This window comes from Electrona antarctica (assembly GCF_951216825.1).
Source record: "Electrona antarctica genome assembly, chromosome: 5".
Lineage (NCBI taxonomy): Eukaryota > Metazoa > Chordata > Actinopteri > Myctophiformes > Myctophidae > Electrona > Electrona antarctica.
In genome coordinates, this window is record NC_136810.1 from 50,113,501 (window position 1) to 50,257,679 (window position 144,179).

At 43.4% G+C, this 144,179-nt stretch overlaps 6 protein-coding genes across 7 annotated transcripts in view; all 6 read right to left on the reverse strand.

The window, feature by feature from the left end:
- Positions 1-6,063: 6,063 nt before the first annotated feature.
- slc7a5 (solute carrier family 7 member 5) lies at positions 6,064-40,365 on the reverse strand. Its single transcript, XM_079501982.1, has 10 exons — positions 39,406-40,365; positions 35,148-35,273; positions 21,410-21,515; positions 20,745-20,789; positions 20,221-20,344; positions 18,697-18,800; positions 17,358-17,454; positions 16,259-16,408; positions 11,783-11,960; positions 6,064-10,987 (listed from the first exon to the last, which is right to left on the reverse strand). Exons 1-10 carry the CDS (start codon positions 39,995-39,997, stop codon positions 10,932-10,934), a joined length of 1,578 nt encoding a protein of 525 aa, XP_079358108.1. The 5' UTR covers positions 39,998-40,365; the 3' UTR covers positions 6,064-10,931.
- A 12,526-nt stretch (positions 40,366-52,891) lies between these two features.
- On the reverse strand, positions 52,892-68,036 carry ca5a (carbonic anhydrase Va). Its single transcript, XM_079500619.1, has 7 exons — positions 67,481-68,036; positions 62,167-62,364; positions 59,264-59,382; positions 56,237-56,332; positions 55,178-55,240; positions 53,643-53,801; positions 52,892-53,082 (listed from the first exon to the last, which is right to left on the reverse strand). Exons 1-7 carry the CDS (start codon positions 67,647-67,649, stop codon positions 52,924-52,926), a joined length of 963 nt encoding a protein of 320 aa, XP_079356745.1. The 5' UTR covers positions 67,650-68,036; the 3' UTR covers positions 52,892-52,923.
- Positions 68,037-70,361: 2,325 nt separating this feature from the next.
- uba2 (ubiquitin-like modifier activating enzyme 2) lies at positions 70,362-85,453 on the reverse strand. The gene is made up of 17 exons (XM_079502045.1): positions 85,167-85,453; positions 84,046-84,129; positions 82,956-83,026; positions 82,729-82,793; positions 82,427-82,527; positions 80,789-80,910; positions 80,327-80,394; positions 79,462-79,583; positions 79,028-79,127; positions 78,218-78,369; positions 77,973-78,066; positions 77,128-77,240; positions 76,589-76,744; positions 76,010-76,106; positions 75,027-75,132; positions 74,409-74,554; positions 70,362-71,014 (listed from the first exon to the last, which is right to left on the reverse strand). The coding sequence occupies exons 1-17, from the start codon at positions 85,305-85,307 to the stop codon at positions 70,800-70,802; spliced, it is 1,953 nt and encodes a 650-aa protein (XP_079358171.1). The 5' UTR covers positions 85,308-85,453; the 3' UTR covers positions 70,362-70,799.
- Positions 85,454-87,783: 2,330 nt separating this feature from the next.
- On the reverse strand, positions 87,784-107,689 carry ccdc135 (coiled-coil domain containing 135; the record flags this gene model as incomplete). Its single annotated transcript, XM_079502368.1, has 18 exons — positions 87,784-87,868; positions 88,016-88,155; positions 88,851-89,045; positions 90,304-90,414; positions 91,299-91,409; positions 93,024-93,524; positions 93,820-94,035; positions 94,445-94,668; positions 95,772-95,900; positions 96,234-96,362; positions 96,470-96,542; positions 96,801-96,923; positions 97,828-98,046; positions 104,303-104,446; positions 104,696-104,890; positions 105,975-106,100; positions 106,907-107,081; positions 107,607-107,689. 18 exons carry the CDS (start codon positions 107,687-107,689, stop codon positions 87,784-87,786), a joined length of 2,979 nt encoding a protein of 992 aa, XP_079358494.1.
- A 2,351-nt stretch (positions 107,690-110,040) lies between these two features.
- On the reverse strand, positions 110,041-118,704 carry map1lc3b (microtubule-associated protein 1 light chain 3 beta). Of its 2 annotated transcripts, none has more exons than XM_079501690.1 (4): positions 118,431-118,704; positions 115,185-115,240; positions 112,455-112,561; positions 110,041-112,214 (listed from the first exon to the last, which is right to left on the reverse strand). In XM_079501690.1, the coding sequence occupies exons 1-4, from the start codon at positions 118,468-118,470 to the stop codon at positions 112,037-112,039; spliced, it is 381 nt and encodes a 126-aa protein (XP_079357816.1). In that variant the 5' UTR covers positions 118,471-118,704; the 3' UTR covers positions 110,041-112,036. The 2 variants fall into 2 exon arrangements, with proteins under 2 accessions (XP_079357816.1, XP_079357815.1); XM_079501689.1 differs by having other exon boundaries at positions 110,041-112,238.
- A 10,950-nt stretch (positions 118,705-129,654) lies between these two features.
- det1 (DET1 partner of COP1 E3 ubiquitin ligase) overlaps positions 129,655-144,179 on the reverse strand; it is an 18,905-nt gene continuing 4,380 nt past the window's right edge. Inside the window, exons 3-9 of the mRNA XM_079501039.1 lie at positions 143,958-144,179; positions 141,746-141,958; positions 140,511-140,734; positions 136,351-136,480; positions 134,801-134,991; positions 131,857-132,048; positions 129,655-130,580 (exon numbers count right to left, since the gene is read on the reverse strand). The exon at positions 143,958-144,179 is cut by the window's right edge and continues 45 nt beyond it. Coding sequence (XP_079357165.1) covers positions 130,391-130,580; positions 131,857-132,048; positions 134,801-134,991; positions 136,351-136,480; positions 140,511-140,734; positions 141,746-141,958; positions 143,958-144,179 — 1,362 coding nt within the window. The 3' untranslated portion in view covers positions 129,655-130,390. The remainder of the gene's footprint in view (positions 130,581-131,856; positions 132,049-134,800; positions 134,992-136,350; positions 136,481-140,510; positions 140,735-141,745; positions 141,959-143,957) is intronic.

Here is a 144,179-nt window from a genome sequence, read left to right on the forward strand (position 1 = left end):
ATTCCGGGGAGAACATTTTGCCAAAAATAGCAGACTTACAATGGAATTGTGAGCTTGTAGATGCTCGGCTATTTTTGGTGAGGAGATTTAGAAGTGGAAAAAAGAGCACACAAGTACAGTTGCAACTCAGGTGCATTTGACTAAGTATAGACGGTTTTCAGTGGTTAAAACAAGTTGCAGTCGCTAGCTATAATCCTAGTTTGATTGTGTTGACATGGCTTTGCTTTATGCTAGGACTCTCCAGGGAAAATCCTCTGGTCTTTAGTGTAATGAATGACATCTGTTTCACTGATGCAGTGGCCTAACCTGACCCCTAGTGTTGTACAGTACTTGAGTAAATGTACTTAGTTACTTTCCACCGAGTGACGTGGCTGTGGTCCGCCCGCCAGCCGGCCCACGCTCCCATTGTTATAATTTTTTCAAAGGTATTTTTGGGTCTTTTTCTGCCTTTAATTGAAAGTGTACAGTAATCTCACGGGAAATGGGTGGCGAGAGATATGGGGAGTGACACGCAGCAAAGGTCGTCGGGATCGGGAGTCGAACCCGCGAAAACACACTGTGAGGCTGGATTAGCAGCCTATAGGTGCCCGGACCACTAGGCCGGCCCGGGCCTCCATTAGCCAATTTTAATATAGGATAGAGAGACAACTGTAACAATTTAGTCACATTTGATTTTGTAGATCAAGCACTTGGTTAGAACTTTCCTTGGGAATGGAGTGCTGATTTAGATTCACTGTCTACAATCACATGGTTAAACTGCTTCTCTAGCTGTGCCCCAAGAGGAAAACATGTCACATTGTCACTGATCGTCACATTCATTCCAAGAATCTTTCTATAAATAGAAAACATTGGCATTTAGGGCCCCTATAGACACTGGCTGAATTGTTCAAATGAGATTTCCTTAGGGTTCTCGTACACAAATTTCCTTGCATATGATCGCAAAAAGAAAAATACTAAATCTATGGGTGGTCATCGCCTTGTCATGGTGAGTCACCCAGCATTGTGTTGGCTGTGATGTGTCTGTCCAATTAGCCTGCAGCTGAAGGTTGTTACAAGAGACATTATCCTTTCATCAGGTCATTGTTAGACCCATTTATAGATTTATTTTTAGTGGTCGTAAAGAGGTGTCTTGGTGGCCTGGGCCGTGGCTCAGTGGTCCAGGCACCTTGGCTGGTAATCCAGTCTGGCAGTGTGCCGCGGGTTCGACTCCCGATCCAGACGGCCTTTACTGCATGTCACCCCCCCAATCTCTCTCCCCATTTCCTGTCAGCCTACTGTCTGTCCCTCCATAGAAAATATAAAATAAAGGCGAAAGCCACAAAACAAAAGGTGTTTTGGAGAAGAAATACAAAAGCAGGCAAGTTCATCCTGGGACAAATTACTAGCTCTTTGGTTCATTTTTTCCCACATTTATTTCCACAGGTAAGAGTTATGTTGTGATAGGAAACGGTACGATGACATCAACAACAACAATAATAATAATAATGATATTTGTATAACATCTTTCATACAAAATATGCTGCTTAAAGTGCTTTACAATGTGCTGCTCACTATGACAAGAATGAAAAGCCTTTGAGTCACATCATGAGTAAAATGACAAGAAAAAGGCACAGCTTCTTCCTAACTAAACTAAACTAAACTAAACTAAACTAAACTGCTCTTCAAAAGAATTACCCTCTCCTCCCGCTTGTAATGCGGGACCTGGTGAAAACCACTGGGATACTCAGATTACCCCTGATTAATAAATCCCTATCAGTCTATGATTAGCCTACCGTATACTCCTGGTTTCTCAGTTTTCCATCTCAGCCTGCTTTTGAATGATCAGAATCCCCCCAAAATAAAATCCACTGCCTCCATCAGTCTAATCAAGAAAATGCTTAAAGGACATATACCTAATTATTGTATATACTATTACCTCCACTACATTTATTGGAAAACTTTATTACTTTGTAGATTTTGATTATTATTACGAAACATTACATTAACCACTTCATTTTGGCCATTTGACTCACGACTCACGACTCGCAATGTGACTCATATTTGTGAGCTTAGATCTGTTATTTTCATTTTTAAAATTTGAGTACTTTTACTTTTGGTACTCCGGACTTTCAGTATTTCTATATAATGCAGTATTGACACTTTTACTTAAGTAAAAAATTTGAGTACTTTTTCCAGCGCTGGTAAAAAAATGTCCTCAGCGGTGCAGGTTAGGAAACCCCAGGTCAGCTAAGGCCTAACTGTGAAATGTGACAGCAACCTCCGACAACAGGCTGCATGTAGACTGAGATTCCACGCTTCCAATTCCCTAAACACCCTTTCGTAGTAAAGCACGCTTAATAACACCCGAGTCATTAGCTAGAAACGCTGTTTGTGTATTGGACAAGGAGGACTTAATGAACCTTAATGAGTCTGCAGACCATCTGTTCCACCACAGGCTCTTGTGGAGACATTTAGGACGGTTATGGCAGAATTCACCCTTCAAGTCTTCAAGTCCCGCCCGTGGTTGTGCCCCTCTTCGCACCCATTGGTTGCCGTTTCGTGGTTGGACAAAGATCCTTTCTCTCCATCCACTACCATTGAAATAACATGTTTTTCAGTTGCCTCATATTGATATTCAATTCTTATTTTAAACGTGGTGTCAATAAAAAGGAACACATGGTGCAGCATGGTGACTGGGCATATCATGTTTGTTTTTAGTTTTTTCCAAAAATGATGTTTTAGCTAATTCAACATAAACAAGGCGGAACCAGGGCGGAACAAGACAGAAAGAGCCTGCTGGTTAGTCAGTCAGGGACCAATCAGAAGGCTGACAAAAGGTTTTGAGGACGATTCTACAAATGCCTTCTAAATCCTGACAGTTTTCTGAAAATGTGTCTATGTCAGTGATTCTCAAACATTTTCATGTCAAGGACCCCCAAATATATATGTAATTGGCCGCCGACCCCCCCATCTGAAAATATGTTGTTCCCGGGAACCCCCAGAAGCAAAGATTTGAGTTAAAAGCGTTCGCTCTGAAAGAATATATATTCAAAGATTTGCGCCACCATTCATGATTTTTCAAAAATAGCAGATCTACAAGCTCTACGAGCTTGTAGATCACCGCATCACCGGATCGAGTGCCGAGCCTTTGCTGTATGTCACTCTCCCCATCTCTCTCTCGCCATTTCTTGTCAGCCTATTTGTCTGTCCTATATCATAAAGGTATAGTCTACTTGTCAGCCCATATAGAGCCCCATTGTGAACCCGGACATTTTGAGTACCCTAAAGTTTTATGCTAGTATGTAGTTGAGTATGGGTCATTTCCTACTGAAATGTCTTGGTGTCAGGAATGCATTCTCCAGCCTTTGTTCCCACGAGGCACTGAGGAGGTGTGTGAAAAGACCATGTGATGATGTGAATGCAGAGTATTATAAAACGAATGCCTCAGAAACACTGCAGAGTTCAAAACGAAGAGGTTTGACACCATCTTTATTTTCTTTCTCCTGACCAGGGGGCCCAGAGATGGACAGGGGCCCTAGCTGGAAAATGCCAGAGATTTTTTATGGTGTCACTTTTAACTAATGTCATCAAGAGGCCTTGGAACCCAGGTGTCAGGGGGCGCACGATTTCTAGCTGCACCCCTGCTGCTGCTTGCTTACACACACACACACACACACACACACACACACACACACACACACACACACACACACACACACACACACACACACACACACACACACACACACACACACACACACACACACACACACACACACACACACACACACACACACACACACACACACACACACACACACACACACACACACACACACACACACACACTTCGATATGGACCAAAATCTAGAGAGCAAAGGGGCCAAGCAAGGCTGCACTATAGCTGGTACAGAACATTTCAACTATTTCACTGACTATACGCCAAAGTATTTTGTGCACTTTGTGCAGTGAACTGACACTCTTTCCTGACATTCTCCTCTGCTAACCTGTTACCGCAGCAGCATACAGGCACATTATATCATAGGCAGCAAAGATGTGCAAAAAAAAAACACCCGCAAGGAATTTCTTGACAGGACACAGGAAGTAGCTCATAACATATCTACGGTGGATTTTAATGAAACAAACACTTTGCAGATAGTAAGAGGATAATTCAAGCTTTTCATACAGCTGCAATGTTGGTGAGTTTGATGTCATTTAATACTATCAGATGGGACTTTTCTATTTGGATGTATGGGCTATCAATGGGAAATTGCAGCTAGTTACCACCTTGCTGGCAAGATGGCCGCGGAGTGCATATGGTCAATGGAGACACAAAGGAGACTGTGGGCTCCATTTTCGTCACCGCTAAACCCCTTATCCCTAAACTTCTTTGCCTTTTTTACTATTTTGAAATAGTTCAACTAGCCAATCTACATTGACACGTTGTGAGCTTGTAGACTGGCCATTTTAACTATTCAAAAATGTTTAGCAAAATAGCAAAAAAGGCAAAGAAGTTTAGGGATAAGGGGTTTAGCGGTGACGAAAATGGAGCCATGTGTGTCTCCATAGGCCATAGGGAACCATCAAATTATTGGTTTATATCAAAAAATATACTATGCGAGACAAAATAATTAGTTTCATTCACATTTAATGCATAGACTCAAACTGCTTTTGTACATTCAAGTTGTTACATTCAAGTTGTTATATATAGCAGCATATGTGGAATTAATTAATGCTCCTTCAACACCTTTTGTTGTTTTTCTATTTGTTCGGCCCAAAAAATTGTGTTTATTCTCATGATTTGTCACCATCCGAGTTGGCTTTGTCCGAGGTCTTTAAATAAATACTTTTTGAAACGTCTATGGGAAAAATGAATGGGAAATGCTCTTCAGGGCTGCTCGTCGTCATGAAAGGGGGCGGGACTGCGACGCTCTATTGGCATGAGGAAACAAACATTTACATTGCCAAAGCAAGTTCCGCTTTGCTTCGCAAGGAATCTCGGGAAAGCTTGCCTCCATGTCGCCTCCCCTCGCCCCAGAGCCGAAGGAGGCCTTTTTTATGTCTGTCTGCCTTTTTTATGTCACATATTCTAACATGAATTGATGACATCAATTAACTAGAACTGCACTCTGTTGAGTGCCTACTTGCTTGTTGCACTACTAGTGCGCAAGCAGAGCGCGCAAGTACTGTCGACCGCTACAAACTGTCAAATCTCAGCTTCTCTGTGAAAGAAGAACATGAATTACCTTCATGTTCTTCTGTTGAAGAACTGTTGAAGAACATGCAGGAACATGAAGGTAATTCTATTTAAGCATTTCAAATTCATTCTTTCGTTACGTAATTAACAACAATCAATTACGTAATGTTGTAATTAATACGGATGAGTGACGGCTTTCGATGGTGACGTATATGTCGATCAGTGTCGGGTGGATTAAAGGAAATGCCTTATGTATATGTAATTTGTAAGTTGATTAGCGGTATACTGTGGTTACTTTGCGTATGCCCCGTTTGATGCGTATGTATCATAGCAGCATATGACGTCAGGGTATAACTGGTACAACTAGCTCTCAATGATGATGTAATAAAGATGTGGATTAAAGGACCCAATGCCAGGGTGTAATTGGTTTTCGATGGTGACGTAATGACGATATGTTTTAGTGTCGGGAGGATTAAAGGTAATCCCCATATGTATACATGTATGTAATCTGACACCACTGCCATATCAAGCACAAGTAGTCATTACGTCACAATTACACATCAAACGGCGACATACGAAAACGAAAACTATTACTTGCGTGCTCTGCTTGCGCAAGTAATTACCAACTGCTGCCTTATATCCCATGGCTGAGAGGTCGGCTAGACTAGAGGCAAAAAGTGTGTGGTTGCCTAGAGACGAGGCAGCCAATCAGGATGATAGGTTGTCAGTACAGCCAATGAGAAACATAGGTCTCAACTACAGCGTGAAAGCACCGCAGAGAGAACGTTGACCTGCTGTGCTTACACAGCAGCTGGTAACAATGTTCATTACACACCATAAAGACAGAAAATAAATGCACTGAAATAAAACACAACAGAACATAAAAGTGGAAAAAACGTAAGATTTATTTCAAAAGCACTTTTCACAAAATGCCCTGTAAAAAAGGACTAATATTAAAACAACAAGGTGTCCTAAAAATAAATAAATAAAACTTTCTACATTCCTATTCAAATAAGATTTTCTTCCTCCGACGATTGGAGTGTTAGCATGGCTCTACCGCTAGCTAGTACATATTCTTGACCACTCCTCTGTGACCAACGCCGCTGCTATGGCCATCACACAGCGTCACTATGTTACAATGCCAAAATGGTCTTTATGGCAACCACGATACACCATGTACATACACGGTGACATGCGGTTTTGGTCCATTTTAGAAGACACGGTCAATGTTAATTAATAAACAAACACTACATCGTTGTTTTTATTTGTAACCCTCCCTCCCTCTCTGTCTCAGCGAGGAAAACTACTTCGGAAAGGAACGAAGCACGCGGTAAGACGCTCGGTGTTCGTTCAAATAAAAAACCAAGCATGTTTACTGTGAAACCGTAATGACTAAAAGTGTACCCCTCATCTCAAGTCCTTGTCTACCTGCTCTGCCACTGTTCTCTAGGTTCTCTCCCTGTCCTTTGTGCCCGCCTTCATTTATCCCCGTTTCTCAAAACGTTTAAATTACACAGAGCCCCTTAAATCTAAGTGTACAAAAAGAAAACATTTGTACACAATCCCCCACCCAACAAGCATCTATAGACGAATCCACAGAGGGATGCCCAGGGCACCGCCATAGCTGCGGTGTACCATTAAGCACAGCTTTACACCGCAGCACATATTAGCTACACCTGGCCTACAGAGCACTGGACTCTATAGAAGTGGTTCCCAAACTTTTTAGCTCGAGACCCAAAAAGAGAAATTTAGACGTTTGCCAAGGACCCAAACTAGTGAAAATAGCAGATCCGGACTGGCTTTTTTCACTATACTTATTGAAACATTTTTCTAATTTATGGAATTCCGTTGATTCTTCGTTTATTTCGTCATGTCGTGTATATTATTATTTTTATTTACTTTTCACAATTCATTTACACAACTTCATGAAATTACTTTAAAAACCAAAATCATAGAATTTTGTTTTTAATTCATGATTTTGTGGGGAATGTTTTAAGAAATAATAATAAATAAATAAATGTAGGAAACACAGAATCAAGGGACCCATAAGAATGTGTCTGAAACCCACAAATGGCCCCCGACCCAGAGTTTGGGAACCAGTGATGTCTGGTTATCATTCTGTCTGTCTGTCTCCCTGAGCATGCTGTTCCAAGTGCTCTTCTGATAGCATCTCATATCTCAGCCCATTCCCAGTCTGACCGACCTTTCCACTCCCCTGCTGCCCAAGACCACATCAATGTCAAATCACAAGATCATGAGGACACAGTGAATCTACATAAAACAAAAAAAACTAACAAACATAGAAAGTAACTGGAAAAACAAACAAAAAAAACAAAAAACACATAAGGTGAACAGCGATTGTCTTTTCACTGTGATTGTTAGTCCAAGACTAGACAACTAGATTCGATCTCTACGCATCCCTGGCGGACGGTCACAGAATACTCAAGAGTTCATCAGGGCAAGCTGACTGGACAGCAGCAGTGACGACAACCTAACCATGGGTTAATTTATAGGTAGTGGAATCATCACCTCGCATATATATATGGTACATACATATACTTACATGAAAATACTACACCATAAAAAGAAAAGGGAGGGGAAAAAAGAAATGTAACCATAATCCACTAGTAAAACATACACTCACAAACACACACGCACACACACACACACACACACACACACACACACACACACACGCACACACAGATCTTTGACCTACAGTAAAATGTGTTTTTTTTACCCAAAGGGTGCTGTTCTTCTGTCTTAACATAAAACTGTGTGAGAAACGATCCATTTCTCAGAACATCCTGCAATACATTTCTCTCTCACTATTCTAACACGTAACACGGAAGGAATCTCAAATGTTTATGGCCATGGGCCCCTTGTTTACGCTAATTTAATCTCACTGTTGCAGCCACACGAGAACTCTTAGGCCTCAATCAGACCTTTACTGCATTGCTGTATGCTTGTTGGATGAATGTTGTGTAGTGTCATGGCCGCCCCAATGCATTTCCAATGGGAGTCACATGGTTTGACACAACATTTGTGTTGTATGAGGGGGAGGGGCGCAGTCGAAACACAGCCGAAAGCCATACAACAGCTTGTAGTCCAAAATGTGGACTACAAACCATGTGACTTCCATTGGAAATGCATTGGGGCGGCCATGACACTACACAACATTCATCCAACAAGCATACAGCAATGCAGTAAAGGTCTGAGTGAGGCCTTTCAACGAAGAAAACAGAAACCACAGCAGAAAACCACCCGACACTCAGTGTGGGTCCCCCAAAGCATCATTTTTGGCCATATACTGTATGTATCGGCACCTGCGCAAAACATCAAAGCCTATACAAGGGTGTACTGTACTGTATAGTGACTGTATATACACTGCATGCAGCAGTTTCTCCTCTGACATTCGATACAGCTTAAAACTGAAAAGTCAGATCCCCATCATCACCACTGCTCCTCTAAGCCATAATGTGAATGCGGGCCCTGAATTACACAACAAATGAACAGCTAAGAATCGGTATACTGCAAGTATCGTGCACTGCCACACAAACATCCTCCTCGTTAACAAAGAGACTTGAGGCCAAAGCCAAAGAAGAGCTTGTTTGAGAACTTAGAAAATGAACTACGATTGGTTCGTCGTCATGTATACGTTTCAATAAGGACATAAGGGGTGTGACTGGGAAGATTTGTTTTATGCTCTACTGTACGATTTACAGTAATCAGCATGGGATGCCTTCCAGCTGTTTCAAATGACTGGATCAGTTTACTGAGGTAAGAAGTCATACAAGGCTACAGGTGATCGGGTATGTTTGAAGGCTGTCTGACTGACAATTTGCTTATGACGAATGACAACGACGGGGCTCAATCATACGCCGGAGGGACTTGTTTGCTAAATATACAGTACAAAGATTTCAAAGACATACTAAGTTTCCAAAATAAAGTAACCGGAAGTCCAGCCGAGGCAAAACATCATATAGGCCAGTCCAGTGTTTGAGAATGCCTGATCAGCGCCCTTTCGCTGCACTGGCGCAAAGTTCAGGACTAATCTCACCTCCCACCAGGCCTGACTGAGTCGAAGACTCTGTAAGCTGTCAGCTTCAGTTTACGTTTTAGACCCAGTGCGTTGGGTTTACCGGTTTGCAGAGATATCAGCAGGACAGAGAGACAGACACACTCAGTCACTTTATCATTCCATCTCTCGCACGCACACACACACATACACATACACAGTAAGGTGCTAAAGGTTCTATGTTGTAAGGAACTAAAATGAAGGACTAGTGTTCCAAGGTCAAAATAGGATTGTTGGTCTTTGACCAGTTGAGCAGTTGAGTGTGTTTACATGCACACCTCGGAGCCTAAATAGTCTCGCAGTAAAAAATAACTGGGGATGCTTCAAATGCTGAGATCCCCAGATAAATATATTTAAGTTCGTTAATGTTGCCTTGGCAACAACAGCAGTTGGTAAACAGAATTTGGCATCCAATGAAAAATAAAATAGACACACGCTACGGTATATTGACGAGGCGCTAATCACAGTGTACAACTAAGATGTAAAAAAACAATTCTCTTTATTTGAGAACATTTAAAATAAATTATGCAATGATGATTGCACAACCAGGGTCAGCTCGGAATCAAATACATTTAAACAAAAAGGGAAATGTATGTCATATCAACAACAAAACGTTTAGAAATGATCCACCCTGTCTGATGGTGCAATCATCATCCAGTCTGTTATGAGATGGCACTTTAGAAGCCATCTGATGGCTTATAAAGTCCGTACTGCTTGTTTTAATTAAATCCTCTGATCTTGAAAAAGGCTGGACAGCCGAAACATTGTCAAGTAAAGAGAAATTCATATGCGCCCGGAATATTAAAAATATTTTCACCCCTTCAAATAGAATTTGGAAATCATTGTTAATCATTGTTACATATTGAGTAATATGTAGAAGGTCCATGCGGTAAAAAAGTAGATCCTCTGACACTAAAAAAGGTACTTCAGACAGAAGGCTCGACATATACAGCCGTTTGCTGGTAAAAAACCAAGGTTATCAGACCTTAGACACTACTAAAACAAACTGGAAAGGCTGATAGAAACAACGCTAAGTCCATTGGCCATTGAGCAAATTCCCACAGCAGCCAATTTTCTCTTATATCATACTCATTTACCCAGCACCCGCCCACCCGAAGTATGACGTAAGAGTATAATGGTCACCATGTAAATATGGTCAATTTAAGGCACAAATAACTAAATTATACGACATGGGAGCCACGCACGCACATGCACACACACACACACACACACACACACACACGTCAGTAAACAATCAAAACAACATTCCTTATCAACTGGATGCCAGGGCTAGTGACAGTAAAAGTAGTAAACTCGCAACAAGATAAACATAAAAAAAGGAAAATACCAATAAAGATCCAAATTGTTGATGACACTGTAGCTTGTAGCGTCAGATCATGTTGCGCTCTTAAGTGTGTGTGTGTGTGTGTGTGTGTGTGTGTGTGTGTGTGTGTGTGTGTGTGTGTGTAAAACAGTCTAGCAGCATGACTCTCGTTCAGGCAATCCCATACATGGTATCAGACTGAGAATGTGTGTGTGTGTGTGCGTGTGCGCGCACGCTCTGTGCACATGTTTTGAGAAGGGGGGGGGGAGGTCATCAGGCAGCAGTGACTCCAAGGGTACAGTAACTGATGGTGCAATCTGATTGGTCACGGGCGGTGATAAGGCGTGGCCTTTTTAGGACTCCTGAGGCACCACTTCCATCACCTTCTGGAACATCGCCGTGGTTGAAACTATAGAAAGAGAAGGACACACACACACACACACACACACACACACACCCACACCAGTTGAAGCCTCTTTACTTAGTAAACTGGACATGAGTTATTTTTTGGGCAAATGTTCCCCCCAGAATACGGATGCTGGGGTTCAAGTTGTTACTGGTTAAACTAATAACATTTCAAGTTAAACAGCACACACACACACACACGCGCACACACACACGTATACGTTCAGTCGTAGGTTTCCCAGAGGTGGCATACTCGCTTCCCGTTCAGTTTTAAATTAGCTTGGCTTGACCTGTGTTGCCAGCATTGCAACATAGTGGTTTCTGGCATGGCCATGGGAAAGCAAGGTGGAAAAGGATGTCGTGCCACCTTTGTGAAACCCGGGACAAAATGTATACACAGAGCCTAATGAAGTCTGCCAGTGACGTAGAGTCTGTGGGGGCCAGGGGGCCTTGGCCCCCATGAGGAATTGGACCCGGGATCTCGGCCCCCATGAGGAATTGGACCTGAATATATATATATATTCGCCTCGGTTCGTCCCGTTTGTACCGCACCAGGTCGCGCCGCGCCCGTTCGCGCAATTCGGGGGGGCGGGCCCCCATGACGATTATAAATACATTTCGTCTCTGAAGTCTGCACACCGTAGACCAGTGATCCCCAAACGTTTTAGCTCAAGACCCAAAAAAGAAAGGAGTGAAAATGGCAGATCTACAAGTGTACTGTAGATCTGTACGATTGGCACCGGGTAGAAAAATGTAGAAAAAACAAAAACACACACGTGGTGGGTCAGGGCATACTCACATATAAGCTTCAGGAGCCACTTGGGTTTGCTCTGCCACCAGACGCCAAAGAAATAGACTGGAACTCCCGTGGCGATGATCAGGAAGCCGATGGCACACTCCACCGGAGTCTTCCAGATGGACACCACGATGAGGAAGCAACAGGCCAGCACGAAACTGATCGGCAACAAGATGTTCACCTGGACAGAGGAAATGGCAGGATGACGCTACGGTGTGCATGCAACCGTCGATCAGACGGATATACCCGTTTTGGGCATTAACCCATTTAGACATGACATCGAAATTAAAAAAAATCTTCTAAATTCTGACAGTTTTCTTACATGTTTCTGTATTAGTGGTGCTCAATTTAAAAAAAATAGCAGACCTACAAGCCACTCGGTGGCGCGCTATGAGCTTGTAGATCTGCTATTTTTCAATAGCTAAATTATAACATAATGTTTAAAACACAAAAAGGGGTTCCCGCCCAAAATGGGTTAACCCATTTAGACCTGAGGACGATTCTACAAAATACTTCTAAATCCTGACAGTTCTCTGAAAAACCCATGTTTCTATATCAGTGGTTCTCTAACATTTTCATGTCAAGGACCCCCAGAATTATATTTAATTGGCCCCGGACCCCAATCTCAAAATATGTTGTTCCAGGGACCCCCCCCCCCCCCCCCCCCCAGAAGCAAAGATTTTAGTTAAAAACGTTCGCTCTGAAAGAATATACAGTATATTCAAAGATTTGCGCCACATTTTCACAAATTTTCAAAAATAGCAGATCTGCTATTTTTCAACAGCTAGCAAGTATAACGCTATAATGTAGTATAATGTATAGTATAAAGTATAATGCTTAAAACACCAAAAGGGGTTCCCCGTCCTGAATGGATTTTTTTTTTTAAAGGAAAAAAGAGAAAATACAGTAGGTGATCTACACAAAGCATCGGCTCTTTGTTTTGCATGACAACGTTGTGCAACAAATAACACAGTACGCGGTGAGGTGACTTTGAGAAAGCCTTAAGCCTTAGAGTTTAAAGGAGAATTACGGATTAACCGTTTTCTTAACCTTCATCTGATGTTAATATCTCCAATAACAAAGTGGTGTGAAAAATTACACAACAACATCCAGAGCGCAGCGCAGCTCCAACAGCGCGCGTTGGGTCTTTAAAATGTCTTTCATAATGACAAAGTGTTTTTTTTCTTTTGCTTACCACTCGTTTACGGTAAATTACGGTAAGATTACTGTAAGAAACCGGTAAATCCGGAATTAACCTTTAAGTGTTATATGGAAATGTCACACTGTAGCCTACTGGCATGAACAGTACTGCTGGCTTGCTTGAAACTACTGTAAGCTTTGGAAAATGGCCAACAGTAATGTCAAATGTGCCGTGAGTCATATTCGATGGGCTAAACATGCAAGACCACTGGTAGTGGTAGGCCTCTTTGGGCCCTTGAAACCTGGTCAAGAGCAGAGACGAGTGACTGAGAAAGAGTAACAAAGTAAAATACAGAATCTTACAGTGCTTCCACTGTACACACAGACACAGACAGACAGACAGACAGACAGACAGACAGACAGACAGAATTGTAGACTGACTGGCCAGTAACTGGCCTCTTTCACTTCACTGCCTGGCCATCCCTAATCAACACTCATCGCCATGCCAACAGGAAGAGTGGTCATTGGGTTTCTCCTTTGAGTTGGAAGGGGAGGTACGCACAAACCAGCGAACGTAGGATGACACGTTACTGTAGGGCGCACACACATACACGCACGCACATGCACGCACGCACACACAAACACAGTTCAAAGTGTCACAAATGCACAATAGCTCTCTGTGTTGTTAGGCAGGCCTGCGGAAACTGGTCTGCCTTTCTACTTGCACGCACACACACACACACACACACACACACACACACACACACACACACACACACACACACACACACACACACACACACACACACACACCCCCCCCCCCCCCCCCCCCCCCCCCCCGGTGCCCTCCAGTCCTCATCACTGCCTGACGACCATCCAGCTTGTCTCCTGTACTTTTATCTCTCCATTCATCTCCACTGAATGGTGCTTTGTTGGTCGTCGCACAACTTCACAACCTAGCTTCCATTTGACTAAAGCCAGATTCATGCTTCGGTAAGTTCTGTGTGCCATGCTGCATAGTTGACAAGAATAGCCCATTTTCAAATTAAACAATTCTGGAAGCGACGCACTGATTAACACTCTAATTGCCCAGGATTATTTAATCCATTAAATTATAGCGCCCAATCGATTTATAGCAACGGAGCACTTTTATGTTTTATCCGGATGTTATGCCGGATGTGGCTGTAGCAGCTAAATGTAGCCAAACAAACAACGGGAGGTAAGATTAAATCTATCGCGACTAGCGACTGGACAGCGGAGGGCCGTCTAACACAGGATCTTGTCTTAGAATTAGACGGGATGATTTAGATCGAGATAGAGTTATTAACGCTTTAAGATTTTCGTTCTCGTCGGCTAAACAGGGGGGGGGAACATCTTTGATGACGTCTCACTGTTGCGCAACATCGAGGATTGCGCAACAGGTGCTCCTAGGCTGTGGAGCGATGCGATCCGTTTTCATATCAATAAACTTCGTCTTTTGGATAAAACTTCGTCTTGGGCGTCGGGCGTTACTAATAGAAAGGACGGTGAACTTCGTCCTGGGCGATTGGGGTGTTAAGAGTAAACCGGTATGATATCAATTATAAGTAATAGTAATCTACGAGGACGATAGATATTTGGAGCCAATATTATTTTGTGGAAATATTAACTTTTGTTCATTAAATTCACACAACACACAAAATCCAAACAAATAATCTATGCAACCTTTTCTGTCAGGGATTAGATGACAAAATAAACTTCAAAACATATTACTGACAGACATACTCTCATGATAAGAGCCAGTAGTTTCCACCATGTTCCTCTGAAGCGCAGACATTTTTTAAGCTATGGGTTATCCAGAGGAGTGCATATTGTGTCTTCTCACAAAGTCTTTAACCTTGCATCACCACCAGGGTTTTACACACACACACACACACACAGCGGAGAAAAGGTGAGTCGGTCACATGACAAGTGACATCACTGACAAATTCTTGGCGTCTTTATCGTATTCGTAGCCTTTCAATGTGCGCTTGAAAGGCAATGTGCCTTTCAATGTGCGCTACCAGCTCAGTGGCCTTGAGGTTAGAGTGTCCGCCCTGAGACTGGGAGGTCGGGGTTCAACCCCCGGCCGGGTCATACCAAAGACTCTAAAAATGGGACCAAATGACTCCCTGCTTGACACTCAGCATCAAGGGTTGGATTGGGGGTAAGTCCCTGCGACATACTAGCGTCATGTCCAGGGGGTGTACTTGTACAGCAAGCTGCCTCACGCTACAGAAACAGGAGATAGGCTCCTGCCCTATGGGCCTCATGGCTCGGCAAGGCTACTTCAATGTGCGCTGAGAAGCGGCGTCACTGTCTTGCACTACAAGCTGAACATTTCCCACGCTCATGCTAATAAAACACTCAACAGGATTATTATTTATCATGTCAACATTCAAGTACAACTATCAGAAGTTGTAACGCAGGTAAGGTAATGACCGAGTCACTCTGCATGTTTAACTAAGGTTTTCTACCTGTTCATCTCTGATATAGACATAACCATTCATATAGTCATCCTATCCTTGTTGATATAGCACCATATAGGTCAATGATATAACATTATGTAGTGATATAATATATACTGTAAATAGCAGTCCTGATGCGCGACTATACCTGCCCCCCAATTTAACGAGGAGCGCCCGGTGACCTAGTGGTCCAGGCGCATGCCACATATAGGCTCTGGCCTGGCAGCTCGTCACGTGTTCGAGTCTCGTTCGTGACGGCCTTTGCTGCATGTCTCTACCCTTCTCTCTCTTTCCCTCTTTCCTGTCGATCTTCGCTTGAGGCTATCAATAAAGGCAGAAAAGTCAAAAAAACTAATTATTATTACGAATTAACAAACTGTCCCCGGTAACAGAAAGGTTGGAAAACCCCCAGGGCCGTTATATAGATATGGTGAGCATTTAAACACCTGCCTCTTTTCCACACTTTCACGTTACACCTATAAGGTCAGCACCTGTTATTATTCACTGGGTATTCAGACAGAATTCATGTTAACCGTTAAACAATACTAGTATACCAGCTTTGAGGGTTTGTGTAAATACTATAATTGTCGTAACACAATCATTGAATGGCCAGCTTTGAGCGTTTGTGTAAACACAAACATTGCGTGAACACAAACATTGAAGACAAAGGTGAGAACGCAAATTCTGATTGGCCGCAATGAGAGGATTGTACGATGATAAGAGCGCCCTTCACTTCACACGGGTGTGATTCTTTCATGACACAGGAAACAGGACCTCAATCATGTCAACATTTTCAACATTTCCACTTTTCCATTATCTCCTCTGATTGGTTGATCTGTGGAGTCCGGCTCACCTTGATTGGCCGTTCCAGCTCAGGCTTCTTGTAGCGTAGCCACATCATACCGACAATCGCCATGGCGATACAGAGCCAGTTGAAGAAGCTGAAGAAGTTGATGACGGAGAAGATGTCATTGGAGAAGGCATAGAGCAATGTCATAAGGCACTGGAGAGACGGAGAGAGAGATAGAAGATGTGGATGAAAGAGATGAAGAGAAAGACATTAGTGATCAAATCGATCTGTGTATCAAATCAATGGCATTCTATTCCTCCCTCAGATACTCTTACAACGAAGCTCTCAACTTCAGATGTTTAAATATACACCAGTAGTAGTTGACTGTTGTGGCTAGTTGCCACTAGCCCCTCCAACGTCTGGCTTTCAGACATGACGTCATGTGCCAGCCAAGTCTATGGACTTTATGTGTTTGCTTTAAAGGGCCACTTCACCCTGTTTGCAACCTGAGCATGATGTTTAGGACACAAGAAAACACTTTCCTGGGGTTTTATGTTTTTTTATATGTGTGTGTGTGTGTGTGTGTGTGTGTGTGTGTGTGTATATATATATATATATATATATATATATATATATATATATATATATTAGTCATGATGCCATGTTCATGACCAAAAAAAACCTGTCATGAAAATGTGGTCTCACTTCCTTCCTGGACTACAAAGTCACACCTCCACGTGCACTAAAGCATTATGGGCATTGTAGGAATTCAGCAATGCAGTCCAACCCCAGTCAAACACACAGACTTCATCATTTTTCTGGCCATAGGGTACTACAAATGCTATTAACATTGAGTGACTGCAGTTTCTTCCAGCTGTGAAATGCCCCTTTAAGCTAACTGGATCCCCTAGCCTCTGTGGTGGTGGACAGGTAGTTTTAGTTTACCCCTGCGCCACCAGAGCACCCTCCAGCACATACAGACTTGCATAACTTGCTTCCTTTTAACTCACTCATGCCTCAGCAAACTGTTGGTGGGACAGTGCTAAAATACAATACTTAAGTTACAACAATGTAATAATAATAATCATACTTGTAATAATGGATGCAATGAATAAAAAAATAAGTCAAGAAGACAAAGACACCAGGAAACAAGAACACATACTGTGAATATGAGTGATGGGAGGGGTGTGCACAGGGTGGGGTGGATCATCGACAGCAGACTGGGCAGGTGACCCTCTCTGGAGCCAACGAAAAACAACCTGACAGAGATAGAGGGATTAAGGACAGGGAGCCTTTTCAAAAGAGCACGTACTTGAAGACATGCATGAAGGGTTGTCACAATTATTACATAGTAATAATCGTCTAATTACAATTATTTGAGGAAAATTACTTGCGCAAGCAGTGCGTGCAAGTACTGCGATCGGCTGGGTATGTATGTCGGTGTTGTCCACCGGCCAATAAGGGATCACCAATCTTGATGACGTCACTAAAGGTACGTTTGGTGATCGGCTGGATATGTATGTCGAGGTAAGAATGGTGGTCCCTTATTGGCTGTTGATGGTGACGTAACTAAGGTACGTTTCAAGGTTGGTATAAGGTCAATAACGGGTCTAAAGTTCAGTGCCCATACCCGAGGCGGGGTTGGCAAAAGGGCCTTTCTGTGTGGAGTTTGCATGTTCTCCCCGTGTCCCCTAGGGTAGGTACCCTCACAAAAACATGCAGTAATCCTGGTCTAAAACTACCTCCCCCTGGCCAGCCGGGGCGCCTGATGGAGGGGAAAGGAACTGGGCGGAATAACGTGTTCCTTCCACGCGCTACATCCGGCCGGGGAAACCCTCCCCTGTCAGGTGAAAAGAAGCAGCTTGGACTCCTCATGCATAGAAGGAAGCATGAGGTCAGTCCGCTGCCCCCCCCAGGTTGGCAGAGGAAGTGTAGCGCCTTAGGATTACATTACATAATTGACACTGGGTGAAAAAATGGGTTACAAATCGTGGGATAAAAAGTTTAAAAAAAAAATAATAATAACGGGTCTAAAGGATTTAGAACAGCAGTTGTAATAGACCTTAGTTAGTAGCAGTACTTGCGTGCTCTGCTTGCGCACAAGTAGGCCACTTGTGTGCAAGGCGCAAGTTGGCACCTCAACAGTGGTGTATTTCTAGTTGCAATTATTTTGTCATAATTGTCATAATCGTGAAAAATGTTCATACATAAAAATGAAAAAACAGAATTAGCAGATCTACAAGCTCACAACACAGTTATTTGTCATATCTACACTTTACCCCGTTTTTATTACGAAGCCTAAAAAGGCAAAACGGTATTGCAATTGCAATTCCTAATGTTCCAATTTCCAAAAACACAATGTAATCGTTAATAGCAATTATTTATGTGACAATTAATCGTCAATTTATTTGTAATCGTGACAGCCCTACATGCATGCTGCAATGACAGTGGTGTGTGTGTGTGTGTGTGTGTGTGTGTGTCTGTGTGTGTGTGTGTGCTACCTGGAGGAGGTGAACAGAGAACCATTGACAGATCCAAAACAGGACAGCCCTACAAACACCGGGATGATCCATGCCATGGGACCCAGGTGGTAATCCCCAAAGTCCTGCAGGACGGACACACACACACACATTTAACATTTTTATTTGCATTCAAATTTTACAAGAAATTCTTGAACACAAACAATAGTGGATGCGCAAACTTGAAAAAACTCTACAACAAGTGCTTCGGGATACAGATCACGGGTACAGAAAGCATCGCCTTCTCCATATATGGCGACTGCCAATTATTGCAGACACTGAACAGATTTTTGCCGATGCCTTAGCTCTCGGCTTGGGCATGCCTGCAATCTGCAGGCCCCTCACGACTGATTTATGGACATTACAGAGGCTTCCAAATATGAACACAAGTAGTTTACATTTGTAGCCAAGCTGTATAATAGCATCCTTAAGACGCTGGTACTTAAGCAGCGCGCGCGCGCACACACACACACACACACACACACACACACACACACACACACACACACACACACACACACACACACACACACACACACACACACACACACACACACACACACACACACACACACACACACACACACACACACACACACACACACACACACACACACACACACACACACACACACACCTCTAGTCAACACCAAATCTCTTCAAGTTTTCGTAACGGCCAAATGTTTCGATGTGAACATCATTGACATTGACATCAAGGACCACTTCACCACATTTCAACCTATCTTCATATAGTTGGTCCTCACTAATGATCATGATAAAATACCACTATTTCTTCCTACTCCGTCTGTGTCTCATAGGAGGGCTGTGGACAGTTCAGAAACCCGTCCACCAGTGACATCATCGATGGGGAATCCAAGCTAATAGAAACTGCAGGCTTTCCATTCCTGAAAAGTTGCAATGCGAAAATGGAAGCCATTGTTCTAAAATAAAATCAAAATATTTAAAAAAAAAAAGTCTTGCTTAAAAAAAACATGTCTAACGATGATGTCACTGGTAGACGGGTTTCTGAACTGCCCACAGCCCTCCTATGAGACACAGACTGAGTAGAAAAGAATAGTGATATTTTATCATGAACATTAGTGAGGACCAATTATATGAACATAGGTTGAAAAGTGGTGAACTCGAGACAAAAGATGTATAAACAAGCCATCACACCCTAGGGGTCCCGGCTGAGAGCTTGAGGTAGGACAAGCTCTCAGATCGACACCTCCAAATGACAGGATGCAAGATGAGCACACATTACTTAGAATTATGGAATTCCAGATGATGAGCACAATAACATAGGTACTGTTTAGCTCCCAGCAGTGAAGGCTGAGTCATTGCACGGTTGGAATAATCCCTTTTCACCAACACTTGTGTGCTCCCCTTTTCCTGTTTGTTTACTAGACTAATCCCTTCAGGGGAGCATTTAGCCTCTCTAGAGGCCATAGTTTGCTACTATCAAGGGAACTGGTGCACTGGGTTTACTTTGTAGTGTGTACTCACCACAGCAACAGCTTTAGAATTCAGCAATTCCTCCGGTGTGAGGGTGGTGAAATACGCCAGGTTGGTGAGGACATACACTACTGTTACTATGGGGAGGGAGATGATGATGGCACGAGGAAGGTTCCTGAGAGGGAGGCACACGCACACACACACACACACACACACACACACACACACACACACACACACACACACACACACACACACACACAGTTTATTTAAGCGTAGTGACTTACACAATGATTATGTTACTGTTCACTTTTACAGCACTTCGTTACGGGAAACGAATTAATCATAGCTCTGCTGGAAATTACAGACATTAACCCATTTAGGCCTGCTATTTTTTTCAAAAATAGCAGACCTACAAGCTTGTAGCGCGCCACTCGGTGATCTACAAGCTATGAGCTTGTAGATCTGCTATTTTTCAATAGCTAAAGTATAACATAATGCTTAGTTAAAACACCAAAAGGGGTTCTCGTCCAGAATTGGTTAAAAGGGTCAAATCCTGTTCTAACATTACTTACTTGTAAGGCTCAATCATTTCCTCCGTGACAAAGTTCAGGTAGTTCCTGCAATCACAATTTAGATTCAAGATTTAGCACTCGGTATACATTAAGATTGAAAAGTAAAAAGAAAAAGTAACGAACCTGAATAAACAAACTTTAAAATGTGTATTTCCTATTATGAATAAATGCACCCCTTTCCTTGACAATTATATGCTAAGAGGCTGTAATTATGCATGTAGAATGGTTCAGTAATTCATGCTGAAAAGGTATGAGATTATTAGAAACCTCTTCCAACATCAAGAGCATCTTATCTTATCTCTCCCTCAGTGCATTCCCGACATTTATACGGTTCATTGATTGATTGATTGATTCTTCAAAAGGTTGATCAATCAACCAATCAGTGTCTGCTGAAGTGTCAGACTGAAGTGACAGGGTTAATCTATCGTATGTGAATGCCCTGATGCATGTATAAATAATCGGAGCCCTGATCAGCTCATCTCAGCAGATCGAAAAGGACAGACATTTAAGGCTTCCTTTGATGAATCTGAAGATAGGTTGAAAAGTGGTGAAGTGGTCCTTTAAGGCTTCCTTTGATGAATCTGAACTACACTGAAGTGTAAGCATGCTGTATGTATATGGTGGGCTGATGCCATCAGAACATGCATTTACTGAGTGTCCCTCACCAGCCACCGTAGGCAAATAGGCCGCTGTAGAGGGCCAGACCAATGTTGCCAAAATCCCATTTGGAACCCTTGAAGGAATTCTCTGGAAGGAGATCCGGTGTATCACCTATTATGGGGGAGAGAGAGAGAGAGAGAGAGGACACAGAGGAGTGAGTCAAGTCCCCATCTCCATGTCAGCATGCATTGAACAAAGTGTAAAATCAGCCATTACAATGCCATCAAGGCCTGCCAAAATACAGTTTTGAAATCTTATGATATTTAGTAGACTAAAACTATACTAAAACTAAAACATTTCAGATGACTAAAACATGACAAAAACTAAATGATTTTTTTATTCAAAAGACTACGAGTAAAACTAAATCAAAATTTCCCGGCAAAATCAACACTGGTCTCAACCTGTTCAGGATCAATGTAGAACATTGAACAATCACACAATGGTGTGTACGCGCACACACACAAACACATTGGGCCCCCCCCCCCCCCCCAATGTGTTTGTGTGCCCCCGGTAAACAAACAGATTAAATCCGTCCCAGGACGTGACCCTGTAAGAAGCTGTTATATTAAAAATGAGCTAGACAGAGAGGGCCAGTCAATAACTAACCCAGACTGTAGAAATACCATGGAAATGTGCCTGAGCCCTGGATCAACCAGTCCAGTACACAGACAGCCCTGGATCAACCAGTCAGTCCAGCACACAGACGCACAGATAAAGGCTGGACTGTAGAGGAGCAGAGTGACATGGAAATAACAATTTAAAAGAACCAACAATTTTTTTCCGACCGCTTTATGCCCGACCGACTTCAAAAATCGGCAAGGAGTCCGAGGAGCACCCAAGCAGGGCATCATGTATGTGCCAAGGAGGGGGGGGGGGGGGGGGTCGGTCTGATCAGCGGATCCGCAAATCTCCATTATATGAAGTACGAGGATGACATCAATAGGACGTCCCTGAGCTCCATATATACAGTATGGGCGACGTTGCGTTGGTCACGTGGAAGCCAAGTCTATGGAGTTTTTCAGCCTTTATTGATAGTGGAACAGTGGACTGACAGGAAATGGGGAGAGAGAGAGATGCGGCGTTACACGCAGCAAAGGTCGTCTGGATCGGGAGTCGAACCCGTGGCACGCTGTCGCATTAGCGGACTATGTGCCCGGCCGGCACACCGCTGCACTAGCCGCCCGGTCCGGGCCTACAACCCGCTCTGAGCTTAAAGCTTGCAGCTTGGCTATTCTAACTTATTTTTGATACAGGGCTTCATAGTGTATTTGTGTATGTTTGGATCCCGGGGGGTGACCCCACATTTATTTGGGTCTCGAGTTGAAAGGTTTTGGGAACCGCTGTTGGAGATGGCTGACCCCTCTGAGAGTTGCAAAAGACAAAAGACCCAAGAGGGTTGACCCATACTGTGTCCATCTGCCTGATCTGAGGTTCTGCTCAGGCAACAGGAAGGGGAAGGTCCTTAGATATGGACCTGTGATTGAGTTGGGGGGGGGGGGGGTGGAGGGGGGGGGGTCCACTGGGATGTGTGCTACATTCCTGACGTAGCTGCTCCCACACACACCAACACACACACACACACACGTATATACACGCGTACACACACACACCCTTGCATTCTCAGACACAGCGACGGTTGCTAAATCAACAGTTCTGGGGATGTGTACTTGGTACTGGGAGGGTCACCGTTTAGCCACAAGGCTACCCTAACCCTGAAGCGTGGGAAATTGCCCGGATCAACACCGCACTTCTCTGACCCGTGACCCGTCTGTCTCTCACACCACGCTGCCCGTCTGTCTCTCACAGAGGGTGTGCTAAGGCTAGCTCCTCGACAACAACACACCACTTAGTTGATCCTCTCCGTTACTGAATGTCTCTGTGAAAATGCCCTCCTAACCGGACAGAGACGGGCGAGGCAGAAGACCAACCGACCACATTACCTACCTCCCAGTATATCTTTCATTTACCCACTACTCTGGCCTACATACCAGCTTACTAGGGGAGCTGCACTAGGAGAGCTGCACTGGGGGTCTGTAGTATGTCTCTTTCACCATGGCTCCAGAACAAGGTGGGACCAAGGCCCAGACAACAAATTTCCTTTGACATTCCTTACTTTTTTAGGGGCTTTTAGAGCTAAAAAAACTGTTGAGAACCCTTGCACGCACCGGCACTCATGTGACCGGCACCCCTCCACACACACACACACACACACACACACACACACACACAGCCGAAATGACTCCACCCCACGCATAAATACATCCCTACCTCCCACATCTCTTCTTTTTCCCCTCCCCAGCACCATATTTGGCCCCCTAGTGCCTCCCGGTGCTGTCAGTAGTTGTACTCAGCAGGTCGATTGCGTCCACCAGTGGCTACCATATCCACAGTGGGGCGTCAGGGGCACAAGCCGCACAACAGCAGACATACCGTTGGATCATTTGTAAATTGCTTAGTGCTTTGTAAGCCAAATTATACCGTGGTAATAAGTTCAATAGAATCAGTGGCTGACTGTGACTAATCTTCGCAGATGACAAAACAAAGATAAGGTGAACATGGGAGATTAAAGGCCTTGAATATTTTGAATTGGAAACCTCCAGCCTCCAGATCTACAGCCCCACCGGTGTTGTGTGTGTGCATTGTACTTCGATCATAGTTCCGTTTTTATCAGATTTTGAATATTTCTCAAAGTCTTTTTCTTTTAGTTGACTTGTAGATCTCATTGATGAAACTGTGTGAGTTTAAGCGTTAGACTCATATAACTTTTGCTTAAACTTCAACTAATGCACTCTGAAACTATATAAATAAAAAGTTAATTTTAAGTATGGCCTACACTGGTGGCAAAGGCGAATGGGCATTTCCCACCCGATCTCAGTAACAATTGGTGACGTCCCCTTCTGTGGCGCATGCGGAATTGCCTCTCATATGAGTGGACTGCTTTAAATAACTCCCAAACCCCTGCAATACCAGATGGCACCGTGGCGTCAACGTTAAACATTAGCCTAGCAATGCGTGCGCTTCGGGATCGAATCATTCTCATCGCAGTTTATTCATCATCTATTACGCGTAGCAAATTATTTTATTAGGACTAAGGTAATAGTCCTCTGCAACAGGTTGCAGAGGACTGCTGAACAGCCAGTCAGGCTGCTGAACAGCTGACCTTGAACTGTATTGCACTGTATTGTCACTTCACTTGCACTTTTCTTTGTGTTTTTTGTCTTTTTCTTTGCACTATAGATGTTTGTTTATGTCCTGTGTATGTAAGACTGAGAATGCTCTGAGCAAAATAATTTATTGTATTTATATGTATCTATACATATGACAAATAAACCTGAACCTGAGGTTAGGTTTAGGCAAATTATTTGTCTCCCCCAGCGGGACGGACCACTCGGCCCGTTTGGTGAGAAGAACAGACTATAGCAGTAGGTCTGCTATTTTTCTGCTTAAATCGAAGAACGACTGACATAGAAACATAGCTTTTTCAGAAAACTGTCAGGATGTAGAAGACATTTTTAGAATCTGATCTCAGGTCAAAATGGGTTAACGGGGGACCACAGGGAATCATATAATATTGCACTTGCCCAATAGCCCATATTGCAATTGTCATCATAGGGACAAAATTGTAACTGACCCCCCTCCCGGCAATGCCAGCGCCGATCACTATTTCCCACCATGGAGGAAAGCTGTACAGGGTGCAGTGCTGTCCTCCTGTGAATGTGAAGCATGACTATAGGGCGAATCGGTTCCGCGTGTGTCACAGAAGGGGGGGCGTGACACAGAAGTTACTGAGGTCAGGTCAAGGGGCCAGTGAGGCTTTCCAACGTTGAAGCACTGGGCCCTAGCGGTAAGAGGAGGGAAGTGGAAGTATGACGAGGAAACCCCGTGCAGCTGGGCTTTAATGTTGAGCACGTTTGCACTTCCGCATTTTGGGCACCAAATTTTGGTGCCCAAAATCGAAAAAAGGCGGAAGTAGACGGTCCTTCCGGGTGCTTCAAAACGCCACTGAGCAACTTCCACTGACATGAATAGCGGGGGGGGGGGCTTCGCGCCAGATCAGTCTCTATCCTTTTATATACTCTATGGGTCAGGTGGGAAAGGCCTGATCGTGTTGGAAAGTCGAGGGTGGCGATTGAAGGACAGGAGGCTTTGGACTCTAATCGTGTCTATCCTGTTCCGTCAACGGAATGTGTTTATCTTTTATTGTCCCCCCTCACATTGGTTAATTTGGCAATTCTTAGTGCTTTGTAGTGTAGTGGGATTTTCAAGATGAGAATACTACACTCCCATGAAGCGTAGGAAGCAAAGCTTCCACCTGTTGGTTGCCTGTCAAGATGACCTATTCTTACCCAAGACCCATGTGTGACCATGTCGACTGACCACTGACCACACCTCAAATGTATTTGTGCTTCTTCATTGTGTAAGAGAGACTCATTTCTACAGCTATGGAGGCTGGCATACGTGCACCTCCCTGGGCTTGGTACAGACCAGTCTGTGTAATAAAGTGACATCGTTTCAGTCCACTCTAGACCTCGATTATTTCCTAAAGACTCTGATGTGAGTTATTAATAATCCACCACAGTAGGCCAATTTATATCGTGATAATGAGTACAAAAGCATCAATGGCTGAATATGTAAATCAAATCTTAAACTTGTACTTGTACATACTACTCCGGATCTAGTAGTATGTACATAAAGAGTAAACAAGTACAGCTGACTGGTGGTGTCAAAGTCTTGTTAGGTGACGATTTAACGACAGGAGGAGATATATTTAGCTTTTATTTCCCCCCTCGCAATTCAGAATCAGATTCATAAGCCTTTATTTCCATGACATGTAAACATGTTAGGAATTTGGTTTGGTGGACAGCAGAGTGGTGCAGTTACAACATTAGGAGTGCAAAACAGGACAAGACGGTGCAAAATCAACATAGTGCAGTGAATAGTGAATAGAATAGTGAATACCAGTAAATATAAAGTGCAGAGCGTTCAAGTGTTCAGGTCAGACATGCAGCACAAGTCAGTCCATATTCACTCTGAGTGGGGATGGAGGGAGGTTAGGAGGGGGTCGGGGGGGGGCAGCATTGAGGAGCCAGATAGCCGTGGGGAAAAAGCTGTTTGAATGTCAGGCCTTCATAGTCTTTAGGGAACGCAACCTCCTGCCTGAGGGGAGCGGGGCAAACAGACTGTGGCCTTTACCTTTACCTCCCACCCAAAGTTATACCTTTCTTTTCTACGCAATGAACTGCCCAGTCTACTCAGATCAACTGATCGTGACAACAGTGCAAGGTTGGTGAAAGCACTACACACATCCTGTACACACTACACACATACCTCTGTTTGTTCACACCCTCGGGTGATTACATATTTTGAATGTTGATAAACTTATGTCACTGTATTACATAATAAGTCCATCTTTGAAATATACTCTTACCGGCATTATATTTGTGTACTTTTTTCTTAGGTATGGAATCTTCAGAGATTTAATTCCCTGCACCACAAAGGAGACAAAGCATGGGGTGTGTGCATGTTCTACTACTCACTCTCACTGTATATTGTTTGTTTTCATGCGAACAGAGATGGCTGCCACAGCCAATGAGATGAGAGGTGGCACTGTGGCAGGCATATAGCCAATCAAATGCCACCTAGACGAGTGTTAGATGACAGACTGTGCGCCACGTGGCGGTGGTGTTCTACTAAGCCACAGTGATCTGGAGTACCACATATAAACAACCATTAGACTCATCCAACTTCCACTCCACTAAAAAGAGGACTTGCTTTTAAGGACTTAAGTACAACCCCAAACTAAACATGAAGAACACAGGGTCTCCCCTGTTGCTGTTATCACTCACCGTTGCCCTGCTCGAAAGCTAAACAAATATCAGATTCACTGTGCATTGTATTCACCTAAGACACTGGCTTTGTGTGCATTACAGCAGAGTACATGAAAGGCAGATGGGAGATTTGCTCTAGTAGTTGACAACATTTACGCTTCGCTAACGGCAATTAGGCAAACTGACAGAAGTGAGATGAGGGGGTTTAAACTAAAGACTACAGATCATATGAGTAAGATAAAAAAGAAACTAGAGAAGTTATCAAGTAATTACTGATCCAATTTGTAGGCTCCAAGTCCATTTTAGACAGCATTTAACCTGTTTTTGTTTAGACAGGAATTAGATAGTGGTCCTGTGTGAAAGGATAAGCACTTGTTTGTGTGTTGGTTGGCTTCACCTTGCCTTTAAATAAACCATTGGGATATTCTGTTACAACCAGAGAGGTGGGTGGCGCGTTTGCATGAATGACAGAGCATAGAGACAGAGAGAGAAAGAGAGAGAGAGAAAGAGAGAGAGAGAAATAGAGAGAGAGAGAGAGAGAGACTCAAAGATGATTGGATCCACATAGGTGCAGGGCGATCGAGGGCCTGTACTTTAGTTTAAAAGGTGATCAGTCCCTGTCGGCTTCTCATCCTCCAGACAGCATCGGCAGCCAGGGCTTCAGATTGAGAAAGCAGGATTATTGTTGGTGCTAATCCGATTACACCGGCCTCTAATCCGAGCTAGCCGCTAACACAGCCAACAGCTCACACAATTGTACACGGATGTCAACGGACCTAATGTAGTACAACACACGCAGTCAGTGGTTCACAACCCATTTCTTTATCAGGTCCCACTTGAGTTGAGAATAGGGCTGGGTACTGACTACAAACTCACGATCGATACGTATCACGACACAGAGGCCACGATACGATATGTATCGCGATATAATCGAATAATAATAGAATAATGCCAATGTTTTTACAAATATATAAATATAAATTTTAATTTACAAAAAGCAAGTAAATAAATAAAAATAAATATGTTTTGATGGATAAATGCAAAAGATTGAACCATATATATTGTAACTGTCGGGTAGAAACTGATGCTAAGCTGATGTTTTGTTTTTAAAGCCACAAAGTCACACATATCGTTATGGTAGCCTCTGTATAGATACAATTATCGGCAAGGAATACGATACGACTATTGCCGTATCAATTAATTGAACCCATCCCTAGTTGAGAATACTGAAAGTGTTTACAACCCGCCCATCTGATATACAGTATATTTCTTTTTATATCAATATTATATTTTCATTAAAATCTTAAGTGTTTTGCCAATCATTTGGGGCCCGCTTGCATGGCCCACAGGTTGAGAAACTGTGTGTTAAGTGAAACACTCGTTTTAGGACACTGAACAGCTGAGAGATACAGGGGGTGTGAGCACATGGTCTTTATCTCTGTAGGCCACAGCTAGGTGGGACGTTTGGCCCAGAGCTACAGGACTCACTGCCAGGATCACAGTCATGCATAGCGATTTACATGAACACTTAAAATAGCACACACAAGCAATCTTTAAACATACACATTTCTCTTTTTAAGTGGTGTAGTGTTAGCTGGGTGGCGTAGGACAGTGGTTCTCTACTGTGGGCCGGGACTCCCAGGGGGGTCCCTATTGTATGTATATATATATATATATATATATATATATATATATATATATATATATATATATATATATATATATATATATATATATATATATATATAAAAAAAATTTAATGCATTTATTTAGGGGGGGGGGGGTCCCAAGATGACAGTAAAGGGAGAATTTAAGGCATTTTTTATATTTTTGGCTTTTCTGCCATTATTGATAGGACATAGTGGAGAGAGACATGAAACAGGGCGAGAGACAGGGAATGACACACAGCAAAGGTCATCGGGATCGGAACTCGAACCCGTGACACGCTGTCAGGCATCTGTCTACATGCGTCTGGACCGCTAGGCCAGCGAGTGCCCCAATTTAAGACCCTTTAAATACCTCAAGAAACAAGTAGGTAGAAAGAAAGAAAGAAAGAAAGAAAGAAAGAAAGAACATTGCTGCATCAACAAACTATACACGAGGCGTTCTGCTATTTTCACGATATTTATCTGTGGAGCCGAGTCAAACTAAATGTAGTGCCTCAACTCCTACATTCCAAGAGCTTATCAGGGCGGGGGGTCCCCAGTTCAAATATGTTTTATTTATTTATTTTCTCTTGTTCTTTCTTTTTTAAAAGGTTGAGAAAAGGTTGAGAACCACTAGCTTGAGGAGGCCTGACCTGGAACCAAAGCCACCATACCATACATACATTACAAACCTGGCTATGCCACGAGTCTGTACCAAACCACACCAGACCAGTTACAGTAAAACTATACACGGTTGTTTCAAATTACAGGCAAACAGGAAGCAGTCTGCTAGGACGGACCACACTTTAGGTCACGTGCTCACAGGATAATTGGTCTGCCACCCACCACCACACCCAACCTCCCAGAACCTAACAATCGCACGCATTGCAACCTCAGTAGAACAGGACATCAACCTAGGGATGCAACATTTAATCAAACTAATACATTTATTTGAATATTAAAAATATATTTTTGGGAAATATTTCTAATATTTTTGGGAAAAAAAGCTAGCATAGCCGAATTATATCTGGCATGACACCATTGTACAACCAAGCATAAAATATGGCTTCAGCAGTTAATCAGACTAATGACGAATCGACGCAAAACAATTCCCCCATCAATGTTCTTTTTACTCTCCAATTGTTTCCGTCCAGTCTTAGCCATGGAAGGCTTGGAGATCGTAATCAGTCTCTAGTTGAGCTAAACCAGGGGTGCCCAAAAGGTAGATCACAAAGGCTGTGCAGGTAGATCACATGACATGCCCCTAAAGGAGTATTTCATTTAAATATATTGAAGAAAAAAAACGATTAAAAAAAACATTTCTCCCCCTCTATTTCCCATTCCAAGTGCATTTGTCTTATACTGTACAGAATGTAACACAAACTCTACTATTCCGAAGCCCCCTCAGGTACATATTTAAACTATTTTCAGCAATGGTATAATAATTGATTTGGTGGGTAGATCTTGCCGAGCTGGTCATTTTGAAAGTAGCTCTCAAGTCAAAAAGTGTGGGCACCCCTGAGCTAAACCTTTGGAGACTGACATGAGAGTCCATTCATTCCCTCTACCTCTCCAACTGGAGTCCTCCTCCAGCTCCAAACAATCCCAGTCAGTGTTTGTGACTGGTGGGTCTCGTCACCCACCAGTAAGACCCTGACCTCTGACCTTGACACAAACAGTGAGTCGGTGCTTACTGCCTACACAACTTTGCCCCCCGGATCAGCCCACTTGGGGTGGTCACATGATTATTGGTAATCTCTTTGGCCTTTTGTGACTTACAGTTAACTTTGGTCAAAAATAAATGCAGAAAAGAAGAAATACAAAATCATTTCACATTTCTACCTTATATTTGAACCGAAACGTTCAGGCAGGGACATGCACAATGGGAAGGGATACTTTGTCAACTGTCCATTTTTACCTATCATAGCACTTTGCCGAGCACCAGCACCATTACCAATTGTTAAAAAGAAATTGCAGATGTTCAAGCATCAGGCTAGAAAAAATAAAAATAATTCAAAATAACCCATTTTGGGCGGGAACCCCTTTTGGTGTTTTAAACATTATGTTATAATTTAGCTATTGAAAAATAGCAGATCTAGGTCTGCTATTTTTGAAAAATTGTGAAAATATTTATTTCAGAAAGCTGAAGGATTTAGAAGATTTTTTTTAAATGTTGAGGTCAGGCCTAAATGGGCTTCCCATCATGTACGTGTAACCCAAGATGCATTGTACTGCGTCACGTGATCGGCTGACTGTGTTGCCTTCCGGAGCGGTCGTGTGTGTTTGACTGAACTCGCCAAATGGGTCAAAGGCGTGACTGATGGCCAGAATGTTGATGGTCAAAGCAATGGGTCGAAGGTCAAGCGTTAAAGGGCCAAAGATAGGGTCAGAGCTCCAGACAGAGACAACACATGGACGTGAGTGTCAGACAGGTTGCTAGTCTGGTCACATGTACGGCACCAAAATAAAATAGCAGATCTACAAGCTCGCAATGCGTCTCCATGCGGCCGGGGACTGCCCTTAAGTCAGACCTCCCGTTAGTCCGACCTGTGCTGCGGGTTACAAATGACCCATGTGGGTTACAAATCACCCGTGGCTTCCTGTGTAAGGGTTAGGTTAGGGATAGTGTTAGTAATGGTCCGATTAACGGGAGGTCAAACCAATGCCACGCTACACATTGCGAGCTTATAGATCGGCGACCGTCAACTTCAATTGGACATTTTCTTGACAACATAAAACAATTATTCACTAATAATACCCTAACAACAAGGTATTGTAATCTAGGGCTAGAGTAAGGCTTTTTTAGAGCCACATGTATGCCTTCTTTGTGCTGTTGAGGCGACCAAATGCTACAAAAGGAATTTGGTGAGGCATTTTATCGTGAGATTTTTATCCATCCATCCATATTCAACCACGTGTCCGTAGTCCGGTCACGGGACTAACAGCTCAGCTTAGAGAGCCCCAGACTTCCCTCTCCAGAGTAATATTAGTAACTTCATTCTGGGGGATCCTGAGGCGTATCCAGGTCATTTTGGAGATATGATCCCTCCATCTCATCCTTCGTCTGCCCTCGGGTCTCCTTCCAGTGGGACGTGCATCGAGGACCTCCCTAGGGAGACGCTAGACGTTCGGGAGGCATCCTTACCAGATGCCCGAACCACCTAAGCTGGCTCCTTTCCAAGCGAAGAAGCAGCGGTTCTATTCCAAGTCTGCGTGACTGAATTTCTCACCCTATCTCTAAGGGAGATGCCAGCCACCCGTCTGAGAAAACTCATTTCGGGCCCCAAATCAGTAGACACATGCCTTATTATTTTTCTCTGAAACCACATCATAGAGTAACTTTTTTTTTTATCTCTCCCCCTGCCTCTCTCATATACCTTCTTATTACCTCTCTCAAGCGTTCTCTACCACTTTCTTCTCCCTCTCTCACTCTGAAAAATATGTCAACTGACAACCTCTGTGCAGACAGGAAGGAACAGCCATAGGAACACAGCAGGTCTTGGCACACAGACAGGCGCACACGTGCACGTGCACACAACACACACGCATGCGCACATCAGGGGGGGAATATAAGCCTTTGAGGACCCTGTGTTATCTGGTTTGTTAACAGAGTTTTGTTTCCTGTAGTTTTCTCTCTCTCTCTAAGGAGCACAAGGTCACTGTGTCACCTAACTGCAGATCACAGCTGTTAGAAGCATCCGTTTAATTTCTGCGACATAAACCCGTTCAACCCATGCAGCGTTCCAGGCCGAGACAACCTTGGCAGAAGTGGATGAGTGAGCCAACGTGCTGCTGACCAGTATTCTAGAAGAGTGGTCGGTCCCCCAAACAGTGGTTCGGGGCCCATTTGTGAAAAAAATTAAATATAAATCTAAGAAAATCCATAAATTCCATTAAATTAAGTAGTGAAAATAGCCGAACTACAAGTTCATAACGTGGCGTGCTTGTAGATTTGCAAGTCACACGAGGTCAAGTTTAAGTGCCACGAGGTCAGGCAAGTGCAACGCAACGGTTTTTCCAGTACCACTGGAACTAACACCAAGGATTGTATATCATTTTGGCATTACTTTTCAAATGACTGAAATCATTACTTTAGATGAACAAAGTGTTGAAAACACCAACGTACTACTGTAGCTGTAATCATTTCTGAATGCTTGAGAATGAGAATGATAATGATGCAAGGATGTTAAATTGTTGGACTGTATGGAAAAGCAAAGCACTGAAATGTAAACACATTTTTCTGTAATGCAAAATCCCAGATAAAAATGTGTATTACAAAACAAACAAACTGAATGGGAATGAAAAGCAAAAATTAAAATAAGAGGAAGAGGATTTCTGTATTAGTAACTGGTGTTTTCCTTTTTGGCCATTGGCGTTTCTCTCTCTCTGTCTGTCTATCTCTCTGTCTGTCTGTCTATTTGTCTGTCCGTTGGACCAACTGTCCAACCACTGTCCATTGTCCAATATTACATACAGAGTTTAGCTTTGCTCTTCCTTCTGCTTCCCAGTATTCTGCTTCCCAGTACAGTGTACAGCAGTGGTTGCCAAACTTTTTAAGGCATGCATGAGCCAAAAGAGAACTTAGACGTTTGCCCGGGACCCAAACTAGTGAAAATAGCGTTGTGAGCTTGTAGATCAGCTATTTACTACTTCTTAAATATCTGTTTTCAAATGTATAGAATTTCTTCTTTTTTGATTTGATTTATTCATGAAATTACTTTGAAAAATGATTGGATTTGTTTTTAATTCATGATTTGTTTTTAAAGAATATTCATTCAAATAAATGGAGGAAACGAAAAATAAAGAGACCCATAAAGATGTGTCCACGACCGACAAATGGGTCCCAACCTATTTTTTTACAGTCTATGGTCCCAACCCACCCTTTGGGAACCAGTGGGGTACAGTACCTTCGTTGATTTTTTGCACATGTACCATTTCATTCAGTAAATGTGCGTTCTTTGTGCAACTACCATCTCTTGAAGCTAATGAATGGATTTACCAAAGAATAGAACCTTTCATTTGGGTCCTTGTTGTTGTCTAATTTCGCTGTCCCGCCTTCCCGTCTCTGGCTAAACTTTAATGATGGCTAGGCTGGATTCCATGCGCTGCTAACCAAGGTAATCCACCTCAATTCGATTCTCTGAATCAATAAAGAAAAGAGACTTGGTTGTGATAAGGTTGAGCCAGGGTGAGCTTACAGTGCAAGAGTTTGATTGGATTTGATCCACTTAGGCCGTGAACCCTAATTTAAGGTGACTCAGGTTATAGGCACCTTTTAATCATTTGTCTGAGAAAAGAAGGAGGAACCCTGTAGCTCTATAAACCTTCTTTCAATGCCAGGAATTAGAAATTATTTAGAATGTTTCAAAGAAAATGTCCCAGATAAAAATGTTTGGTTTGTGTTTTTGTTTTTGTTGCAGTGCTACTGTTTTGCTTATGTAAATGGATGAAAATGATTCTCCATGAGTTAATGGAGTCTTCATTTCGATTGAGTTTGCATCAAAAAATAAAACAAAAAAATAAAATAAACACACAAATGCATGAAATATTCTCATTCTCAGTCAATCACTTCATCAGATGTGTCACTCAATGAAAAAAACAAAAATAAAATATCCAGCCCCCATGCCAGGTGTGTGTGCGTGCGTGTGTACGATCAACCGTTAGTAGAAGTTTGTTTACATGTGCCCAGGAAGTGACGGCGGGCTTAACTTTAAAGGGGGCTTTAAATTAATATATCCAATATACCGAGGCTGCCAGGATTGTTTAAATACCTTTGGAGCATACGCCGAAGTATTTGCGGCTTTGATCCATGACAGTCTGCTTGAAAACACTCTGATTTGTTATTGAGCAGACAAAAAAAACACTTCCTTGAGCCGGGTCTTACTCAAAGAGCAAAGCTAGGTAAGATTGTCCCTTACACCCTCATTCACTTTGCATTGGGCTCAGTTTCCCAGAAGCACTTGCAAGCCGGCGGTTGGTTGATTTCCGCTTACGTCATCATAACGCGTCCGCCTCATCACCAGGTCAGTGACAAATCCGCTATTTCTTTTACATTATTACAAAATGGCAAATTAAACACATAACAAATAGCGGGTTTAGCGTATTAAGCAGCAGCAAAACATGGATTAAATAGCGTGGAAAACGGGTTATGCATTAGAACTGTTAAAGCAAAACACAAACCTTCGAAATAAACCGTATACATTTTGAGGCGTTGACCGATTGACTGAGTTTGTGTACACAGTGTATGTGTGTGTGTGTGTGTGTGTTACCTTTGCCAATTTGGACAAAACCAATGATGATGATGAGTCCAAGAGCCAGGAGCTTGCCAGCAGCAAAAAGGTCCTGAACTCGTGTGGCCGCCTTTACACTGTAGCAGTTTATGAAGGTCAACACCACTGCAGACAGAGAGGAGAGAGGAGAGCACAGATCAGAGACAAACACGGCAAGTCGGCAACAGAAAAAACTGCAACAGGCCCGGGCCGGCCTAGCAGTCTGAGCACCAAATCTTGACAGCGCATCGCGGGTTACAGTCCCATTCCTGTCGAACTTTGCTGTATGTGACTGTCACTCCCCGTCTCTGTCCTCTAGTTTCCTGTCTGTCTCTGTCCTCTAGTTTCCTGTCTGTCTCTGTCCTCTAGTTTCCCGTCTGTCTCTGCCCTCTTGTTTCCTGTCTGTCTCCACTATCAATAAAGGCAAAAAAGCCCTCCCCCCAAAATAACAGATTGTAGATATAGTGGGTACAATCAAAAATAAACCTTTGCAGGTGTACGGTTGGTAACTCTGCTGGGGGGGGGGGGGGGGGGGATTTACCACACACACCACACATTATGCAATAATGTTTTTAACAAATATCTCTTTAGACTCATTTGGTTACACCTTGATTGTACTGTAACTACCCTTTCATGATTGGCCTCAAGTCTACACAGGAAATATGAGGAGAGAGACGCCCTTAAACACATCCTACTCTACTGTACACTGTGCCAGTAATTGTTTTGGTTTTTCCGAGGAAATTGCACCCAAAACATTATTTCTGCTAGGTATCACGGGGGTCCACATTTCTCCGAGTACCCTTTGCCCCCATAATTTCAATGAAGTGTTCCGTTGCCCAGAGGAGTGGTTGTTCTTTTCTTTTTTTTGTGTGCATGTTGTTTTGGAACCGATAGGTGGTTCTCAGCACACAGGGACAGGAGGAGAGCTCACCGAAACATAAACCCATTCTTGAGGGAATAATAGGTCTCCCTGCCGCCCTCCATTTCTTTCTCTCTCTCTCACAAGCACACACGCATGCATGCACGCACACACTCTCACACAAGCACACACACATACATGCATGCACGCACACACTCTCACACACAGTCAGTCACACACGCACACAATCTTGTCAAGCTGGCTCCTATCCCAGGCCCCCATTAAAAGTGATTAACTAAAGCAGCAGGTCCCTTTAAAGCTCCTAAATCAGGCTGGGGCCACAATAGAGAGAGACGAAACACAACACAATGAGACTCTGTGTAAAGCGACAGAGAGAGAGAGACGGTACAGTATAGAGGCCTCATCTGGGCTGAGAAGTTGAGAACACACACAGGCATGCCAACAACACAAGACCACGGGTACACTCAAGTTCACATGCACACATTTCACGCACAAACATGTTAACTCAAGAACATGCACGTGCTGAGAACACAGTACACACACACACACACACACACACACACACACACACACACACACACACACACACACACACACACACACACACACACACACACACACACACACACACACACACACACACACACACACACACACACACACACACACACACACACACACACGACGACCCTAATTAAAACAAGTTCACAGAAGTGGGTCAATGTGGAACAATAAGGTGGACTGAACTGAATACTTTAAAAATCACAGAAATATTAATAGATGCTAAAAGCCAGCCATGTGCACACATACATTGACACATAATACATGCCCTGCTGTGTAACTACATTCAGACTGTTGGGCTGACCTCAATGGCCCTGATAAAAGATGAATGGACTGGGGAAGAGTGTGTGTGTGCGTGTGTCTCTCTCTCTGTGTGTGTGTGTGTGTGTGTGTGTGTGTGTGTGTGTGTGTGTGTGTGTGTGTGTGTGTGTGTGTGTGTGTGTGTGTGTGTGTGTGTGTGTGTGTGTGTGTGTGTGTGTGTGTGTGTGTGTGTGTGTGTAGAATTGACCCTTTGCCATCTTAGCCCCATTGACCCCGATCAACTGGCTAGACCACAATACACTTATCATGCGATCATGGAGGCACACAGAAGCATACATAAAACCCCACACAGGGCTGGAAACCTTCATGCAATGCATAGACATGCATACAGTACTGTACTGTACACACGACAGCACACACAGAGATCTGGGTGGTCATGTCATGTGTTCCAAGTTCTCAGTCCCTCTGAGGATTAGGGAGTAATAGTGAGCTGCTATTTTCAAAGGATTTTTAGACATTTTATACATTTGGAAACGGGACATGAAATGGGACAGTCTACAATAATGAGTACCTTCTAATTTTGATATTTAGTATATGTCGAATAAAATACTTTTGTACTTTTACTCAATTACATTTAGAATGCAGGACTTCTACTTGTAACAGAGTAGTTCTGCATAGCAGTATTGATACTTTTACTTCAGTAGAAAATACGAGTACTTTTTCCACTACTACACTGAGCATGCACCATGCCACACAGTCTGTCTCTGTCCCTGAAAAGCATTTCTGTAATAGTGGGACTGGGCTATATGTCAGCTCCAACGAGCATTTGAAATAGCAGCTCTATTTTTGTAGGCCTACGCCACTGTTGTACAACAAAGTATAATGCAGGTTAAGTGGTTGGTCAGTCAGTCAATTACTTTTTCAATTAACCAAATAATCAAAAAAGGAGATTTTTGTATAAAACCCTATTTCTTTATCCTGAATTTATTTTATGATATTATATTGACTATATCAACTATCTGAAGATAATCTGCCTAGAATGAATTAATGATAAAACTGATGTACAGAAATCCTCCGATTGTTTATGGAATGCCGGTCCCACAATGCTTAAAGATGCATTGCAGTAAGTGGTATTTGTTTGTTACAACTTACAATAACTAGCTCTATTACCCTGATAGAAATCATTGCGTGTTGGTTCACTAACAATGGTCCCCCTGTTTTTTTTTGGGGGGGGGGGGTCGGTGGTAGCCCCATTATATTCAACCAGGAGGAAAGAGAACGCAGGAATCAGGATACAGGATATCGGGGATAAAGAGGTTAAATTGGAACTAAGTGATGACACAAAGAAGTGAGCAGACACATTTCACATTGAAGCTTATAAATGGGTTCTCTCTGATCCTGATTGGATGAAATTGGCAACCCCTCAATGGATGGATGTAGGACAGTTAAATAATGACTCAACAATTAAACTAAACAATGGTTGTGTTTATATGAGAAGCTTACTGCATGTCCCTTTCCCGTTTTAGTCGCTCATTTTTGTTTTGTTATTACTATGTACTTGATGCTCTCTTGTGTTTTGCTTTTTCTCGTTTTATTTTTGCTCATACTGTAAAGCACTTTGAACTGCACTCGTTGTATGAAATGTGCTATATAAATAAAGATTGATTGATTGATTGATTACACTTCATATCACACACATTCCACCAGCTAAATTAAAATTAAAAAAAGAATCCCAAACAAAACTTTAAATATATATATATTTGTATAATCATTTAACGATTGCAGACCTTCAACTAAGCATGCTAATTCTAAGGACACTAAATAATTATACTGCCGTATTACCGATATAATAATTTTATAATAATCTATAATTGTATTCATTGGCTCAATGTTTTTCTTCACTGTATGACTGTTCTCAATCTCTGCAGTCTAGTAGTGGATGTCAGTTTCATCATGGCACGTGGGTGTGTGATCAGATCTAGCCTCACTATCCTAGAGAGGTGGTGCACCGTCGTGAGGTGATGAAATAGTACGGCATCTTTTCACCACATTGCTTAGCCTATGCCATGTGTGAGTCAGAGTGAGTCACAAAACACTTCCTCTTTCTTTGAGAGAGCACATGTGCTCAGTATAATAGTAGTATAGTTGGTTTGTATATGTTTGTGGGCCCCCTCTCATTATCAAATATCTAACTATATTACTAACCTTAACTCGGGCAATTTGAGTGCTCGTTTCCCAGAACAAGAGTATGTGAAGTGAGGATGACTGGTGGCTAGTAGTGGCTAGTACTGTTCTGTAGTGTAAGTACCGGTTCAGCCACGCACTCAAACATTGCATCAGCTTTCAAGTTTCAATCAATCAAAATAAACTAGGCACGAATAGTAGATGTATAGCCCCTTATTTCGGGATCCCTTGGTTTCCTTCTCTGTATTTGGGACGTCCCAAATACAGAGAAGGTAACCAAGGGGCTATAGGAGGCATGCATGATGATGCATCATGCATGCATCTCTGCACGGTCTATTATGCGTTGTTGTTGGCGACCCGGACTCAACTTACGGATGCAGAGGCAGGCGACAATCTTAATGGCGCTCTCCGGCGTCGTGCACTCGCCGAAGATGGGCTTGAGGAGGTATGTGGCGAACACGTAGGCCACGATGTACTGCGACGACGGCCGGATGATCAGCAGCTCGATCCACAGCTTGAGGAACGCCGGCAGCTGGCCGTACACCTCCAGGATGTAGGCGTAGTCGCCGCCAGACTTGGTGATGGTGGTGCCCAGCTCCGCGTAGCACAGCGCGCCAATCGTGGAGAACACGCCGCACACGGCCCACACGATCAGCGACAGGCCCACGGAGCCGGCTTCCTTCACCACGCCGGTCGGCGTCACGAAGATGCCCGAGCCGATGATGGTGCCCACGATGAGGGCGATGCCGTTGGTCAGCGTGATGGTCCTCTTGAGCGTCACCCCGTCCTTCACCTCCACCTCCACCCCGTCTCCAGCCCCGTCTCCGCCGGGGGGTCCCCCCGCCGACGCCGCGCTGTCCGGGCTTTTCTGCCCGTTCTCCCCTAGCATCCTCTCGGTGACCTGCCTGTCTTCCTCCCGCCGGTCCACAGACGTGTTGGAGCTCCGTTTCTTTAAATTCGACATGGTTTCTTTCTCCTAATATGTCTGTCTCTCTCTCTCTCACCCTTTCCTGTCGCCTCGGCGGATGACAAACAAAGCTTTCCGCCCTTATTGCTACGATTTCGGTCACTTTGGTTTTCTGTCTTTCTGTTCTGTCCGTCTGAGTGATGTCGCCCGGTTAGGCTGACTCACTAAAACACGCGTGGCCGTGGCGTGTTGTTCTACTCTGCTGTAGTGCAGTGTGTGTGTACAAAGGAATTGAGGAGGAAAAGGCGTGCTAATGATGACCCTCCTCTCCTGCTTCGGCGTCACAACATTATAATCCGCCCCACATGGCGATGCTTCTCTCTCTCTTCCATCACTGGGTGGAGTCTAGAGTCTAGACTAGAGGAGACCCCATCCGTCTGGAGGACGCAAAGCACCGTGACCGACTGCTTTGGTGGTTAACGTTGAACTTGAAATGATATTAGAGCAGTGGTTTTCAACCCTTTTCATCATCAAGGCCCATTATTTATTCAGCATTGAGCCATGCATGGACCACCATTTGATGAGATGTATTTAGCCTCTCTCTCAGACCCAAAATTAAAGAATATTTTGTCGTTTCACTCGTTTGATAAGATTTTATCCACAATTCCATGTTGTATTGATGTTGGTAGGCTAGGAGAGAACAGGCAAACGTTGATCAAAATATCAATTCTTCTACATTCTGGTTGATTGTGTAGACTTCTTGTAAATGTAGTAATGTAGATGTTTAACAACAATGTCACTCTTGAGAGAGTGTAAAATGAAACCAAATGGACCCGTAATTGTCCATTTCGATTCATTAATTTTACACTCTCTCAAGAGTACGAGTTAAAAATGTATAAGGGTGCATTTAGATAGGTCCATTTGGGTCCATTTGGGTACCAACTCTCCATCATTTTAGGGACCACCTGGAACCCCCCGGCCTCAAGGACCACTGGTTGGTCCTACCCCGCCCTCTAGCGGTCGACTGCAGCAGAAGGCGAGGGCTGATTTCGGTGACTACTGACTAGACTTGCTGAAGACAAGAGTTCGTTGTAACTTGGCCGAGCTGTCAAACAAGCCTGACAAGTTTGATGGCATTCTACCAATTGTAGATTCACTCACACATCCATTGTGAGAAATAGGGAAGATTAAGTCAGGTATTTACAGTAGGCACGCTATAGATCATGATTTAATCATGGTAATGATTACATCATGATCTTTTTTGCTGAATACATGGATCTATTTACAAACTTTTTTATGTAACCCCCCCCCCCCCCCCCCCGCCCCCCTGCAGCATGACTGCAGCTTTTATTTACCCTGAAGGGGGAAGCATATTTTTTTTAACCATATCTGTGTCAAGATGGCCCCATATACTGTATTCCGTTTTTTATGGAATAGGCAGTTCTTTGATGGTTTTTGGAAAATGGTTTCACACAGCACAGGAATTAATTATGCTGCTTTGAAATTAGTGTTAATTGGCGTCCCCTCCCTCAGCAAGACAGACAGACAGACAGACAGACAGACAGACAGACAGACAGACAGACAGACAGACACACACACACACACACACACACACACACACACACACACACACACACACACACACACACACACACACAGACTGACTGACTGACTGACTGACTGACTAGCACATGCAATTTCCTGTGCCCTGTTACATAGTCAAAGTGTTTAATTGCTAAAGCCTACAGATAGTACAGAAGTATTCACATATTGGCTCTGCCTGTCTGCCTTAAGCCATGGTAATGTGCAGGGTCGTCGTCCCAGGAAGAGACAGAGATAAAGAAATACATAATCCTTGTCTGTGGATTTCACTCAGTTTATCGACTCTGTCTGTCTGGTCCCCTCAGGGGGGCTCTCAGACCCCTAGGACTCCAGGAGTCAAGGGAATAAGTTCCATATCCCAGTCCATGAGTCCAGCCAACCTTTTGTATTGGGTAACAATATTTTGTTTTGTTTGTTTTTGTCTTTCAGAACTATGTTTTAGTGAATCTTTGTACAAATGTTCAGGTATGGTTGGGTGCCTACAGTATTATGACTTAGAAACACCACCGTTAGACAAGGCATACTATATTGTCCTAAAACTCAAAACTCAACACAAGTAAACTTTATGTTTATTTAATAACCACTTAAACCTTATATAGTTACTATAGTTGACCATGGCCCCCCAGAGGTCTGTACTTGGCCCCTTGCATTTTGTTCCTCAGTCTACACCAAACCTATTCACCAAAAATATAGCCAATCGGCAAGTACTTGCTCTTAGATGTACTTAAGTGCAAGTAAAAGTAAATGTCTTATTTTATTATCAATGAATTGCTGTTATTTTTTATAGGACCTTGTAACTCTTGTTTCAGAGAAATAACTCTGAAACCACCTGCTGCGCTGCATCCACTGATGTGTTTGCTTATAGAACCACTACAATGTTATACAAAGCCTGCAGTGCAGAAACACCTATAAAAACATAGAAATGACTGAGGAACCCAAACTAAACAAAATAATTTTACTCCTATACACCCATACAAGATGTAACAATACAGAAACCTTGAACTAGTATGATAGCTATATTAATAACATCATGCATATTTATTTTGCCTAATAAGAAGTGTAAAGGAAACCTTAACAAGGGGGTGGTTGAGTGCTTCACCGCTCGTCTCGGAAATAGCCGATCTACAAGCTCACAACACATCACTTCTGCTACAGATTGTGAGCCTGTATTTGTCAGACATTTCCAGCATGCGTGGATACGTCCAGCTTAACCACCCCAGAGCTGCATTTCCCCTCAGATCTGGTCCTACTGTACACTTTGTGTGCCCTTTCAACATTTTCAAAATAGTGACCCAGGGTGCCCAATGTTATTTTTGACATTATTTTTTATAAAAATCACAAAAAAATAAAGTTTTGTTTTTTTGGGGGTTTTTTTTCAAAGACGTCCACAGACGTCCTGGGCACCACATATCGGTAATTCCCAGGACGTCTGTGGACGTCTTGGGCACAAAATGTGTTGTTAACAGCATTTATCTATACATACACATTGTTACTTAAAAATGTGTGTACATTTGCATGTTGTTGAAGCACAAGGTGACAACTAACTCTCAACTTTCATCTCTTGTAGCTCACTATAAGAGACGTCATCTCTGTGTGCCAGACTTGTGCCAGCAGGGAAGCTGGGTGGAGACCAGACCCCATCAGCATGGGATCTACACAGAAACACATGCCTGAGTTTGTGTTGGTAGAGGTTACATATCTGGTGCCATATAATAATACACAAAGACTATTAGCATTATTGACAGGGATAGCAGTTAGATTGCTATGATAATAGATAACCTGGAAGATAATACACCGTAGATGCTGTTATTGATTATGACTTTTGTCAAGAAACAATATTCAATTGCCTGAGGTATATGCAGTTATATTGCGGTATGTGCCAAAGGCCTATGCCTACTATTAATTCATTCTGGTTTAGCACAAGCATAATGTTAAGAGTCTGGTCACCTAGGCTGCCGAGCCAGCCGGACGGCGTGCCGCGGGTTCGACTCTCGAGCCCGACGGCCTTTGCCGCGTGTCACTCCCCATCTCTCTCCCCCTTTCCTGTCTGTCTACCGTTTCCTATCAATAAAGGCAAAAAGCCAAAAACAAATAAAATTAAATTAAAAAAAATAATGATCTCTGACTATAATAAAAGCTTGACAGCAACAATAGTGTCATATAACTTATAAGGAATCCTATAGTTTTCCTGGGGATGGGAGACATTATTTGTGGACAAATGTAGACTTTGCATTTCCCCTGGTTGCATTCTTGTCTATGTTTGATGTACCCGATCCGTTATTACATAACAAAAACAAAGCCAGATGATGGACTATAAATCAATGAAAACGTCAGATATTTCAGATACTTTCCATAGTTCTCATAATGTCTATGACGTGATCAAAATCATGCAACTATTGTATTTTCAAGATTCACTCTTCAATATATGCTAACTATATCGAAAGTATCCTATCTTAAAATACACAGTGCAAAATTTATAGTACACAGAAACTGCAAAAAACAAACAAAAAACAGGGTTTATTATCTCAGATAATGTGATTATTCGTTTCCGGTCCGATCCCACAATTTCTGTGTTAGCTGATACTGAATACCGATACCAGAGAATAATAGTTATAATGGAAAAATAATGATCTTATTTTGAAGTCCACCGACCAGGAATAGTGTTTATAGCTATCTAGCTATCTAGCTATAGTGTTGTGTTTATAGCAGACTCCTCACTCAAATGTGCACTTGCAGTTTGGGCAACTCAAAAGTAAACTCCACATGCACCAACATTGTAGGCTATTTACCTGCCATAGTGTCAAACCTTTAGCCCTGTATCGGATCAGTGGTTATTTTGGCATATTTGCCGATACCGATATGACCAAATAAGGGCCGTACTGTTCCGATACCGATATAGTATCGGGACATCTCTAGTTCAAATGACCACTTGTTTACCATGCCATGTAAATACGACAATTATTGTAATGTGTGATACTGCAATCAGACTATAACAATGACCCATCATTCTGTGAAACTCAATGGTAAACCTATAGACCAAGCAATTGCAAATGAGCCACCATCATTACATGCAGACAAAACAATGACAATGAGTCATCACTTTTACATGTTGATTGTCTGAGTGCTTGGTCTATAACTTGGTCTATAACACCTTGTAATTCAATTACAAGGTGTCAAGCACACCCATCAATGAATGAGAGTAACTGAGAGTAAAACACTGAAGAAATAGCTGTGTATGCAAATACATGTGTTTTGTTCTTTCTTTCTTACTGAACAAGTTTCGTGCTCTGACTTTTGGCCTCCGACCTCTAGATCACCTGCCATTTTGAATTATATGAAAATCAGTTAAAATGCATCTCCTGCATATTATTTGAGCCGTAAACCTGCCATGCCATGTATACAGGGAGATTATAATGCACTAAAACGATGGTCAATCATTCTGTAAAACTCAATGGTAAACCTTGGATAAATAGCAAGCAATTACAAATGAAGCATTTTAGCTATTCCCTGAAAAATGAATATTGTAGTGTGATAATACAATCTATTGTATTGTTGTGTGCTAATAAGGTTAGACTCAAATGTAATGTAATAACAAAACAATAACAACATTTAATTAAAATTGAATTAAAATCTCTTTATTCATATTCCTGAGTACAGTTTGTATAACAGACAATAACACTAGCTATATGAGCTGCTATATGAACTTACACAGCCTGTTGTAGTAAAAAATAGTTCCAGTTCCAGTTCAAAACTGGTGATTATATGATATATTATATATAGGCCCCCTTTTGATTCAATCAACTGTATTGACACAGAATGCTGTGTTAATCATGAAGTAACCAGCAACAATCTAACGTGGGTGTGGGGGAGACATCAGCCCTTTGAAACTCTGGGGAGCATCCGTTCTGTTGTCAGCCTCGACCTCTCCCATCTGGATACAAGTTAACAAACACATATTCACACACATGCATATATGCGCGCGCATACACACACACACACACACACACACACACACACACACACACACACACACACACACACACACACACACACACACACACACACACACACACACACACACACACACACACACACACACACACACACACGCATACTTGTGTTTTATGTGTTAACTTTTCATGTCACATCCAATTTATCATCCAAACCCTCAATGCTACACAGCCATGTTAAATAAAGAACTTGGGTCATATACATGTGGGCAAGACCACCTGTGTTTGCACACACTGGAATTATTCCTCAGGCCCTTTCACCAGAGACCCAGCAATTATACACATGGGAAAACACTAAACAAAAAAGAAGGGGAAAACATGGAGAGGAGAAAGAAGAGAGGAATGGAAGGAGACAGAATGACTCATGGAAGTTCAGATGAGAATGGCCACTGTGTTCCTGTGTATCCTTGCCTGTATGGAGGGGGTTCTGTATTACTTCTTGTCTTTTCATCATCCCTGTCCTCATTTGAAGGTCAGAGAATGAATTCAGGTCAGTGTGGTGCTAATCTCTCAAGACAGATACAAAATAATCCCTTTTTTTCCCGCTGTCTAGATTTCGCTGACAGATAGCTGTCTATAAGCGCCGGACAGCTCTCTTATAATGTTAATATGGGTATAATACAATGATTTCATTGCATTGTAGTGACTTGTGACTCGAATGGACTTGGTGAAGGAAGAGTCCCGAGTCCCTTGGTCCGAGACCGAGTCAAGTCCAAGTCAAATTAAGGGCGAGAAGGGATACGAGACAGAGTAAATGAAAATGTGGATTCAAGACCGTACTCGAGACGAGTCAAAGAATCGAGTACTACGACACTAGTCTTAATAGAAGAGCAGGGAGACCATCTCCAACCCGCCTGGAGAACAAGAATGTCACTACACGTTGCTACCAGCTAGAGAGCAGCTTGAGACGGACATGCAGATGCATGCACAAACGCACGCACACACACATATCTCAAAGCAGATGGTCTTCATTCAGATTGTCCAGACCTGACACAATCAGGGGAAACGCTAGAGAATGAATGGTTTGTCCATGGTTTGTCCATCCAGGCCCAGACGTCTCTCCCCTACAGCCAAGGACAATAAACAGCATCTAGAAATCTGTTTGAAAACTACCGTCCTTTGGTTTGAATCAATTGGAGATCCAACTCAAACCAGGCCTGAGCAACAGTGAGTAAAATAGTGTAAACACTCCACCCACGGGCCCCCAGGAACTTTGGTGGGGCCCCCAAACATCCCCTCAAGAGGCTTCAAAGGTCTCATGTGCATGGGGGGAGGGAGGGATGCACAGAGATCAGTGAGCAAGGGGGCTTTATTCTCAACTCTGTTCCGTCCTGGATTTGGGTCTGGTAGGGTCAACAATGGGGACCTATGTATTCCCAAGATCTGGGACATTTTGTACAACTCCACCTTTTTTAACCACTTCCCTAGCGTTGCTATTCTGGGGGCGAACATTCCGCCAGAATAGCCAACCTACAAGTTCGCTACGGGTCACGTTGCAACTCATTGTGAGCTTGAGATTTGGTGGAGGGAAAAAGGAGGGGGGCTGGAGTCGTATATAGAGCCCTGTGGCACTATATAGGGTACAACTGGCTACGAAGATATTTGACTGTTACATGCAGTGTAACTCACCGTTTTTTTAGACTTTAAGGGACATTACTTTGATTTTCATTTCAATTTACCCATAACCCTAACCAATCTAACCATAATCCTAACAATGTCCCCAATCAACTGGTTTGTCCAGCGTTCATCCCCAAATGTGGCCTGTCAGGAACACAGTCACACACTCACGTACGCAAGACAGACAGTCACACACACACACACACACACACCTCTTTTACTCTTTGTGTGCTGAAAATCTTATCTTGGTAGCTTTGTGTTACATATCCACCACTCACAACACAGCTAGTTTTCCAAACAGTTGCTTCTGACTTTGCCTCTCATGGTTGCAAAGAAACTATAGCATCATGAGCTAAGCTTCATGTTCTCCTAATGATCGCCTTGTCCACAGCAAGAATTGTATTGTATTTCTGTCCATGTCCACAATGTTTAATGACAATGTTTAATGACAATTGAATTATTGTTACCAGTACCATGTCCTTATCTCATGCTAGCTTCCTTTTGTATCACTTGAACTCAGTGCAATTTCTTTATGGGAAACATAACTCGTTAAGCAAAAGCATTCAGATCACAAATCATGTTACTTTTTATTATACAATATTTTAATATATCTCATAAAGAATTTGTTAAAATATACCGTATCTACTATTCTTTCTGTACATCCACGTTGCCTGCATGGTCAATGTGCACATTGGTTGTAGTTTAGAGCGTTCCCCCAGAGAGCTAGGATCTGAGGGAGCAAAACACTTCCTAGATACACAGCTGGACTGGTCCAATGAGAAGTCACCCGGGTGGAGCAATGAAGGCATGTTGGGATGAGAAAGGGCCTCAAAAAGCCCCATAGGGCAGGAATGTTAGCTGCCCGTTGAGCAAATAAACAGTAAGAGTATTCTCTACATAAAACAATAGTGTACAGCAGAATACACAGCTACACATTTCACAAGTGTGGAGCACACCTGCTAAAACATAACGGAGAATGAGAGTGAGGGGAGAAGAAGGTATCGAAAATGGGTGTTTGACTGTGAGTGAGATTACAAAGGAAAGGCAACACAACATCACATACTCTAAGATAGGCTCCCACCAAAGATGCAACACGACAAAGGGGGGATTTTCAGCTTCCCCTGGTGCTGGTGCATAGAGATTATGTTCTATATAACAAGAGATTTTTCAGTGTCAGCATTTCATTCTTGTGTATACATCTCTGGAGGAAGTCAATTGAATGTCACCTGTAATGTCAAGTGCTCATGGCAGAGAAAACTGCAAATATATTGCAGCGGCATCGATAGCTTTGATGGACTGCATTATGACAAAACAATACAATGTATTGAATGAAAGGGAAAAAAAATAATTATAATAAGCTGTAATACATGATAAAAAAAAGATAATAGTGCATACATGTGTAATAAATCAATTAAATACTCCTGTACAATGGGAAGGCAATATTGGGTCCCTTGCCACCAAGTTTCTACGACACACAAAACACCAAAATCCAGCAAAAACAGCAAACTACCAACATCCCCAGTGAGGTTACTGATGAATCGCATCAAAATGTATATGATGGACATTCCCCAAATCATAGGCTTAAAAATGCACAAAGTGAAGAAAATGCAAATATGAAATGTTTCATACTTCAACGACGTCAACAACTGTTCTCAAACTTCCCGCCTTTTCCCCTCTGGCCCCCTTCATTGTTTATCCAGTGTGTCTAAGCAAGGCTTCAGATCGAATCATCGTCACGCCAGCAAAACCAACGTTAGCATCTACAGCAACCTTTCATATACATGTTCAGTTAGCATAGTGTTTTCAATGCATGGCCTCACACTAGGCCTCGCGGCTAAAGGCTTGAATGCCTACTAGGGGAGGAACCACTGAAGAGAGCTGCACGGGGGGGGGGGGGGGGGGGGGGTTGGCAGAGGGTAGGAGTATGTGCGTGTGTGACAGGGGCCGCAGGGGTTCTGTGTGTATGTAAGTCTTTGTTTCATGTTTTCTGTAAGGTTTATGAGCAACTAGGTTTACATAAAGGAGACGCCAGTGAGGGGCTACTATGTGCATGTGTACAATCATGTGAGTATAGGGGTAATAAGTAATAACCCCTATACTCACATGATTGTACACATGCACATATTAGCCCCTGTATTGTACTAAAAGATAAGTGGCTCTTTCATTTGGAGAGGCTGCACTGCAGAATAGATTTGAACAGAGGCATTGTCACGGACGACGACGACAGCACTGACAGACGACAACCGTAACCTCTTCCTCTTTTGACTCCACAGATCACAAACCTAACCGACCGCCAAGTGATTCGTCTGTCTTTCCCGCCGTATACTCAAACTCAGCCAACCCCTGTTAACATCAAAGGCCCCTCTCTAGAAATAGTTCACTCCACCTCTCTCTTCTACCCGTCACTCTTTTTGGATCAGCTTCTCTCTCTGTCTACTTCATGAGCTCTCTCTGCGCGTTTTCTTTCTTTCTCTGCAAGGTCGTTGTGTTGAATAAGGCACACCCAGGTAACAACTTGTGGTTGTTGTGGTGATATAGGTCAAATAGGTTACATGACAAGGTTTCAGAGTATTGCATGATGCAAGGTAGCATATTATTGCAGTAGATCATCTAGTTAAATACCATAGCTACGTTGAGAAAACTATTATAATACCTTTATAACAAAAAGGACTGGAAAATACTCCATTTACAGTATATACAATACATCTATGACAAAGAAATTGATAGATTTGTCATAATTTATGAGGTCCAGTTTTTAATTTGAAGGCTATGGAAGCTCTCCATGAAGTAAATGAAGCATAGCTAAAGTAGCTGAAAAAGTGGAAACCAATATTACCATTTCACTTGTACAGGTGTGCTTTGAGTTGACAGATAACAAGCTAGTTGTTGATTGGTCCCAGTACTGTATACAGCCTGTTTTTATCTAGTTCCATCCCTCATATGGATCTCATTCTTGATAGAAATCTGTTGTGCATTTTGACATTATTTAAAAAAAAAAAAGAATGCAGGAAACAGCAGTTCATGACAATACACGGTATCGCTTTTTAAAATCAATTCACACAGTACCAATGGAGATTTTGATTTGTCCTGTGATTTCTAGCCAGCTCACTCTTTTTCTACCAATAATCCCAGTACATAAACCCCACTACTAATGCCCAAAGTGACTTCTTCTAGTAGTAGCACCACCAGATTCTAGTCATCTAAAGGCTCATACATAGTCTGGATTTTCGGTGGTTAGGTGACCACCGAACTACAACATGACGTCACGAGCCGCGGTGGAGAGCAAACCACCGCCACCGCTCCAGCCCTTCTCTCTGTTTTTACTCACCACCGCTCAACGTTATTTCAGCTCCGGTGGTCAGCTCACCACCGGAGCGGTGGTCACCTCACCACCGAAAATCCAGACTATGAATAGGCCTTAAGTGGAATTGTACTGGAAATTCAATAGCGACAAACGTGGCAATGCTTATACCAATATCATGGTACCATTGTTCTAGTGGTCGAGACTCACATCATAGTGGAACAGGGATGCTTTCCATGTTAATATACATTTTGGAAACTTGGCCCAGGGCAGTGCGTCGTGAAACAGAAAGACCATTAAAGGCACTGTGGTTATGGTACCTATACTCTGCTGTAAGACCATTGCGTTCACAGGGCTTAAAGCCAAAAAAAAATCCAAGACCGAAAAAGATTTTTTGCAAATCTGCACCGATCTCATTAAAATGACCTCTATGAAATCCTCAGGACTGAAATCCCGTCCCGACTCCCGAGGACTGAGAGCTTTAAGCCCTGCGTTCACTTCACACGAGGCATATGCAAAGATGCAAACGTCACAGTATATTTGTTGCTTTGTATATCTGTCGCCATCAAGCGGGCATCTGTAGTGTCGGAGTAAAAAACAACAACAATTCAGCATGGAGTCTCAACTGCGAGACCTTTTGGACCTAGGCATATGCATATTAATATGCACTGAAAAGAATGGAAACGGACTAGAAGAAGACGTGAGTTTTTCTCACCCAGAACAGGGTGAAAAAAGCGGGGATTGGGAATTAAAAAAAAAAATGCAACTACAGTTGTAGCTTTGCATCTGGAAGTTGAACCCAGCTCAGCTTCAATTTGTAGCTTTGTAGGTTTGTAGCTTTTGCAGCAGCTACAAACTAACTTCGGATGCATCTTTGCATCTTCACGTCGCTGGCTTCCATTGACAATGAATGGTAGACTGTATCTTTGCATCTGCCCGTGTGAACGCCCCATGAGTCACATGGAAGAAGAGAACTGATTAATTCATTAAACATTGCTAAAAAAATAAAGGTGCGTGCTACTGTAACCTTGCAAATAAACCAGGGTTTAGACAGTTATATACTGTACATTAATTAGTCTGCTATTAGTCTGCTACTTGTATAATAGCAAACAACTACACTGAAGTACCTTTAAATCTTCAGAGTAGCCCAAGCATGCGGATGTTTAAATCCTGTAAAAACTGTAAAGTAGCCTAACCAGGCTACGTGGTGTGGTCGATATCTGATTATCTCCACAGTGGCAGACAAGGTTTTAAACCACTCAACCCTACAGTACATTCTATTCCCCTTAGTAAACTATGAAAACAAGTTCTTGGTAACACGTACTATCTATTTACCTCGTAGATTAATTGATAAAAGCAATGATAGAAAGTACACCTATATATTATATATTCACTCTATCGGAGATGCACACGACTAAATCAGTCCACTTAAAATCTCATGGGCGATGATTAGGAGTAGAGAGCTCTAACCCCCCCACCTCCATATGATATGTAAATCACAGCCACAGTTGTAATAGTGACTATGGCCAGTAGAAGGCGCTTTTTATCCTGAAACAGAGGATAAAGAGTTGGTGATGTTTTGGAACACCTGTACATCATACATTACAGTAGCTGTGTACTGTAACTATTAGAGCATAATAAATATTGTCAGATTGACAAAATGCATAAAAGATATTACGGTCCCATCTCCCTCCCACAGAAGCAACCACCACCACCACCACAATCGTCATCATCCCTTGTTGGTTAAATTATCTTTTTTTTAAAAGTACCGCTGTTTAAAGCTCAAGCTACACAAATGGGTGTAACTCCTTGCAACCAAACGGTTGCGAGTAGTTGCATGGCGACCCATTGGTGTGGTTTGGGCCACTGAATAGAACCAGGTGAATCACTTGGGTCGACGTGGGTCGACGTGCAACAGGACATATCACACACCGCTGGGACAACCGCTAAATCCGTCTCATCCCGTCTTGTAATGTTCCTAATGTCACAAACACATATTTCCCACAGCAACAGTGACCAAAGCCAGCCAGGCTGTGTAAAAAAAAAAAAAAAATTAAGACTTTGTTCACCCCTGAGTGCTGGGATCTCTCCAGGGGTGTGTACAGTAAGTTGGTAAGGAGTGTGTGGCGTGTGTGCGTGTCTGTGTGCATGTGTTTGTTTGTGTCTGGGCACACCCAGACAAACGCGCCAGGAGGCGGCAAGAAAGCGTCTAGAGCAGGCGTCTTTTCCTGGTTTTTAAACAGCTGGTGGATGGAAATGACGCTCGCGCGCAGCTGCAACTTGACGCGTCGGCAACGGAAACGCTTTGCCGACGCGTTAAGTTGCAGCTGCGTGCGAGCGTCATCTCCATCTACCTGCTGTTGGAAAACCAGGAAGAGACGCCTGCTCTAGGCGCTTTCTTGCCGCCTCTCTGGCGCGTGTGTCTGGGTACACTATCAGTCTGTCCACCCGCCTCAGTGGGTGTGCTGGTGGTCCTCCCCCTGCAGGAAGGGGGTGAAGGAGGAGCGGACGGGGCGTCCACACAGGGGCTGCTGCACGCGGAAGTTGTTGACCATGCTCCTCTGCACCTCCTCCTCCGCCGAGGTGAACAGGAGGCTCCGGAACACCGCCAGCTTAATGAGGACAAACAGAACGGACATGATGGCGGATCGAGAGATTAATAAGCTGAGTCAGTGGTTCTCAAACTCTTTCATGTCAAGGAGCTCTAAATGAACGTGTATTTGGCCGCGGACGGACGGACCCCCATCTGAAAATATTTTGGGCCAAGGACCCCCCCCATACAAAGTTTGTGGTGTCCCCACTTTGAGAACCCCTGCATTAGACCACGGACCGCCATAACTCTGAGAGTGTACAAATGGAACCAAATGGAACCCTTATGGGTCCATTTGGTTCCATTTGTACACTCTCAGAGTTACAACCACATATAAGGGTCCATGTGGTTTCCGACTATCCAACATTGATCTGGGGACCCCCTGAAGCCCCCTTCAGGACCCCTGGGGGTCCCCGGTGAGAACCAATGAGCTAAGTTATATTCAAAATGAGTCAAACAATACAAGTCCCTTTACGCTGGCAATATAGGCATCTAGCACAGTGGTTCTAAAGTAAACCTTTGGTCTGGACCCCCAGGGGGTTCCCAGACGATTTAAGTGCTACGAAGTAACAGTTAGCACACCTGGTCATGGCTGACTTCTATGTGCTGCTTCATAACGATCCAGGTGACAGCCTCTGTCAGAGGGGGTGTGGTCAGAGAGCCATGATACGTCCAGTAGTCATCGATGTTGGCGGGCAACAGGCAGGCAGGGTCAAACTTGTTGAATTCCACAACACTGTCCTATTGGTGGATACAAACAAACAAATGTTTTCCAGTGATCATCAATGTTGGTAGGCAACAGGGGAACAGGTACAAAGCTTTTGATAACAGCATGTCTTGCTCAAGAATACTTTTGTTTTGACATGAAGTTAGTTAGTTAGTTAGTTAGTTAGTTAGTTAGTTTCATTTATTGTCCACGTGTGGAAATTTGTCTTCGGTCTCAACAGTAAAAAACAAACAGTTACAACAACAGCAACAACACTTAACACAATTATTTTCTCATGGCAAAAAGAAAGTGCAGGACAACAGTGGCAAATACATTGGAAAAACAAACAAATCTAGCGAGACATGTTATCATTTAGTGCCTTAATGGCATTTGGTATGTGGCACCAAATGTACGGTATTTGGTAACCGTAAAAATGTTACGGTTAGCTTTTGGTACTTTGTACCGTCTACCAGAGGGAAGTAGTTCGAACTCCCTGCAGAGTGGATGAGAGGGGTCGTTTGCTATCTTGACAGCTTTTTTACGACACGACACGACAAGGCACTTTTAACAAGGAGCAGGGGAATCGAACCGGGACCCTTAAAGTTCCCATACGGCCATTCTACCTCCTGAGCCAATGCTGCCAGGGTGTACGTGGTGAGGTGGTATAGGGAAAAACAACATCACCACACTTCAAGTCTTTATGAGGAAAACACTCCTTGTCAACATAAATACTTATCTTGGCTAGTAAAATGTACAGTTGGGAAATGAAGACAAACGTTATCAGGTGTGCTTAGAGATAAACTTATGAGGACAGAAAGATAAGATTTCAGGAATTAAGATTTCAGGAATTAAGATTTCAGGAATTAAGGGCAGCCAGACTCTTTAACTTGAACTCAATTAAAGGGGCATTCCACTCATTTTCAACATTTTACTATGTCATTAATATACCTTAGAGCTGTGGAATTCTGTATTGTATTCTGTGTTTCCTAGAACTGGAGGTCTGAAAAAAATCATTAACATGGTGAATCACATCTTGATGATGTCATCAAGATGTGTTTCACCATGTTAATGATTTTTTTGTTAATGATTTTTCTAGGAAACACAGAATGGGGGTGACTTTTTTATTGTTTCCACACAACAGCTCTAAGGTATATTAATGACATGGTAAAATGTTGAAAATGAGTGGTATTCCCCTTTAACTCAATGAACTCAATCTTAATGGTATTTCACAATAACCTTTTTGCTCTTCATCCCCCTATTTTTGTATGGTCGCATTTTCTCTTTTAGGGTTTTACTAAGAGCATTTGCTATAGCTTAGCACAGTTCAGAGTGTTCGTCTGCAGCACACTGTCTAAAAAGGCAACTTGTATGTACAGCATGTGTGGGATTGTGTGTGCATGGGTGTTCTGACCTTGTGCCTAACTGCAGGCAGGGCATCCACTAGCTTCTGAAGTCCCTCGTGTCTCTTTCCCACCTAAAAAAGGAATAAAAAACACATATTAGCGTAATGCAAGTTGTGCATAGTACATACCGGTATGCAATCCATGCAAAGAACCGTAATTCATCATACAAACTATAACGTGCCACAGTTAAGGTCCCTGCACACTACTGCGTTTTTCGGACTTTTAGCAGCGTTTTTCCGTCAGGTTTCCGAAAAAGTCATCATTATGGACTCATCAAAAGTCCATAAAAAGCCAATTTTGTCGACTACGAGGCCTTGATTTCATTCACCCGTTTGATTCCCATTCCATTTTTAATCTCATTCAAGATGACATCCAGACAGTGTATTACTTGTTTAAACTTAATCAGCACGCTAAAATATGTATCTGAAAACATTATAGCTTAGAAATAAGCCACGTAGTAGCCTGAGCTAACGCTAGACCTTTCTGGCCTAGATGGGAGGGCCGCGGCTCAGATTTACGCACCACCACCATTGGTTCACCGATCTGTCCGCCAGCCCCTGTCTCTCCTCCCCCCAGTGCAGCACTGTTATTGTGTCGACCAGAAGCAGAAACCACTGGTCTAACGGACTGTCAAAGTTATTTCCACAGAGTCGGCACACGTTGTTTTTTTTCTTAGACGGTGTGGTGGGTTCTTTAGCCATTCTCCTCATTTTCCTCGCATAGCCTCGTTTGAAGTTCCACTGGTAATAATTTCCTCACGGTGTTATTTTGACGGGTGCACACCGCTCAGAGCCCTGACGTCACATAATTTGAAGCGACGCCTACGCGGAAGGGTTGACTCCCACGTTTAGGCCAGTGCAGCCCATGCGTAAATCCAGGCTTTAATTTTTCGCGCAGACGAAATGAAAGCCTGGGTATCGAGGCTAGCCACGTAGTAGCAAAACAAGCTTTGCTGGTCGTCTGCCTGTCTTGTAAACAAACAAATAAGCTGCACCTTAACCCAACGCCAATGGAACCACAATAGTCTCAGCATCTGCTTCCCCGTGTATGTGTGCACCTGTGCTTACCTTGAGGAAAACCCCTAGAACAGCCAGACCGTTGTTCTCCATCACTGCTTCCTCAAACAGACTGTACTTGTCCGAGTTCCAATGGACCAGATGGAGCTGGGAACATAATTACAGAGTCAATCAATACAAACAACCCATGAATAAAATATGAGAGACTAAACAGGTTAATGTGTGTGCATGTCTTATAGATTGTTTCCCGTGAATGTGGGAGACAAGAAAAATCCAATCGTGTCGATCTCGGGATCCGCATGGGAACCGATGTGGATCTTGGACTTCATTTGGCCAGCATGTGACTCCAATTTGGTAAATGATTCAGCCTGATCAGTGCCCATTTACTTCCATTTCAGTATAAATTACATGTGAAAATAGTTACTGGAGCTAAACTTACTGGCAGTGTACACATGCAATTTGGCAATGACCGATGCATGCATGCCAGATTAGCTTCGAACAAACAGACACTGTTCTAGATGGCAGGCCTCTGTGGGGCCATGCTGTAAAAACAACAGCCAACAAACAACTACAGACAATAATGTCTCGAGTCAAACATAAGTGTTTATGTATTATGTATCTACTGCCAAACAAATGAATAAAAAAACCACATTCCCTATTCCCTTTCTTTCTTCATTACAGTCTGAAAACATCCAACGTTCCAATCCAGACTCCCACCAATCTCCCACCAACAACAGACCCTAAACAAAACACATGCATGCCTATTAGCACTCACACCAACAGACAGATCCTATTTCCCTCAATTTGGGATCATAGGTCCACCCAAGGAGGAGATAGGGACTCACATAACCCTGGAAATGGAGACAAGCTGATTGCATGCTTGCTGACTGCTATCATTTTACAGTCAGCCTACTTATAAGACAGCTACACAAACTGAGTTTCAGGCATTTGGATTCTAGATGTTGATATGCTTAATGTGAGTTACCAACACCAAGGGAAGTATTTGTTGCCAGCAGGAATGGAAACGATAAATAAGCTCTTATACACAAAGGAATTGCTAAACTGTCGTGTTTGTTGTTAGGAGATCAGTTGTTAGGAGATCAGCATACCTCGCTAAGAACCTGATAATAATCGCTGATGATCCCTCACGTTCATATTTTTGAACAAGAGGCAGGTGAGAAGTCGGAAATGAAGAGCTTAGTATCCATCTGATCGAAACCACGGAGAGCGCCCTAGATTAGGAGATACGAGGCATTCTTTCTGCAGGGGTAAACTAGGACGTGACCTGGACCGGGGGTGAACGAAGAGCGAAGCATATGGTGGCCTTGGAGTCCAAAAACAAAATATTTCAGAATATTCTTCTCTCGTTCGATATAATTGAAGATGTGCTAGGACGTGTACACACGTCAAAGCACCCCGTCGGTTGGATTGCTTATGACGTGTGGGCACGTCGGATGGACGGGACCTGTTAACATTCCCTTGGCACATGAATGGACAGAGACCCAGCCATAAATGTACTGTACTATCTATCCCAGAACTAGGTCAGGCACAGTCAGTCTGGCTATGATGACTGTGACTCCTCTGAGGGCAAATGAGGTCTACATTATATCATTGTTATATCATTGATGACTGCGGATCAGTGCTCAACACTCACAAAAAGACACGCGCACGCACGCACGCACACACACGCACACACGCACACACACGGAACAATGTCACCAGCCAGTTGGACTGTAATGTGATCCTCTTTCCACAATACTCGACACCCGAGTGTGTTGAGGGATGTGAACCATGACATGGGTACATTCCCATCACCTGAACCAATATAGGCCTGTGTCAGGAACTCACACATGGCCACACACTGTAACAAGTGGCTGTTACGCAATGGAGTGAATGGAAACAACACGTGAAAATAGTGTTTCCTTCTTCCAAGAAAGAGGTAGGTGGGACCTATACGGTACAGCAAAGACGGTGACGTTTGCGCCGTAAACTCACCGGCAGACGGGTAGAGGAGAAAAGGCAATGTCACGTTATGTCATATTTAGGGGGTTTGATTCATACTTGGTGTAAAAACGCCAGCCCCCTGTCTGTGGACGTATGAAACAATATAATAGAACACAAAAAGAAGAAAATAATATAGATGTGGAGTTTCCAGTTCGATCCCGGGTTTCTCCAGGGTCAGTGCCTTTAGTGTTAGTGTCCTTGCGCAAGACACGGACTAACCCCATAATTACTTACGATGAGCAGGTGCCCTGCATTGTTTCCTCTGCCGTTGGTGTATAAATGTGTGTGTACTGTGAATGTGTAAATTGAATGCACATTGTAAAGTGTTTTGGATGAAGATGCTATAAATGCTGACTGACATGCATTAAAACAAATGGCCTTGGGTAGAGTGTGGTTTACTCACAAGCAAGCACATTCTGTCTCTGCCTGTCTGTCTGTCTGCCTGTCTGCCTGTCTGTCCTCTGATATCATTGGTCCGACCTCCTAATAGTCCGACACACTACCCTGGCCCTAACCTAACTCTAACCGCACGCAGAAGCCACGGGTGAGTCTTAACCGGCCATGTATGTCGGAGTCACGGGCGATTCTTAACTGTCTATGTCAGACTATTGGTACGTCGGACTAACGTATGCCCCCCGACAGGGACACGCGTAACAAACCACCATGTGCACTTGGCTGTTATCCATGTGTCTACCTCCTCACTGCATAGCGCGCTACAGAGATCCAATGATCCAAGTGCCACCTCTATCGGCCTACGTATAGTATGTAGCTCATATCGTGTAATGCCTTGCTTATATGCGTTATGCAAGGTTCAGCAGAGTGGAGACTCCTCTGTACGCTGTTGTTGCAAACTAAGCATCATGTCTTTTGGTTATTAGTTATTACACATGAGACATATCCATCGTAATCAAGCTGTGTTCTGACAGAAATCTGTCCGTTTCTTAGATGCAAGAACTCTGTTGCCAATAAAACACAAATAGTCCAACCCATCCCACAGGACAACCTCATTTTAAGCGTTTGCTCTGCTATGACTTAAAATAGAAAAAAATGAATGAAAATAAAAAGAAAACCTACCTCTGCAGGGAAGAGCTTCCTGTCTACAGTGTGCTCTGACCCCCAGGCATTACTTTCACCCCAGTGGAAGTGGAACTGACACAGCCTGTATTTGTCCTCCAGGGGGCCCCCTCTCAGCGCTGCACCAGGAAGGAGGAAGAAAACAGAATGGAAAAACTACATGAATCATATAAAAGGAGCGACTGTTTCACATTCTGTTAAATGGAAATATTAATGCCACAATTCCTGTAAGCATATTTTTATATAATTAGGTTAGAGGGATGGCTGCATTGGATCTTGCGTTGTGTATTATTTTACTAATTAACCAAATTCAGTAAAACGGTTCTGCTGTGTAAAACAATTCATATGACTAGTGTAAACCAATACTTAATGGTTTAATGGCACCAGTCAAATGCTCAGAGAGTTATCAGTGCTCAATAAAACTAACGGATACAAAATAAAGAGATGTTTGAGGGTAGGATGTTGTCTGTTCTGTAAAGTTTAAAACCTCAATCTGAATGTCCAGCAGACCTATGTCGAGTCAAAATCCCCTCACTGCTGAACAATATAAGTTCATTAAAAAAGCTATAATTTGAGTCATGACAATTAAGTCATGTCAAGTGAGGAAACCAAGTATTTTACTACATTCCAATGACTATGCCTGCAGTGCCCTGCATAGTCTACTCTAGACATTGACTGACTGTTACTGTTTGATATCAGATAAAGCAGGCAAGTCACATGACAGTCACCACTTCCATGTGGCACGAGGCAGCTGTTTTTTTCCCCGCTCATTCATACTCCAGTTTGTGGTGATAGCTTATCACTGCGGTGTAGTAGGGTTAGAGAACTACAACATTACGTCATTCGCTGCGGTGATCAGCTATCACCGCAGACCCCGACACATCTCTCTGTTTTTACTATCAGACAAGTCCTTTCACTCTGGAGCCATCACCCCGTTCACTGATTGGTCTACAAGTTGGGTGGGCGGTTTTGCAGGCATGGGGGTTTTGCATCTGAACCAGAGGGAGGCGGGGTCAATGCTTAAGGACATCACCGCGAGTATGATGGCCTCGACTCGTTAGGTGACGGTGATGGGTGAAGGTGATAACTTATCACCTAAAACTGGAGCATGTATGAGCCTTTAGAGCCCGACCGATGCCAGAGTGGGTCTGATGCCTATCTCAATATTGTCCAAGACCACTGATTACTAGGGGTGGGACGATATGGGTTCCTCATGATACGATATATATCGCGATATTAGGCCCTCAATACCGATAATATCACGATATTCGATATATTGCGATATATCGATATATTGTATGAAATTTCATCTACGATATATCACGATATCTGCAACTACAAAATACTTGGAACTGAAAAAATGCAGCATTTTGTATTCCCACAAAGCTGTTTGGAGACTTTTTTTTAAATTTATCACGGGAGGACGTATCGATATATATCGCCATATCGATATTTCAGCACACCCCTACTGATTACCATGTTATGACCTATATTTAATCAATTTATTTTTAATCAAAAACATGGATTTGATTCAACTTTATTTCATTTTAACCACTTGAGCGCTGTCCAAACATTTTCAAAAATAGCCGGTCTACAAGCTTGTGAGCTTGTAGATCTGCTATTGTTGAAAACTTTTCAAGAATTTCCTCTATATTGAAATGCCAAAAATTAGGACACCAGGTTGAAAATGGATAAAACTTGTGACGCAGTGGCAATATTTTACCAATAGCGATGTAGTCAAAAAAGGTTAAATAATGGCAAATATATCAGTCTTGCCGATATATACCAGTCTGGCCCTACACTGATTGCATATACTTCCCTCTAGTTCTATTGGGTGAATTGAGAGGAGGGACCCACCAAGAGGGACTTGGTAATACAAAGAAAAGGTCACTGTCAGACACTTGCTTGCAACATTTTGGCAAAAAATGTTGCTTGCAACATTTTGGCAAAAAATGTTTTTTGTTTTTTTTGGCAAGTGTCCGACAGTGTGCAGGACCTTTTCTTTGTTTTTCAAAGATACCCTTTTTAATGTCTGCTCTATTGCCCTATGCACCTGTCACTAGCCTTCTGAGGTGTGCATCGGCCTTTTGCTAAAAAAGGACTTGGTAATACAACATATGAAATTAATTACCCCCCATACCATGTCAGTACTTAGGGTTAGGCTATTCATGTGAAAATCATTAACTTTTAAGCTTCAGCTCAAAGTGTAAGGGAATTAAATACTTTATTGTTCAGCCCTTCCCTTGTTAACTCAGTCCAAGTTGCCACTAGCTATCTACAATTTCTTATTTTCTAAAGAGTCATTTAGAAACATAATGCTGATGCTTCACTAGTGGCAAGAAAGCAACAGGCTTGAGGCTAAATGGAAGCAGCCAGCGGCATCAAGCTACAAAATGACACGTGCTACAAAGAAAGCTGGCTTACACATTTCAGTGCTCCAAGCAATGACGCAGTGGAGCACCATGCGATCATGTGTTTTTGTTTCACCATTTCCACGACCCATCTCTCTTCCTGCTCTGTTCTGTAAGAGGAACTCACTCTTCTTGTTAACCAGTTCCTTGTGTTATTTAAGTCTACTCTTTTTATTTTACACAGTGTGGCGACTTGAACAACACTTCAACAGCAACTCGGCAGCAGTGTAGCAGAAATGTAGCTGGCGATGCGACACTTATAGGCTTGAGCTGTCATAGGGTGAGTTATGGCATTCATTTACAAAAGATGTCTGTCTGGCAGAAACCTATAAACATCCTTACAAATTAGCTTAAAAATGAGCTTGCTCATAAGTTACAATATCCTCTTGCTTAATATCCCTTTGAAAAAGCTGACTCCCCCACCCCAGGGGGAGTTTAATTCAACATGGAAACTCACAGTGCCACAGCACAGTACCATAACACACAACTTACTGGATTTGTCCGTGGTGTCATGATACTCCACCAGGAACGAATAGCCGTTGTTCCAGATCTGCTGGCACGTCTTCGGGTCATAGTCGGCAACGAGAGGTTTCAGTGCCGGGTCGAAGACGCTCTTCCGCACCACAATGTCAATGGGAGACTGACGCTCACCTCCTGGCACTGCCAAAGGCTCCTGCCACATCGGATGCACTGGAAGAGAGATGAGTGAAAATAAAGAAGATGAAAAGAGAGAGGGCAAAGCGAAAGACACAGAGCAGAAAGGATGAAGAGAAGATTAAACCAGCAGCTGAGTCAGTGTTGTCTATTATTCAACACAACACAAGAAAAATGCTGACAGTGACACCTACTCTTCATGTTGTTCTCAGCTGCCTCCTGCATTTGTCCACAACAGTCCATTTTTGAAAATAAAACAAAGCAAAATGAGAAAGTCCCCTTCTGTAGATGACGTCTATAAGTCTCAAAAACCTTGACTGCTAACAGAAGCCCAGAGACACACACACACACACACACACACGTCCTTTCTCCTTCCCTGAGCCCGATTGAAAGGAAATGAAAGAAAGGCTGAAAAGCTGAGTAATAACTTTTGCTCCTGTCCTTTTTTTCCTTTCTAAAAGGAAATGGCAAAATAAGAAATATGTTGTGGGCTGGCTTTACAGAAAGTGACACATGGAATGTCCTGGCACAAACTCAGAACTCTGTATTTGTGGGGGTCAGAAACCGTTCCTGGTCATCAACTGACACAGGCCTGGCCTGCTTTCTAATTACTTGTCTCGTTCTTTCTTATTTGGATCTTGTAAAATGCACCCACAATCTAAAAAAACAAACAAAAAAAGTCAAACATTTTAGTCCGCTGGTATTCCTGGAAAAAATAAACTCAAAGGAAAAAAGTGTACAATTGAACAAGTGAACTTTCAAACTTTACTTGAAAGAAATTAATGCAGAGAGAGAGAGAGAGAGAGAGAGAGAGAGAGAGAGAGAGAGAGAGAGAGAGAGAGAGAGAGAGAGAGAGAGGAAGTGTCTTCCCATGCATTTCTTTCAAGTGCAGTGACGTATAGTTCATTGTTTTTCCACTCTATCCATCCAGTAAACTAGACCATAGTGAACAGACCTGTTCACAGACTGGGGTCTGATCTTCATCAGATTTCACTGACTCCTCCACAGGGAGTTGTCTGACTGGCTCCGTGTTCCTAGGGCCAGCACACAATAAGCGCTTAGAAACCTTTTCACAATAACTCACTGGATAAATGTCACCCACATTCCACAAGACCACAAGAGTGGCGTTTACCTTCTCCTTCTTGTCCACCTTTTGAAATTCACAAGAAATTCACAACAACAGTGTAATCACAACTACGGGGCTCTGTTCCTTGTGGACTTTTTTTTCTTCCCAGATGTTTATTATTATTTTTAGACAGGACAGTTTTGAGAGACAGGAAATTGAGAAAGGCCAACACTTGTCTCCAGGCAGAATTGAACGGGGCCGCGGGGACATTGCGATTATATGGCCAACAACACATTATGGGTCTGGTGCGACCCGGGAAAATAAATGTACGACAGAAAAGATTTACGAAAATAAAATTCATAAAACATCTGCAGCCAGAAGTTTGTATAAAAGAAACAATTAAGAGACCTTTCTTAACAGTCATTGGAATTGCCAAGGTTTATTTGTTGATGGAAATAGAGGAGTGGAGGTGGGCAGAACTGTCTCAGAGGAAAGAATACGAAGACTGAGGAGCACACAACAGTGTACACACAGGGGTCGGCAGACGTATTGAAATATTATTATTTATTTATTTTATTTATGGTTTTTTATTGTTCATACCAGCAGCAGTTGGTCACAACATACAGTATATCGCCTATATACAGGGAGAAAATAGAAATTAGGGGGTATTAGGTTTTTTTTCTTCCCTAGAGGACGACCTCCTGCCTCCCACCCACCCCCCACCCTCCCTCCCTCCGCCTGACAGTGACACTTAATGGAAAAAAGTGTTCATCAAATATTATTTTAAAGACAAACACATTTCATATTTTTTTAAGTGGCACTGATTTATTAGCCAAATTACTGCACCTTCATATTAACACATTAACTAGCAGGTATCAATTAATTATTTTGAAGGCCCACCAGGAAGGGAAAAAAAGAACGCTGTGTGTTGTGACGGACGATCATCTTTAGGCCGTTTAATAAAACGTATTTAGACCAAAAACGCAATCTGGGAAAATAATCCGAGATAAATGCATTTTTGTAAATCTTATCTGATAACGTGGAGGCGAATGGCAGGCGGAATCCGTTGAATCCGTTGCTTAGCAACCTAGAACCATTCATACGTTGGCCAAGAGTGCGACCTATCAAACCACTGAAAAGACCACATGACGGAGATCTCCACCATCGGCAGTGAAGCGTTGGATTAGACTTGACGGAGATCTCTGTCAGCGGCAGGGAATGAACGGCAGGGAAGGTAGGCTCCTCCTAATTTGCTGAACATATACTGTATGTAATAGTGCGTGCGAAACTTAAGAGTATATATTAATAGAGACGGCACCCGGAGGAAACCCTGAGGTGAAATGGACATAGTGGCCGAATTTGGTATTGCAGTTTGGACCCAAACCCATGAACGCGCTGGTCCGTTGGCCATCATTGCGCACGTTCATGATGACACGTGAACGCTGTTTCATACGTGAACGCGTGCAATGATAGTCAACAGCAGCGCGTTCATGTGTTTGGGTCCAATCCATCCCAGAATGCACTCTGTTCCTACCCAGAAGGAGGAGTGAAATCGCCTCATGCGCTTTTGAGCAACTTAATGCAAGTGGATGGGAGGATACATCCGGTGCCGTCTCTATTAATATATACTCTAAGGTGCGAAAGCGCTTTACAATGTGCATTATATTCAGATTCACACACTGGTGGAGGAGGAAACCAATGCATACCAAAACGCTCGCCCCAAAACACATTCCTAAACGTAACCTCAGTAAAACGGTGCCAAAACCTAACCTTATTCCTAAACTTAACCTCAATAAAACTTTGACAAAACCTTATTTCTAACCTTATCCTCAGTAAAACTAAAACAAGAGTACAAGAACCGCTGGTCCGCGGAAAAAATGGGGGCGAGCATGTTTTGGGGTGAGCCTTCCAGTTACCCATCATCAACCTGCTCATTGGGAGCAGTTATAAGGGTTCATTATCTTGAAAGTGGAACACTATAAAACTTAAGATGGTGATTGATGAATGGGTACCATACTGGCTGAAATGTATTTTCTGTTTATTAAAGAGCTGGAGAGCTGGTAACCTCTGTTACTAAACCAACACTCTATAGCAATGATTACTATCAGAATATAGTTTTAACCTTTTAATAAAAAACTGTTTTAACCAAAAAATATCATTTACCCTACCTTTAATGTAAAAGATTCACTGGAAAAAAACTAAACTAAAAATGGGTCTGCGACTCCAAAATGGTTCTGACAAACAGTGGTGTGTACAGTAGACTATAGACATATGCTAAGCCAGGCATGTGGACAGACAGGTCTATTCAAGACATAGGTTTGTATGAGCAAAACAACTAAACAAAAAAGCCATTCTTAAATAGCACTTTAAAAGTCTTGTTAAAGTTAAATATGAACTCAAGTTTCTCTTGGTTGAACTTGAAAGTGCTGTGGTCCTTAACTGTTTCTCCACTTAAAAATAGCCCGCCATGTGCGCCTTGAGCTGGCAGAAGATGAGGAACAAGACAAAATCTTTATGTGTTGGGGTGTGGCATAAAAGTCGTGCCTTGCCAGACAATCTAGTATTGGATGTATCCAACATTCCGTGGGCACTCCGAGGCGAGCACTAGAATGAAATAGAAACCAATATTCCTCTAGATGAGAGAGAGATGAAGCAGAGAAAGCCATCCATGAAACTTAGACTGGTATGGAAGTGCCTATGGGTTGCCTCCATGTGAGCCTGCCTCTAGGGGGGCTCTGGAATGACCTTCCCCTTCACATTAATTAACTCTGCCCAGTCCATCAAGGTTTAAGTGTTTACTTAATTAAGACCCACTTTTTCGACTTGGCTTTTAATCACAGCCGAGCTTAATTTGATCATATCCCGTTGGATTGATTGTTTGTGTATTTCTTTATTTTAATCTTATAATTTTAATCTGGTGTATTCAATTACAGAAACAATACAATGATGCAGTATGCATGGCATTATTATATTGTTTTGTTGTATTGTTTCTTGTTTGACCTGTGCAGTGTGCACCACTTTGGTCGACTGCGGTAGTAAAGATGGAGACATGGAGTGCAGTGATGTTTGTATTTTTTCCAGTTTTTCATGTGTTTATGAGGCGACAGTACTTCATTAGACCCCTTGGTGTCAGTGGTTGTTATGTGCAATGATGTCTTCCCTTTGTATTTAGGGTTTCTTCCTGGAGGCTGAAACCTTGCTTGACAGTCAAACGTGCCAATGAAAAAAGCATCATCCCCTCCCCTAACCCCTCCCCCTTTATCATACAACTGTAGCACCCTGTAGTACCCCTGAGGACCCTCTAGGAGTCTGAGCTGACCCATGCTAGTCTAGACAAGTAGTCTAATGTAGATATCCAACAACAACCATCTTGGAAATGTGTAGCAAATCATGTATGTAGCTACAAGCCTACAAAATGCACAAAACCAAACTACTTAGGATGTTGCTTTCTCCATGCAGCTATGCTGATTAATCAAACAGGATCATCTCAATCTGTTAACTATGTCTCGGGATCAGATTAGGGACCCAAAAGAACAACATTTTCAGAGAATAGAAACATCGAAGGATCTATTCCTCACCCACATCTTGTCTATACGTCTAGAATAGATGAAGCCTGGACCCGGAACTTGCCAACAGGGAACGATTGTTTTATATTTATAACATCGTCGTGCCCGACAAATTGCGACAATCCCGACAGGAGGTGGGCAATAAAGAAAAAACGCATGACCTGACAGCCAAGCAGTGATACACTGTATGCAAAAAGTAAATAATGCGCTCTTCAGGCATGCTTTGACATGAAAAAAAGAAGAAGGGAAAAAAACTGTACCGAGCAATTAAACGAAACCAATGACATACATTTAACATGTCATTTATATAATAGACATAGACATGTATGTGACATCGAATGTGATGTATGTGAAGCAGCCAGGGTGGTGGAAAGATGGGCATACTATCATCATTCAGCACATCCATGGCTCATGGCTGTCAGTGTCAATAACAACATAATAATGGCTATCACCAGCTATATTTAACAACCCATGTGTCTGTTGTGTGGCTCCAATAATAGCTACCGGAGGGTATACTTACTCTGTGACAGCACATATTTGCTGGAACACGCCGTGAGCCCGCAGTATTGTCTGACGGGGATGAAGCGCTGCTGGTGCTGACCCCGGATCCTGCATGCTTCATGTCTGACGAGCTGTCGATGAAGCTGGCGAGATAGCGGTCTGGCGAGAGATGACAATAATGTCACCATGTTGTTTGTTGATCCAGCTGTAGCTACTGTAGGAGGGGGAATGCAACCAGAAGATAAAGAAAGAACGGGGTAAAGATCAAGCAGCCGTGGCAGGTCGATCGGTGGTGGGGGGATTTCTCTGTCTTTTCCTTTTTACGAGCAGCAACCCCGTCGATTTCACAACAACAACTCGTTTCCAGGCCAGTTGCTGTTGTCGAAGGAGGTGGAGAAAATATTCGACTCTTTTCTTCTCTTCTTGGCAGTTGGCGATGATGCGTTATACATTCAAAAGCATTATGGCACGACCCGTTCAACCGGTTCCGCGTTTAGCTAAAGTTATTATCTGTTTTGACGTGCCCTTCAAAAGGCAGGGCAGCAATTCAAATATAAATGGTAGTAGACAGAACAGACAGGCCGCCATACGGCATGATGGCCGGAGAGGAGTGGGACGAAGGGGGTGGTCGCCACATGGCAAACCGACCAATCGGCGTAGGGGCGTTTGTGATGATGCACGCACAACGCACATGCTCTCATCCTTATCTACTTCACAATATTAGCCTACAGTGTAGTAACTACAGTGCACCATAATAACAATTCAGTAATGACATCAAATGGCGTGATCACTGATAACACACTAACCTATAGCCTACAGTGTAGTAACTACAGTACACCATAATAACAATTCAGTCATGACATCAAATGGCGTGATCACTGATAACACACTAACCTATATCAATAGCTAACCTTTGTTATTGAAAAGTGTTGTTGTTGTGTGTATTATTAACTAATGTTCCGTCTGGGACAGATACTCACGAATGTATGGAACCTGAACTGACTTTACTTATATAGGGCAGTGGTTTTCAACAACCCTTTTCATATTCAATGCCCATTATTTATTCTACATTTGAGCCACGGACCAATATTTAATTAGATTTAACCTTGCACCTTGCAGATTTAAACTTCCATGCTGTCTGTATTGGTGTTGGTAGGCCTGCCCTATACCACAGGAGAGAATGATAACGGGCAAAAGTTGACCAAAATAACAATTCTTCCACATTCTCTAATTGTGTAGACGTCTTGTAAATTAACTTTGCAGATGTTTAAAATTAATTAACTCTTGAGTGTAAAATGAAGGTTTAATTTTAGTTAAAGATCTGTATATATAAGGGTCCATTTGGTGACCATGCAATTACCAACTCTCCATCATTTAGCTGCGGGGACCACATGGAACCCCCTCAAGGACCACTGGTTGAGAGCCACTGATTTAGGGCATGAATGAACACATGTTCAAAACAAACTGTACGGTCAAGGACAAGTGTGTGTGTGTGTCACGTGTGTGTGCATCTAATCTCTCTTTACCTCATAAACCTGAGGACAATGCGTGCAGTGTGCATGTTACTAGTTTACCCAGACCCAGTACAGGAATGTCTCAACCACATGCATGGTGACTGACTTTCAAACTTTAATCCCTAACACAAACGAACAGAGAAAAGTATTTGCATGCGTCATAAGCAAACAAACATGTACTAACTAACATCATGATCTGAACCTGATTTGCTGGTGGAAACCTCTTAAAATGAGAATAAATCAAATGTTATTCAGATATTTGTGTATATGTGACATCCTGCACATTTAGATAAACTAAACTATACATTTCTCAAGGGCTAAGACTGTTATAATACTCTGTCTGGATTAAACTAATAGTAAGTAGGCTATCATAAAACCGGACACTCGAGGTCAAATGGCGAGAATGGAAGAATGGTGATATTGGGTTAAAAAAAACACCCAAATAGACTGCATGTCTATATCTGTAGTTTTTGAACCCTGAAAAATATTGATTGGGGCCTGGCACGCCAAATTGCTAATGCATCCTGTTCATTAAATCTCACACATTCCATGCATGTATCACAAACAGTGCATGGTGTTCCAAAGTTAAGAGACAAATAATTTATAAACAAGGTAAAAATAAATTAGAAGCTTTCACATTTATTCTGCCTTCACTGTATTGGTCCAAAGGGATGTTAAGGCCTTTCAATGACACGTCAGATTACAATGAAACATGACATTTCTAAACACTGGCAGTTATTAAACTGGTGTCTGGGAGGAAGCCAGCAGGAGCTCAACTCCAGTCTATGATCCTGCACTCAAACCAATAACAAAAATAAATGTCAAACTTCCTTACAAATCAAGTGCAGATCCCACCATTACATTTTCAAGTTCAACTACTAGTCAGAACTAGGAGGATAATCGGTTCTGGTCATAACCCTACCACATCTCTAGTACAGCTTGAACGTTAAAAAGCTACCAACCAGCAACAGTTTTAAATTCCCTATATCAAACCTGTATAGAGCCAATGATGGAAACGCTAAGCTACTGCAATTTTAGTGTAAGCCATTTTGGTTCCACCTTCATTTTCCATGCTCACTGCAAAGGAATTTGTGACAAAGAACCTGTCGAACTGTTATTTTCTTCCAAGGCTGGGCATCACCATGGCTATGTTATAGAAGGCATTGTCAGATAGTCTAATTGCAGTAACCCACTTTTGGGGCAATAACTATAATCATGTTGCTTAACAAACTGTCCATCAATGGCTCTGTGCCAAGCCAACTAAGCAGACAAAACAACACCTGGCAACAGTAATACCGTTTCTCTGTAGTCTAGTCAGTCAATGGCAAACTAATATGTCTGCTACTTTCACTTCAGACACACCGAGACCAATACTAAAAGACAGGAAAAGGTTTTGGTTTTTAATCTTTTTCTTTAGCCTGACAACGTTGCACAGAAAAACACCCTGACTTGTGTGGCATGAGAAATACAGTACAGTTGTATATAAAAAAAAAAGAATACAAAACAAACAACAAATCAAAAAGCATTTTTACTATCTGGAAAGAAGCCTTTTATAGGGACGTGAAAGAATAAGAATAAACAAACAAAAAAAGTTAAATGGGGAAACAGGATTTCTGTACATACAGAATCTATTTACAGCATCATGTCTGGAATAATCTCGAGTATGAAAACATGACCACAGAGCTGGGATGAAAGACGGACCATTAACAGTTGAAACTTCTGTAAAGAGTTTTTCTTTTGTGAACGTGTTTTCTTTTTTTTCCTTTTTTTTTGAGTCGAAAACCATGTAAAAAGAAAGTTTCTAGACGAAGTTGAATGGGAGGGTTAGTCGAGAGCAATGATGTCGTCATCATCATCATCATCAGCGGAGGCGGCTCCGCTTGATTGGTTGGTGCGTAGACGTTTGGAGGAGGACTCGCCGGTCTCGGCGTCGTGGTGTTTTCTCTTGGTGCCAGCACTGGTCGCTGCGCTGGACGACGACGCCCCCTGCTCCTCGTCATCGGAGTCCACAATCATGACATCATCTGCCTCTGATGCAGCTACAGAGCAGGAAGAGAGCCATTAGGAGGCTATAAGAACAGATAGTAGAAATCCATCTCGGAGGACAAGGAACAGTTACACTTAACCCTTAGAAGGTGAAAGACGCCAATTGGCGTCTTCATCAGAATTCCGTAAATGATCAATGACGCCAATTGGCGTCTTCAGAGTTTTTGATTAATCTAAACATATTAATATGCTCCGAAGCGCTGTTTAAATTCCTGAGCTTATATTCCAACTACATTACCCAGAAAACCCGTGTCACGTGACACACGTGTACGTGTTGCCATTGGAAGCTGGTCCCACCCCCTGTAAACAGTGGGGGCAGAGGGAGTCTTCATAGTTTATTGTTTTGCCTGTTTTGCCGTCTCGCCCGAGCGATTTTCTAGCAGAAAAAGTTGAAAGCAGTACTATTTATTTGAGCGAGTTTTGTGGTAGTAGTATTGATCCATACGCGTCCCAGTCGCCTTCTCCAGGCGGAGTAGCCCTGGTCCAGTGCTTACAGCGAGACTCGCTGCTCCCTCCCTCCTTTTTTCATTGTCTCCCCATCGTCGTCCGATGAGCTATACCGGGAAACCACTGAAGAAGACGATCAACCCGGAATGTTTTGAGGTAATCTTATTGTAGAAAATGCCCTTCTATAGTGATCAGAAATCATAAGATGATCGCTACAAATAGATGCTTGGATAATTACTACTACTAGTCAGATCATGACGCCAGAATGACTCACCACGATGGCCCCCAGCCATTAGCCAGCACCAAAGGTGCTGGCTAATGGGGGGGTTGGTGCATTGGTGCTGGCTAATGGCTGGAGGGGGGGTTGGTGTCGATCGGTTGGTTGGTGCAGTACAAATGTATCGTAGCAGGCATGCACGCATGGCAGTACAAGTATTTGATATTGTAGCGTGCCTTATAGGCGATCTGATCTTTAGAGTAATGTTCGCTCCTTTTATTTACTGTCTACAAAGACGGAGAACAAACATGCATCGTTTACTGAAGCAACGCGTGGTTATGATGACCTTGCTACAAGGATCGGAGGGGGGACGGGGAGTGAAGCTAACAGTAGCGTATTATATAAGATCTGTATGACGTTTCATTGACGTCTGAGCTTGCATGATAATAGCATTCATTGTATATTGTATACAATCATGATTGTACATTGTTTAGTGTGTCTCCGTGTGATGATGATGATGACGATGATGTCAGATAGCCTACGCCCCCCCCCCCCCCCCCCCCCCCCCAACTGGCTATTGGCCGGGCTGACTACAGCTAAATGTTTATTTTTATATATTTAGAACTGGCATCAGATGAGGAGGAGGATGATGATGATGATGATGATGATGATGATGATGAAGACGAAGAGTCAAGACTGCGATGGAGTTCTCCGACACTGAACCGGATGCATTCATTCATTTCAGTTGTTGTTTTTTTTTAATTTAGCCTACACACACACACACACACCGTCAAGAACAACTGGAATGCAGTGGTTTGGGGACACTGGGGAGTTTGGGGACAACTGTTTTGTATGTAGGCCTATTTATTTTCTGTAATATTTATTATAATTGTATTATGTTAGTAGTCATAAAAAATAAAAGACGCTTTTACAATGAGTTAGACCTGTCATGGCTATTTTGTTCACTATTCTGAGGTTTATGGTTTGACTAAGCGAGTTTCAACTGTGATTTACTCTGTAACGGTACATGGTAAGAACCCAATTTTTTGTTATAATACAGTATACATTCAAGTCTATATTTTGATACATATCATGGGCACAAAGTCATATCAAAACAATGTCCTTGGATGTGTTTTTTATCAAAACTGTTTCTTCACAACAGGTTTTTGAGATACATGCATGAATAGACAAGGTACTGGTAAGACTATGTTTACCCCAAAAAAGAATTGAGTTTATATGATGTTCCATTTCAGAGCTAGGGGGACTTTTAGCTGGATAGGTCAGATTGATCATGACTGACCATGCTATTTATAGATGGCAAAATATCTACAGTGGTAAATGTGAGAAACTTTTTATTTTATTTTAATTGAACTAGACAACTCACCCTTTAAAATGAGATATTGCATGGCTATGTACGCCCAGCAGAAAAAAAGTTATTTAGAAAATAAAACTTCAACCGGGCATAACTTTTTTTGTTGTCCTAGAAACACTACCCAGTGTAAATGCAGGCTCTTTTAAATGGCTTCCAACACAAAAACTAAACATTTTATCAACTCAGTTCATTTTTTTCCTGGAAGCAGACAAGCCAAGCTTTCTCTGAAGGTCTTTCGTTGTCACACATTCACAACAGAGAATTTTCAATAAATCATTCAAAAACGCCATTCTGCCATAGAGAAGTCTAAAAACTATATAGAAATCCTTGAAACTCTCAAAGAGTTAAGGGGAATTCTTTTGTTTTGCTTTACTGGGCCCTATTTTTAGACCCACCGGATGCAAAGTGTCCAGAGGCGACCAAATTGGCAATTCCAGAAACTCTTCCCACCCACCCAACTGGTACTGCACTACTACACAAAAGGGTTGTTTAGCACTCTTAGGCCGCAGTTACCTGCAACGCGGCCCACAAGTCAGCCGCTGCCCGAAGATTACGATTATTGGAGCTTGCTCTGTCCCTGGTATTTTGGTCCAGCGTCACCCGCTATCTATTATGCTGACACCAGTATTTGCGCCTAGAGGCATGGTCATAGGCTTGTTGGCACGCTTTCCCCATAATTGCTATTTTGGTCACACACACACACACATTTGTAATATGTAATAAGCCATATGCCAAGCGTAAGCCATATGCCAATTAGTTTGGTATAGAGCGGTGCGCACCGATAAATATCTAAAAACTGCATCCACATAGACAGCTAGGCCAGTAGAATTAATTTGTTTATTTTCCGACACGTTGTCTTTTTTTGAAGGCACCGCACCCGGAGTGTTATGAGGCTATGAGCACGTACAGTTTTGAACCGTAATCATGAATGAACACATGTTCAAAACAAACTGTACGGTCAAGGACAAGTGTGTGTGTGTGCATCTAATCTCTCTTTACCTCTCATAAACCTGAGGACAATGCGTGCAGTGTGCATGTTACTAGTTTACCCAGACCCAGTACAGGAATGTCTCAACCACATGCATGGTGACTGACTTTCAAACTTTAATCCCTAACACAAACGAACAGAGAAAAATATTTGCATGCGTCATAAGCAAACAAACATGTACTAACATTTATATTAAAATAGGCGTCAAAAGGCAAACTCGGTGCAGAGAGCGTTTGGACTGGGAGGCGTCAAAAGGTGATCTCGGTGCAGAGGGAGTTAATGCAACAAGGTAAATTCACTAATGTTCTCTATTGGGGCAATATTAGCCATGAAAATACTGGTATAGACATTCACTGTGCCAACCTTTAGAGGAGGTGGAGGGCTGGGCGGAGTCTTTGTTTCCATTGGCAATGCTGCTGCTGGCCTCTTCCTGGTTAGTGGACGGGGGCGGAGCTTTGTCAGGTGCATCGCCCACAACCTCGAACTCCACATCCCTCTCTAGGTCCTCACTGGAGCACAGAAACATAGACGTTTAATTCTACCCACTAACAATACTACCTAGTAAAACAAACAAAAAAAACACATAAGCGCACACATGGAATAAAGCAAAATAAAATCTCACAACTGAAAATGTTTGCATGTCCTAAATGTGCGATATGTGTGAGACAGCATGAAAGGAGCCACCCCACACACTAGCGCTGATTCCTAAACAATCAACACAATATGTAAAATCATGTTTTAGTAATATTGTCCCTGCTGTCAACCAGATTGAGGCTTCCGACCGATGGAAGATGCTGTTAGTTTGACCACATCAAATGCTCTAAAATAACCGAAAATAGACAATCTACATGCTCAAGCTCTCGATGCGCGACTCATTGAGAGCATGTTTTCGCTGTGCAACATGCCTCCAAAGACGACATGATGGAATCAAAAAGACTTTAGTGCATGTGCACACAGACAGACAGAGACACACAGACATACGTGTGTATAACATTGATGATGAGTGTGTAGTCCTGGAGGAAGTCATCAGCTTGCAGACGGCTGCAGTTACGGATTCCAAAGTCCGACAGGAACTTGTTGTTGTTGGCTGTGAGGAAATGGAGAGAATATGACTCAAATTTCACATTTTTCATGATGGCATATTAGGTCATTCCACTGACATACCATACCAATGGATATCACTAAATGGGCCCGCAATGGAAACCAGACGCAGAGCCTGACATTTTGCAGTATACATTAGATTGTTTTTTTTCCTTCTAAAAAAGGTCAAGTGAACTAAAACTAAAAATCAGCATTCTCTCAGAATATGTTCTCTTCATACATTTACACTGAATTTGTTTGCTAGACATTTACAATTAATTTATAGTCCTAATACAGTGCACAGCAGTAGCTTCCTCCACTGGTGATGTCATCACTGTGTAGTTCCATTGTGCTACCAGTAGGAGGAGTACTTTTTCCAACACTTAAACTTTTAGGTAATTTCCATATTATTATAATGGAAAAAAGACATTGATATCATTGTTAAGATATGGACTAGTGTTTAAATAGCCCAAGTTGTATTTGCTGCACTACATTTAAAATAGTAACACATTTAACGAATTCCTCAGATCATCTAAACAATTATAGTTAGTTATTTGTCCTCTCTATGTAATTTATTTATTTATATATAATTTTAATCGTGGAGAATGGTCCATTCAAATTTCCATTGGATCTAGTTTTACTTAAATATTCCCACCCATTGACCAAAGAGGTCAATGGGTGGTGGTGCAGTTTCTTGTGCTGCTTGAGCACCCTCTTGTGTCACATTAGGGATTTGCAGTACAGAATGCTTTAAAATCTGAGAAATTCTCTGCTCTCTCTATTCTTCATTCAGTCCCTGGCTTAAGTTTAAGGGACTGGTCATACCTGACCTCACGTTTCACTGACTGCACACACCTCAATTACATGAATGAATTGCATTTTACCTTCAGTATCTCCCTCCTCCGAGGAGATGAGGATGGTTCCTTTCCCATCTTCAATATTAACATCGGGGGCGACCATGCCAAACCTCTCCTTCAGGATCTGAACACAGATCAAAAGAAATATATAAAATCTAAGAATAAAGATATAAGAATACATAGGACTGCAATGGAAACCATTTTTTTATTTTTCAATCAATCAACACTCCAATTTAATTTAATGTATGTAAAATCATACACAAACAACTAGAATCACACTTACGTTACACAAACGCATCAATTGAGACCCATACATAGGGTTTAACCCATTTTGACCTGAGATCAGATTCTAAAAATGTCTTCTACATCCTGACAGTTTTCTGAAAAAGCTATGTTTCTATGTCAGCCGTTCTTTGATTTCTCAAAAATAGCAGACCTACAAGCTCGTGGCGCGCTATGAGATTGTAGATCTGCTATTTTTCAATAGCTAAAGCATAACGTAATGCTAACACCAAAAGGTGTTCCCACCCAAAATGGGTTAAGGATTTTTGGGCCTTTTGATGTATGAGTAAATTGTATGTGTTTATAGACAGAGGCCGTTATTACCTTATCTTGCAAAGAGATAACCATGGTTTTATGGACGTTGAGTTTGACGGTGACTTCAGGCCTGCTTGCACACACATAGCAGTTTTTGCTGGGACGGTCCAGCACACATGGTACCAGCAGTTTCTTCCTGAGGTTAGGCAGCTTGTTCAGGAAGATCTGGAAACACAATAAAGAACACAGAAGATCAACAAAAAAAAAGTGCTTTAGACCTCCAAAGAAGACAGAACCTTTTTTTATGTACAGAATTGCCTTGGTGCAATCCTAAAAAAACAGTTGCGTTAGTGTAGCTGCTAGACTGCTGCAACCATTATCAGGTCTGCATAATTGCTTCTTTTTTTCTTTGTATGTTCTGCACAATTTGTTTTTCTTTGTAGGGAGAAGGGACAAATTGGCTAGTATTTCTATTTTCTCATCATAGAAGTTGTGCACAGCAAAAGAAAGCTGCAAAATATTTTTCACATAGCATATAGTGTGACACACACACACACACACACACACTCACACACACACGTTGCAGAGTGCATATTAAGTGAACTGACTGTTCGGCAGGATTCCAGTTCTCCAGCGAGGATCTTCAGGCCCTCCAGAACAATGAGTCCAGCAATGACAGCGTTGGTTGTAGCGATGGCTGGGATGATGTTACCTGCCATGGCTGCAACACAAGCAAGTTAACAAATAGACAGATTAACAAATAGATTAAAGGACCACTTCACCACTTTTCAACATCTCTTCATATAATTGCTCCTCACTAATGTTCATGATAAAACACCACCATTTTTTCCTACTCAGTCTGTGTCTCATAGGAGGGCTTTGGGCAGTTCGGACACCCGTCTACCAGTGACATCATCATTAGGCAGATTTTTTTTAAAACAAGATTTGTTTTAAAATATATTTAGATTTGTATTATCGTGAGAACGATGGCTTCAACTTTTGCATTGCAACTTTTCAGGAAAAGAAAGCCTGCCATTTCTATTAGCTTGGATTCACCATCGATGATGTCACTGGTGGACGGGTTTCTGAACCGCCCACAGCCCTCCTATGAGACACAGACTAGTGTGTGAGTAGAAAAAAGTGGTATTTTATCATGAACATTAGTGAGGACCAATTATAGGACGAAAAGTTGAAAAGTGGTCCTTTAACATAATAAAATCCACAAATAAACATAATAAGACCCCTTTATCAAGAATGTATATAAATAAAACGGGGGGGGGGAAGCAGATCTACACGCTTGTGATGCGTGGTCTTGCAGATCTGCCTTTTTGGCCTGCTTTTCGGTGAAGAGATTTGGTGTAGGTATGGAAAAAAACGAGTACACCAAGTATAGAGCCCTGAGGGACCCTGGTCAATGAAGTATACAGGGTTTGAGAGGTAAATACCAACTCACACTTGACATCAAAGCGACTCTTCATGTTCATGCTGAAGATGTGCATGCGCAGGTTGGCTGCAGAAGTAACAAAGTCCATCGCTGGAGTGTCATCCTGGAAAACAGCATAGTGGAGAGAAGGGTTGTATAGACTTTTGCTACGTGGATACCGTGTGAGGATACTGTATTATAATAAATAATTCTGTATTTCGCTTGCATTTGCGCAATCTGTACATTTGTGCTGGTGTGTGTGTGTCGAGTCTTGCCTTGTCCCAAACAAGCTCGGCCCCGTCGCCCTTGTTCTTGAGCTGTGCGCGCAGCGTCTCCACACTGTGCTGGAACAGCTGGCAGCTGGCCCAGACGCCCAGCACCTGCTGGTCCTTCAGACCTGTCCCCGGACAGTCCTCCTGAGGAAGAGCTGATGCAGACGCACGTATGCAACCAGTCAAACGCACACACATTAACCCCATGAGCTTTGTACAACAGCGATCGGCAGTGGCTCAGGGGTAGAGTGGCCGCATGGGAACGACAAAGTTCCCAGTTTGAACCTGTTTTTTATCTGCCCCAAAAAATAAGGATGCCAGTTAGAAACCTGCGGATAGATAGATACTTTATTTGTCCTTTCGGAAATTTGAAAGGACAAATAAAGTATGATGGCGGATTTAGCCACGGTTGCTGCGGATAACCGCAGTTTAGGGTGGATTTGGGTCATTAAAATACATTATAAATTAATATTGGATAAACCGCGGGTGAAATAATGCGGGAAATAAATTAATGGCATCTGGCTTATTATAGCTTTTAAAAAACGCACAAAATCTCAGCAAAATCTCGTAATCTCCACAATAATTTATAAATAATTTATAAATTGGAATTAATAATTAATGCGGTCGGATTATAAATACGCACATGGATTCAGGTGACAAAAAAAGCTCATCCGCAGGTCTCTGGCGCACGTAGCTTGGAGATAAATGTACACATATTATGCACACACAGACAAAGCCCTAACAGTGCATTCTTATTCTAGACAGACCAGACACACCACCAGTCAGTCAAATAAACGGGTCAATAAGACATACCATTGCTCTTAAGCTTCTGCCAGTCAAGAGGAAGTGGAGCTTTCCTCTTCTTCCACAGTTTGTCCATGGTCAGCAGATACATGATGTCATCTTTGAAAAGCTGGAGAGGAGAGAATAAAGCAAGAACAAATAACGTAAGTAATGTCATTGTGACTTGGATACCGGGTTGTAATTTCTCACACACGCACGCATGCATGCACGCACGCATGCACGCACGCACGCACGCACGCACGCACGCACGCACGCACGCACGCACGCACGCACGCACATGGCTGGTGAGTAAAGGTCTCGTATAGATTCCGCCCACATTGGTCTGGCCATTATTTATATTTTGTGTTTGTTTGACAGCGTCGTAGCCTGTGGAAGGTGCCTATTCCTTACCTTGGTGAAGAGTTTGACTGCATCGTAACCTGTGGAAGGTGAACATTCCTTACCTTGGTGAAGAGTTTGACAGCGTCATAGCCTGTGGAACGGGCCCATTCCTTGGTGGACACACGTCTGATGTCCCCGTCTTTTTCTGAGGCTGTGGCACGAGCTGCTGCCTCTTCAACGTTCCCTGAATAAAGACACATTCTACTTGTCACTGGATGTCCAATATCCATAATTAAATTTTTATCCTGGGAGTTTTACTTAATAGGTTAACACTTTCTTATTTACAAATCATATCAAAGTTGCAGCAAATGCAGAAAGTGCACATTATCCATATGAATGAACCCTAGTATCTTGATTCGGGGAAAGTCATCATTGATAGGCAAACATTCAGTGAAGTTGTGAGTGACCTTGTAGATCGGCTATTTTCGGCAAAGAGACCAGTTATAGTAGATTCATGTGAGACCCCTGCAAGTAAGCCCATGTTTATAAGGGGTTGAAAACGTAACAGTGAAAACCCCTTCCAGAGGGGAAATCTTTGAAAACGCTCCACCTAGCGTCTCCATGTAAACAGGCAAAACGGTGAATGTCTATTACATTTGTGCAGAGCCGTAGGCGATATTATATTTCCTAGGATGAGCAAGTGCTCCCTCACCCCGCTTACCCTAGGAATACAAATTTAGCGAGCTGCAAAATCACGCTGCATTGGTAAATGTAAACAAACAGCCATGTGATAGGAAGTAGCATTGATGCTATTGCTTTAGCATCCAAGATGGCATCCAAAACCGGACGTGCATCATAGTGGAATTGCTACTCATCATGTGGCACCCAAGCGCCACCACTTTCGCCCACCAGGTGGCACTCATTGTGTTAATAAGAGATTATCCATAATACAGTGTACAATGAGACTGACAAAAATCTTGTACTCACATGCAAGCTCTGGGTCTGCAGTGTCGGGTGACACCTCCTGATCGGCGTCCTCCTCTCCGAACAACTGACTGTAGTTGTCATAGAAAGACAATGCACAGTCAACAAAGACAACTGGACCTCATTTCCATCAATGCAGTCTACAGAAGTAACCAAGTAAGTGGCTGACTTGACATCAATGCCCTGCATCTACAAGACTGGCTCTACCTGACACGATGTCCAAGATACTACTGCCAATTTGTTCCGCCTGCCGGGTTATAATCCGATTCCCACCTAGACTCCCTGTCTCCCTGTCAAGAGTATACTCGTCTTTTAAGGGTTTATATTGATTAAGTTAGGTCGTAGTCGTATGCTACATATTATATAAATAGCTATGAGTTGCTATGCGACCGAGCTCAGTAGTCAACATCAGCGCAATGCACATTTCATTTTTGTATTCATTTAATTGATCTGAAGTAACCTTACTTGAAGAGGTACTTGGCCCATACAATGCAGTGGATGGGCTCAGAGGGTGTGTTTCTGATGGTGCACCCTGGGAAAGTCTTCTGGGTGGGCTTAGGTTGGCACTCATAGCACTCGGTCAGTCCCTGTAGGGAGTTAGATAGAACGTCAAAGAGGGTGCCTCAACCACCTTAGCACATACAGTACAGTATGAGGTAGAGGGCAGCACAGGTCCATACAATTGGACCCGGTCCGAAACGGACCCGGTGATATCAGAACAGAACCGATCCGGATCCGAAAACATTCTAATTGGCCGCACCCGGCCCGGACCCGGACCGAAGGTTTTGGATCCGGTTCGAAACGGAGCCGATAAAAACAGGATCCGATCTGAAATAAACCTACCCGGTCCGAAAGACCTGTTACACCCTTGGTGTGTCCAATCCTATATTATGCTTATTTTATGAGACTGAAGTGAACACTGAACGTCAGCATCACCCCCGCCTCTACAAAGGAGCGCTGAAAATAGCCGATCTACAAGAAGCTCGCAATGCGTCGCATGGTTTTTAGCAGCACCAACATTGTTACCGTCTGCGTCGACAATGACAACAAAACTGTCCCAGACATCCGACTTCCCTTTAGGAGATTGCGTGCTGTAATCGTTAGCTTGTAGTTTGCGTTTCACCGGTTTCACCTCGCTCAAGAAGGGGGCCGCCAGCCATGATGATGTTCGTGTTAGTGTTCGTGTTGTTACTGTGACTGCGCGCACACACTGTGGGCACGTTCGGAAATAGCGCACTGAGCGCCCTGTGCAATGCAAACTAATAGGCGAGTGTGCTCCGGTGCGGTATTTCCGAACACGCCCACACCCACCACCAGTGGATACGTTCCATTTCCAAATCCTCGAGGCGTGTATTTTAGAACATAATCATTACAACACAGACACGCAGTTGAACGCACGCATAACCATAATACGTCTATTTTAAAAACCTATTTTTAATGTTGAAAGGTTTATTATAATAATAAAGCTCAGGTCCTGCACGGGCATTTCGGGTATTCTGCATTTCAGATGCCCGGAACGAGGCCCGCAGCTTTGAAATGGAACCGACCCGTTCCCCGACGGCATGTCAATATTTTGCACCGGAACCGGCTCGGTTCTCGGTTCGGATCTCGGGTATTCGGGTCCGGGTGGACCCGTGCTGCCATCTAGTATGAGGTGGAGCAGTGGTCATCCTGCACTGGGAAATATTTTAATATAAGATTATATTTGGCAAGAGGTTTTGTGTTTAAAGGTAAAATATTAAAAAGAAAAAGGTATGTCCAGGGCAGGAGCAGGTACAGGGCCCTCAATCGGCTATTAAATCAACGATAGATGGAATGGTCAATTAAAAAAATCAATAATAATGAGTCTAGTGCTTATTACTAGCCTGGCTAGCTTATTACACTTTTTGTGGCGTTTTATCCCAAAAGTGCAAGTTAAGCACATTCAACCAATTATAGGCAAACTTAACAAACTTTTTATTCTTCAAAAATAGGAGATCTACAAGCTCACGACAGGGCGAGGTGCAAACTTGTAGATTAGCCATTTTCGCTATCCGCGTGCAACAAAGCATAATAGTGGTTAATAAAAGATATCCTCACTAGCAATACGGACATGTGCATTACCTTTTTGATGACAGTGACCTGTCCCAGGTATCCAGCAGTGCCGCTCTCTATCAAGGGGATATCCGCTGCCAGACACATCCTGTTCACGTGGTTACGGGCCGCTGAGGCAACAGAAGATGGAGGACTTAGTGCGAGTTATGACCAAATTAATAAATGATTGAGTGAGTGAGGTGAGCTTAGAGAATGAGATGAGAATAGACGAGAGGTAAGAATTAATTAATAAATGAATGAATGAGTGAGTGGAGCTTTAAGAATGAGAATAGTGGAGATGAGCAGCATGTGAGTTGAGGTGGCGTAGTTACCTCTGTTATCCAAAGCATTCATCACCAGTATGAAGCTTCTGAAGAACTCTGTGTTGTATTCAGGGCTGTCATGGGAACAAATGGACAATAATAAAAATCAAAGCTGTACATAGGAGGGGCTAGCGTCCCTCAAAAGTAATAATCATGGGGAGTATACTGTAGAATACATGTGGGCCCTCTGGACTTAACAACAGAAGGACTGAAACAATATAAGAGGATAGCCTTACTTCATGATGCTGTCATGGTAGGCCGTGATGTTTGCTGTGGGGCAGAACTGCAAGACACTCTCTTTGGCCACCTGCAAAGCAGAAAGAGATAGAGAGAGACAGACAGACTGTGTTACTGATGGAGAAAACATAACAAATTTGTTATTAACCCGTCGACGCCTGGTGCAACCTATATGTTGTTCTACCTTTGATGTCGGCCCGCTCTGTGTCTCATCAGCTATTGCTATACATGTAGCAACATTTTTTTTTTTAAATGAATCAGAATTTGAAGGTTTTCAGAAACCTTAGGTCAGGCCCTAGAAGGCAAATTGTATTATGGTGAGAACGACGGCCTCCATTTTCACATTGCAACTTTTCAGGAATAGAAAGCCTGCCGTTTAGTGAGGACCAATTATATGAAGATAGGCTGAAAAGTGGTGAAGTGGTCCTTTAAAAAAGTTTAAAGGCCTATCATTTGTCACATCTCTTGGAGCGGTGACTCTCAGCCGTGCCGTGCTCGGGAATCATTTGTAGTTGATCTAACCCCCCAATCCAACCCTTGATGCTGAGTGCAACGCTGGGAGTCATTGGGTCCCATTTCTTTCAGTCTTTGGTATGACCCGGCCGGGGATCGAATCCTGACCTCCCAGTTTCAGGGTAGACACTCTTAACCACAAGGCCACTGAGCTGTTCGGAAGTCACTCAACAGCCATAGCGTTACCACCTGTTTCGAATTTGCATATAATGCAGACAGCAGCAGCCCGATGCATTAATGAAAACGAAAAGATTATCACATGCACAGAATTTCTTGACAGAAAGTAGCTCTTATTAATGTCTACGGTTGATTTATATTCAACAAACAGATTAAAAGAGGATTATAATTCAAGCTTTCCGTACAGCTGCAATGTTGGTGAGTTTAACGTTGTTTAATACAAATCAGATCTGACTTTTCTGTTTGGATGAATGGGCTGTCAATGGCTGGTGTTGCAACTCTAGATTCAACCCATTATTTAAAAAAATCTAGTGTTGCAAATTGCAGCCATGTGACTACATGTGTTGCGTTCTAAACAAACACCCAGGCAGCTACAGAGGGGTTTTTACTAGTACACACCTGCGCTTTAGACTTGCCCACATGTTTCTTTTGAAAAAGGAACTGCCGGTTGAGGTTGCTGACATCAATGATGTCCAAGTCGATCTGAAAAAAAAAAGCAAGAAACATAAAAGGTTCTTCAGTTCTGTGAATGACTAATGGAACTTAAGAGAGCACACACACACACACACACACACACACACACACACACACACACACACACACACACACACACACACACTTTCAAACCGGCAAGTCTACTGTAATTGATCACTAGTGTAAACAGAAATGCACTCAGGCTACAATAAGTGCTGGACACAAACACATCAGCCACACTCAAGGACATACTGTAGTAAACATCAACATTTATTACACCAAAACGCAACATCTGGGAAACATACCCTGCCATGCCAAATATAAACAACCAGATAAAACCACAAAGAAGTTGCGTGTCTTGTGTACATGCCATGGCGCCCAATTGAACCAGGTTAATTCCTGGGAGGTTCTTACAATGAGCCTAACCAACCATTCATTCACAATGATACTATTCAGCGTTCCCTGCAATGATGATGCGCTTTGCAGGGAAATCATGAATAAAAGAAACAATGCGTATCTCTGTAGCATTAATGTTCAGATGAATTGAATATGAAGAACCTCAATGGAAACAAGCCATGCATAGTGCTTTCTTGGGCTATAAATCCACTTTAATATCAGACCTTTATTGAACTGTACTTTTCCTGTGCTTTTTTCTGCAAACTGTTACAAGTACTGAATCAATCAATCAATGGGTTTGTATTTCCATCACAATAACATAAGCCTGCTGCAAATACCCCGAGCCCGCCTAGAAGTGAGTGAGCTAGCTAACGCTCAATATACAGCTCCGTCGCACAACTGTGTGGTGCAGCCGAAAAATAGCAGATCTACAAGCTCGCCAGGCGTCGCGGATGCGAATGCCTGGTGAGCTTGTACATCGGCTATTTTCCGGCTTCACTCACAACATGCACCACGGCCCTCCTCTAGTCCGCGGAGCCTCGCTCACTCACACAAAGACCCAACACACACACACACACACACACACGTTAGCCACCGGCTAGCTAGCTAGCGTTAAGAATCCATTCAGAAGAACATGAACATCTACCGACCACTTCTATGTTCTTGAAGCCGGTGAGGACGAGGTTCTTCAGCAGCTCGCAGCCGATCCCTCCCGCTCCGACCACCAGCACGCGGCAGGTGGACAGGGAGTCCGCGAGCTCTTTGCGCAGAGAACCCACCAGTTGTACCATGATGTTGTTGTTAATGTTGATCGGGCTCGAGACGTCGGAGACAGACAGACAGCAGAAGCGGCGGCGCCTGCACTGCTCATTCACAACACACCGGTTAGCCTCCAGCAGCAAGCTACTATAATGCTAATGCTAATAAACTAGCTTCTGACTGAGGGGGAAGAAGAAGAAACAACGAATCGCCGGCATAACGTTACGTTACTATGTTGGATCGTTGAATAGCGCCACCTATCGGACGGGGTTCTTTTTTTTTTTTTTTTTTTTTTTTTTTTACAAATCTTTATAACAGTCATTGTCATTCATGACATAGGCCTACTTTAGAATACAACGTTACAAACACAAACAACAAAGTTATTAATACAACAGTACAACATCAAAGCTAGGGGGAATTTAGCCTAAGATTTAGACTCGTAGATGTATTTATCGATTCTGACATACATCTACGAGAGTGGATCTTAGCCTAAATATTAGGCTATGGCGAAAACAGACCCCACCTAATTGGCTGTGAGTGAACAGTTGGCTTATATCCTAATTGCTATCTGCATGACTGTATAGTCTTTAATCTTGCATTTGCCCGTCTGTCTGTCTGCCTGCTTGCCTGCCTGCATGTCTGTCTGCCTGTTTGTCTGCCTGTACCTACACCTCCCAAAGGACATTGTTGCAAGACTATACAACTGACATAGTTAGTCAATCTCAGAAAGAAAAGCCTACTGGAAAATAAACATGGATAAATATTTAGTCCCCTGAAATAACCAACAGGGAGTGGGAAAGAAAACGTTTATTTTATCTGAAAACCAAAAGCAAAACCATGCGCATAGTACAACATTCAAACTCCAGTGCTTATAACAGACTCCATATTGACTCACAATAATCATGCTTATAGTATGCCGTTTGTTTTCATGCGCTCTTGCCTGGAGGTTGCTAGCCAAGACATGTTTTTCTGTAATTACCTATCTTTCTTTCTCTACTTTTTTTTTTTAATAACTTTTTTATTTTACATGAGAAAGAACAGGTACAGACATACAAAATTGAAAATTCACATTGATTCATAGTCAAAACTAATACAATATACCTGTTAAGCGTTATTCATAGTCTAATATTTTCGGTGGTGAGGTGACCACCGAACTACAACATGACGTCACTGAGCCGCGGTGAAGAGCAAACCACCGCTCTCCCCAGCCCTTCTCTCTGTTTTTACTCACCACCGCTCCACGTTATTACAGCTCCGGTGGTCACCGAAAATCCAGACTATGAATAGGCCTTTAGCCTCCATTGTCTAAGGCAAAAAAAGGCAAAAACTCATCACACTAATGGATCATGTCAGATTTTTCATATTTCATCCTGATTGGCTAAGATTGGCTGTGTGTGCGTGTGCGTATGTGTGTGTACGAGTTTGTGCAGGTTTCTTCTAAAAGTTAATAAAACATGTTTTGGTCTATAGCAGGCTCTGGTTAAAATGGGTTTCGGTTTTTGGCAATATGTTCAGCTATACACTGTACGTTCTCAATGTGATCAGATTTAACATTGAAACCTATTTCTGATCTTATAGACATCGCTTCATTTGTGGTTTAGTTCCTATCTTTCCTAATGACTGTACATTTCTAATTAGATTTCTGCATCATTTATAGAGCTGTCCAGCCATGTTTCCATAAAACTAAATAACCTAGCCTTATTTGATTTGGACAGTAATCTAATTTTGTCTATCTTGTGAAAGAGCCTTCTGGTGTTGAGGTGAATGATGTGCAAACCTACCAATGTATCAAGTTTACCAATCATTCTGCCATATTAGAATAGTTAGGTTACATAATATTATATGTCCTGTTTCCTAACACAGAATTCAAAACTGCCAGTACTGTCAAACTATGACTTTATTTCATAAGTATGTGTAGTAGACTACTGGATGGAGTGCCAAACACATGCACTGTAGAGCACTGGTTCCCAAATATTTGTGGGTCACAGACCAATTTTTATGTGCCACGACTTGAGTAAAAATCCTATTTTATTTTCCTACATTTAAAAGATAATTTTGAAATTGAAAGAATATTTCAATAAGTTTATACATTATTTTCTTTAATATTTTGTTTTTATTTTAAAATTTTCACAAAATACACAGACCACCCGTCCACAGCCCTCCCCCCTCCCCACATACATAGAAGACAGCACAGTTAACATTTTAAAACAAACAAACAAATCTAAGAAATAGCATAAATAAAAAAATAGGAATCATTAAGAAGTAGTGATAATAGCCGATCTACAAGCTTGCAACGTGGCACGAAGCAACACGTGAGCTTATAGATCTGCTGTTTTCACAAGTTTGGGTCCCGGGCAAACGTCTAATCTCTAGTTTGGGAACCACTGCAAAAACTACTTACTACTATTTTTACATAAATTTGGACAGATTTTGGGGGCCTCCAGGTTCAGGTTAAATACTGTAAGAAATAAGTTTTCTTCTTCACATTATTGTATGTAAAATGCATCCTCAAAGCAGGTGAGGGGCCAAACGAGGGTCTCGTCTCAGCTTCTCGTCAAGAGCCAGGTACTTCTGAGGAGCCGTGTCCTTGTGTCTGCAAAACAGGACATGCTGAGACTGCTTTGTGTAATATTACATACCTTTAAAATTATATTAAATTAAAAATAATATTAGAAGCATATTATGTAAATTATAGTGCGTGCGTGCGTGCGTGCATGCGTGCGTGCGCATGTGTGTGTACCTGCTGAGGCGTAGCTTGAAGACGTGTATTCTGAACATGGCCTCAGAGCAGTACTTTAAATAGTGATCCTCATCCTCTTTGGTCATGGTCAGCTGGTTCTGCTGGTACCATTGCTGTTTGAGCTGCAGTTCCTGGGTCTCCTAGAGAGAGATTTAAAAGTAATTGTCCTGACCTAGAACATAAATAATGCTAGGAGTGGTTGATTTGATTTCTTGTAAACCACACTCATTATGTGGCCTATTATGTTGGAGACACGCCTAACTAAATGTACTACACACTACACAGGTATTTATTGCGACCAGGAACACCCATAGCTACACTAGACAGCTATGGGTGTAGACCTACAGTATAGGAGTGGTTGCACCACTCAAAAAAGGTCCATACATGGGCATTCCCAGACCTGTAGCTTCAGCACGACTCTCGCCCTCAGGGCGTCTTACTGGTATACTATAGCCTACTATACTATACTATACTATACTATACTATACTATACTATACTATACTATACTATACTGGATTAATAATAGGCTAGTCTCAGCCCGGGCTGGCCTAGCGGTCCGGGCACCTATGTCGCGGGTTCGAGTCCCAATCCCAACGACCTTTGCTGCGTGTCACTCCCCATCTCTCTCTCCCCATTTCCTGTCACACTACTGTCTACCTATCAATAAATGCATAAAAAGCCCCAAAGATATATACAAAAAAAAGAAAAACTCTCGACTGTTGACTCACGTCAAGAGGGTGCTGTTTTCCCTTTGTTTTGCAGATGTGTTCCCAGATTAATAATAGACTACATTGGATTATATTTGTGTACATCAAATGTATCATGAACCTGTACCTTTTCAAAGCGTGCCTGTATGAAGTTTGCATTCTGTATCAGTCTCTGTTTGAGACTGGCCAGACAGTCTAAGCGGAGCTGCACGGCGGTCTGTCGTCTCAGAGTCTCTGGATCACCGAGCTGGGCGAGGAGAGGAGCCAGGATGTCCAGCTCCTTCTCCTTCTGCCGCTCACGCTCTTCTGCAGCCAGTGGCTCCTCCAGAGAGAGAGAGAGAGAGAGAGAGAGAGAGAGAGAGAGAGAGAGAGGGAGAGAGAGAGAGAGAGAGAGAGAGAGAAGGGACAGAACAAATTTAAAACTCTTGCCGTGCCGTACATAGTTGCGTTCCGTGCCCAGCTCTCTCTGCACTTGAACACCATGGAAGCGCAAGAGCTCGCACAGAAACTCATCTTTGAGCCATCTTTGAGCCTGCAGTCTGGAGTTCCTTCGGTGCTGCTAGAAACGCTAATATGCTAACAGTGGGGCAGCGAAGATTTTTCATTGAGGTACAAATATCGCCTAATTGCCAATCGAAGCATGGATGGTCTCTAAACTACCTCCCCCTAAACTACCTCCTTCCACGTGCTACGTCCGGTCGGGGAAACTCCCCCCTGTCAGATGAAAAGAAGCAGCTTGGACTCCTCATGCATAGAAGGAAGCATGAGGTCAGTCCGCTCCCCCCCCAGGTTGGCAGAGGAAGTGTAGCGCCCAGGATTACTATTACTTATTATTGGGTGAAAAAAAATGGGTTGCAATGGGTTTTTCAAAAAAAAAAGAAAAAAAAAGATTGTGGTTAGGATTGAATGGAGGGAACATTTTTGGATCGCCCCCCCCTTCGCGGAATTAACTCGTCTCCTACGGAAACAACACCCGCCTATGGTTAGTATAATCGAGGGTCGTCTGTACCCAAAAAATTACAGAAAGTCGTGAAAGTCGTCAAGGGCACAGATTGATACTTTTAGCCGTGAAAAGGCGTCATGGGAATGGAAAGAGTTAAAGGCCCTTACACACCGGGACTTTGATGAACAAACAATCAAATATTCAGAGTCTAAAACATTTATTAGGAATGTTCAGGGGGTATGATTGGCAGAAATATCAACCAATCAACCCATTTTGGGCGGGAACCCCTTTTGGTGTTTCAAGCATTATGTTATACTTTAGCTATTGAAAAATAGCAGATCTACAAGCTGCTCAGATCTTTCAAAAATAGCAGTCTGCTATTTTTGAAAAATCGTAAAAATGTGGCGCAAATCTTTGAATATATATTCTTTCAAAGTGAATGTTTTTAACTCAGGTCTAAATGGATTAAATAATCAACAAAATAACTGTGTGTGTGTGTGTGTGTGTGTGTGTGTGTGTGTGTGTGTGTGTGTGTGTGTGTGTGTGTGTGCGTGCGTGCGTGTGTGCGTGCGTGCGTGCCTGCCTGCCTGCGTGCGTGCGTGCGTGCATCCTGTGTGTGTGTGTGCACGCCTCTCACCATATTCTCTCTGTGGAGACGGACCTTGGCATTGCGGGCTGTGTCGTAAATAGAAATGTGGAGCTCAATGCCACGTTCCTCCTGTTGTCTGGAAGACAGGATGGTTCTCACCTGCACACATAGTTGCGCACTGATTACTTTAGGGCCTGTACAGACGAGGACGTATCTTGAAAACGAAGCAGTTTACCGGTCTCGAGTGGACGTCGTACATAATTAACATAACCGCAATGTAGACGCAGTAAAGTTTTATATCGTTCACAAAACTTAGGCGGGGAACAGCCCGCGACGTCCTCGTGAAGGCAGCCCCTAAGTGTGACAGGCTTTGTTAGGCCTGACCTCAACATTTTAAAAAAATCTTCTAAATCCTCCAGTTTTCTGAAATAAATATTTTCACGATTTTTCAAAAATAGCAGATCTACAAGCTCGTAGCGCGCCACTCGGTGGCGCGCTATGAGCTTGTAGATCTGCTATTTTTCAATAGCTAAATTATAACATAATGTTTAAAACATTAGTCGCTAGTCTTCCTGGGGTCCACACAAAAATGTATACAATAAAAACAGATAATTGAAATTTAAAACAGACAAGATCTAGTTATCAGCTAAAACAGTGAAGTCGCTCTGCATTTAACAGAGACAACAACGACCAATAGTACACATATACACACATGTGCATGCACCCATATATAAAATAAGCCTCGGCTTCAGCCTACACCTTTTCGGTGCAACCTCTTATTATGTAAATACAACTGAAATATTCTACCATGTAACTGAAAAGCACCGACATAAACTATTCATCCATTCATGCATTCATATGACACACATGTGTATCGTGTGTGTGTGTGTGTGTGTGTGTGTGTGTGTGTGTGTGTGTGTGTGTGTGTGTGTGTGTGTGCGTGCGTGTGTGCGTTTGTGCGTGCGTGCGTGCATGCGTGCGTGCGTGCGTGCGTGCGTGGTTAAAAAAAGAAGGGGAAAAAAATGATAATGAGGATTGGGCACCTCTTCCTCGGATCCTTTGATCCCAACAATAACCTTCTCCTCTTCCTTCATCAGAGCCACCAGCATCTCAAACAGGTACAAGTTCTTTGGAGGCTTTTCAAATGGCTCCACCTACAGTACAGTAGTACACACACACACACACACACACACACACGGCCACACGCGCACACACACACACACACGCACGCACACACGCACGCACGCACGCACGCACACACACGCACACACACACACACACGCACGCACACACGCACGCACACACACGCACACACACACACACACACGGCCGCACGCACGCATGCATGCACACACGCGCGCACACACACACACACACACACACACACACACACACACACACACACACGGCTATGATTTACACGACAATGCTAATTGCTGTATGTGCGTGTGTATGTGTCAAGTCAAGTAGCATTTATACATTGCTGTACTTCGATGTAAGCCTTTTCCCTTGGTTTTGATCGCTATTAAACTTGTTGAACTTACTCTGCCTGTGTTGCCTGCATTTGGGTTCCATTTTGATAAACACCGTAACAGTATACTCTAGCCAGAATGAACCCAGCAGAGCGACAGCTTTTTCAGAGGAAAGTGGCAGAGTTTGATCGGGTGGTTGCTCGCTTCATGTCCTCTACACCCGACCATTATGCAAAACTTAAATTAGAGATTTCGACACAGCAGCAGTGGTTCAGTGAAAGGCCTTGGGTGAGTCATTTTGTTCCCCACCTTGATATTGTCAAAGGAAGGCTCAGAGACTTTATGCAGTCTAGTTCTATTCGTGTTGCTTCCCAGCCAGCTCAGCAGTCACCTAGGCTTGGTTTTGTGGCCCTTCAGCCTGCCTGTCATGAGCCCCCTAAGCAGCTACGTACTCACCCTGTTTCAGTTCATCGGGAGCCCAGGCCTGCTAGCCCCCAATTGACTAGCAACCAGCCTGCTAGCACCCATCCCCCATCTCCAGCTATTGCCTGCCTCAATCCTGTTGATTCAGCACAACTGCATGCCCAAAATCCTTTTTATGGCACCCGCCTGGCAGGTGGGGGTCCCCGTAGTTTCAACAAGCGGGGAGGTGTCCCCCTGGGTCGCCTGGCCACCAAGCTAGCCCAGCCGCGGGCATGCCAGGAGAAGGTGTGGTCGCCATGGCTCCCTATACCACCAGGAGTCTCCACTGCAGCTCACCTCCGAGGCTTCTCCACTGCAGCTCACCTCGGGGGCTTCTCCGCTGCAGCTCTCCTCTGAGGCTTCTCCGCTGCAGCTCTCCTCTGAGGATTCCCCGCTGCAGCACTCCTCCTTCGAGGTCTCACCGCTGCAGCTCACCTCTGAGGTATCACCGCTGCAGCTCTCCTCCTCCGAGGTTTCGCCGCTGCAGCTCTCCTCCGAGGTTTCGCCGCTGCAGCTCTCCTCCGAGGTATCGCCGCTGCAGCTCTCCTCCGAGGTTTCGCCGCTGCAGCTCTCCTCCGAGGTATCGCCGCTGCAGCTCTCCTCCGAGGTTTCGCCGCTGCAGCTCTCCTCCGAGACTTCGCCGCTGCTGGTCTCCTCCGAGACTTCGCCGCTGCAGCTCCCCTCCGAAATTTCGACGCTGCAGCTCTCCTCCGAGGTTTCGCCGCTGCAGCTCTCCTCCGAGACTTCGCCGCTGCAGCTCCCCTCCGAGGTTTCGGCGCTGCAGCTCTCCTCCGAAGTACCGCCGCTGCAGCTCTCTGAGGACCTCTAGCTTGCTTCCACTGAGGCTCCGCAATTCAGCGCCCCAGTGCCCAGGCTGCCAAGAACTCTGTCTGCAGCCTTGTGTCCAGAGCTGGCAGCATCCCCTGTGGCGTCGCCTCCAGCTGCAGCGACGTTCATCCTGGGCGGTCCTGCAGACTTCGCCGGCCTCCTGGGTGGCACCGTCTGGTCATTCTCCAGACCCCTCTCCTGTGCAGTCTTGGGGGTCTGAGTGGCCTCCGGGCCGTCCTCCTGATGGCATCCCTGCTTCATCTCGGCCCCAACGTCATCCTCCAGATGACGCCCCTGCTGCCTCATTCCGACCCCCCGGCCATCCTCTGGATGGTGCCTCTGCTGTCTCATCTCGGCCTCCTGGCCGTCCTCCAGATTACTCCTCCACCCTCTCATCTTGGCCTCCCGGCCGCCCTCCAGACTGTGCCTCCTCTGTCTCGTCTCTACCCCCAGGTCGCCCACCAGATGTCTCCTGCTCAGTCCTGGTCCACCCTCCAGGCCGTCCGCCTGAGGTTAAGGTTCCATTTTGATACACACCGTAACATGATTCATGATAACTACTTTTTATATATGTGATGTATGCCATGCTTTTGTTATTGCTTAATGTAAATTGCTCTGGATTAAGAGCGTCTGCTAAATGCCTAAATTGTAAATTGTGTGTGTGTGTGTGTGTGTGTGTGTGTGTGTGTGTGTGTGTGTGTGTGTGTGTGTGTGTGTGTGTGTGCGTGCGCGTGTGCGTGCGTGCGTGCGTGCGTGCGTGCGTGCGACTGCGTGCGTGCGCGTGTGCGTGTGTGCAGTGCACCTGGTAGCTGGTGACCATACTAGGTGTGAACGTGTGGGCACTCTTAGTGTCTGCAGCCTCTGGCAGTTTGATAAAGTTCCTCCATGCGGGGATGATGCGTTCGTCTTCCAGGTGGTAGGTCACCTCGATGCGCTCACCAGCCACAAGGAACACCCTCTCTGCCACATCTTCACTGGCCGGCCTACACCTGTTCCTATGGAATCTTTCTATCACCTTCTACTTGCATGTCCAGACATACGCATGTATGCATGCATACATGCACACATAATGCATGCCAACATGCATCCATATACGCACGCACGCACGCACTCACGCACGCACGCACGCACGCACGCACACACACACACACACACACACACACACACACACACACACACACACACACACACACACACACACACACACACACACACACACACACACACACACACACACACACACAGAATAGCCTACCATGACTACTGGGAAAACTAAAATATACAGACTACAGTTGTCTTTATTTCAACTCAGTTGAGACTGAGAGGCAGGCCCTCATTTTTAATGTAGCGACTAGCGAGATACTGAACACAAAATCACATATAATTTAGAAATGTGATGAATTCAAAAGGTATTACTATACCAGTACCTGTATGGGTCGATTACCATGACTGAGGGTCTCTCCAGGTTCTATGATTGTGACACGACGGCCGAACACAACATGGCGGTGGTAGAGGAAGTCGTCCCTGTCCTCGAAGGTCTCCGTCATCTCCCCTGACTGCTCCGCGCGCCGCACCAGCCCGTCTGCACGCACACGCCCGCAGAACTCCATCTCACGCTCGGTCTCCGGAGTCATGGTCACATACCTGTGGGCTGAACTCGACAGTGAAACAAACCAACAAACGCACCAACAGTCGTTGTGATTTACAGGTTGGAAGGTCTGCCTGGCCGTCCAGCATTTGGTGAATAATATTCACCAAATTTGTTTCATTGTCATCATTGCAGGTGTAATGACAATTATATTTTAAGTAGCCTAATCAAAATTCTTCAAGAATCTTCTCTATGGCATGTGATAACGATTCTCATTCTCAAACAAAAATTCTAAGGGTGTACGATTATGAAATTATGACCGATATCCGATCTCCGATTATTTGCAGGGTCATATCTGCCGATACCAATTCTGACCGATTCCGTTATTATACAGAGGACCACAATGGAAAGAAGCCTAGGCCCAAAGCATGTTAATAATATAATATAATATAATAATATAAGGAGATGAGTACACAAATTAAATGTACAAAAATGTAAAGTTTATTTTTTACTTATCTTTAATTTTACATCATATTTAATTTGGCTTTTCTTCTAGAGGTACTAGACACTTTTGATTGAACTCATTAATGATTTTTTGCATTTTTCATTGTTTTTTGCTGGTGAAAACCGATCAAATAATCTGGATTATTTTGAGACCGTTCCGATACCGATATGGCCCATTCCATTATGCTACCGATTATATCGCGCATCACTAAAAGAAATCCATATTCCTGCCTCAATTTAATTTCAAGGCTTTGTTCAGCAGTCAGTACATTGAATGTTGATTGCAGATTGGGCATGCAAATCAATTATACTAATTGTACAGTATCAATATTGTACAGTATCACACTATAAATATAAATAATAATCATTTTCATATCATTAACTAGGCTACAATGTGTCATGTGTGGAATGACAGCGGGTATAAATGATGCCTTTCTTTTTTTAAACCGGCCGTAAATGACAGTAACATTTTAAGAATTGTGGTGCGAGACTGATTTATACGTCATCATCGTACAGCAAAAATTGGTGATCTACAAGCTCACAGCACATACGTCTGATATATTCGCCATGCGACACCGACATATGGACCAAGGCTATACTTGTTATAATCTTAGCCCATACAGTGACATGGTCAGGGTCCATATGGTCATGGTCATGGTTACATTTGAGACAGAAGCTGTGCCCGGGTCTGAAACGTTCCAATGTGACGTTGTCCGTCTGTCTCAGCTCTCTCTCCTCCAGATGGTCATGTCTGTTCTGGAACCATTCCTTCATTACGCTGGTCTGGGTGCCTGTCACGCACGCACGCACGCACGCACGCACGCACGCACGCACGCACGCACGCACGCACGCACACACACACAGACACATGCATGCATGCACACACAGACACACACACGGTCACGCACACGGTCACGCACGCACGCACGGTCACGCACGCACGCACGCACGCACACACACACACACACACACACACACACACACACACAATTGCAATCCGTTATTAGCTTGTAGATCAGTTTTTGTCGGCACCATTGTGCGATAGAGTAATAATGCAGAGAAAGAAGTGGACAAACATGTTTATGGTTAGGTATCCCTTAAGTAAGACGTCACTGCAGACTCACATTCCAAGTCTTTGTATGTGGTGAGACGTGTGACCAGTCCATCTGGCAGCAGATGGGGTGCAAATCTCTCCAGTTTGGCTTTACGGTACTGGGTCACTTTCCTTCCCCCTGGGTAGCGCGTCTCCATATCTAAACGACATAATTGTATGAGACACCGGGACTGGTTGCCAGGACAGTAAAATGACCTAGAAGAGAAACACGATATAGTACTCGACCAAGCATCAGTAGGTTCCTACCTGGCTTGGAGATGGTGATTGTGCTGACCCAGGATTGGGGCATCTCAAAAACCTTGGGCTCTTCAGCCTCATCCTTGACAGAGAACACATGGGTCCAGATTAGTACACGGTTAACTGATTTGCATTTACAGAAAAGTCCCATTTTGACACTTTGTTTTGGGTCAGTATAGGAGGCCAGCACGTAAGAATAAATGAAAGGTGCACGCACGCACGCACGCACGCACATGCGCACACACACACACACACACACACAGCACACACACACACACACACACACACACACACACACACACACACACACACACACACACTCACACACACACTCACAAACCTCATCGTCATCAATGCCAGCCACCTCTGGTTCTGTCTTGGTGTTGAGCATCAGCATCTGGGTGGCTGAGCCATAGAGCATGGACTCCCACAGGACTGTGTCTCCCAGGTTATACACCATATTCTACACACACACACACACACACACACACACACACACACACACACACACACACACACACACACACACACACACACACACACACACACACACACACACACACACACACACACACACACACACACACACACACACACAAACGTACAATAATCATACGAACACACAAACACGCACGCACGCACACCGTATTATACTTCTTTGTCCATCCATGGACCGGTGCCCCTCTCCAAAATTTCCCTCTACACCAAATCTATTTGCTTAAAATACGTGATCTACAAGCTCACAGCGTGTTGCAGCACGACACATTGTGATGACATGTCAGATAAAGAATGCTAGGTCTCAAGTGGTAAAATCAATCAAGTGTAGAAACGCTCTTTTCAGTTTCCTTAACCTTATTGACTTCTGATCCACTTTCACACTTGACAAATGAATAATGAATATTAACTACCACATAACTTTTTAAAATGTTGCCCCTCTCCTCCAGTTCACATCAGATGTGGCCATGACTCTTGTCTGCATCAGATGCTTGATGCATTGCACAAGCAGCCCACAAGAGACCAGTCCATGAGCAGTACTAGACTGACCAGAATAGAGTCTGACTGGTATTAACACAAAGCATTCATGCCATATGTGGCCATTTCTCTGCAAATCAAGTCGAGGGAAAAATTACAACCTTCACACTGTATCATGAATGTAAAGTTTGTTGTTGACCACTAGGGATCATAGATCAGACCAACATTTTTGCTGTAATGTAGAAAATGTACAGCTGTTAATACCTGGGAAATATACTCTGATGATGATAATGACGTGCTTAAAAGCCAAGCCATCATCATAGAATTTTCCATAGTTGAAAATTTGCGGCAAAACAACACAGTTTTCAGATTGAAACCGTCTATTCTATTCCCACCTTGCAGCCGTAACGGCAGTCCTGCATGTTGACCCAGTAGTTGTGCTGGTTCCAGATGCTCTCTATGCCAAGAAAGTGCTCATCAGCTGTGGAGTAGCTCTTCCCAGTTAGTGGGTCAATGAAGAAGTTATCTGGGACATCCCGGCTCCCTGCTAGAACCAGCACCCAGCAGTGGACTCGCAGGCCCAGCAAGTTGTCTGGAGGGGGCCTTTCACTCTCCTAATGGGAAGGGTTGGGGAAGAAAGGCCGATAGAGGTGAAGGAATGGGAGAAAGGAGGGGAAAGAGTCGAGATAAAAGGTCAGAAAATGCATTATTATTTATTACAAATTGCGTAGAAACTTTTATGATGTTTTCTTCCTTATAAAGCAGTTCACATTTTGCATAGTGCCAAGTATCTACCAGACTCGCTCGAATTACTTCTTCATGCTCAGGGTTCCTTTTGCTCAGGCAGAACTAGGCAAGGCAGCATTCTCTGTCAGTGCTCCATCTGCTTGGAAGGAGCTCCAGAAGTCCTTATAACTCTGATCACTTCTGTAAGGTAGTGGCCTTTTGGTCAGCAGGTGTCACTGTTGACTGAAGTTCTTTCACCTGTGGGTTCAGCAACGCTCAGAAATCTGGCGAAAGAAACGAAGAAGTTCCAGCCGCAGCACAAGGAAAAGAAAGCATATGCCCAGGTACATGATGCCACGCCAGAGCGCGCTAGAAATGTGCAGACAGAAATAACTAAACAGACCTCAGAATTGTCAGAGTTGACAGAGATCGTGAAGAAATTGGCTCTAAGCCAAGAGCAACAGATGGCCAAGTTGGCTCACCTTGAATCAAGAATTGCTGCCCCCCCACCAAGATTCCAGTCATCACCAAGGCCTGCTGTCCAGGGCTCCAGTGTTACGTGCTACCGGTGTGGGAAACCAGGCCATATCGCCCGTGTCTGCAGAGCAGTTCTCCCAGATCCCAGTCTGTCCTGGCCTCCGCAATCCCAGCTTATGGTCCCTGCGGAGGGGGAAACAGCTCCCTCAACACAACATTTAAACGCCTAGAGCCCATGGTTACAGGGGCAACTATGGGCAAGCAGCAAGCGTCCCCATTACAGGTGAGCGGAACTGATGATGGAGAAGAGGATACCCCACTAGTGGGTCCCAGGAATGAGGGGGAGGTGGAAGTCAATGGGATCAAATGCGAGGCACTCATAGACTCTGGCTCCCAGATCACCAGTATTACCCACAGTTACTGGCGTAACCACCCCATCCTTCGGGAACAAAAGCTACACTCTTCAAAAATTCCCATAGAGGGGGCGGCTGGCCAGAATGTTCCCTACTGTGGTGTCCTGCACATCAACTTGAAAATGCTGGGGAGAGAGTTTGAGGCTGTGCCCGCTTTTGTGGTCCCTGATTCTGATTATCGTTCCTCAGTCCCTCTGCTTGTAGGTACCAATGTCATTCGTGCCACCAGGAGTCACCTCCAAGCAACCTATGGCCAGCAGTTCATGCACCGGGTCAAGCAAAACCATTCAGAGTGGTACACCGCCCTACTGGAAATTGAGAACACAGAACATAATGGAACAGATGACACGGTGGGCCCTGTCGTGTACACTGGCCGTAAAATAACTATCCCTGGGGGGAAAGAGATGGATTTGAAGTGTAGGGTCAAGGCTGGCCCTCAAAGAAAGACTTACACAGCCCTCATTGAAGGTCACCCTTTCCTGCGTCTCCCCCAAGACCTCTTGGTTGCCAAAGTCCTTACCGATGTGAAGAAAGGCTGCACCCCTGTTAGGGTGATGAATCTGTCCCAAAATGCTATCACAATAATGCCACACAAACATCTTGCCAATGCACTCATGGTGGAAAATGTTGTGGAGTTCCCTGACCGGAAGCCAGATAAACGTCACAACTATGAGAGCAAAGAGGCCTGCCTGAGTCTGGATCAAGTTGTGGCAAGCGGTGGGGTGGACCTCAGGGAAGCAGCAGTGGAGAATGAGCACCAGCGGTCCCTCCTTGAAGAGCTGGTGGTGAAAAATGGCAGTGTGTTCTCCCAGCATTCCACGGACTATGGTCACACTAAAACAATACAACATGAAATTCCCCTTGTCGATTCTACACCCTTTCGACTTCCATACCGCAAGATTCCCCCTTCACGTGGCAAGATGTGAGGAAGTTGCTGACGGAGATGGAGTCAGAAGGGGTCATCAGGCCTAGCAAGAGCCCGTATGCTTCACCAGTTGTGATCGTAACCAAGAAAGATGGGTCGCTAAGGCTTTGTGTGGACTACCGAAAGCTGAACTCCTACAGCACCAGAGACGCGTTCCCCCTACCCAGAATTGAGGAGGCCCTGGAGGCCCTGGGGCAAGCAAAATACTTCTCCACCCTTGACCTCACTTCTGGTTACTGGCAGGTGGAGGTGGTGGAGCGCGACAAACACAAGACAGCATTCAGCACTCCCATGGGGCTGTTTGAGGCCAACAGAATGCCTTTTGGGCTACAGAACGCTCCGTCCACCTTCCAGAGACTAATGACTTGCTGCTTTGGGGATCTGAACTTCACTCACCTCCTGATTTACCTAGATGACTTGATCATTTTCTCCAAAACCTTTGAAGAACACCTGGAGAGATTGCAGCTCGTGTTTGATCGACTCAAAGAGCATGGCTTGAAGTTGAAGCCCTCTAAGTGCCAGCTTGTGAGAAAGGAGGTGCAGTATTTGGGTCACTTGGTGTCGGCAGAAGGCATCAGGACAGACCCAGAGAAAATCAGCAGGGTTAAGGACTGGGTGAGGCCCACAAATAAGAAGGAAGTGCTCCAATTCTTGGGCCTAGCCGGATATTACAGAAGGTATGTGAATGGCTATTCCGCGACAGCTGCAGCCCTGTACCGTCTCACCAGCGGTGACCCTAGGAAGAAGAAGAGAGGGGGAAAGAAAGGCCTGGGTCCGGACCCACCCTTTATGTGGACTGATGAGTGTGAGGAGGCTTTTCAGACACTGAAAGAGAAGTTGACAACTGCTCCGGTGCTGGGGTATCCAGATTTCAGCCTGCCCTTTGTGCTTCAAACTGATGCGTCTGGAGAAGGACTTGGCGCTGTCTTGGTCCAAGTTCAGGATGGACGCGAGAGAGTCATAGCCTACGCCAGCCGTGGCTTAAACCCAGCAGAGACCCGGTATCCTGCCCACAAACTTGAGTTCCTCGCTTTGAAGTGGGCGGTGACAGATAAGTTCTATGATCATCTCTATGGGCGTAGATTCTCAGTCCAGACAGACAACAACCCCCTCAAGTATGTGATGTCCACAGCGAAGCTGGATGCGACGGGACAGCGGTGGGTGTCCCGACTGTCGGCTTTCGACTTTGATGTCCAGTATAGAAGAGGAAAGTATAATGCAAATGCTGACGCACTCTCCCGTATGTCCAACCAAGAGGTCACACAAGTCCTGCACACCTGTCCTCAGCGGGTGAGGGCTGATGAACTTTGCCACGGACAGAGCCAGCACACCCGAGACCAACAGAGCTCTCCGGGTGGGAACACCACCACAGAGGCACTGGAACCCCAAGAACCTCGGCTACTCAAGCCCAGTGAGCCCTACATGGATGTGGGGACAGAGTCATTGCCTGCCATGACGACACAGGAGGTACGTACGGGCCAGAAGGAAGATCTAGGCATCGGCCCTGTCCTACACTTTAAAAGCCTGAACCAGAAACCAGGTCGCAGTGAGAGGGTCAGTGGTGGTGGGCAAATGTGCCTTCTCTTAAAAGAGTGGAAGAGGTTGGTGATACGGGATGGTATCATGTATCGCCGTGTACAAGACGGGCAGAGAGGAGTAGTGGAGCAGCTTGTACTGCCAGAGCGGCTGCGTACATCCGTCAAGACTGCTCTCCATGATGACTCGGGGCACTTGGGATTTGAGAGGACGTTGCAGATGATAAGGGAGAGATTCTACTGGCCAAGGATGTTCCAGGAAACCAAGGCTTGGTGTGAGCAGTGTGAGAGGTGCTGCCTCAGAAAGACCCCAACTGCAGGCCTCAGGGCTCCCCTGGTCAGTATTCACACCAGTACCCCCATGGAGCTGGTGTGTGTGGACTTTTTGATGCTGGAGAAGTCAAAGGGTGGCATAGAAAATGTGCTTGTTGTTACGGACCACTTTTCCCGCTACGCCCAGGCCTACCCCACTAAAGACCAGAAGGCCAGCACAGTGGCGAAGGTACTGTGGAGAAACTTCTTCTGCCGGTTTGGTTTTTGTGCTAAATGAATGGCAGACCAAGGACGTAATTTTGAAAGTGCTATTGTGAAGGAGCTGTGCAAGTGTACTGGCATCACTAAAACCCGCACCACCCCCTACCACCCCCAGGGTAATGGGACCACCGAAAGGTTCAACCGCACCCTCATGAACATGCTGGGAACACTGGAACCTCACTTGAAACCCAGCTGGCATGAGCATTTGGATGCACTGACGCATGCCTACAACTGCACACGACACGACTCGACTGGATATACGCCATACTATCTGATGTTCGGTAGGCACCCCCGGCTCCCAGTCGACCTGGTCTTTGGGCTTCCTACCACCAACGAGCAAGGTGGATACAGCGAGTATGTCCAAACTCTGCATGACAGTCTGTCACAGGCCTATGCCCTGGCTAATCAGACTTCTCACCATGCGAAGGATCAGCAGAAGAAATACTACGACCGGAAAGCAAAGAGTCAAGTCTTCAGCCCGGGAGACAGAGTCCTGGTCAAAAAGTGTCATGTGGAAGGACGGCAGAAACTGGGAGACAAATGGGAGTCACGCCCATACATTGTGGTGAAGAAGCAACCCAATATCCCTGTGTATGTGGTACGACTGGAGGATGGTGAAACAGAGAGAGTGGTCCACCGTAACCTTCTTACGCAGTGCATGTTTCTTCCAGTGGAGCAGGCTGGTGAAGTGAGGAGAGAGGATGCTGAGTCAGATGTGGAAGAGGACTGTGAGGGAGACCATACAGCGGAAATGATGGAGCAGGATGGAGGAGAGACTGAGGCGGGTACAGAAGAGGAATGTGAAATGGATGATACAGAGGCAGTGGTGGAGGACACTGTACCTTTACCAGAGACGACAAACAGGCATGATGCACACACAAGGATGGAGGAAAGTGAGGTGGAGCCTGAGCAAATGAGTGATGGAGGGGATACACTTTCCAACACGATTCCAGGGCCCAATGCTCAAAGGAGGAACCCACCGAGAAATCGACGGCCCCCAAAGAAACTCTGCTTGGAGTCTCACGTCTTGAGATCTGATGAGGAACAGCAGAAGATAAAAAGGGGAAGGAAGGTGTGGCAGAGAGCCAAAGCAACAGGACCAGCAGGGCATATGTAACACACACACACACACACACACACACACACACACACACACACACACACACACACACACACACACACACACACACACACACACACTCTCTCTGTTTTGGTTAATGGGTGGCATTTGTGCTTTTTGTTTTTGGTTGGTCTGATGGCAGAGACGCCATCAATTAAAGAAGGGGTAGATGTAAGGTAGTGGCCTTTTGGTCAGCAGGTGTCACTGTTGACTGAAGTTCTTTCACCTGTGGGTTCAGCAACTCACCTTTTTGTCCCTCACTGGCCACCGTAGTTTAGGAAACTAGGCAGCCACGGGCGCCATCTCTGATTGTGTTTTTTCTTTCTATGTGAAAAGAGTGGAATCACCTACTACAGCCATTACCAGCAGCAGAACCTGTGAACTGAATCAGCAAATAAATGAACCGGTCTCAACCACGATCCAGAACCGCTGTGTCCAGTGTCCCTTCTCTCCGCACAACACCCAAGATCATAATACTAGAAACACAACGCAGAGTCCAAGGGTGTGTAGAGAGGCCCGTAACACTGTGGGTTACACTTCCATCTGTGGGTCCATCTTTGAGTGGTTTCTGATTCATGTACTTCCTATTTTGATGCTGGTGTATGTGAATGTCATTTCTGTTGATTATTCTATTGTATCTTGGCTACATTGAAAATGAGGGCCTGCCCCTCAACTGTACTCCGAGTTGAAATAAAGGTTATGATGATGAAGTATCTGTCAATCATATTCTAGGTCTTTGTTCTAACTGAGACTGAGAAAATGTACTGTAAAAACATTTTAAATTTTAGGCTTTTTTCTTTCATTTAAATAGTTTTGAGGGAAAATGCTGCCGTTTGTCTCAAAATGACTGTAAAAGATTGGTGCTATTCGTTTCAAAAAGCTTTATACCCTGTATAATAACATGTATATAACAATGCAATGTGACATAGCTCTGTGTACCCCATCCAACTATAAATACAATAAAACAAACAAACATATGATTTCTCATGCCAATAAAGCTCCTTTGAATTGAAATTGAATTGAATTGTCCCTGCTATAGCTTTGACAGCTATAATTATATATGACGAGTAAAAAATACATAGTGAAAATGTATTTTATTTGTTAAAATAGGTCACTGTGTTTACAGCACAATAACATTACCTCCTGTAGTCGCCGAGCCTCGTGTTGCTCTTCAAGCATCGCAGCGTGCACCTCCTCTTGTTTCTTCTGCTCCTGTCTCCTCTCAAAGCTGCTCCTCAACTCTCTGGGTGGCCTCACACTGTACCCTTTCTCCTCTTTGGGTGGCTTCATGTCAGAAATAGTATCCTGCAAACAATTTGCATAATATTTCCATGCGTATCACGCACGCACACACACACCCACACACACACACACACACACACACACACACACACACACACACACACACACACACACACACACACACACACACACACACACACACACACACACACACATTGCTAGGAGAACTTGACAATTGACATACATTGATAATAACACACATTCTATGCCACCGACTCAAACAACACTGACCGTGATCTCTGTGACCAGAATGGGGCAGTCCTGCATGCTCTGGTTGAGCAGGCACATCTCTTTAACCGCATAGCCATTGACACAATAGGCATTGTAGCCAGCACCTAAAAGCAGGCTGCACAGCAGGGTGGAGAAGTCCAAACACGTGCCCCTCCGGCTCCGTAACACCCATGTAGGGGAGAATAGGTATGTGGGCTTACAGCAAAGAAACACAGTGACGCGCACACCACGCACGCACGCACACACACACACACACACACACACACACACACACACACACACACACACACACACACACACACACACACACACACACACACACACACACACACACACACACACTCACATTGATTAGGCCGCAAGGACCTTTTTTTTGGCACTATCCCTTTTGGACTGAATGTTTGACTGTACTCTGACTGTTTCTACATGTCTAATAAACAATATTAAATCAATCAAAAAACTAACTTTATTCACTACTTTATGCTTTATGATGTTTATATTGTATATATGTGGTGTAAATCATATGCTGTGGCCTATATGCAGTCATCAGATCTCACCACAATTGAACACGTATGGGAGACAGAACTCCAGAGACCTGCACAAACTAATGCCAATTGGGACATTGAATCTGTTCTGGCATTGTCCAACTGATTAACTAAGACTTAAGACTTGGCATGTGTGTCACCGATGACCATGGGATAGTTTGTGCCAAGAGGGAATTGTGTCAGACCAGCGGGGGTCCAGAACCGACCTGCTGTCACGCAATATTTGGTTTCCCTCCCTTCCCACCTAAAACAGATGCTTATGGCAGATATGGTTGCTGCCAAAAAAATGATATTGATAAACTGGAAGTCTCCAACTTCTCCATGTTTCAAGAGATGGCTCAACGAGATACTCTCCGTTTGCTAAGCTGGAACAAAGCCGTCATGACGGACAGAATACACAAGTTAAGTTGCAAAAAATGTGGATGCTATTCCTGGCAATAGTTGAGTTTATGTTCTGCATTATATCTGGCTGCTATGGTGCAACCGTGCATCTCTCTATAACTATCCCTGTTCTCTGATGGTCATCGATTCCACCCATGTGTCCCCTTGTTTTTCCTTTTGTGTGTGTGTGTGTGTGTGTGTGTGTGTGTGTGTGCGTGCGTGCGTGCGTGCGTGCGTGCGTGCGTGCGTGCGTGCGTGCGTGTCTGTCTTGTATGTTAAGCTTATTTCTGTCTTGTATTGTTGTGTTGTGTCTTGAAAAGAATCTAAATAAAGTATTGTAAAGAGGTTCTCACCAGGTCTATAGAAGACTTCAGAGGTTCCAAGGACAGGCAGTCAGCCACAAAGGAGGCACAGCCCTTCCAACCGTAGAGCTCTGAGTAGGGCAACAGCGTGGGCTGCAGGGTGGTAGACACAAACTTCTACAATAACACATAAACAGGAGGAGATGTCAAAGGGAGAGACGTTGAGAAAGACATGTATATAATGTGGGTTATTTGATACAACATAGAGCGCTGCCAGTTGGGCACTGGCCTACTTGGAACGATGCAAGTGTGTCCCTTTATTCCTATGGAGTTCTGTGTCAGGCATGCCCAACTATGAAGTGTTGTGATGTCAGAACAGGCCAGCTCCATATATGGAGATTAGTTTAGTTTAGTTTTATAGAAGACTCCAGAGGAGATATAGGGGTGATCCCGGGCAGAGGCCTTTTGTGGCGGTTCTGGACAACCGTGGGTCCGACCGACACAACACCGGGCACTGCACTCCCTGTGAGGGTGTGGAGTGCGTGTTCGAAGTCGGTGGGGAAAACGGTTCTCGAGTTACGTGGATTACAGACGTACAGACGTACAGAGACATGGTGCATTTATAGATAGCTAATAGAGAGCGTAAAATATATTTTTTTACTGGAGAACAAAAGGAAGAATGGCATTAAAATGGACATGCAGCAGAAAGTGGTTTCAGAGGGTGGAGTGCATCAATGAATGCAAGAGAGCTGATACTGCACGGTAAAATCGTCAATGCTCGTTCAACTGTATAAACACGGATCTTGTAATTGGTCATTTAAGTAAATTATTAAACTCTCAGTTAAATCTTCACAGAATCATTTACCGTGTGTACTGTACACAGTGAGAAGGGTAAGGGAAAAAATAATAGAGTTGATGCACTAGAAAAGTCAGAAACAATATGATGGTGTGCGTTTATATCCATGTGTGCTTGGGCTATTTACCATAACCCCACACTCGTTGAGGGGGCAGAGCAGTAAAGGCTTGCGGTCTGGGTAGATGTTTGTGTACTGACATCGGAAGTTGTCAGAGATAGTCAACAGATGATTCTCTCGAGTTGCGTTTTCCTTGTAGGAGGGGGGGCATTGAGACAGGTCCAGTTCCTTTGTCCAGTCAAGGCTATTTGGGTAGATAACACCAATCAAATCAATCGATCAAGTCGACTTGATAGCACATTTCATACAATGTTTAGGTCTCATCAGTGTTGGAGAAGATATATCGGGGTTTTTTTTAACAGTAGCCATTGCCTCAGAACTCATTACAATTCAATTCAATTAAAATGATTGGCATGAGAAAACATACGTTTACATTGCCAAAGCAAGTGTCAAAAATATAATAAAACAGTCCAGAATTGAGTAAGCAGAGCTATGTCACATTGCATTGTTAGTTTAGTTTAGGTTAGTTTATTTGCACATATGTACATAATAACAACAATATGGTAAAATAAAATAAATACAGAAAGCAAATATTTCAATAAGAAACCAGATTAGTTACATACATGATGTGCTGGAAGGTAGAAGCTACCAGTTGAGCTTAAATAACAGAAATTAAGATATGAATAATATTGGTAAGCCTAAAGATTTAAAAAAATATCGTTATAACGTTATACATGATATACAGGGTATAAAGCTGTATAAGCTGTACATAGACCAGTAAGAGGCTCTGAGGGTGAGGTCGCGTGCACACATCCGCCTGGGTGACGGCAGACCTCTTGGCGAGTGCTGCATGGTGCTTTGGCACGGGGGGTCAGATCAACATATGGAATCTCAGAACAGGTAAGCTCCATATATGGAGATCTAAGGGTGGAAGCCCTTAGATCTCCATCCCCAGTGTCTGGGGTGTACAGGGTTTGATGAGGGCCCAGGTAAGGCCGGGCCTTAAATTTCGGGCCTGTTGAGAACTCTAGTTTTCGCCGGCTGCTCAAATAACTTTGGGACGGGCCCGTCTAGAGTTTGAATGGACAGGTATCAGTCAAAACTAAGGTCGCAAACTCGCAAATCAATAATTGCAATATCTAGGCAGTGTGTGTGCATGTGTGTGTGTGTGCGTGTGTGCGTGTGTGCGTGCGTGCGTGCGTGCTCCGCCTCCTTACAGTTGAAGCTCAGGACTAAGATTGATGCTGCAGAGAGTGTCTTGCAGTTCAGACAACTCATAGTCGTTCTCTGACTCTCCCTCATGACCTTCGACAGACTCTGCCAAGGATTCCAACATTCCATCTACTACTTTATAGACAGAAAAGAAACACAAAAAATAATAACAATGAATAATAGGCTACATACAGAATAGAAAGTAGAAACACTACTAAATAATACCAATTAATAATACATACAAGTGTAAAAGTATTGGGTGAGAGACGTGCTGTTTGTTTACCTTGTGAGGATAAATGTGCAGAGCGTTGTTGATACTCTGTGTCCATGGTAACGGAAGCTAAAATCCCACAGGCCGCAGGGACGACCGCGCTGTGAATGGCTAGTCGGTTTCCAAGGAGACGAAGAACTACTGGGTAAAAGCTAAAGAAACACCTGCTGGCCAGTGGTCACTGCCGTTATTGCAGCTATTTTATTCATGCATGCATTTCCCAGATTTTCACCGGAAGCCCTCCCCTAAAAGCTAAAAACCAACCAATCAGCAGCGTGCTTTGGTCACTGTGTTTACTTTAGGAGAAAACACGCCCTCATCATAATCGTCATGATTCATGGTACTATTTTCAACCTATGTTTTCAACCTGTTTGGTACAAGCACAACGGTAGGGTTTCACTTCAGACAAGGACGGGAAAGGAAAGCACGCCATCTGGTGGCGTAGAGCCTACATAGCCTGAATTCAGTATGCATCTCCAATAATAGTATTTAGTATACTGTAGTAATTAAGCTTTCGGACATTCTAAAAAGTAATTTGGCAAACTAAATAGGTTATGTGATTTTGGATGGGTCCATCGTCTTCATGCACAATTCAGTTAGTTAGTTCGACTCATAGTTTGACTATAGGCCTACATAATATTCAGCAAAGTTTTGGTGACCTATTTCTTTCAATGACTAGTTGAATTATCCTACTGTAAATGCGCCACGTCTGTGTGCGTGCGTGTGCGCGTGTACGGTTGTAATGCACCGTATGCACGTAACTCGAGAACCGTTTGACCCACCGACTTCACATTCGACACACGCGTTCCACACCCCCACGGCCACAGGGAGTGCAGTGCCAGGTATCGAGTCGGTCGGACCCACGGTTCTCCAGAACCACCACAAAAGGTTCTGGTCAGGCTCTGCCAGTGGGCCTAATGAGGCCAACTCCTTTCACCTGGGCCAGGCTCTGCCAGTGGGCCTAATGAGGCCAACTTCTTTCACCTATGCAATTTCCAGCCTCTGCCTCAGCCAATGGAGGCTCAACCAATCAGGCTCTGCCAGTGGGACAAATTGATTGCCAAGTACACTTTTCAGTTTGCAGTCTTCATACACACAGGCACATACACAGAGCTCAATGTGGGACACCGGCTGACAGTTAAAACGGGAGCTATGACAACGTATATCATTAGGTTCCCAAATTGCATCGCTCCCAAGTAGGCCGGTGGCCGACTGCGACGGGCACGTACAGGTCTAGTTTAGTTTAATTTTGAAAGGTTTTTCAGTTACACCAGCGGTTTTCAACCCTTTTCATTATCAAGGTCCATTATTTATTTGGATCAGACCCAAGACTGTTGTCGTTGGCTAAGATTATGTCCAGAATTGTCAACTGTATTGATGTGGTACCATAGGATAACAGGCAACCGTTGATCAAAATAACAATTATTCTACATTCTCTAATTGTGTACTGTAATTAAGTAACGCAGATTTTACGCTCTCAAGTGTTCAAAGATCTAATAAGAGTGAGTCCACTTGGTTGCCAACTTTGCATCATTTAGCTGGGGACCACCTGGAACCCCCTCGAGGACCATTGGTGGTCGTAGGTTTAGAATGAATAAAAAATGTAAATGCAACATTGAAAATGAACATTTCGTTGTCCGATATCAAGTCATTTCTATGAAATGTATCAGCTTCGACCATTCCATTATCACCCCCAGAACAATGCAAGAAAACAAAACCATATATATATATTTCTTTTTTTATTCTTTATAAAATACCAACATAAATACATAAGGAGGCTGTGATATTGCTGTGTTTGAGTGTGGGTGTGAAACAGAGGGCCAGGCAGAAAGACAGCCCGGACACAAACGCTCCAACCCTCCATTACGCACATTGGTTTCTTTCTACTGTTCTGAGAAAAGTTACACCTATACGTCACGTAGACTGTGAGTATAGACATATTTATCCAAGGAAATAAAATCTCATTAAATAAAAAGAACTAAACCGGCATCCATTAAGTAGTCAGAAAGGGAACAAAAAAAAGGAAGTAGAAGCACAACAGTAAAATCTATAATATAAAGTCTAAAGAATCATCTAGGCAATAGGATATTCTAAATGGGTCTTTCTTCCAGAGTGTGATCCAGGTCACAATCAGTCGGCAAGGTCAAGGTCAAGGTTTCCCAAAATCTGATAGCACTAATACAGGTTCTATTGTGAGTTGCAATGCAAATATATTTTGGGGAAATCTAGCCTTCAGGTCAAAGACAAGCACAATTGGACAGTCATACATATGTGCCATGATGCCTGTCAACTTGCCCAACAGATCCCTCAATTCCTTCACGATTCATCATTGTCATAAACATCATCAGACTTGCACATGTGCAAACAAACATACTCCTTATATCATCCAAAGCAGGCTAGTTATAATCAATGAACCCCATTAACATCAAAATCATATAATCAATATTATCTGTACACTGAGGTTTTTTCCTTTCTTCCTCAAATTACAATCAGCCGTTTCAATAGCATAGCAGTTTCCCATGTTTCTTCTTTTCCATTTCCATTTTATATTTTTTGTAAGATTCTAAAATGTTTTAGGCTACAAAGCAGGACAAATATCAAAGCTGCAAAAGGAAGGAACAAGGAAGACTCAACAAAAAGTTATGTAAACGCTGCGAAAACAAACACTATAGAGGCGTTTCATGTCCAATCTACTTGGTTTCTTTTGGTATTTGTCGTGGTGGGCAAAAGTTGTTCCAGATACCGGAGGCCACGTCAAATCTCCCAGCTTCTACCTTTTATTTGCAATAAAAAGCTTGACTAAAAACAAGAAGTGAGCATACAAATCCGTAATCTGTCACTCCCTCTTGATATCTCTATCTCTCTCTCTCTCTCTAGGGGGCCTCCTAAAATCCTCTTAAAAAAAGGTAATCTTTGCCCATTGGCTAAAGCGTATATAAACGTATTATAAACTCCACAGAATCCAGGAGACGTGAGTGAAAAAACTGCCTGAAAATTAATCACAGTCCCCCGCGTTGAAAAAATGAGGTGAAGAGACAGACATTTTAGACTCTATCACTCTATCCTGAGCCATATGTAGACAATACTGATGACTATGAATCACTTTAGACTGAGATCATCACGTGACCACTAATTATATGCAAATGTGGAAGATGGGATGGATGGAGGATAGCCGAACGATTCACCTCCTCCTTCAACTCAAAGAACTTTGACAGAAATGGGTCAGCGGTAGTAAACTGGTCATTACCTCTTATTGATCAAGGCTTGTGTCTCACAACCGCACTGGTAGCAGCACGTCAATGAATGGCTCTCTCTACTCAAACTCATAGTTGATTGGTTACGTTCACACGTGGGTTTATGCTACTGAATCTCGCAAATGTTCTGGGTGAAACAGCTCATCCAACTGATGTCCCGTGGAGGGTTAAATCAGACATCCACAACTGATTCTACTTTAACTGGGGTGGGGGGTGGGGGGGGGGGGGGCAAATGAAGAGTAGAGGGCTAAAAACTATAGCAGCCCTTCAATGGCATGTACGCATGTAGCTGTGTGGCCCCTACAATGTTGGTTAACGACATGACGATACTGTGCAAGCAGACGTCGTTATTGGGGAAAGGCAGCAGGGAGGGAGGGTCGGATCGGAGTCGGGGTCCGCGGGTTTAAAACGATCAATGTCCAATCGTTGGCCAGGTGGTGGTGGTGGTGCAGGAGCATTGGCTCAGTGATCCGCCGTGGCACTTCCAAAGGTTTCCTGGGAGGCGTACACCATGTAGAGGAAGCCGTCTTCGTCGCGCTCGCGTTCGTACACCTCGGCGATGGGGGCCGACACGGATACCATGCTGTGGCCGTTGACCAGCAAAAAGAACGCCTGGTTGGGGTTGAGCTGGAGGCGCCTCCTAGTGGGGGAAAAAAAAAAGATTCTGGTCTGGATTAGGGGTTTAGCAAGAGATGTACATTTTCATTCATCCTTTCAACCAATCAATTCAAACGGTATAAATTCTACTAGTGATAGGAAATATTTGTTATAATATAATTAGTATAAGGTATAATTAGTATCATGATATACTGTAAACAGACATGTTGTTTCTTTCTGTTTCGTTTGTTCTGAATGATAATAATTGAAGCTATTTTAGTACCTGATGATCTTGATGAGCTCACACATGTTGACGTGGTCTGGCACCAGGAACTTGGTCTTGTCCAGAACAGGAAGCTGCTTCTCTCCTTTATACCTCTCAATGATCACCTTAAACACAAACGCACACACACTTTATTTCTCATCCTGCACTTACCTGTAGTGCATTACTGAGTGGTTATGAGAATCTCTATCCTTCCGTTTTGGCTCTGCATGACATACGAGTCATCTTGAGGCGGGACAGGGAGATGAGGTTGCACGTAATTTATACTCTGTTGTACGCCGGTGTCCTGCACCGCAAAAATAGCAGCTCTAAAAGCTCATAAAGCGTTATATTGGCAAATTTTGACTAGATGCTAAAAGAGAAAGTGACCTGGGGAAACATTCTTACTGAATTACCCATTAAATGTGAATTCTGTTCTAACAAACAAACTCTCAGCCCAAGGGCCAAATGTGGCCGGCAAAGGGGTGCAACGGAGCACCGAAGTCTGACGTCAATATCGGTAGAGGGTGCAAATCCACAGGTTCATGTACTTTTTATTTGCATTGTAATCCCCATAGGGGGATTTTAGATCGCACTCACACAAACTGTGTTTGAAAAATAAACAAATCAACCAGGCCGCTTCACTCATATGGATATGAAGAATCAACTGACTGAGAGAAAACGCTATTGTTACTGCTACTGAATTAGTTACATTTTCGCTAGAATATATGAGTGACTGACTGTTGCAAATGATACAGAGACACCTCCCTGACAATAACGCCGAGACAGCTTGTTTATTTTTGGACCACAACTCTTATATGAAACGATTTTAAGATGACCCCATGTTATTCTCCATAGAGAAATTACTTCCGTAGACCAGGGGAATCGAGGAGACGAGCGAGTGACGTCAGGACTTCGGCGCTCTATATGGCTCGCGAAATTACTATCATTTATTTTATTTTTAATACCTCATTTTTCACCCGGTGTTAATTGCCTAAGCTGTAATCATGGGTGCTACTCTTCTCTCCCTCTGCCAACCTGGGGAGAGCCCCAAACTGGGCACTGATGAGAGCCAGAGGAGAGAACACGCCCACAGTGCCCACAGCAGAAATCGAACCCGGGACCTTCTAGCTGTGAGGCGACAGCGCTACCGATTGCGCCACCCACGGGAAATTATTTTGAGAAGAAAAAAAGACACAAATATTTACTCTGAATTTGTATGGCAGCCATCCTTATGGCACTATGCACACAGAATAACTCTCTCCCCCCTGACTGATGATACTAATTAAGGCTTTGTGGTTCCATTTGTGTACAGTGGTTCTCAAGCGTTTTTATATCAAGGACCCCCAGAACTCTGAGAGTGTACAAATGGACCTTTACGGGTTCATTTGGTTCCATTTGTACACTCTCAAGAGTCACATACCCTGTACGGGACCATTTGGAACCCACTCAAGGATATTTTGAAACCCACTAGTGTAGCAGAGTGTTTCCAGTGAGCCCACATTATTATTATTGTGTGTGCATAGAGCCTATTACAAATTGGGAGCTGTTTTTCAGAAGCAGGTTGGCCTCCATATGGTAAGAGAGCTCCTCCTCTCTATTGCCGGACGGTGTCAGAGAGCTATTATCAGTCTGTCATAGAACTCCCTCGCCCCCAGGCTCCAATGTGGCCATCTAAAAGGAGTCATATTACAATGATACAGCACATTTGGTCTCTGGTGGTCATAAACAATTAGCATGACTTAGCCATTTTAAAACCATGCAAGGAAAAACAGGAAACAACACACGCAAAGAGAGATCATCCATGGTGGGCACTGAAGCTAAAGACTTGTGGGTTTAGGGTGTGCGTGTGCATGCGTGCATGTGGTTGTGTGTATGTCTGTGTGTCTGTGTGTGTGTGGGATCAATGGGTTCCTCAATTTGAGAGGAAAACTTAATTTGGCCAGCAGATGGGAGGCTGTGCTGATATTCTATCTCCAAGCTTAACAGCTGTAACAAGAGGTTTGTGTGTGTGTGTGTGTGTGTGTGTGTCTGTGTTATCAGATCAACAAACTCACAAAACATCACATTGTGACGCATTCAGAGCTTGGAGATAAATAATGTAGAAGATTCGGAGATTCGGAGTTAAATTGTCGCCAACAGAAAACGGGCTACATCCACACCTCTCCGTTACTCGCAAGTATAGAAGTTGTAACGTCACAACTGCGAAAAGCACCCGAACAAAATAAATCTCTGGTATTGCGTCATAGCTGTAGATCCTACAAAAAAACTGCTCTGAAAAGGGGTGAGGATACAATTCAGTCAGAATCATCAGGAAAGCATTGCCAGTTTCAGTTTGGTGTGCAGGTTCCTCGGTCTCTCCCTGAACTCGTTCTTACTGGTTAAAGGACCACTTCACCACTTTTCAACATCTCTTCATATAATTGGTCCTCACTAATGTTCATGATAAAACACCACAATTTTTTCCTACTCAGTCTGTGTCTCATAGGAGGGCTTTGGGCAGTTCGGACACCCGTCCACCAGTGACATCATCATTAGGCAGATTTTTTTTTAAACAAGATTTGGTTTAAAATATATTTAGATTTGTATTATCGTGAGAACGATGGCTTCAGCTTTTGCATTGCAAATTTTCAGGAAAAGAAAGCCTGCCGTTTCTATTAGCTTGGATTCACCATCCATGATGATGTCACTGGTGGACGGATTTCTGAACTTCCATATTTTCATAACATTTGTCTGCGAGTTTCAACTTACCGGAATCTTGTTGGGATGCTGCTCCCTGATCAGCCTCACATCCTCTATTCTTTGCTCTGTGGACACAGAAAGAACAAAACTGAGCGACGGTTTGATAAACAGAAAAGCTGCCCTGTAGAAAGGCAGACGAGTTAACCAACTGAGTGACAGACAGGTTGACAAACTGAAAAGGACAGATTAGCAGGAAGTAAGGTGGGACAAATTGACAGGCAGGTTTGAACATGCTCTACATTTAGAGTCCTCCCAGGACCGATCTACAGCTCTGCACGTGTAGCATCAATCTAGGTAGGCTTATGCCTACTCTGTTGCACAATAATGGTGTCCACCACAGCAAAATAGAAGACGTACAAGGCAAAGCTCATAGTGGCACGGGACAGTCGTATGAACCCATTTTGGGCGGGAACCCCTTTTGGTGTTAGCATTATGTTATGCTTTAGCTATTGAAAAATAGCAGATCTACAAGCTTGTGGCGCGCTACAAGCTTGTAGGTCTGCTATTTTTGAAAAATCGAAGAACGACTCACATAGAAACATGGCTTTTTCAGAAAACTGTCAGGATGTAGAAGACATTTTTAGAATCTGATCTCAGGTCAAAATGGGTTAAGTATGAATCAGGTTTGACTGAGTTCATCAGAGATATTTCGTAGTGAATAGGGTTTCCTAAATGTTGTCAACTTGTCATTTTCTTTTTTTTTAACCGATTCTTGTGTGAATTACAATCTAATTTAATATACTAATAATACAGTTAAGACACAAGGCAACTGTACAGTACTATAAAGATATTTTTTTATAGTGCCTATGCCACTTAGGGCAGGTATTTGAATATGTAGAAAAGGTGCTCTGGTTTCCAGCCACATGACTCTGACTGACATTCATAATTACTTTAATGACAAAGAACAACTGTGGATTGGGTGGTTCACCTGCCAAAGAAAACATGAGATCTGAGATCTTTGACCTTTCCAGCCAACTGTAATTTTGCCTAAATTACTTTTGCCACAGCAACAGATAACACTACGGTTAGGTGCACTTTGGTCTGGTAAAAGTAAACATAATAAACATCAAAATATTGGCTCTAAATATATCATTACTCGGACATGGACTTGGTAGAGATCGGGTCATTTATTATTTCATAATCCAATGCCATCATAATCAATTAATCATTCACTTTTGCATTGTAAATTAGGCTACAGGTTATTGGAAATGAAAAGTCACTCAAATGGTTTATGACATGCTGCATAATGAATCTTAGAGCCATATTTGCTTAAAGGCGTCTAATGGATGGAAGGAACTTGTGATGCCATCATATTATACAAGTTCAGAGAGAACTTTCTCAATTTAAATTCAATAACCTACTTCCCTGCTGCCGGAGTTAACTCTGTTTATTTAGTGTCTGATGAGTTATGGGCCCATTGTTTAGTTTAGTCACATGATTACATTTAAAATGAGGTCACAACAACCACAGAGCCGGGAAACGCTGTTTCCGCATGCAAATATTCAACTGTCACTCATATCAGCCAATCCCACAAACCATGCGTCACCTACCTACAGTACAAATGTGGAATAAGAATATGGTCACAAAACAGGAACTAGTAGTTACTCAAGAGAGGAATGTCCTGCCTGTGTCAGGCTCTCCATTAATGTAGGGAAACCCCATGGAATGGCCCCACAAAACGTTATCAATTAATTTGTGAAACTACACCTTTTTGAATAATCATTTGCCATTGCACTTAAAAAAAAATCCACTTAAACACTAAACAGACACACAGAAATTATATTTAACCTCAAAATGGAGGATTTTACATCTGGTGTACTACTACTAACTAGAGACAATGCAACCAAACATCTAAAATGTTGGCCAAAAACAAACAAAAGTGATAGTGTGGTGCTCTGTGGTGGTGATTGAGTGTCAGGCAAACAGGTGTTGGTATGTGTCCGCCCCCTGAGGTTATGCGGCATATGTTTGGCTTAGGTATCGCCAATGGTGGAAAAAGTACTCACATGTTTTACTCAAGTCAAAGTATCAAACTGCAATATGGAAATACTCTGTTACAAGTAAAAGTCCAAGTTCAAATAATTGTAGTGGAGTGAAAGTACAATATTTGCCTCTGAGATGTATTGGAGTAGAAGTAAAAGTATTGGAAATTGGATGTACTCCAGTAAAGTACAAATACCTCAAAATTGTACTTAAGTACGGTACTTAAGTAAAGGTACACTTAGTTACTTTTTACAGTTTACACCATCGCCATAGGGGCAGGAAGCCTTCCACCCAGAGGTACAATTACGTGTTTGGTGAATTTAAATAAAATAGACAGACATAGACAAGCAAAAATGCTGACACACTGTCTGTGTGTAAACTAACTTAGCCTTGGATCAAGACTGTCATCGATTTATTTAATCGATTCTTTGACATTTTGTGTGTCATAGATACACAAAAATGTCAGAATCGATAAAAGAAATCCATGTCAGTCTTGGTTAGGTTCAATTAACCAACTATACATTGGGGGCAATGGAAGCCATATAATGTTTTGGTCTGACTCTGTGCGTTCTTTGATCCTAAAGTCCTACAAAGCCAAATGTAAAACGCTACATGTTTTGTCGCTATCTTTTTGTCCCCTCTTCACCTCTGCAAACAGTCCCATCCCCCAATCCTGCAGCCCTCTCTTCTCTCTCTCTGCCTCCCTGCCTGGCTGTCCCGCATTTCGACACCACTTTGTTTTTCTGAACACCACCACCAGTCTGATGCAAATGAAGAACAACAAAGGCCCGATTTTCTTTTACGCAGCAAACTATATTATATTTCGTGAAATTGTATTTAAATAGCTACATGATATAATAGCCTACAAGTTTAACAAAAGTAATAACTGCATGGACAGGGTCATTTCTAATACATTTTCTATCTTAACATTGATATTAAACCTGACACGATCATAGATAGGCCTTGGACAAAGCGAAGTGTACTTATCTAGTATATATATATATATCTCTGTAGATAACAGTAGTGTCACAATGTTTGTTAAAAGGTAAACTAATTAACATTGATCAAAGAGAACAAATTGGTCTGTCAACATTTACGATAGGCTAGTATAGTAGCCTACACACAAAAACAACATACAGATCTGTCTAGCTGGCGGATTATTGATGGAACTTATCTCTATGGCATCATAATCCATGTTATAAAGAAGGAACGCAAGTAAACATGTGATTTACAGTATGTATAAAAACAACACGCTAGTTTAACAACACCTACCAAATGTCCTTCTTTGTTTGAAGGTTTTTTCTGAAGGCATATTGCGTCAAAGTCAACCAGGTTCGCTCCAGCTGAAGAAATCGACGACAGCAGCGGGATTATGAAAACGGTATTAAATAATGTAAGACACAGTGTCACTTATTGTTGGGCTTCTGTGCTATTTTGAACTTAAAATAATACGGAGTTGTTTCAAGTCGTCTGATGTCGCCTCCGTTCGTTCGTTTCCCTTCTTTCTGCTCGTGTGTGCTCTGTTCTTCTGTGTTCTCTCGCCCGAGGACAGACTGGAGCAGCAAAACAAACCAGTCAGCTGACCCGTGACGTCATCCAGCTCCCCCCCCCACCCCCACAGACAGACAGAAAAACAGACAGACAGACAGACAGACAGACAGACAGACAGACAGACAGACAGACAAGATCAATGGTTTTCAACCAGTGGTCTGGGAGTGGGGACCACCAGTGGTCCATGAGGGGGTTCCTTCCAGGTGGTCCCCAGCTCAAACAGACCGCAATTGATATGGTGTCGTCCACACAGTTAACAGTTTTGTATTGAGTTGTGCTTGAAATGTACTGTAATTCTCCAATCTGTTAATACATTCTTCAATCAATCAATCTTTACTGTTGATTGATTGACATTTTTTATACAGTTCAAGGAAGGTCAATACAAAATCTACTAAGGGACTGGTCGTTATTTATGCACCAGGGGGGGCTGGTGCACATGTGATTTCGTTTTTTTTTCTTGACCCCCCCTCCCTCCGGGACTGGAATAATATATATGACCCCCCCCAACCACCATAAACCATATTTTTTAATATTCACACAAACAGTATAGCAGTATTTTGTATGTCACGTCTTCTATGCAAATTAGAAACTCTTGAGTGTAAAATTGCTCTCAAGAGTAAAGTTATTGTTAAAACATCTGCATTAGTTAATTTACAAGAAGTCTAGTCTACACAATTAGAGAATATAGAAGAATTGTTATTTTGATCAACATTTGACTGTTATCTCTCCTACTGGTGCCACACAAATACATCAACAAGCTAAAAGCAATTGGTTTCGATAGCACATCAGTGAGCTGGATGCAATCCTACCTGGAGGGGAGAGAACAGATGGTGAAGGTGAATAGAACACTGAACCCCCCCCACACTGAACCCCCCCCCCCCAGTTCCACGCATACTAGGGCCCTTACTGTTCCTAATATATGTAAACGACATGACATTAGCTTGTGACTGCAACTTGTTCCTGTTCGCAGATGACTCGGCACTGCTATAGTCTCGGAACAAACTGCAGGTTGAAAAGGCCCTCAGCTCTGAACTCGGTAGAATCTGCACCTGGCTCGCTGATAACAAACTATCTTTACACCTGGAAAAAACTGAATCCATTCTCTTTGGATCTAATAGTAATCTCAGCAAGGCAAATGGCTTCTTGGTTAGAGTGGGTGACAGTGTTATCACAAGTAAAGATGAAATTACCTACCTAGGTTCCAACCTGGAGGCCAATCTTTCCGGTGATAAAATGGCCACCAACGTAATCAAAAAAGTCAACCAAAGAACAAGATTCCTTTACAGGATCTCCTCACTGGTCAACAAAAACACCTTGAAGACCTTAACAGGAGCCCTCGTACAAGGTTTCTTTGACTATGCATGCACCTCCTGGTACCACAGCACCTCAAAGGCCCTTAAAACTAGGCTCCAGACTTCCCAAAACAAACTGGTCACTGGTCAGGCTCCTACTTGGCCTCACCCCCCGAACCCACCTCACCCCTGCTCACTTTGACTGGCTGGAATGGCTTAGGGTCGACGACAGAGTACAGCATCTTGCAATGGGTCTGGTCCACAAGATTCGATACACCACCAAGATACCCATGTACCAACTGTCTAGATACTTCCTTAATGTTAACGAAGTCCACACCCACAACACCAGAGGGAGTGCAACGAACCATGTACAACCCAGATTCGGCACAAACAAGGGACTCAATTATTTTCGCTCCTATGCCACCAAAATGTGGAACGCCCTACCAACAGTCATTAAGACATGCAAATCCCTTGACTCCTTCAAAACCGCTCTCAAAGGGCACCTACGGACAGCTGCAATTCGAAACTGGCCCCCGTAAAATCTGAATCCCCCCCCACCGCCCACCCCTTTTTCCCCTCACTGTAGGCCTATATGTTTCTTTTCCCTTTTTACCTCCTTTATGATGAATTCCTGTTCTGTTCTTTGTACGTCTCTAAATGTTTTGATGAATTGAACAAGGTGGACCCTCTTGTAAACAAGTGTAATGCTCAATTGGGTCGTCCACTCACAGTTAACAGTTTTTGTATTGAGTTTGTGCTTGAAATGTACTGTAATTCTGCAAACTGTTAATACATATTTCAATCAATCAATCAATCAATCTCTCCTACTGGTGCCACACCAATACATCATGGATGTATCCATGATGTAGCCTATTGGTTATCCAACGACAACAGTGGTATCCATTGGATATCCTTTTCACTTTTTTTGTTATTGTTTTAAACATATTTGTGGGCGCTAGTAATCTGTGGGAAGTATGTGTCTCTGATATCTTGATAATAATCATATAATAACTAATAATTTGGTCCCCACCCCTATGGGATATTGTCACTGCACATTTGTCCTCTGCATTTACCCATCTTTGGGAGTGAACGCTAGGTTTCATGACATTAATGACATATTTGTCTTTTTTCTTTTAGGTTTTATGACCTAAAAAAAAACTGAACTTTGAACATTCAGTGGATTTTCTGTGATCTGCTGGCAAATCCCATTGACATGTATGGGATTTGCAGGCTGTTACATCACAAACAGCAGGAAAATCAGAGCACTTGTTTGAGCCAGAAAACGCCAGACCACAGAAAATCTACTGAATGTTGTTCAGGTTTTTGGGTGCAATTGAGCTCAGAAAATCTAAAAATAAATTAAGGAAAACTAGAAAAAGTGCCCCTCAGGGCACAGGTCTCCACCAGGGCAGGTCAGGTTGTGGCCTCCTGGTGGCGCTATAATAAGCCAATGTGAAAAGGGTGCCATTTCTTCTTACGCCTTGGATGGCAATTGATGATTTGAGGCATTTTGTTCCAAAAATGTGTTTTTCAAAAATCCACCTGTTGGTGGCGCTATAACAGGCTAATGTGAAAAGTGTGGGATATATTCCTCAGCCTAGTAGGAACGAAAGATTGAAAGGATTGCAAACTTTGAAAGCCAATGTTAGCCAATCAGAATGGAATATGAAATATCAGACAGATCTGTCTTGAGCACATGACTATAGAGATATTGTGTAACGATTTGCGGGATTGGGGCAGCGGTTCATCGTTGCAAAGTTTGGCATCGGCCGGAGATTAGCTGTACACAGACGGACGGACGGACACACACGGACACACACACGGACACACACACACGGACACACACATGGACGGAGTGCAAAACATGTCTCTCCCCATGCCTTCGGCCTGGTGGAGACAATTACAAATACTTTTTCTTTGTGTCACAATCCCGTTTTGCTCAGGGACACTTTGACAGTGGTGGAATAATGTCAAATAATTGTTGTGGAGTAAAACGTACAACATTTGATACTGAATGAGTAAAAGTTAGTTAGTTGCTGCGAGAGTGAGGTCTAGCCAACACCAAAACTCGGGATTCCTGGATCGGTGCCCTCCATAATTTCCTATCCAACATCAGGTTCTTGAGTTCTGCAGTGTTGTCAGCCAAGCTGTCACGCCGCAGCACGTCTACATATGGTGGTGCGCTTCTTTCCCCTCCTGGCTTTGCCCTGGGTTGGCTCCCATAGGGTCAATTTACTTGCCTCAAGTTCTGGGTACCTGACGCAGTGCCCTGCCAGCCTCATCCCTCTCTCTCTGACTTTGTCCGTGACCCGTGGTAGGTCCCCATAGAGGTCCACATTTCTGATGCGGTCCATCCATGTGACACCTATAAGTGCCATTCGTAGCATTCTTGTGTAGACTCCACCCAGGGCTTTTTCCTGTTGTACTGTGAGGGTCCATGTCTCGGCCCCAATCCATACAGCAGTACTGACTCCACAGTAGCTATGAACAGCCGCCTCTTAAGGTCTTCTCCCACTGATTTCCACACTCTTCTGTGGTATCCATAATATTCATAATAATTATGCTATGTCTATGTCAAATGGTCAACTATACATTTCTGTGCTTATAATCATCATGGTTGGTGAGGAGACATGTCCCCAACATGTCTCTGAAAGCAATCACCCCAGAGGCTACCCTGCAGGGGGTAGTGTTTGAGGCTCTGTGAGTTGTGAGAGAAATGTAGCATTCTTTTGTCTTAAAGAACCTTTTGAGATGTACCAAATGCTGTATGTAAAATCAACTGATAAGAATCTGAATCACAATACCACACTCCTCATCCCGTATAAAGTACCATATCAAGCAAAGTAAAAAAAAGAATACCTTGAAATTAGAAATGCAAATGTAGTTAATTAACTTCGACACAGGCAGGGGCCGAGATGTGAACCGCCCCCAATTTCTACAGTTGGCAGGTACTACGTTACCTGCCAACTGTATCAGACCTGGCTCTCAGAAGCTGCTGTTAGATAGAGCAGCTAGTGTATATATTGTCTTCTCTTGAGAGCTATGCAGGTCTGCCTGTGGTGTGCTCTCTCAATGGCAAGGCTGTGCTCCCTGAGTCTGCACATATAGCCACATACTATATTTCCTTATAGTTTTGGTTCAGTTATTGCTAGTGCTCAGCTATTCTGCCACGGTATATTCTGTCTGTTTAGAGCCAAATAACATTTCAATTGGCTCTGGTTTCTGCCTCTGGTTGATTGTTTTGAATGTGTGAGATTAAGATAATTAAGAGATTAAGATAATTAATGTGGTTGCCTCAAAGGCAAACACTGTATGTAAATCATTTAAATTTAGTTTAGTCCAGCTGGCTGAGGGGGCATCTCTTGAGTCTCTATGGAGTGTGTCAGGTTAACTTTATTTTAAGTGATTATACAATATAAAAAATGCACCCTTTTGAATTTGGATAATTAGTGGATATCATTCTAATTCTGTTCTATTTGGGGTTCGTCCCATTTTGTAAAATCTATTTATATAGCATTTATATAGCGCCTTTATCCAAGGCGCTTTACATAGATTGTGCATTACATTCACCCATTCACACACACACATTCATACACCGATTGCGGCGGAAGCCATGCAAGGTACCAACCAGCACATCGGGAGCAATTTGGGGTTCAGTGTCTTGCCCAAGGACACTTCGACATGTAGACAGGAGGAGCCGGGATTCGAACCGCCGACCCATGGATCATTGGACGACCTGCTCTACCTCCTGAGCCACAGTCGTCACACCTCGCAATCAGATTATTAGATTCTTAGTGTCTGTACAAAACCAATCAGGATATAGATGAAGAATGAAGGATTAACACAAACCCAAGCATGAATCTCAAATTGTTTTGACAACTGCCTGCAGTTCTTGTATCCAACCAGGAGGTGGAGAAATATGATCACCTGTTGCTTCAAATCTAACCAGTTCAAGTTTGTCCTTGAATACTGACTGTCATTTTCCTCGATGACACACACACACACACACACACACACACACACACACACACACACACACACACACACACACACACACACACACACACACACACACACACACACACACACACACACACACACACACACACACACACACACACACACACACAGCAGATGGCTGGTAATCTAAACAAATTTACATCTCCCAACTTCCAATCATCTTTTGGCAACAGTCTAAATAATTTATATTCTAATTGTATGTATTTCCATTTGAAAGCAGCAGCAGCCTATGCCGCTTGAAAGCCATACTGTTGTCAGGGTGACATGGACGCACGCACGCACAATATCCCGTATGTAATACAGAGTCCTCCTTTGCTCTCTATATCAAGTATACAGTGACATCCGCAGTGTTATTTTTAGGTTACATTTGTACACTCTCAGGGAGGTGAAATTAGCACTGAGGAGGATTGACTGTATACTGTGGGAATGGCTAATCTTATGGTGTGCGATCATTCACACAGGACCTCCTGATGTGCTATATTTTTAGTCGGTCCACGCTGTGAAGGCTGCCCTGCGGACTTCCACCTGAAACCCCCCCCCGCTGGTGTGTGTGTATGTGTGTGTTGCACCGTTGCACGTGCTGGCACCCAACCAGGTGTGCATAAGGCAGATATGAAGTCAGTGAGGGGCATTACCCCCCCCCCCCCCCCCCCCCCACACACACACACACACACACACACACACACACACACACACACACACACACACACACACACACACACACACACACACACACACACACACACACACACACACACACACAAGCTGATGAGTATTTGTCTCAGCATGGAGGAGGCCCCAAGCCTGAGTGCATGTGTACGTCTGTGTGTGTCTGTGTGTGTGTGTGTGTGTGTGTGTGTGTGTGTGTGTGTGTGTGTGTGTGTGTTAACCATCCTCCCATCTCTCTCAAATCAAAGACAGCTGTAGAGACTGATAAGACATGAAAGTGGGGGTTTCGTGTGTGTGTGTGTGTGTGTGTGTGTGTGTGTGTGTGTGTGTGTGTGTGTGTCCATCTGCCTCAGTGAGTGCACATGTACAAGCAAGGGAGGGCCCCCTCAATCAAATATTTGCAGTCAATATTTAGGCCCTGCTCCTTCCATTGGCGTTGCATCAACTTGCGTGTGTCACCACCAGCCCACTACACTCATTACCACCAGGGAAGGTGTGTTGTAGTTTTATTGTTTTCAACAGGGAACCCCCACAGAACAGACAAGCCCATACACCTTCAGCCATGGGCCCTGCTAAGCTGCTAATCCACACAATATTAAATGTTGACATTGTGTAGCAAAAATCAATCCGTTATATGGTGGAACAATGCTACTCTGATCAATACGCTTGTGTGAATTAGGAGGGGTTAATGTCTCTGTACCGAGGTAGGCTTCTTACCATGATCATACTTTTCAAAAAAAGGTTACCAATTCATCAAAACTGCACAAGCTTGTCAATACAGCAGAAGTTACAGCTCCTTCGAAGGCTAACTATAAGATAATAGATAAAGGTGTATTGTAAAGTGGAAAGGCCATATTGTTTTGGCACAACTACACTGCATTTTGTCACTTGTCTCATTGTAAAAGTGCACAGTTTTGAACAGTCATGAAATTAATCAAAAAACACATGTGGGAACAAAGGCCAGTGATTTCGCTAATCGCTACTCCACTCAATCACACTCACACAAAGGATGGATTGAAGAGAAGATTGAAAACGGTTAAAACACTGCTCAGTGAGTAGAATTGTGCATCTTCATAATAATGATAATAAAAGGCCAGATTCAAATAATTTTGCGATTCAACGATTTGTGTTTTTTACAAGTCCCTAAAAAATCTTTGTCGACTATCGTTTTTTCACTGATGAAAACGAAATAAAAACTAGACTAAAATGTTAGGGAGGCACTCGTGGAGAAGACATCCAGTAGAACTAAAGGACAAGTCATTTTACGTTTGGTTGAGCTCTGAAAATTGAAGATCTACAAATAAAATAAAAAACTGCTGTCAAAATCTACAATATTGTTATGGTTTCTACAGTATCTCGGATGTCAAATACGGAAGTCACTCCACGCAACACACGTGGAGCATTTAACAAAATAGCAAACTTACTTTTAATGTAATGAAAAATTGGCATTCAAAAATCAAAACTTATTACTATTATATTGTACAAAATGCTAAAATTACATACTTGACAATAAGCTGATTGCATATACAAGGTTTATGTTGCTGTATATAGTGTTTCTCTCAATGTTATACATGAACAAAATCGTATTGTATGTTACTGTACAGTGTTGCCTAAATCAGTGGTTCTCAAAGTGGGGTCTAACATCTGTCAAACATTGACATGACAATGTTTGAGAACCACTGGCCTAAATCATTGAAATGTGTGTGTGTGTGTGTGTGTGTGTGTGTGTGTGTGTGTGTGTGTGTGTGTGTGTGTGTGTGTGTGTGTGTGTGTGTGTGTGTGTGTGTGTTTGTGTGTGTGTGTGTGTGTGTGTGTGTGTGTGTGTGTGTGTGTGTGTGTGCGTGTGTGTGTGTGTGTGAGAGTGTGTGTTTAGTCTGTGTTTAGTCTCCTCTCAGTGAGTGAGCATTGCAACAGGAAACACTCAGGATTGTGCCCTTTTCTGGATTACATTGGCCGCAGCGTTGCCTAGACAACAGCAATTAGAAGAGACTGGGTTACCAAGCAGGCAGTAGTTATGTCTCCTTAGCAACCAAGGTTGAAGGAAACAGTTTGAGGTTCATCTGATACGTAGCATATGAAATGGCGTGTAACATCTATGCTATTTAACCCATTTTGGGCGGGAACCCCTTTTGGTATTAGCATTGTTAAGCTTTAGCTATTGAAAAATAGCAGATCTACAAGCTCATAGCGCGGCACTCGGTGCCACGCTATGAGCTTGTAGATCTGCTATTTTTGAAAAATCTAAGAACGACTGACATAGAAACATAGCTTTTTCAGAAAACTGTCAGGATGTAGAAGACATTTTTAGAATTTGATCTCAGATCAGAATGGGTTAAGCCACATTTCCCGAAGCATGTTTGACTAATGTATTTTGTGTGTCTGTGTGTTTCCATGGGGACAATGAGGATCCATGGCATCGTCGAACCCATTTCGGCGTCTTTCTTATACAGGTCAGCAAAAATTATGAACAGTGGGGCGTTCGACGAAGCAAAATGACTAAAAGGTCCCTGTTAAATTAATACTTTTGTTCAGAGGATGACTTTTAACCCATTACTTTCTTGGGGGGGATGGAAACTTGAATAGACGAGGAGTGGGGATAAATGCAAAGAAAGCAATACGGTCATCCTAATTTTAAGGACAATTAGTAAAAAATAAAGAAAAAGAAAACATCTTTCCCCAATCAGAGAATCAGCATTGACCTCTGCAAAGTATGTGCGGTAGACTAGACACCCTTTCATATTATAAGTTCTTAAAAGCATAATTGAATCCTCTTCACTCTTAAAAAAAATTGCATCTCATTTTTAATTAAAATTCAATTATTTGAGGCGAGGATCAGTTGTACAACTTAGCAGTCATTACAAGCCCATGGAAGACAGAAACACTGTCATTCCATACTGTACCGTGTAGGCCTCTCTCTGCCTGCTGTGTGCTTCCTGCAATTAGTTGATTAGCGCAGCATGATGCGGTAATGCAAAGTCACACAAACATGACAATATAACCGTAATGATTGTGATATAACGCGGCCTCTGTGAACCGTGATTCCGTGAACGACAAGATACACACTTCCACTGTGCCAGGTCGTAACCAAAATGTTCACACGACACAATATGTCCCTTTGCTCTCTGGGGGCTCATCACCATCACCGTTTGAATCTCGCTCTACCCTCACTGCATACAACACTTTCTCTCCCCTCTTCTTCTTCACAAACCCGGCCAATGCTCCGTCCGTCGTACGGCGGTGTTGTGCGCCAAAAATAACACACACACTTCCCCCAGCCCCACGTACAGTATGTAACCAGAGGCTAGGTGAACAGTTAATCCCCCGCACCTGTTCACCGCATCACCATAAGCCGTCACAGCTGCCCGTGTGTTCATGTATTAGATATTTTGCTTATTTGTGGATTTGTGTGTGTTAGCCGCTTTATACGTTTTGTATGTGTGCGTGTGTGTATTTGTGAAGTGTGTGTGTGTATTTATGAAGTAATTGGTTGTGGTGTGTGTGTACAACTGTACAGTGGTAAATATCTACATTGAGCTGATGCGATGGACTGTACTCTTCAGAACAGAACCAACTGCATTAGATTTAACATCAAAATGCAATACTGCCAAGTGCCAATACTACCAAGTACCGACTACTATGTATGTACACTGTACATGTACAGTTTGAGGCTAAAGCTGCTGCAGGAATCCCACATAGCCGCCCGTACACCAAATCCAAATTTGAAAAATTCCCTGTGGAAACAGGCCAGTCTTATAAAACATGAGACATTATTCTAAAACGAAGTCGGGCTTAAAGGACAACTTTATTTTTTTTTCAACCAAGGTTCATGTTTTAGGTTGTTCTTAGAGAAAGTAAAAGATGAGTGTTTATTTATTTTTTTCATTTGCTGCTTTCTTTCGTTTTAGGGATTTTAGCTGTTTTTGACAAGGGGCGGGGGCATTCGAACATGATCCTAAATATGTATTTTTAAAAAGATTTTTATAGCGATTTATTTTTTAATTATTTACTATAGTCCTACTAGACCCTGAGAAATTACATCCGGCCACAAAAGATCACAGGATCTGAATGTGAAGGTAGCCTACTGGGGGGAAGCCACACTGTGTCATAGGCTCAATATGTCAGTTTGACACATTCAATGGATGGCCGGATGTAATTTCTTGGGGTCTAGTAGGACTATAGTAAATAATTAAAAAAATAAATCACTATAACATTTTATAAAGAAATACATATTTAGCCCCATGCTCTAATGCCCCAACCCCCCTGTCAAAACAGCTAAAATCCCTAAAACAAAAGAAAGCAGCAAATGAAAAAGAAAAAAATGACTCACCTTTTACTTTCTCCAATAACCTAAAACATGAACCTTGGTTGAAAAAAACTAAAGTTGTCCTTTAAACGAAGGTCTGCTCATTAACAATCTAGATAGCCAGCACCAACTGCCACCTGTTAGTCAAGAACTAATAATATTTAAAATCTGTAAATAAATCACTCAATCAAGTGTGTTTGTTTTGTGTGCATGTGTCAGATCCTACAACCCTTTTTGCCAAGTAAGCCACTATTGAAACGCAATCACATTCATAATCAAAAACTCAAAATAGGCATCTTCTAGATATCAACAATTATGCCATTGTCTCAGCAAAACAATATCGGTTTAAATTGTCCTCATTTCCCCCACTGCAGGGCTTTAGCACATGCACATTCATGCAGAGCATGGACAAATGTTCTTAACCCATTTTGACCTGAGATCAGATTCTAAAAATGTCTTCTACATCCTGACAGTTTTCTGAAAAAGCTATGTTTCTATGTCAGTCGTTCTTCGATTTTTCAAAAATAGAAGACCTACAAATAGCTAAAGCATAACATAATGCTAACACCAAAAGGGGTTCCCGCCCAAAATGGGTTAAGGGAACATTCCAAAATATCGGAAATACTAGACTTTTAAGGATGATTAAAAACTGGACAGTGTATAACATTTATACAATTTTATTGACACAACATAACCATATAATAAGATGTAAAAAATAATAATATAATACAATAATAATAATACAAATCTATATGTAAAAATGATTATTTAAAATATTTAAAAAAATGTATCGTCATCTGTATTGTCCCCTTTCTGGCTCTTTTAGAGATAGTAGGCTTTTGTATATGCAAGTGTGATTATGAGTGGATGGAAGGGGGGGGGGGGGGGAGGGGAACTAAAATAAAACAAAATGTCTTTGGACCCTCCTGAGCGGTCCGTCCCACTAGCAGCAGCTTCCACCTATATCCCTACATCAATCACTCCCGCCACCTCTCCATTTACACCTCCACCAGCCTCTGTCCCCTACAGGGCCCTCTTTGTTCCTGAGGAGGAGGAGAGGACGGGGGGTGGGGTGGACGATACAGAGGTGATGCGGGGGATGCGAGAGGGAGAGGTGCAATTACTGCCTTCTCAGCCAGGGAGAGAGACAGAGAGCAGAGCCACTACTGTTTGACAGAAGGGGGGGAGAGGGGTTAGGCGTGACATTTTCCCTCTGATGCGTCCTGGAGGCCAGAGAGAAAAGTTTGCTCCGCTGCCCGTTTCGTTTGTCGGAGAGGAAGGGAGAGTGACGCACGTCGTCTAATCCTCAAAGGCCGGTTCATACTGGCATAGTGTCTGAACGTCTGCAGGCTACGTGCACGCTCTCTAGAACCGCGAGACCTTCCTTCCCGCTTAGTTCAAACGCACACGTGCCTCATGTGGAAGTTGACGACGTACTCGGCGTTGGTGCGCTGGACGGAGATGGCGAAGGGCTCGAAGGGATGGAAGGTGAACGCCACCAGGCGACGCACCGCGTGATTCACCGGTCGGCCCAACAGGCCCGCCTGGATCTTGAACTTCAGCAGGCCCGAGTCCCGTGCGTAGAACCTAGACGAGAGGGATCAGAAACGGTGTTGATTTTGACAAGCAAATTTAGATTCAGTCATAGTCGTAGTAATGTTTAGTGTTTTAGTCGACTAAATATAAGATTTTAGTCGACTAAATCTACAGTTGATTTAGTTTTGGTGTAACACCTTACAGTGGCCAGTCACAGCTTTTAGAGTTGCATGGTGGCAGAATGAACATTTTCTCTCTCATTGCATGTGCATCGCCCTACTGACCTATTCCGTAACGGGTCTCATGGTCGCAGCCTACGTATTTCCTGTAGGCTGTTCCTGGAAAAGTGACTGATGTTAGTCTGCCTCAAACGTTACTCTTTTACCTGCTTTTTACTAACACTAACATTACAAAGATGCCCAGAACATCGGGATGAACCCGTGTAGTTTATGGCTGCTCCAACAGTAGTGGCAACATAAAAAAACGGAATGTCAAAATATCTACCGCGGTGGCTGAGACCAGATCCATATAGTAATGGTTGAGACAAAGCAGTGAAAGGTCCTGAAAGATACATAACGTCAGTCTTACCCAATACCCAATCTTTCTGTTTTAGGAACACAAGGCTGCTGTACTTTATACCTCATACTTTAATGCTTAGTATGAGGTATAAAAAGCAGGTAAAAGAGTAACGTTTGAGGCAGACTAACATCAGTCACTTTTCCATTCACAGTAGTAGAAGCTTGGTGCGGGGAAACCGCAGATGTGTCATCTCCGCCTACAGGAAATACGTAGGCTGCGACCATGAGACCCGTTACGGAATCGGTCAATAGAACACATAATGGACCAGCCTTCGCTGCCTCGGACCCTAATGTTGAGAAGTAGTGTTCATGCCTTCAACAAGAGGCTGAACAAACACCTCCTCGGTATGCAACCGTAATCCCATGAAGCTCAAGGACTTTTAATCATCCAATATTCAGTTTATATACACCGGTAGCTACAGATCAGTGATAAGGTTATTTGAATATTTTTCTTAAAGCCTGATCTGCCAAAGCTCGATAAAAAAAAGAAGATAATATATATAAAATAAAATAAAACACTGTATATGCCAGTGGTTCTCAAAGTGGGCTCTGGGAGCCCTCAGTGGTCCTTGAGAGGGTTACCCAGCAAAATGATTGATAGGGACCAAATGCACCCTTAATTGGGCTGCAACTCTAATGGAAGCAATTTGGTTTCATTCGTAGTCGTATGCAGTCAGAGTTATGGTGGTCTGGTGGCATATCAAGTATCACCACCTAGCGGGGAAGGAGCTTCAGTCAGACTGTAGTACCTTATGGGGTGGTCGCCGCAGGTCTTGGGCCTCTCCATCACAGAAACCCACTTGTCATCGTAGCTGAAGAGCGAGAGGTCCAGGTAAGGGCTGCTGCTGTAGGACTGAGCGCTGATGGGCAGCTGGCCCAACAGCCGACGCACAGCCTCCGTGTGTCCACCATATTTAGCGTTCACAATGGTGTCTTTAAACCTGCACATCGTGGACAAGGAGACCAGATTCTATGAAATGTCGTCCAAATCCTGACAGTTTTCTGAAAAACGTTATCAGTGGTGCACTGGTGCTTTTTCATGTCAAGGACGTTTAGATCATATCACCCACCATTTTGAATTATATGAAAAACAGTTAAAATCCATCTTGATCTTTGATCAAAATGCACAATTTTTTTTACACGTGAACTCTGGACCTGTACATTTTTTTGGCTTTTATGAGCCAATGAAAATTGCAGTTTTATGAAAATTCTTCTTCTGCCCCTAATAGTATACATGTTTATGAAACTTTACAGTATGGTAGAGGGTCATGCCAGATAGCACTGAAACAGAGTGGCCAAAGAGGGGAGCTATAGCAATTGTAAGAAAATGAAACCTTTAAACAGGCATAACTCAAGCCTTGTTTGGCCATGGCACTTGTTTCCACATGTGCCTTGACTCTTGGATCCGCCATTTTGAGCAGTTTGAAAAACGCTTAAACCTTTGAGCAATTCGCGTGAAACGTTCTACACACAATCTATAGACCATTATCTGAAATCCCAGTTGAAGAAAAGTTTGTACGTGAAGATTTGTAAAATAAATATAGCTGCAAGCAGCGATAACGAGCACTTTGAACAGGCATACGTAACTCATGCCTCGTTTGGCCAAAACAAAAGCCGTGGAACTTGTTTCCACATGTGCCTTGACTCATGCGGAACACATCTGTCATTTTGTACGTGAAGAAATGTGTGTAAAATAATATATAGCAAGCAGCGATAAGAGCGGGCGGGGGCTAAGGAATTCAGCAATAAGAAAAAGACTATATGCAATATGCACCATAAGTGGGTCTGTTTGGGGTACGAACTGCTGCAATACTTAAGTGACAATGCTGAGCAGCCTAAAACCGATCACTATAGAGCAGGGGTTCTCAACCCGTGGGTCGCGACCCCTCGGGGGGGTCGCCAAATTATTTTGGAGGGTCCCCAAATTATTAAAAAAAAAAAAAAAAAAAGATTGTTTTAAAAAAAAAAAATCACGATTTTTCAAAAATAGCAGACCTACAAGCTCGTAGCGCGCCACTCGGTGGCGCGCTATGAGCTTGTAGATCTGCTATTTTTAAATAGCTAAATTATAACAATGCTTAAAACACCAAAAGGGGTTCCCGCCCAAAATGGTTTAAGGTTATTGTAGCAGTCAATTTATATTGGGGGTCGGGAGGGGGCGGGGCGGGGGTCCCGAGACGTTGCCAAAGCATTTTCGGGGGTCCCCGGCCAAAAACGTTGAGAACCCCTGCTATAGAGCACCGAAGTCCTGACGTCACTGCCCTCTACTATCAATATAGGGCGCCAGTCCCATGGTTCGTGTATTTTTTTATAAGCATTGTAATATCCATAGGGGGATTTTAGATCGCCTCATATAAGAACTGTGTTTGAAAAATAAACCGATCACCCCGGCCTTTTCACTCATATGGATATGAAGCATCGACTGAAGGTGGAAATGTACAAATATACCCAAAGAGTAACAAAATAAGCGTTAGAAACGAGCCAAACAACCCAGAGACTACATTTCCGGGTAGGCTGCTTCTGCCCGCAGCCCGTCGCACAACAGAAACTGAACGTTAATTACGTTTATTTTATTGATAAAATAATGTATCGTGGTTAGTACGAGTCGAGTCACCACCAGCTGAGCTTACGTCAACGAGGAATCTCAGGAACGCAATATGTTGACAGCTGGGCGTGACGTATATGCTCAGCGACATTGCATTCATATGTAGTTTCAAGGCTTTCGCGGTCACATTAATTCCATTTTCTCTAGAAACTGGCTGTATCAAATATGAATGGACATCATTAACGACGCACAGCCACTCCCCTGACAGAAACGCCGGGGTGGTCGGTTTATTTTTCAAACACAGTTCTTATATGAAGCGACATAAAATCGCCCTGGCCTATGGAGATTTCAATACAAATAAAAAAATACACGAACCTGTGTGTTGGTGCCCTCTACTGAAAGTGACGTCAGAATTCTGTGCTCTATAACTATAACTGCAGCCAGGCAGCCTGCACCTACATGGGTGTGATTTTTCTTATTGCTTGGCCCTGTCTTATCGCTGCTTGCAGCTATATTTTTACATTCGTTTTCATTCTTGAAATCTTTCTCAATAAAAAATTGTGAAAAATTTAAAAAGCGTGGAAGTGTAATGGCAATTTTAGAATGCCAACTTACTTTGTCGTACATTCATTATTGTGTATTTATCTTCCTTCCATTAAGTCTCTTTGCTCACCAATGTGCTCAGTCTAATTCATGCAGCTGTCAATCTGACAGCTGAAGGCTCCAAGCCCCACTGGCAAAGGTGTTACTATGACCTATTTTGGGTGTTGTTCTCAGATTAGGTTGTTTCCTGCTTGCTGAACTCCAACCATGAAAGGAGATGTTGAATAAACCACCTGTTACTGACTGTCTATTTGCTACTGTAAATGGGATTTTGCTGGTAAATAAAGGGGAGTGAATTCATGGAGGAAGGGAACTGGGTGAGAACGGAGACGCAGTCATGTTGCCATTCTGCTGTACTGAGGACGGACTGACAAGCTTGAATAAAGAATGATGACGATGCCTGAATCTTGACGCTGTGTCCTGCTTCCGATGCTTTCTGCTGCTTACGAATAGTGAGACCAAAAACTCCCGTTACAGAAGGCTTCAAACACACGCACGTGCGCAAGCACATGCACACGCATGCACGCACACACACCCATCTGTACCTTCTCTGGACCTGTCGTGCGTAGTTGTTGGACGAAGCGGAGCAGGGGAACTGGACGGCCTGGCTGTGGAGTGTGGCGTTCCTGAACAGGTCACAGAAATTCTCAAACAGCTCCAGCAGCTGGTCAGAGGTATTCTCAAAAACGGCCAGCACCTCCGTAGACACCATGTTGTACACAACGAAGAATGAAGGCTGGAGAAATTGAAAGAGAGAGAGAAAGTGTTAGTCAGGGAATATTATTAGAATAATGTAAAATCTGGGAATACATTTCTTACCAAGAATTTCCTTTACCAATGTGTTTGTAAGGGTGTCTAGTTGTCTACTAACATATCCCACATTGGTTTCTATTCAACCACCGTAGGGGGATTTTTGACAGCTGCTGAAAGTTGGGGTACATCAACAACCATTATAAGTCAAAATGTTCTAAATTTCATTATGCTTTAAGTAGCATGTGACGTGTCAAACTAGGGTGTTTCATGATTCTGAACCCATTCCAAGCATTCGTTTTTCATAAAAAAAACACTCCTTTGGCTAAATTCGGCCATAGCCACTTGCTGACCTCATCACATTGTGATGTCGGCTATGGCCGTTTTTAGCCCAAGGAGTGTTTTTCGTGCAAATCTAATGCTTGGAATGGATTCAGAATCATGAAAAACCCCTAGTTTGACATGGCACATGCTACTTAAAGCATAATGAAATGTAGAACACAGCAGCTGTAGAAACCAATGTGGGATATGTTAGTAGACACCTTTACAAACACAAGAAAATTGTGAAGAAAATTCATGGTAAGAAATGTATTCCCAGATTGTATTAATATCCTCTGACTATGTGTACAGACTTTCTGCAAAATATTGTCATTAGCAGTAACCACAAAGAGATCGTTGCTGTTAGGCATAAACCTTGTATCTCCATAATTAAACTTCTTATGTTTTTACAAAAATGAATGCCCAATTTTGTCATACTAAGTAAGTAAGCCTTGCTGAGCCAAGAGTCCCATGGGGCAGGAGCCCATCTCCTGTTTCTGTAGCATGAGGCAGCTTGATGTACAAGTACATCCCCTGGACATGACGCTAGCAGGGACTTATCCCCAATAAAACCCTTGATGCTGAGTGCCAAGCAGGGAGGCACTGGGTCCCATTTTTCAGAGTCTTTAGTATGACCCGACCGGGTATCGTCCCCGACCTTCCAATCTCAGGGCGGACACTCCAACCACAAGGCCACTGAGATGGTCTTTGTCATACTAAAGGCCCAAGGGTCACACAAAACCAGTCGTCCTAAGCTCACAACATGGCGCGATGCTACGTGTTGATCAGCTGATCTCGAGACACCCTCCTTGTGAAACTCCTCACTGTCAGGTGAAAAGAAATGGCTGGTGACTGTGTGTGCATCGGAGGAGACACATGGTTGTCTATTCTACTTTGCAACCTCCCCAGAACAAACAGTAGGGGTTGACAGTGACAGGGACTACACACGTGGTGGAGGGGAATCACAATGACTAAATAGTGAAAAGAAGTGGAGGGAAGAAGTGTTGTGTTGAGCGTGTGTTCCAACCTGTGAGGGGTCCGTTACCCTGAGCGTGACCACATCTTCACTGGTATATTTAATGAAGAGGTGGTGTTCATCTAGCAACTGCATCTTCCACATCCTCAGACTCCTCAACTGATCAAAGAACTGAAAGAACCTAAAACACACAGACACACACACCTATGAAACATCTCAAAAATTAAGAAATCGCACTCACAAAAAAGGTTTTCCGTTTATAAACGGCTCGTTCATTTATTATGCTTATATCTATATATATACATTTGGGTCAGTTGAGCGCACATTTGTGGACATCCCTCTGTGGACGTTGAGCGCACATTTTTTTGGACAAGGAATGTGACCTATTGACCACTGCATCCGACGCTGATTGGGGTCGGATTCAGGCCATGCAGTGCATGGCCTGAATGCATGTTGGGTTACTTACAGGTGCATGATGGGAAGCCGAGATTTTAGTGTAACACCAATGTTTTTTTATTTTTTTTATTCTTTATTTACCCAGGGAAGTAGCTGAGCACAGGTGCTCATTTTCAGCCCCACACACACACACACACACACACACACGAGCTGACCAGTACAACCACAGTCTTATACTGTTGGCCACTAAGCAGCTCCAGGGGGAGCAGTTGGGGGTTCAGTGCCTTGCTCAAGGGCACTTCAGCGGTGTTGGGTGAGTGATGACAATCACTTCCCCACCCAGATTTTTCCTGCCCGTCCGGGGAATCGAACCGGCAACCTTACGGCAACAAGGGTGCTCCTCTAACCCTTAGGCCACCGCTGCCCCGAAATTGCGTTAGACTTGAGCGCGCCGAAGGAGTGCAGAAATTGTAGTTCATTGCGTTTCCATCACAGCACTGACAGCAGTTGATTTAGTTTTTATAATCTGTTGATTTTAGCAGTAGCTCATTCTCTCCGCTAGAATGACAGATATTACGTTTTCGCCCGAGTTAAGCTACACCCTCATGAGAGGGTCATACAAACATGTACCCGCCCTAGTCTGTCCACACATGATCCACACACGGATGATGATGAAGAAAGAAGGGAGCTATGACTGATAAACATGTCAGTCGAAACAAGTTCCTCTCTTATCAAAAATACTACATTTATACGGTATTTACAACAGTTAAATTGAAGTCAAACTAGATAAAGTGCCCCTTGGGGCACAGGTCTCCACCAGGGCAGGTCAGGTTATGGCCTCCTGGCGGCGCTATAATAGGCCAAAGTGAAAAGGGTGGCATTTATTGTTACGCTTTGGATGGCAATTGGATGATTTGAGGCATTTTGTTCCAAAAATGCGTTTTGCAAAAATCCACCGCTATAACAGGCCAATGTGAAAAGGGTGGGATATATTCCTCAGACTAGTAGGAAAGTGCGTGAAAGATTTCACATAAATTGCATATGTGTGTTTTGGTGGTTTTCTGTGGAATGTGGACTCTTGTGGAATCCTATTATAGTGGGAAAAAAGTAACTTTTGTTTTAAGATGACTAACAGCCACAAATTCAGGATTTAATTTATGCTGGTACAAAAGTATAAAAATAAAGGCAGAAAACCCCCCCCCCACAATATATATATATATTAAAAAAAATGAAAACCAAATGTAAAAACAAAAGTTTACTTTCTATTGCAATTGAAGCAATAAATAATTTAGTTTGTATTTTAATGTGACGTTTGAAGAAACAAAATAACTAAAACTAGAAATGGATCATGACTGCAACATCCAATCCACCCCGAATTGGGAACTGCAAGTCGAGGGGCCTCTAAATCGCACCTCGAAAGAGAATTCACTTCTGCCCATACAGCCACAAATGAAATGCAACCGCGGCAACGTACCCCAGCTTCCACACGTCCAGATGGCTGCAAGACATGGCTTACAGTACACAGCCCTGGCTAGGCAACCCAGCCTGTTAGAGATATGCACTCAGCGGCGCACCCACCCTCTTCTAGTTTCTTCTGAATAATTGGGAGGAAGAATAGCAAACCGTTTGCAAGTGGAGGTGTTACCATCCCACTAAGCGTCTTCCAGGAGTGGAAGAGCAGTCCAATTAACCCATTCAGGCCTGACGTCGAAATTTAAAAAAAAAAGGTATTCTAAATCATGACAATTTTCGGAAAGATTTGAGGCACATTTTAACGATTTTTCAAAAATAGCAGACCTACAAGTTCATAGCGGTGGCGCGCTATGAGCTTGTAGATCTGCTATTTTTCAATAGCTAAATTATAACAATGTTTAAAACACCAAAACGGGTTCCCACCCCAAAATGGGTTAATGGTTAATGTGGTTAAACGCTAACGTGACATGGATGCGTTCCAGGTCTCAATGGGTTAAATGATATATATTCGGTGCACGACGACTGACACAGGTTCAGAAACACATCAGCCAGTGAGTTGCCCTGGAGATCTGCCCCAAGATTATTTTTCATCCCAGCTCTCGGAAATGTAATAACACTAGTCCTTACCCGTTCTGAATATATGAACAGCAAATGATGTTCAGTGTGGGTAATCTATCTAATAATAGATAGATTAGACGCGATTAGGCCCGCAATAGACCCGCTGTCTATTGCGAGCAAAATAGACAGCGGGCGAAACAACTCAAGTTACGCGGAAAAGTGTGTCCCAGCATTAATCTGTGTCCGGACCAACATGCATTTCACTGGTGACCCGGAAGCCGTCCCAACATGCATTCTAAGGAAGTACTCGGACTGACTGACTGACAGACAGCGACGAGCAAAATAGACAGCGGGCGAGCGATCGCTAAATTATTAGATAGATGTACCCTATGGTCCCTGTTCTGTTCTGGGAGAAACAGAATTCTTAATTCTTCTGTCACCGTCAGTGTTTTGACCTTATTTTGTTGACCCACGGGGCCCAGGACATGAACCGGATGAAAACAAAAGGCGTAGTGGTGGGCGATAATCTTTTCTTTCACCCGGAAAATACATTTTGTGAACGCGATCATCGGTTCCTTAGTTATGGGCAGTTGAATATAGGTTGTTTTGACCAAAAGCGCAATCCGGGTAAAGAATCTGACATAAATGTATTTTCCTAAATCTGATAACATTGAGGCGGATGTTTTCACCACCGGTTTATTTCCGGTTGCATCCGTCTCCTGGCAACCGAGAATCGTTCATACGTTGGCGAAGAGCGCCCTCTAGCATAATGTCTGAAAACACGCAATTGACGTCCTGGGACGTCCATGGCAGTTGAAGTGCTGGATTTGGAATGACGCACAGAGACGTCCATGGCAGTCAATGATTTAACCAAAGGATAAAATGGTCAAAACCTATGGAGTATTTCTGGTCCCCTGGGGAGGGGGACATTGCTTTTATAAGCTTCACTCTGCTGATGGCGGTTTAGATGGCTATGATGAGCGTCTTGCTCAGGGACACATACTTGCTGACTGGGCCAGCCACTGAACCGTTGACCGCCTGAGTCCCCGATAGGCCTCTCTACCCACTCATGTATGTTCACCTGCTAAAGTGCTTATAGGCCGCTTATAGGCCAGTCAATCTGTCAGTGACAGCCATAGCTGACGTATTCACAAATGTGCTGAGGTCATCACATTTGGGCAAGTGGCTATGGCCGAATGTAGCCCAAGGAGTGTTTTCCGTGCAAAACTAATGCTTGGAATGGGTTCAGAATCATGAAAACCAACATAGTTTGACATTTCACATGCTACTTAAAGCATAATTCAAATTTGAAATGTTTGCCAATGGTACCCCAACGTTCAACCCCTGAATTTACCATGATCCACAATTTATAGAACAATTTTTAATATGTTATTTGGATGACCCGAAGGATCATAACAAACCTTGAATGATTACTATTGCAATTTCTTTTGCATAAGGGGAAAATTTGAATAATTCCAGAATTAATATATGTCAAAACTGTTCCTGTGTGTGTGGGGACGAAAGGGAGAATGTTTAGGGTGACAGGCCTAAACATTCTGTAAAGATGCAAAACGATATACTATACATCTGATTGACTTTTATACCACTTAAATGGTATAAAAGATTGGTTTATCCTGATCAGGTAAATTGCCGATCACCGATCGAGTCATTTGGAGTGAAAATCGGCCAAATCACCGATCGGTGGCCGTTCGGTTGGAGCATCTCAATACATTTATTGAGAGTTAATCTTCGGTGAACAAATAAAACAAGATAGAGAAAATAACCTCCTCTTCGCCATGGCACTGCCATCCTGCTCAGCCCTCTTCCACAGATAGACCAGCAGTCTGTGTTTGAGTGAATTGATGGTTTTGTCCGTGTAGAGGCGGGGTAGACCAGGCTGACCCTCTTGCTGAGCCTCCGTGTAAACGGCAGAGAGTGTCAGGAGGTCGTCTTCGTAACAGAAGCGACCGATAGTTCTCACGTCCAGGAATGTCCCCTCTGGAGTCACCTGCAGGTGGGGGGGGGGAGGGGATGAGGACAAAGACATGTATGAAGACAAAAAGGCATTGTTTAGTCAAGGTTACTTTGTTTGTTACATCTTGTGTAGGAGTAGAGAAGGTCGTTTTCTGGTTTCCAGACATTGTAGCAATAATAATAATAATAATAATAATAATATTGTTCACCTCAAAAATGCAAATAAACACATGATAATATATAGCAGTTGAATTACATTTTATCAAGCTGAGGCATGATCATCATCACACTCAATCTGCAGTGGTTTTCAACCATTTCCATGTCAAGGTTCATGATTTATGCAGCATTTGAGCCACGGACCACCATTTGATGAGATTTAGCCCCTCAGACCCAAAACAAAAAGAATATTTTGTTGCCATTGGATAAGACTTTGTCCACACTTCCGTGCTGTATTGATGTGGTACCATAAGAGAGATAACAGGCAAACGTTGACCAAAATAGCAATTCTTCTGCAATTGTGAAGACTTCTTTTAAATTAAGTAATGCAGATTATGAACCCCCTCACAGACTACTGGTGGTCCCTGGGCACGACATACTGATTCACGACATACTGATTCACGACATACTGATTCACGACATACTGATTCCTACACGGGTTGTGCTTATAACCACGCCCCCGGGCAAGTTACGTTTACTGAGGTTAGGTCTAGGTATAGTTTTACTGAGGTTAACCCATTTTGGGCGGGAACCCCTTTTGGTGTTAGCATTATGTTATGCTTTAGCTATTGAAAAATAGCAGATCTACAAGCTCATAGCGCGCCACCAAGTGGCGCGCTACGAGCTTGTAGATCTGCTATTTTTGAAAAATCGAAGAACGACATAGAAACATAGCTTTTTCAGAAAACTGTCAGGATGTAGAAGACATTTTTAGAATCTGATATCAGGTCAAAATGGGTTAAGGTTAGGTTTAGGCTGTCAATCACAGCAGGCTTTGGACTGCTCTAACGCCTTGATAAAAGCACGACTAATGTCACCGTCCAGTCACCTGAAAGACGTGTATGGTCTGCTGCTGGACCGACAGCACCGCCAGGATGTTCCTGTACAGGTAGAGGCCCTGGTTGTGGGAGAGGATGACCTTGTCACACTTGAAGGACCTGGTGTCACACAGGCGTCCCGTGTGAAGGTCGATGATGTGGAGGGAGTAGTCCTCCAGAGGAGACCGCGGGTTGGGAGTCACCGACTCATTGTTGCGGTAAACCTGGTTTAAGAGACGGAACGCATTCATTCATACCAGTTCATGTTGGACAGATTGCCTAGCCATGTGCTGTTCATTTATGTAACCTTGGAATTGTCAAATGCTCACTGCCAAAGACTTAAAACAATGAATTATTTGTTGATCTTTTGTTTACAGTTCGAGTTCCGTGAGACCAAACATCAAACTATAATTCACTCAATGTCTGTCTGAATGAAGCCTGCACCAATCGCTCACACTTTTCACACAGGCATTGACCATAATATTATGGAGGCTTAACGAAGCCCTTTTCCCCCCATTGAACAAATTATAAATTAACAATTACTTGATTAGTGAATTAAAATGTCCCCATCTACTTTCATGGGAAAACGCGCAACCTCACACCTCGGCCCCCTATTGACACCTGCATCACAGGCCACTGTTCTCAGTGTTACCCCACTTCATGCTTCCTCTGCTACCGCCGCAACACAACAAACAGTGGCCTACTGTATACAATTTTGCGCCTGCCCCACCACTGAGACTGCCGACCTGCACACACACACGGTGACGCCCCCATTTCATCTGCTGCTCTCAGTGGACTCCCCACATGTTGCTCATGAAGGACACACTGATGGGAGGCATACTATGGTCCGACGGAGTATTGGTTCGACATGCGTCCGCACCTCGGACTAGCGCCTGCTCCCGTGCTTGCGGTTATGGTTAGGTTAGGGTTTGAGGTGGGTTGTCGTGTTTCGGACCAATGACTAGTCGGACCAAACACATGCACTCCACACTGATGACTTCCTCCACCGTGACCACACTACTATCTTACATGTGCGTTCGCTTTTCCCAGTGCGTGGGTCCCTGTGTCCCACTCACGCAGCGCAATGGCTTAAAAATGACTGCCCAGTGCCCAACTCAAACAAAGCCCAGGGCTGTGCGCTCGCTTTTCCCTGTGCGTGTGTGTGTACTGTGCGTGTGTGTGCGTGCGTGCGTAGCATACTTAGCCACTTCCTTTGCCAATGCAAACGTTACTACTACTAAGTGCATTCCCTTGACAATTTGTCATCACTGCTTTGCCACTGTCTGCAGGTACGTCTGTTGTGGTGTGTGTGTGTGTGCATGGGTGTCACAGGGTATCTGAAGCGTGGGGAGCCCGCGCGCCGAATTTGGTGTTCCATTTTTAACGTTAATGCTAAAATGATGTCCATACTAGCTCTAGACAGCGCCAATGTTCCCATCGCGCTCAACGGACGATCAGAAAAGACCTCCGAGAACATCGCTGATCTGTTCAACACCATGGACAGCACTTTAGTTACAGAGAAAAAAGCCATCAAAGACGCAGCCTAACAGAGGCTAATGGGTATTGAGAAAGTTTTGCAATGCGGGAGGGGACCTGGCAACCGTGCGACTCAATGAATGAGAAACAGCCAGGCAATGTTACAGCGATACTAAGGGCTTAGGACACAAAACTATTCTGTTCTACAGTATAACATTAAAGATGGAGTGCTACAATTTTTGTATTTTTCCATGTGTCTATGAGGTGACAGTACTTCATTAGACACCCTGGAGTTGTTTTTATGTGCAATGGTGTATTAACTTTGTATTTAGGGTTTCTTCCTGGAGGCTAAACCCTTGACAGTCAAACGGGCCAATGAAATAAACAGTAATATAGTGACACCACACTATCAGCCCCTCCCCTAACCCCTCCCCCTTTATCATACAACTACAGCTGTGGGTGCGGCTTCAGTTCAGGTGGATCACCTCCCATCACCACCCACCAGGCAAACCAGGCATACTTAATGAACTGGTGGGCGTGTCCACATAAAAGCATGATTTTAACAAATACTTTTTTTTGGAAAAAGTTCTTCCCCCTTATATTGTAATAATACCTGATGATCATGTTTTAGGGTGGGAAAAAATCGTGGCACTCCATCTTTAAGACGCATAAACCACAAATTGACCCATTAGTAAATTGTTAACCATAACTAAATTGAAGGTGAAGACCAGTGTCCAGACTCCATACCTCAAAAAAGTACGGTGGAGGCTCTTCTGGGACATATGCAGCTGACCCAACAATGACATAGCGGCAGTCATCCGTGAAAAGACTACACTCCCGATTTAGGTGCTCCCCATTAGAGGCCACATTAGTGACATGGAGTAAGGAGAAGAAGCGCTCAAACAGGCGGCCCCGGATGTTGAGGGAGCGCTGGTCGTTGGCCGTGGAGAGTGTCTCACCCTCCTGCCC

Excerpts from the sequence above, each read along its gene's own strand:
- map1lc3b (XM_079501689.1), bottom strand. The coding sequence starts at position 118,470 with ATGCCTTCAGAAAAAACCTTCAAACAAAGAAGGACATTTG. Across the intron at positions 112,562-115,184 it reads AGCATCCCAACAAGATTCCG|GTGATCATTGAGAGGTATAA; the intron begins GTAAGTTGAAAC and ends TTTGTGTTTAAG. Across the intron at positions 112,239-112,454 it reads GAGCTCATCAAGATCATCAG|AATCTTTTTTTTTTCCCCCA; the intron begins GTACTAAAATAG and ends AATCCAGACCAG.
- ca5a (XM_079500619.1), bottom strand. The coding sequence starts at position 67,649 with ATGGTGACATTATTGTCATCTCTCGCCAGACCGCTATCTCGCCAGCTT. Across the intron at positions 55,241-56,236 it reads TTCTAGGGGTTTTCCTCAAG|GTGGGAAAGAGACACGAGGG; the intron begins GTAAGCACAGGT and ends TTCCTTTTTTAG. Across the intron at positions 53,802-55,177 it reads TGCCTGCAGTTAGGCACAAG|GACAGTGTTGTGGAATTCAA; the intron begins GTCAGAACACCC and ends ATCCACCAATAG.
- uba2 (XM_079502045.1), bottom strand. The coding sequence starts at position 85,307 with ATGGTACAACTGGTGGGTTCTCTGCGCAAAGAGCTCGCGGACTCCCTG. Across the intron at positions 82,528-82,728 it reads GAATGCTTTGGATAACAGAG|CGGCCCGTAACCACGTGAAC; the intron begins GTAACTACGCCA and ends CTGTTGCCTCAG. Across the intron at positions 71,015-74,408 it reads GCCCTCCACCTCCTCTAAAG|CTGCATCAGAGGCAGATGAT; the intron begins GTTGGCACAGTG and ends CCTGCTCTGTAG.
- slc7a5 (XM_079501982.1), bottom strand. The coding sequence starts at position 39,997 with ATGTCGAATTTAAAGAAACGGAGCTCCAACACGTCTGTGGACCGGCGG. Across the intron at positions 18,801-20,220 it reads ATTCTAAAGCTGTTGCTGTG|GACTTTGGGGATTACCACCT; the intron begins GTGAGTACACAC and ends TCCGTCCTGCAG. Across the intron at positions 17,455-18,696 it reads TCTCTGTTCACCTCCTCCAG|GTTGTTTTTCGTTGGCTCCA; the intron begins GTAGCACACACA and ends TATCTCTGTCAG.